The sequence below is a fragment of the Amblyomma americanum genome, chromosome 7 (assembly GCF_052857255.1).
Source record: "Amblyomma americanum isolate KBUSLIRL-KWMA chromosome 7, ASM5285725v1, whole genome shotgun sequence".
NCBI classification, from domain to species: Eukaryota; Metazoa; Arthropoda; class Arachnida; order Ixodida; family Ixodidae; genus Amblyomma; species Amblyomma americanum.
The window spans coordinates 11302282-11445443 of NC_135503.1; the positions used below are offsets into that span (position 1 = coordinate 11302282).

General features: G+C 47.4%; 5 protein-coding genes, 1 non-coding gene and 2 pseudogenes across 9 annotated transcripts in view; 4 read left to right on the forward strand and 4 right to left on the reverse strand.

The window, feature by feature from the left end:
- Nucleotides 1-5882, reverse strand: part of LOC144098484 (lipopolysaccharide-induced tumor necrosis factor-alpha factor homolog) — an 8181-nt gene extending 2299 nt beyond the window's left edge. The window contains exons 1-2 of the mRNA XM_077631170.1: nt 5626-5882; nt 1167-1323 (exon numbers count right to left, since the gene is read on the reverse strand). Coding sequence (XP_077487296.1) covers nt 1167-1323; nt 5626-5641 — 173 coding nt within the window. The 5' untranslated portion in view covers nt 5642-5882. The remainder of the gene's footprint in view (nt 1-1166; nt 1324-5625) is intronic.
- Nucleotides 5883-10712: 4830 nt separating this feature from the next.
- LOC144098485 (sodium-dependent nutrient amino acid transporter 1-like) lies at nt 10713-69839 on the forward strand. 2 transcript variants are annotated; one of them, XM_077631171.1, is made up of 15 exons: nt 10713-10835; nt 48678-48819; nt 50252-50383; nt 50759-50922; nt 51870-51928; nt 53432-53564; nt 54365-54499; nt 60698-60801; nt 61692-61825; nt 62146-62261; nt 63492-63620; nt 64589-64688; nt 65105-65205; nt 65336-65494; nt 65757-69839. In XM_077631171.1, exons 1-15 carry the CDS (start codon nt 10821-10823, stop codon nt 65952-65954), a joined length of 1821 nt encoding a protein of 606 aa, XP_077487297.1. In that variant the 5' UTR covers nt 10713-10820; the 3' UTR covers nt 65955-69839. The 2 variants fall into 2 exon arrangements, with proteins under 2 accessions (XP_077487297.1, XP_077487298.1); XM_077631172.1 differs by lacking the exon at nt 10713-10835 and adding an exon at nt 12960-13069.
- On the reverse strand, nt 19528-38939 carry LOC144096939 (uncharacterized). Of its 2 annotated transcripts, none has more exons than XR_013306876.1 (2): nt 38536-38939; nt 19528-20029 (listed from the first exon to the last, which is right to left on the reverse strand). XR_013306876.1 is itself a non-coding variant. In XM_077629747.1 (2 exons), the coding sequence occupies exons 1-2, from the start codon at nt 38714-38716 to the stop codon at nt 19536-19538; spliced, it is 621 nt and encodes a 206-aa protein (XP_077485873.1). In that variant the 5' UTR covers nt 38717-38930; the 3' UTR covers nt 19528-19535. The 2 variants fall into 2 exon arrangements, 1 of the variants encoding a protein (XP_077485873.1); XM_077629747.1 differs by having other exon boundaries at nt 38590-38930.
- On the reverse strand, nt 29020-29169 carry LOC144099589 (U1 spliceosomal RNA; annotated as a pseudogene).
- On the forward strand, nt 33913-34062 carry LOC144099632 (U1 spliceosomal RNA; annotated as a pseudogene).
- LOC144098487 (uncharacterized) lies at nt 66491-68462 on the reverse strand. Of its 2 annotated transcripts, none has more exons than XM_077631173.1 (2): nt 68342-68462; nt 66491-66999 (listed from the first exon to the last, which is right to left on the reverse strand). In XM_077631173.1, exons 1-2 carry the CDS (start codon nt 68460-68462, stop codon nt 66491-66493), a joined length of 630 nt encoding a protein of 209 aa, XP_077487299.1. The 2 variants fall into 2 exon arrangements, with proteins under 2 accessions (XP_077487299.1, XP_077487300.1); XM_077631174.1 differs by lacking the exon at nt 68342-68462 and adding an exon at nt 68177-68255.
- Nucleotides 69840-77946: 8107 nt separating the features above from the next.
- Nucleotides 77947-78019, forward strand: TRNAL-CAA (transfer RNA leucine (anticodon CAA)). The gene has a single exon. It is a non-coding gene; the product is annotated as a tRNA-Leu (tRNA).
- Nucleotides 78020-88935: 10916 nt separating this feature from the next.
- On the forward strand, nt 88936-116802 carry LOC144098488 (sodium-dependent nutrient amino acid transporter 1-like). The gene is made up of 16 exons (XM_077631175.1): nt 88936-89578; nt 95972-96037; nt 102770-102923; nt 103549-103680; nt 104629-104792; nt 105329-105387; nt 106278-106410; nt 107354-107488; nt 108325-108428; nt 109068-109201; nt 110231-110346; nt 111375-111503; nt 112547-112646; nt 113468-113568; nt 114290-114448; nt 115930-116802. Exons 1-16 carry the CDS (start codon nt 89555-89557, stop codon nt 116116-116118), a joined length of 1899 nt encoding a protein of 632 aa, XP_077487301.1. The 5' UTR covers nt 88936-89554; the 3' UTR covers nt 116119-116802.
- Nucleotides 116803-143162: the final 26360 nt, after the last annotated feature.

Sequence of the window (143162 nt, forward strand, 5' to 3'; positions counted from 1 at the left end):
GGACTAGAGGCTTCACTTCAACAGACGCCAGTCTTTAGGGGGTACCGTGAGACTACGCATTCTATGAAGAATAGCGATATTAAGCGTGGGATATGCAACACAACAGCTGACCCGGCGGGGCTTTAAAAAGCCATGACGTGCTTTGTGGCCATCGCACCCTATCTAACCAAAGAGGCATCCGAACCAAAGCAAGCCAAAGAAATTCACACAAATGGGGTGCAGTCCAGAAGTCTCTTCAACAAATTTGATCTGCTGTAGAATTAAACTGGTGTGAGTGAAACGATGAAAATTTGGATGGTGTGGATTCAGTGCCAGCGGAAGGGTCGGCGCATAATGTTCGGGTTAGGTAAGCAGTAAGATTTAAAGACGGCAGTTTTGTTCGAAACAAGGGTACAGACAAATCGAATCATCGTTTACGTTAGCGTTTTATTTTACCCAAAAGAAAGGCCTGGAACCCTGGCCAGTCAAAAGTCTGTGGGCGCGTCATCCGCCTTGGTGTGCCCTGACGACACAGCGCACTCGGCGCAGTGAAAATGGAAACCAAAACTGTTTGCAATATGCGGAGATGCTATTAAGTGCCTGTCGCGGGCTGTATTACTGAGGCATTACCTGCTCAGCTAAGCTTTAGGAAGCGGAACTTTTTCACGTAGGCATTTCTTCAAGCTTAAGCTGTCACGTACGATCTCCAGGCGGCATGGACGTTGGAGGAAACGAGTGGCGTGGGATTTGAACCGATTCTGCGCTGAGCATGCATCTTACCTAGCCGTTTCCAAGCCGCAAACGACCTCGAAGATTCGCGAACACCAAATTAGACATAGCGGTGGTGACTAGCAGTGGCGGAAACGAGTTAGGCGTAGCGTCGTCTGCTCGCCTCCTCAGGAGTAGCACACCAGCGCCACTAACCCTGTGCCAGTGGATGTCCATGTCGGCAGTCGAGGTGGAGGATAAACCTAATTTAATTATGAAGATATAAACCTTCGCCTGAGGGCTTCTCAGTCCAAGAGCCCTCTGGCCTTCCCCTCCCGCCTGGCCCGGTCGATCAACTTGCACTGTTCACCAGCTTGTGTGGCCAGTTTTCTATTACCCCTAGTTCGCTGTGGCCACGGGTCATGCAATGTGTGCCACAAGTACAGGCGGCTGAGCGCGTGAACGCCGTGCAGACTGACCAGAAGAAGCAGCACACGCCGACCATGACGTAGGTGCAGAGGCCGATCTGCTTCTGGGTCTGCGTCATGATGTCTGCGCCGCAGTGCGGACAGCGCATGCGCATGGGCGTCGGGGCCAGCGTCTGCTGGGGCACCACCACCACGGTCGGGGTCGGGGCTGCAACGACAGTCAAGCGCCTCAACACACAGGACTCACACTTTGAGTTAGTACGCGTCGCTTTGTCGAGTTTCATTTCGGTTTCGGGCTTTGAGGGGTGCCCTGGAGGGCTGTGAGTGTTTCGGTTGCCTCTTCCTTTCTCACTTTTATTTACATATTTTTGTCGCAATATATTGAAACTGGGCGACTTCCTGCCTTTTTGTCTGCTTGTGTGCTGCAATGTTCAACTGAATATTTGCCTCTTCTCACCAGCAGTGGCTAATTTGCGACGTACCGATGTCATTGCAGTTGTCTCACGGGGTACAGTAAATTCAGGCCTGAAGGAGATAATCATTCAACACAAACAAACAAATAAACAAAAAGAAAGACAAACAATAAAAAGAAACAAACGAACAAGCAAACAAAAGACAGACAAACAAGCAAGCAAACAAAAAGAAACAGACAAACATGCAAACAAACAAACAACGAACAAACCGACGGGCGGAAGTATAGCAGCTGGAAAAACCTAAGCGTTCCTGCTGTTGCCTGATGCCGCTTTTACTCTGTGTCACGGTCAGGAGCATCTCTCCACTCGCGACACAATTACCTGCTATGCGGAACATGCAGCCGGCCACAGGTGCGGCATGGCACAACACAGCCAGCCAGCGTTACATCTCCACGCGACATGACTCCGCCTTTAGCTCGGCCAATCTGTGCACGGCTTACTTTAGCGACGGAGTAACGAAGGCTGTCAGTGTTTGCCCCCTGTAGGTTGTTCCTGATGCTACATAACAAGTGAGATGTAATGTCCTTTGTGTGCGCGGCTGCTGACGGCCGATCTTTATATATAGGCTGTCAACCTCAGCGAGGTCACAAAATATTCTAGCGCTTCATCAGCACCGCAGCTGCCAACTGTGGCGGAACCTGAAGCAAGCAGAAGCTCCTGCCGAGCGTCTGTTTAGTTTGCTTTATAGCCGAACCCCTGCTTTTCCTTCACTTGAATCGTCGATATTGAGGCGATTGTCGCACTATAATCTGTTCACTTGTCCCTTGTAGTGTCGCTACATTGCACTGCTGCATTGCATTGCTACAGGGCAGTGCCTCTACATTGTACCCGTCGAGTGTGAATGTCTCGTGCATCAGCGTATTTGCTGTTTTTAGTTCCAGTTTAGCTTTTGGCTAAAAAAAATAAACGACAACCGCTGCAATGTTAAAGCAAATTTATACTCGCTGTACACACGCACAAAAAAATTACGTGGAGTGTTTAATGTTTTGTTCTTGTCGCGATTATTCACAGAGCTGCTTTACATGTCAGTAATTAGTGCCATACGTCACGATGACGATGAAGACTGGAAACCTTTCACAAATATCGCTTGATTACAAAAGCGCTGAGGAATACAAAGACTCGTCTATATTAATCAAATATGCAATTAAAAATTTTGTTCTAACGAAACCCGATTTTACGAAGTTCCCGATTTAACGAACGAATTTTGATTCCCCGATAAGTATGCTCATATACGATTCAGTGTTCTCACTAACCCGAAATAACAAAACAAACGGCGTAGCGGTGGTCCCGGGTTCGAACCACGGACCAGGACGAACTTTTCTTTAACTGCGAAGTTTCTGAGTAAGCTGTATAGCTTTCCTTTGTAGCCAAGTGGCTGGACTTGGGTGGATGCCAATGAGTAATTACTCCCTTATTACAAATTTACTCCACCTAGGAGGTTTCCCCTGAAATATTTGACCAAACGACCACTAAACCCGAGTTAACGAAGTTTTTCCGGGAATAACTGTGTTAAAGAAATTGTGATTTCTCAGTTATTTCGCCCACAACCTTGTGCAGCTTGTTGGCAGCGTGCCAATGGCAACATCTGGGCGGCCCTGGTTTTCTTTTGACGGGGCTGCAAGCTGCGCGGAACAAAGGACTCGGCGACGTCTCTCACCTTGACTTCGAATCCGTATTACCAGATGGCGCTTTCACGCGCGCGGGCCTCTTTCGCGGACTTTTCATACGCTCAGGTCGTCGGCAAATACTATGTCGTGGTATAGCGTTTGGGCGCCGCTACGTTTCCATTCCAGATTTCGAAGGGCGGAAAATTGTCTCCTCGATTTTAAGAATTTCACCGATTTAACGAATTATTCCGCGGCTGCTCTTCACTTTGTTAAATCGGGTTTTAATTGTGACATCAAAATTATTTTCCAGGAAATGCCGCTGGTTGTGGTTGGCGACGGGAACAAGTAGTAGTAAACTGGCGCGTTGACACACCAGGCAAGCAGTGCCAACCAGGAATAGCAGCCAAAATAGCAACGAGGATATTTAGGGGATGCCTCACCTGAGTGAAAGTCACGAATAAATAATTTGACACGAGATAAGAAGTTGTTCCTAACGCAGTGATATGCTGTTGCAAGAAATGGAGCAATTTTGTGGGCAGTTAAGTCATGGCGCGAACTCATTGGAACATTAACGGCGTCAGGGTGAATGGTATCAAGTTCGCCCTTGTGATATCGCAGGAACTTTGGGTACTGTGGACTTCATGCCATTTTTTTTTTTGCGCATGTGTGATGCAGTTTTTGGTCTCATATTTTAATATACAAAAAATAGATATTATTTCGTGGCACAGGGTTTGGCCTACAAAGATTATAAAGAAATAGAGATTATTTGCCTCGTTCAAAGAAAAGAATGCGATATACAAAATCGACAAAATTTTTAATGTCACGTCGCAAATTGGTAAAACGATCAAAATATCAAATCATTTATTCATATCATTGTCTGTTGACTGCAAGTCAGATGGGAAATAATGGCATAGCGAAAACATGTATGAGTCACTCACTTTATGCAATTGTAGGTATTTGTCTTAAAGCGGAGCAAGATTTCGCAAGCGCCGCATGCAGCGAGCCGCTTGCTCACTCTGGAGGTAAAAAAAAAACACGCGTAAGTTATGTCACCATAGCGCAACACGGCAGCAACCTTTCGGGCATGTAGACATGCCCGAAAGGTTGCTACTAGCGACGTCACCATTGCAGCTGCAACGCACAGTTGTTTGCAATATACCCCGTTTTCACTCGTACACCTGATAGTTAAATAGCGAAATAACGACGGCTTTGACCATTGTTCCTCTTAAATGCCGTGTTAGGCCTCTCCCTAAAGCATATCTAATTCCAGCCCAGTCGGTTATTGGTACAGTCCCTAGTGCAGAAGATCGAGTCTACGCAGTAGGTCTTACTCCATGAGAATGTCTGTCGCGTTTCCGCACCGAATAAGGAACTTTGCTTCGCAGGTCTACACCCCGTGATAGCTTTTTCAAAGGTTATGGTTTGAGTCACATGAAGTGCTGGCCTCCTAAAATTCTGCGCAGTTAGTCTCTTGACGTTAACTCCAAGCTACGAGGCAGGATAAAAAAATAAACAAAGACCGCACTTGCGAAAGCGTGAGCCTATTTGTTTCCTGTAAGACACGCTGATAATGTAAACGGGGCAGACGGCGGACGTGACTCATATTGCATGTCGTTATCACCTGCAAGTGCGGGCGTGCTCTGAAGTCCAACAGTTTTCGATTTAAATTGCAGCGCCTACTTCAACACTCGCAGGGAACAAAGAGACTGGAACATTTATGCAGACGTTGCGTATGAAAGCGGCTGTTTTTAGTCGGGCCACTCCTAATGAAACAGATAACTGTCTCTTTTATCTCACCACATGTGCTTCCGGGTTGTTAGGGCCTTTTCTTGTTTTCTGTTTCTTTTATATTTTGATTTTCACTGAGTACCAGGGAGCATATGTCGAGGACGTGGAGAACTTTCAGTGAATACCTCTGAGCTTGTTATTCAAAAACTAAAAAAAAAGAAACCATAAAAAACAACGCTTGTCACCTAGCGCGCACACACACACCTGCTGTTTCTCTTGCAGGCTTACCCGAACAAAGGAGTGACAGCATGAGCTGAGATCGATGCTTATTGTTGTTTTATTGTAACAGTTGCGTCACGGTTCCGCGGAACACCTTGAACGCTTCTGCTACGCCCTGCTCACGGCATTGCTTTTAAAGTGTGGCACTGGCCTAGCAAGTGCCAGCTCAATGCCTTCTGTCAAAGAGCGAGTGAAAACAATGACAAAATATATCCCTACAATAACGCGTGCCCTTGTTTTACACACATTATGTACGTTTACCTTAGCAGTAGAACATTCGGAGCGTGCGCTCAACGCGATGAGGGCGTTCATATCGCACTGACAACGCCGTTCAATGTAAATCGTAAGCGCGTGAGTCCAAGCGGCCCGCATCAAAGGTGCTGCTATACGCATAAAGGTCTGCTTCCGAAACGAGACGCTTACCTGGACTGTACGCCATGACCTCTGGACTGCGGGTGGCAGAGGTAATTAAACCAAACTATACACAGCAAGCGCGAAATCTCCAACGCAGCTTCAGAAGTCCGGTCTTTCGGTTCCGGCTATACGGACGGACAGACCCGCACCGCTCACGACAGCCAAGAGCCGCTTGCGAAGAGGCAGGCAAGACTTGAGACAATTCTTCGCACAGCACGCGGAGCACACGAGCTTGCAGTCCCGACGGCTGGAGCCCACGTAGTGCTGCCGGCGGTCGCGCTCGCCCGCTATTCCTGCCTTTGGATTCTTTTCTCTCCCCCACAGCGGAGCCGTAGCAGGTTGGCCACGCTGGGAACGGCGTCTCGTTTACTCCGCAGCAGCAGCAGCTGCGCTAGCAGACGACGAGCATCTGCGAGCAGACGGGCCTTACGCCGGACGACGCCAGCGTCCTTTTCGGCTGCGCGGCAGACGTGTCATGGGGAGAGGGAAGGCTCGATGTGGGCTTCTGTTTTGATGGGAACATTTGCGTATAGTTTACATTAATCAATGCAGTGTGCTAGGCGTCTATTTTGTGGGTTCGTGCGAGGAAGATGACGTCCCTTCTTTTTTGCGCGGATGTCAGCAGTTAATCATTTTCCCCGTGTGCCTAACCCACTGCGCTGTATGGTGACGCGCTCATCAACCTCTGTGAACTTCGCACGACATCTCGCTCGGCTGAGGCACTATTTGGGCTTGATGTACAACTCCGGAGGCGAAGCAAGATCTTTTAGAAAGCACGGTCTCTCGGAACAGAGTAAATGGTCTTGTCATTTTCAGTGGGCGTCTTAATTAACGAGCGAATTTCTTTGGTCGCCCGTGCCTTTTAGGAAACGTAACAGACCTAAAGCAGCGTAAAAGAGGCTAGAGCCATTTGTGTACTGCTGAAGACGTACTTACCCGGCGCACTGTGCCTTGTGTTTGAGGCTTGCTAAAATAATGCTTGTTTAGATTTTTGCCTACCGCAAGATAATTGAGTGTCAATATGGTTGACACACAAGGTGCAATATGCAATACTAATTTTATATGGGCCATGTGTACGCCCTCGGTATCAAGAGGAACGCTTCGATTTTTCCCCTCTAAAAAATAATCTATATATATATTTTTGTTCTGCAGGAACTTGAAAAGGTAGAATGAGGTGTCTGTCCAGAAAAAAAAAAAGGCATTACTTAAAAAAAATCAGCTTTTAAGTCATACTTGGAGAGTAATTGTCTATTGAGAGAAAATCAGACGACCCCTTTCGGACAACTTCAATCTGTGCACTTTGAGCGAATAAAGTTTCCTCTCGAATTGGCTGCATTCGTCGGAGGGGCATGGCTCTGAAGGTGTTACTGGTAAACAGGCAGTTGTCTTCGGAGAAACTCCTTCGCTCTTCGAGAGATGGCGCCCCTGTCCTGACTAGAGGATTCTAAAGTCGGAGGAATATGTACGCAGCGTGATGTTTATACTGCAGTGTAAACACGGTAAGCTGCTCGGACGACGGAAATAGCAGCGCCACGCAATGCTCGTCGACGCGACGAGGTGGATGAGGCACGTGCTAGCGGGCGGATGTTTGCACGACGGAGCAAAAGGCGAACGTTTCAACTCAGCACGCAGCAATAAATTACCGCATATCTCTAAAGGTGCTCAGCGAAAAAAACAAGAAGACATGTTGATCCACCACCGGCCACTACGGAGCTATCCGGGTTTATTCAGTTTATATGCACTGTGAGCCAAAAACTAAAAACCCAAACCTATAGGGTCACCCTATTCTCAAGGTCCCTGTTTTCAGAAGTTGTCGTCGTGACTCACGGGGACTTGTCGTGAAAACATGGCAGCCTACTTCCGATCGAGAGCCGCTCGCTTCATCCGAATAAGCAGTCATTGCGGTTCTGGTTGGCACGCTTGCCGGTAAATGCCGATAACCGATGGTGTTATTGCCTTTTAATATGACTGACCTCGCTTCGACGGCAACTCGCAAGCTGTAATCCAGCCCAGTTTTTGAGATACACTCTCGATTCTGCGCTGCTAGGCCTAATGGGGCCTCATGCTGCCTTGCAACCGTCTGCAAATTATCGGAAGGTAACAGAACCGCCAGTAACGCTGCAAAAATAGGCTTCGAGCTTCGTTGTGGTGTTTTATGTGTTTAAATAATCTAACACGCGAATTTATATTAAATTTACAATTTGCACGAAAATGGGCTGGTGCTCCAGACGGGCGGCCTAGCTGTACGCATTCTGAGGTGACATTTTTTTTCCCTCTGTAAGCAATGCAGGTATAGCTTTTAAAATAACCGTTAACACTGTGGAAGCGAGGATGTCTGCGTTCAGCGGTCTGCATTCCATAATATTTTGCGTGTTTGCTGACCGAAATGCTGCAACGCGAAGAGATATGCGGCTTCGGTTACTGCGTGAACTTCTTGCATCAGCCAGCCGATCGAGCAGCTTCCTTACAAGCACGTTTCCGCGCACGTAATTCTGGGGGCCCATTGCGCTCATGCGCCCCGCTCATCGATTACGCTCATCGATTGTGCGCTGATCGCTATTGTCCTTGTTTTCCTCGTGGCAAACACCGTGCACTCTCTTCGCCTTCCGGTGCGCAGTGTGCGCTCACCCAGTATCGGCGACTTCTCTAAGAGCCAGCGCGTTCTGGCTCGAACGGTGGAGCGGTCGTGAGGAGAGATTCCCCAGATTCGGGTGCCCATTGGCGTTTATCCGGCCCTGCTGTTACCCCAAGCGAATTCAAGGTGCGCAAGCCAAACATGAGCGTCAGGAAGCCCCCCCTTTATTGTCTGTTAATATTTTTTGCTTATTAAGTTCAATGCTTCGTTCATTAATAAAATCCAATATATCGTCTCTATGCCCGGCACTAATTTGTCGTCTCTAATTTTTGCTTGTCGCGTATAATTTAAACCGCAAATAGTGCCTTTTTGGCGGTTGCCTACGGTCTCCCCCCCCCCAAACCCCTTTCCCTGGCTATCTATCAACGGGTGCCCCCTGCAATAAGTTCTTCTGAAGCCCATGAAGCCAAGGAATAATCCGGTGTACTTAGGGGAACTCTCCAGGACGGATTTAGCACTCACCCGAGTGCAAACATGCCTGCGCCCGTTGGCTGCACTCGCGGAACGACTAGAACATTCTTTTTTTTTTTAAATAACACTCAGCGATAACTCCATAGAGGTACGGTTTTCAGTGAAAATTTATCTCCTGCCTCTTTATATATGGCTGCACTGACGCTCGTGTGGCAAAAAAAGACGCATTTGTCACAAAGAAAATGATATTTGGAAATCAACCGCCACTCGACTGAAACTCGCGACTTCCTTACCCCAAATGACTCCATGGCTGCCACTGCACTGAAGTGAATGGCGGTGTAGCGCGTATGGACAGGGGGATCCGCACAAAAAATGCGCGTCGATGCACGCATTTCTTCGGCCGTTGAAGGCAATGTCTGCATTTTTCTCTTTTTTTTTGTCTCTTGTAGCTTATAAGAAGTCCGTTTTCAGTAAGAGTGGTCTCCTTGCGATCAGAACGCGGTATCATGTCCACGCAGGCCAGCTTCTGTTTGTCTTGCCTTTATAAGTTATTAATCCGCTTTGGCCTCCTTAGATTTACGCCAGGCTTTAGTGCACACACGAAATCAGGATGTATGGGTCATACCTTTTTTCGTAGCAATTATACATTACAGTCCTTGGCTCATAACCTTCCACGTACCTTAAATGCGTTTCAAAACACTATACTGGCTATAAAAGAAAGGAACTACGGAGCTACTTTGTAGCATTGTTAATACTTGTGTACACTTAATGTCACTGTAATTATTATTTGTTGTGTTGTTTATCTCGGTGTCCTTGTTGTGTTTGATTCGTTGTCTGAAAGCGTGTCATCTTTAATTGCCTGTTTATTTTAATTTTTTTCCTCTGTACAGCTAGGGATTTCATGACTTCCGTACTATATCATTTCCCCTGTTCTACGCTTCATATTTTTACCATTTTATTGTTGTAATATGCTTTATGGTTACTGATGGTTTCAAATTAGTTGTCGCATGCTGTACGCTTTGCCTTGTATTGGTTTCCTGGACCTGGTCAAGCTGCGTGAGTTACCCGCCGCGGTGGCTCAGTGGTTAGGGCGCTCGACTACTGATCCGGAGTTCCCGGGTTCGAACCCGACCGCGGCGGCTGCGTTTTTATGGAGGAAAAACGCTAAGGCGCCCGTGTGCTGTGCGATGTGAGTGCACGTTAAAGATCCCCAGGTGGTCGAAATTATTCCGGAGCCCTCCACTACGGTACCTCCTTCTTCCTTTCTTCTTTCGATCCCTCCCTTATCCCTTCCCTTACGGCGCGGTTCAGGTGTCCAACGATAATTGAGACAGATACTGCGCCATTTCCTTTCCCTAAAAACCAATTATTATTAAGCTGCGTGAGCAGCTTTCTTCCAGGAAACCATCCAGAAATGTCTGGTGAATAAATTGAATTCTCTTCTTTCACTCCCTCCTTTATCCCTTCCCTTACGGCGCGGTTCAGGTGTCCAACGATATATGAGACAGATACTGCGCCATTTCCTTTCCACCAAAAACCAACTATTATTATTAATAAATTGAATTAATTTGAAGTTGCGAAGATCTCAGCACGCTGCGAGGCTTTCCTCTGTAGCCGCATATGGATGTTGCAGGGTGTATGTTCACGAGTAATTTACTCCTTTAAGTAAAGGCAATGGAACCCACCATGTATTAGGAAAGTTAAGGGGCTTTTTAAGAGCAAGGGCTTATGTCGAGAAACAAATGGCGCCTTGCATTGGTTCAGAAGCGTTCCACGTATACAGAATCAAGTCTTGGCTATAACAGTAACATTATTATGTACGGTTTAAGCAATACGAACTCAACTAAGAATGAGCGCAGCAAACGACGCACTTGACATTTGAACGTTCATGCGACAGTCACGTTGCTAGCGTACTTGTAACAATGAAAAACTCGCGGTGATTCTCTTGCACAGTCTGCCGCTTACGACGATAATAAGAAGGAATTAAATAAAAATGCATCATCGGTGAAGAAGGCAGCTGACGAGCCTCCTCCACCTCGGGCTCACACGCTCGCTGTGCAGTTGGAGGAGAGAGCTGTGCACGTTGTACACTGCTTTACCGAGACGTATATCAAAGGCGTCGTTAATACACGTCCGTGAGCAGCGACAAGAGGCACACATGGGAGAACCGATTGTGAGTAAAAATTTGTGTCCGTTTTAGGCCTGTTTATGGTGTGCCGTGGGAAAAGAAAATCGAGGAAGTGATGCGCAGCTAGCGACTCATCTTGACAAGATAAAGCTAATCTCGAGAACAATGAAATCGTTGCCTATAGCTCTCAGCCACTTTGACGACTTGAAGATAAGTTGAAAGATTATCGAAAGGTAATTGTACGGAAATGTAGGGATTAGTAATGAGCCCGTGCACATTCTTGGCCGACTCAGGGTCGGATTTAAAGTAGAAGGGTGGTGCGGGGCCCGGAGGGGGTGATATTCCCTTGAAGCGCCACACTGGGTTTTATTTCTGCAACTAAGGTCTAATGAATGTATGGTGCATGCAGGACCGTATGCCCCCCCTCCATTCCCGCCCACCTGAAAATAAAAAGCCGCCCCCATGATGATTAGCCCATAAACCTTACCCTGGGCCCAGTGCCCTAGGTAATGAGTCATAGCATAGCCATTACTCCCTCGCACTGCAAAAGAAAATTCGGCAGACAGGTTTAAAACTGTTTGCGTATGGGAATACGAAAGTATTACTGTCCCTCAGTGCATTGACACCCACCCACACGCGCACGCACGCGAGCGCATGACACCATCCGGAACGTTGTACGACGAAGGGTTGCATCACAATTTTGATACGAAATGCTGGGAAGGCATACAATTGAAGGTGCATATGTCGTCGGTTCGAATCCCTGTCGCAAGCTAGCCTTCAACTTGACTATACCACATGTAAGCTATATGCAACGAGAAATCGTAGGACAGCACCCGGAACACTGTACGACAAAGGGTTGTATCACAATTTTGGTACCAATTGTTGTCGGGAAAACTGGCGCCGCATTGAAGTCGGCCAGTGCGGAGTATATACAGTCGGACGACATGCATGGGTGGTGCTCGGCTTGCTGTGGGCATCATACGGCCGCCTATTGACGTTAACCTATTTGTCTTACCATCGCTCGGATTTCCTGTGCCGTCTGCGAGCGCGCACGCGCAAACACTAGCGACCAATCGTTAATTTATCTGTCACGGTCTGCAGGTTGTGATGATGTCGCAAGGAACATGACCTCTCTCGACCAATCAGAAAACTTCATGGCAGAGAAGCCGGAATTTTTTTTTTTTGTGAGACGACAGACTAAATACTATCGCAGAACTGTTTGAAAATGAGCCTCCTTTTAAAGGTTCATTATTTCCCCAGATACACACCGACCCGAGTAATCCTTGATAAATCGCCAATCACATTGCTCACATGCGTTGCTTAGCGTTTTTCCTCCATAAAAACGCAGCCGTCCGCGGCGGCTGCGTTTTTATGGAGGAAAAACGCTAAGGCGCCCGTGTGCTGTGCGATGTCAGTGCACGTTAAAGATCCCCAGGTGGTCGAAATTATTCCGGAGCCCTCCACTATGGCACCTCTCTCTTCCTTTCTTCTTTCACTCCCTCCCTTATCCCTTCCCTTACGGCGCGGTTCAGGTGTCCAACGATATATGAGACAGATACTGCGCCATTTCCTTTCCCCCAAAAAACCAATTATTATTATTATTTCCGAAGCCCGCCCAAATAAGGCGTCACCTTCAAACCCTCGTGGGTTTTCGGGCAGCGATGAAGGTGACATAATTCGGTATAGTGATTGCCACGCCGGGATGAAATGTTTTCCAGCACCGCGTAAGATGATCTGCCGTGATCTCACGTTATATCCTCGTGGTCACCACGCCGGCGCCGGCGCTCGGTGCAGTGCGATCCCGTCCGCTCTCAGACTTCGGTGAATTTGAGAACGCACATCAAACAAAGGATTCCGCTGTCGTCGCCGCCGACATACCCCACCGCTTCTCGGTTGCACCACCGCGTTTCCTTTGGCCTCAGCCGCCGTGCTTTCAGGCAGTTTCTCTCAACCATGCAGCGAACAACTGGCCGCTGACGAACACACGTGCACACGAACGCGTACATCCACTCAGACCTCCCGGCGCCAAATGCTTGAGTTGCGGAGGGCATGTCGAACTGAACACCGCCTATGTCGGGAATAAAGAAAAATTAACGAAATACACACCATCGATCAAGAAGGCGGTTGGTGAGCCTCCTCCACGCACTCACAGCCTCACATGTTCGGTGTACAGCTGGAGGAGAAAGCTGTACGTGTTCAACGCTGCTTTACTAATAAGTACCTAATGCGCCGGCAATACACAAGCGCGCGTAGCGACAACAGGCATGGGCGAACCGATCGTGAGTAAACGTTTAAATTTCGTTCTCTGTTTGTATTCTACGACAGGAAAAGAAAATCGGGGAAGCGATGCAGAATTCAGCTGCTTTGCGCAAATGCACTGCGTCTTTTTCACTGTGTCGTAATTTGTTCAGCAGGTAACCTATCCAGAAAGGAAAACAGTAGCTCCGAAAAACACACAATTTCTGAGTTTGTGTCAATGCGCCACAACGCACTCTGAGTTCTCGCAAGCATGGAACATGTGCACGCACACAGTAGAAGAACGACGTAGGACAAGCGCTGACTTCATCTAACTTTTTCCTTGAAAAGCGAGCAAATATACAGAAAATCTAGGCATGCGCAGACAGAAATCACACGTGCGATCAACAAAACCGTTCAAGATATGAAATCTCAGCTTTAACAAGGTTCACAGATGAATCACTGACACACCCCTTTCCTCTTTTTCTGATGTGGTACGCCTCTAAAACCTATCATGCCTTACTATCACCACTCCTGCCCAGAATCTTTATCTCTTCAAGTCGTGGTTCACACTTTTTGCATTGTTTGCAATTTTCCTTCGCTCCGATGGCCGCTTAAGCACGGCGCCCTTGACTTTTTGTTGGGGGGCTTCTGCAACGCCTGTGATTACCGAGCTTGGGAACCCAAGAGGCGTACCACATCAGAAAAAGAGGAAGAGGGTGTGTCAGTGATTCATCTGCGAAGGTAGATCTGGCTTGGCGGCTTCCCCATTGTGCCCTTTTCGTGTTGAATCTGAGACAATAGATCACTTCCTGCTGTTCTGCCGCCGCTTCTCTCATTTGAGGAAGCGTCTTTTGCAAATTCCATTTCATCAACTGGGCTTGCCTGTGTCCTCCGCAGTTCTTTCCATTGGCGCTTCTTTGCTTGGACGAAGCGACAGGGGTGTGCGCTCTGCTGTGCAAAATTTCCTTCAAGAAACGCAGCGACTCCCATTCTAATTTCTTTTTCCCGCGTCAAAACTTTCCTGTATCCAGCAATTAACCGCTTCCTTCCTTCCTTCATTGTGAACCTTGTTAAAGCTGAGATTTCATATCTTGAACGGTTTTGTTAATCGCACGTGAGATTTCTGTCTGCGCATACATAGATTTTCTGTATATTTGCTCGCTTTTCAAGGAATAAAGTCAGATGAAGTTAGCGCTCGTCCTACGTCGTTCTTCTACTGTGTCTGTGTGTTTTTTCGGCGGTACTGCTTTCCTTTCTGGATCGAAATGAACCATCTAGCCCAAATAGAAGTTCTTCTAAACTAGGTAACCTATAGGCCCATGAAATCCACTCACTCAGCGCCTACTCACCTAGATAAGATAAAACTAAATTGTTGAACAATGAAATCTCGGTGGACACCTGAACAGCTCCGTAAGGGAAGGGAGGAGATGGGAATGAGGGAAGAAAGGAAGAAAGAGGTGCCGTTGGAGTGGGGGGGGGGGGAGGGGGGGGGGAGGGGCTCCGGAATAATTTCTACCACCTAGGGACCTTTAACTTGCACTGAAATCACATAGCACAGGTGCATTTTGGCGCTTAGCCTCCATCAAAATGCGGAATCTGCATACGGGATTAGGTCCCGCAACTTGGGCTCAGCTGTCAGACGCCGTAGACTCTAAGCCACCGTGGTGGGTACCTGGGTACCCTTGGAATCTACTATGCTACTATGCGACCAGTTGTCGGTTCTCCACTTTGTACGTACGTACCAAGCCCATTTCTTCTGTTTGATTTGCGCTGGGTCTTCGCTAAAATAATCAGCTGCTGGCAACGAAAAATAACTGCAGAAAAGAAAAGAAGGAACAGAGCTTAACGCATGAATGCCATTTGCGTCCTGCAGTACAATCCGTGAGAAGCTGACGCATGCGAGGTGCTGTTTGACGGAGCGCAAAAGACAGTGCCTTCTTCACGGATATCGGCGGTCAACCTGTGATACGCCTGACGCGCTACAAACGTCATCACTTTGAAGAATCAGCGTCAGCTTGTAAGCCATGACGTGAGATACATAGGTATGGACACAATGACCGGCGCCGCTGATAGATAATGTCTCCTATTTCCTCCGAGAATAGGGTAATTTCGTGCGTAATTTGAATCTGTGACACTGGTGAGCGCCCGCACCTTGATGACAAAGCTATAAAGGCTCGCCCGAGCGGACAGCTTTTTAAATGCGAAAACGTGTCGCGTTTAAGACGCATGCAGGCGTCCCGGCCGCCGAACTTCCACGCTTTGGTGGCCTGACCAAACGGGGCGCTAGCCCGACCGAAATTTGGCGGTATGACCGTGTGCGCATCACACGCGGTGTGTTTTCGCGAGCAAAAAAAAAAAAACATACGGGCCATGTTGAATACCGAAACTCGTGGATGCCCCTTTGCGTCCGTCACTGCGCACTCGATCTTTGCTGACGTGCAAAAAAAAAAATGTAATATAGCTTGCCTCGCGAGTATGGCGTGGTTTTTGGGCTGAACGATGGCAGTCCGGCCAAAAAAAAAGAACAAGCACCTCGAGCATCCGGTTTCCATGGCCACGTGATAGTTGACGCAAGTTTCTGTTTCTGCCGGTGAAGTTTCACCGCTCGGCTGATAGATGGCGCTCTGATCCCAGCCCCGGTGATGAGGGCGGTGAGCATAGAATACAGGAGTTCACGCTAGAAGTAGTGGATAAGTAAAAGTATCTTGGGGTGTGGTAAATAATGGTGATGAGTATTTCAGAGAGCATGAAAAATACGCAATGAATAAAGCTTGTCGGAATGCAGCTGTCATGAAAAACAGGGCACTGTGGAATTACAATAGGAGCGAAGTGGTAAGAGGGATCAGGAAAGGGGTGATGATTCCTAGCCTGACTTTCGGCAATGCGGTCCTGTGCATGAGACCAGATGTTCAAGCAAGGTTAGAAATCAAACAACGCGACGTAGGGAGGCTAGCTTTGGCAGCACATGACAATACCCCAAATCAGGGGGTACAGGGTGATATGGGATTGGGCGTCGTTTGGGAGCAGAGAAGCTAGTAGTAAGATATCATTTGAGGAACGATTGAGAAGAAGGGGCCAAAAGCAGGGGGCTAGGAAAATTTTCAGGTACCTGTACGGGGGGGTCTTACTAGGCAGCTGAGCCTCTTTTGAGGTCTCGGCCGCGACTCCGAGCTTCCGGTATCGCTGTCTGCACCGCGTTCGCTGACGCTCGTCGTGATATGCTCGCGGCCTACAGGGCGCTGGGCATCCTACCAGACTCGCTCAAGACGCTATTGTGGCCGCAGGGCAGTGCGCGCACCCGCGAGCGAACCATGGTGAGCTCGTGTGTATTTCTCGAACAGACGGGCCTGACGTCCCGTCTGTTCTGCGCCAGGTAGTGTTATGCAGTGACTGAACGTTCCGCTTGTGCTACCTCGGACGCTTAAAACAGCTGGCCGCCCCACCCCAGCTGTTGTGTGCAAGTGCTGTGCGCGTGTGTCGCGGTTGTTTCAATGTTCGTTGGCGCACGCGCGCAGCCTGAACAATTGAATTATAATTTGTAAATAGTGTATATATGCCCTCACCCCTATCTCTTTCCTGCTATCCCCTCACCTCTTTCGTTTCACTTCTTCAAACTGCCTGCTATCCTTTATTTCCGCTACCCCAGCTCAGGTGCCGCCGATTAGTGATGGCAGATGCCGGGGTGAGCAAACATCTTTTACCTTCCTTTTTGTTATTTTTAAATAAATAATCACTTACTACTTACTCGCTGTCGCAGCTCACTGAAGTCTCTCCCGGCCACGGCCGGTAGCCGCCGATCTCGGCGCACTTGCCCGTTGTCACATTCGGCCAATCAGCGACCGCTCCGGCGGCGCCCGGCGGTACGCGCTTGCGACCGATTTGAGGCAGGAGGCGGCGCAGCGCTCTCGAGCTGACCTTCTGGCTACTCGCCAGTGGGGAAGGAGGAAAGCGTCCGCTTTCCCGCGTCTCCATGGCGCGTCTCGCCGGCCAGGAAAAGATGGGGCGCTCCGAAACTCCCACAGTATATGAGAAATGTGGACACAAAATGGAGAAAGCGAACTTGAAAACTGACAAGCAAATATCTGGGCAGCAGTTGGGGAGCAAATCAGAAAATATCGGTCAAGAAAAAGGTTAAAGAAAAAAAAGAGCTCTGTGGGAAAATAGGGACGCTGACGAAATCGGCACTGGGAACATACAAGATCTTTAAGCAGGAAATTTCCAAAGAAAATATCTATGATAATTGTAGGGGAAGCTCCTTGTTGTTCGAGGCCAGGACGGGAGTTTAGGACTAAGAATATCGAGTCGGGTACCATGAGATAGGCACGTTGTGCGGTCCTTGTGGAGAAGAGGAGGAAACGGCTGAACACTTTATACTTTTCTGTAAAGGGCTTCACCCTACGGTGGAAGGCAGCGGGGCTGACTTACCCAAGGCATTGGGGTTGTGGGGACCTGCCCTGCAGCCCCCTGAGTTTGCTTTCCCGCGAGGCACCGTGCAGCGGCGGTCTCACCTCGAGGCTGAGCGGATTCCCTTGTCAGTTACATTAACTGGCAAGAGAGGGCGCCAGCGTCGCTGCGCGGGAGACTGCTGAAGCCTGCCCGCGGGAGATGGGGTCTCTTCGGCCGGGATAATCACCCTGAGCGGACGCGTCGCTCGGGTCTCCGTTCTTCGCCGACGGGGCGAAGAAGCGACGGGGAGACAGGCTCCCGTACTCGTCCCGTCCGGCCTGCGGAGTTTATATCCCTTGCCCTAGCGCGGGCGAACATTCGCTCGGAACCTTGCTGGTGAGTCGGACGTCCTTGATTCATTAGCGTACCTTGTTGCTAGCTGGCGTTATTGTTTCTGTAGCAATAAATGCCTGTTTGTGTCAGCCAATGTGTCGTTCCTTTGTTCCCCCAGAGCAAGGCCCGCCGTGGTCGGCGAGCGCTCGGTAGCGTACGCGATCACGGGGTGGGGTCCGGGCGGCTTTGAACCGTGTCAGCCGCGATTGAGTGGGGAGAACGTACTTATCTCCCCATGTCAACTCCACAGGGTTTAGGGATAGTGAAGGGAAAGTGGATTTTAAGAGGTTATAAGTAACCAAGCGAAGGTTATCTGATTGGTGGCTAAAATCAAGACAAAAATTTTACGTCATGGCTAGGTGGCTTGAGCCACCGCCCGATTTAAAGGGTTCAGCCTTATCCATCCATCCACCCGGTTGAAGCTGCGTCATTGGTACGTCATCTGTCCGCTTGCGTCCAATGCATTTCCCGTTTTGTGTCATCAGCTATATATAGTCATCGTGACGTAGGCGCACTAATATCAGCGCTTTTTAAATTAAGGGCCGTTTGCTGTGCGATGTCAGTGCACGTTAAAGATCCCCAGGTGGTCGAAATTATTCCGGAGCCCTCCACTGCGGCACCTCTTTCTTCCTTTGTTCTTTCACTCCCTCCTTTATCCCTTCCCTTACGGCGCGGTTCAGGTGTGCAACGATATATGAGACAGATACTGCGCCATTTCCTTTCCCCAAAAACCAATTATTATTATTTAAATTAAGGGAGGGATCGTGCTAGTATGCGCTAGCGCCATCATTCTCGGCTGCGGCATTTCAGTGTCCTACTAGAGCTAACTTTACACAACCTTACTAATATACTAAGAAGCGTTCCCTTGGCGACAGATTTCGTCCAAATGTACCAGGCTTTCTGTATACAGCTCAATTGGATTCGTCGATAACATTTATTTTTCTTCTAATGAGACAAGGCATCAGTCGTGAGCTTTCGCCATAAAAGGTCAGCGAACACCTTTAATCGGGTTGCTATCCGTTCTCTCAAATATTTTATTTTTGTCAGATGGCGCTACAAATGTTCAGCAATAATAATAATAATAATAATAATTGTTTGTTTTGGGAAATGAAATGGCGCAGTATCTGTCTCATATATCGTTGGACACCTGAACCGCGCCGTAAGGTAAGGGATAAAGGAGGGAGTGAAAGAGGAAAGGAAGAAATAGGTGCCGTAGTGGAGGGCTTCGGAATAATTTCGACCACGTGGGGATCTTTAACGTGCTCTGACATCGCACAGCGCACGGGCACCTTAGCGTTTTTCCTCCATAAAAACGCAGCCGCCGCGGTCGGGTTCGAATAAATGTTCAGCAAGGGCATGAGTCCCCGCGCTTCGCGAGCTTCTTTTCAAAGCCGTTTAAAGACGTGAAGGAACGATCTGGGCAACTATAGAATAAAAACAGAACGCGGGTGAGGTTAAAGAGAAGGTAGCCTCGTCTTGCATCGATGTATCGCAGGTCACCATCACCAGCCGGTCTACGTTCAATGGAGAACAAAGGCCTCTCGCGATGATTTCCTCTTCTTTCCACCTTACTTCCAATCAGCTCCCGGCTACTTTTTCGTCCCTTTCGAACTCTTTGTCTCCAAAAGAGACCACTGGTTGCAATTTTTCAGTGTTACATGCTCAACCCAAGCCCACTTCCTCCTGCTTGAATGCATTAACTCACCGGCACCCACTTGTTAACAGCTGTCAAAGTACTTTATTTGTCAAATTATCCGCGCCTTTTTTCACTAATTGCCAATCTAGCGAACCCGAGTTGTTCAGGGAACCGCGCCAGGAGGGTTTCTGAACGTTCGCCCACGTTTCCAGATTTTCCGCGGCGGATCTTGGCGCCAGGGTGACGTCCTTGACGTCTTCCATTTCGGTCACCAGGCCTTCGGACGTGTCGTTGCTGCTCACATGAGGCGCATGCGCAAACACCGGCAAATGTAGGTCCGAGTCGATGTTCAGAGACCAGTCCTCGGGCAGCGGAGCCGACAGCGACGAGTGGTTGGTGTCGTTCCGGAGTGCGCGATGGTTTTCAGCAGCGCCTGTGGCAGCGGTTCTCCTGCCGCCGTGGTAAAGCGCGGCGAGATGGTTGAGCGCGGTTGCGAACAGAGTCTTTAGGACGCGCATGTTTGTGTGGTTGGCGTGTCTGTACACGCCGTTGCTGGGCATAAAGACGTCCATGCTTGCGATGATGCCTGCGTAAAACCCGGGAGACAAAAGCTGCGATTAATCCCGGAGAATGCAAAGATATCAGGCCATAGAGCATGCTTTTGAGGAGAGCAGTTGTGCTTTTAGGGCACGCCTGAAGTTCCGAGTCTTTTGAGGGAACGGAATGCTCTCTTTCCTTTCGACTTCTCGAGCTTCAGGAATAACGTAAGCGCCCGACTGTACCGATCAAACGAAAGCCCCGAACCCTGAAGACTGGTCCGCGCCTGAAGACCAAGGCTCAACTTTGTCCACTGCAAGTTAGCGCAGAATTAAAGGTCATCGCGAAAGCTGTGTTGTGGATGTTGTAGTCTATTGTTACGAAGGGTGCATATGTGTATGACAGCCTACAGGGAGTTTTTTTTTCTCTTTTAGGAGGTTCAAAATGTTAAAAAAAATTGGAGGACGCTTAAGCTTCGCCTTTAAGAGTGGAACGCGACAGCGTGTTGCAGCACTGCCAGGGAATCCACGGAACGCCATCGCCCGTTCGGCGCGACGCCTTGCCCGTTAGACAAATCGCTCTGCTACGTACGGTGAAGCGTAGCGTGGAGCGGCAAACCACGCAGCCGAAACGCGCGGGACTCAAGTTGCAGTCGTAGTTCGTCGGCACATCGTTCTCGACAAACCCGATGCCACGAACGCCAGCATAGCTTCCGCGCCGAACGAACGGGCAGCAAGCCGCAAGCCTCGTGGTGAACGCGCTTTGGATGTGCGCTGCGTTGTCCGCCGCTCACCGCGTGATTCCTGCGTACCCGCACGGCCCCACTGCGCCCGAACGAGACGAGCGGGAGGCGCTGCCGTCGCACGCTATCTGTTGGAACAGTGGCGTACATTGCGAGGAGGAGGAATTTTTCGCTCAGGGCCAACGCCAACGACACCGGCTTTTCTGCAATACGGGGCCCTTAACGCTATCGCGTTACAATCCCAGAAGCATTAATAAATAAACGCTGAGGCGCCCGTGTGCTGTGCGATGCCAGTGCAGGTTAAAGATCCCCAGGTGGTCGAAATTATCTGGAGCCCTCTACTACGACACCTCTTTGTCCCTTTCTATTTTCACTCCCTCCTCTATACGCTAATTAATAGAATTCCGCCCACATTTACGTCCTACATAAAGGACACTACTAACTTCCTGTCCGATATCGTTGATCTTGTCATTCCTCAGGGGTCTTTGCTTGTCATTCTCGACGTCACTTCACTCTATACGAACATTCCGCATGCAGATGGTATCCGGGCAGTCGTGGCCGTCTACAATGAAGCTCGCATTGAAAAGAGAGTGGACGGTGGTACACTGGCCACCTTACTTAAACTGATATTAGAACTTAACAACTTTGAGTTTGTGGGAAAGCATTATGTTCATATTAGTGGCACTTCTATGGGCACGCGCATTGGGCCTAATTATGCAAACATATTTATAGGTTTGTTGGAAACCGAATCTTTTATTAAGCCGGTCATTAGTACCATTTTACTATAGGCGTTACATTGATGACATATTTCTTATTTGGCCCCATGGAGAAAACGAGCTGCTTTCATTTATAGCCGATTTCAACAATCTGCATTATTCTATATCATTCTCCCATACGTACTCTAGATGTAAAGTGAATTTTCTTGACGTCACCGTTTCGCTTCACGAAGACAGATTGACTACAACGGTGTGCCGAAAACCTACTGACCGCCAGCGATATTTGCACTTTGTATAGTAGCCATGTCAAACATGTTAAAATCAGCATCCCCTACAGTCAAACACTTCGGTTCAAACGTATCTGCTCGAAACAATCTGACTTTAAAAGCAACTGCGCCACACTTCGTAGCACGCTCATTAAACAAAATTACCCCCTCAGCTGATCGATGACGCCATAGAGCGCGCAGATACACAATCCCGAAGGATTCTACTCGCTAAAGAAAAACCAGATACTTCCCACTCGAATACCATCCAACCTTGTCCTCACTCATTCTGCATCCGCGCCAAAAGTTTCGGAAATCTTAAAAAAACACTATAATATTCTCATGCAAAGTGTTCGCCTGAAGGAAATATTCGTAGAACCACCAAGGGCTGTTTATAGAAGATCGAGAAATCTACGGGACATACTAACTTCTTCAAAAACTAGTCAAGAGCCGCTGTAAAGTTTGTCCGCATATGACTACGTCTCAGACAGAGCGTCAGCAGTACGGGTTCTAACTTTTGAATTAAAAATTCAGGGTGACTTCACCTGCGATAGTGCGAACGTCATTTACCTACTCCAGTGTACCATATGTAACCTTCAGTATGTCGGCCAGACAGAAACCCCCTTTAGATTACGCTTCAATAACCACAGAGCCCATGTTAAATCCCTCCCAAACCTGCCCCTACCAAGACATGTCCAGCTCCCAGGCCATTCATTTGATCACATTGCAGCTACTATTCTAGAATCTGCATTTAAATCTAATCACGACCGAGAAATTAGAGAGTCTTTCCTCATCTATAAGATTAATACAGTATCTTCTGGTTTGAACGAAAGCACGGGGAAATTGAGCACCCTACCAGTTCAAACACCCTGATATCCACCGATGTTAAGTGCTACTCTGTTCGTGCTCTTTCTTCATGTATATCGCACCCCGCGTTTGCGTTTAATCGCGCCTGTATGTTTAACTTGCTGCTCCATCATATAGCTAAAATTTCGCTACGTTTATCTTTTTACCTCACCGCACGGGTATGCATCATATTTATTCGTTTCTTGTGCTCGGAGAGAACAGGCAGATAGCGTCATGAGATATTTTGTCAGGATGTAATAAGAGCTAATACTGTTACCGTTTATGCTGCTTTATCGTGACCTGTGCTGTTTGGTGACGGTATTTTTTAGTGTTTTTAGAGTGTACAACTTCTGGCTTCTTAAGATTTTGCTGTCCAGTAATTCTGGTTTCTCATCTTTGCACTGTAAGCATGACACGTTTAATCATCTGTCATCGCATTCTGTAGCTAAGAGTGTTAACGCACTAAATTTCGCAACGTAGCCCTCCTGTTCAGCCATTGTGACCCACATTCGCGTTCTAGTCACGTGTGTGATACGTTTTTAATCTTCTGTGCATTATATGTTTGTACTTTTTTCTGCACGCTCCGTCATATTCTGTGTCCTCCGTTCCTATTCTGTTATTCTGATGAAGGCCGTTCCACGGCCGAAACGTCGAATTACATTGTATATATATATATATATATATATATATATATATATATATATATATATATATATATATATATATATATATATATATATATATATATATATATATATATATATATATATATATATATATATATATATATATATATATATATATATATATATATATATATATATATATATATATATATATATATATATATATTTTCTTTAAGCGATTTATTAATCTAAGTATTATTATCCCACTGATAAGCATAACACATTATAAAAAAAAATTAACGCTCCCCTATGCACCTTGGTTTCGGTGACTGTTGGCTCCCTTCATAAATTTGTCAAACGGGCCCCTCATTTCCTTTAACTTGTCTGCGAATAGCTTAACGAGGGTCTCGGTTCTGGCAGTCTTGATGTCATAGGTAGCATAAGAGGGCTCTCGCACAGTTTCCGCCCTCGCCGTTAGATGACGTTCTACGTCACGCTCGCGGTATTACAGGACGTGCTATGTCCGCCGCTATGGTCGAGGGTGGCGCTGGTGAACACTCTCAAGGCTCGCTTACACCCAGTAAACATAAATTCCCACGAGAGCAGCAGATTGGACAGCCGTCGCCGTAGCTCAGTTGGTAAGAGCACCGGACGCGATATTCGGAGGTCGTGGGTTCGGATCCCACCGGCGGCATGGTTATTTTTTCTGCTGCTTTATAAGTAATTTTCTTTAAGCGATTTATTAATCTAAGTATTATTATCCCACTGATAAGCATAACACATTAAAAAAAAAATTAACGTTCCCCTATGCACCTTGGTTTCGGTGACTGTTGGCTCCCTTCATAAATTTGTCAAACGGGCCCCTCATTTCCTTTAACTTGTCTGCGAATAGCTTAACGAGGGTCTCGGTTCTGGCACTCTTGATGTCATAGGTAGCATAAGAGGGCTCTCGCACAGTTTCCGCCCTCGCCGTTAGATGACGTTCTACGTCACGCTCGCGGTATTACAGGACGTGCTACGTCTGCCGCTATGGTCGAGGGTGGCGCTGGTGAACACTCTCAAGGCTCGCTTACACCCAGTAAACATAAATTCCCACGAGAGCAGCAGATTGGACAGCCGTCGCCGTAGCTCAGTTGGTAAGAGCACCGGACGCGATATTCGGAGGTCGTGGGTTCGGATCCCACCGGCGGCATGGTTGTTTTTTCTGCTGCTTTATAAGTAATTTTCTTTAAGCGATTCATTAATCTAAGTATTATTATCCCACTAATAAGCATAAAACATTAAAAAAAAAATTAACGTTCCCCTATGCACCTTGGTTTCGGTGACTGTTGGCTCCCTTCATATATATATATATATATATATATATATATATATATATATATATATATATATATATATATATATATATACTATTAACACAGATATATGCACCACCTTGACACGCTCGCAATATATATATATATATATATATATATATATATATATATATATATATATATATATATATATATTGCGAGCATGTCAAGGTGGTGCATATATCTGTGTTAATAGTATATATATATATATATATATATATATATTGCGAGCGTGTCAAGGTGGTGCATATATCTGTGTTAATAGTGAACGTACTGTTTATAATAAATAATAATTGGTTTTTGGGGAAAGGAAATAGCGCAGTATCTGTCTCGTATATCGTTGGGCACCTGAACCGCGCCGTAAGGGAAGGGATAAAGGAGGGAGTTAAAGAAGAAAGGAAGAATGAGGTGCCGTAGTAGAGGGCTCCGGAATAATTTCGACCACCTGGGGATCTTTAACGTGCACTGACATCGCACAGCACACGGGCGCCTTAGCGTTTTTCCTCCATAAAAACGCAGCCGCCGCGGTCGGGTTCGAACCCGGGAACTCCGGATCAGTAGCCGAGCGCCCTGACCACTGAGCCATCGCGGCGGGGTTTATGAATAAGCAGTGGTTATGGCTATCACGCTCTTATGCAAAGTGAATCACACACACGCAAAAGTTAATTGTAGACTACGAAAGAAAACCACGCAGTAGCAGATTCAACAAAGGTGACAGTTTCACACATTTCTTGAAAGCAAGACAATTTATAAAATAATGTGAGTCAATTTTTTTCTACCATTAAACAGTGAAACTCCTACACATTTCACTGGTCTGTTTCAACAACACCCCATACACGAGGTGAGCAGTGTATGTCAAAATCTTCTGACAGTTGTTATGCTTTCATATATTTATCTCTTATATACTGCCACTGCTTTGTCGCAGTAGCAACAGAGGAGCAAGTTAATGCCCAAACATACTCGAAACTGTCGTTGACAGGAAAGCTTGACATTCTCATTAGAACTGCCCGAGTGGCAGTGTTTGGCGATTATGAAACTCCAGCTCTAAATAAGCAATTCTGACTGTTGGAAAAGCAATCGAGATGTAGAGTATCCGGGTGTACAGATAGCGCTTGAAATGTTACAACCGCTGTGAGAACGTAACGAATGTTCGCAAGGTGCCGAATTTCTCAGCAGATGAGCTGCGAAACATGACATATTTTAGCTTAACTAACTTTAATTCACTGTCTGAAACATCTCTGGTACCACCCTTTTTTGTTAGAACACCAGGTTTGCGGATTTTCACGCGGTAGTGGCAGTTTTGTCTTCCGAACGGCCCGCCGCCGCATTGCGCTCTGTGCAGCCGAACGGGAGAGTGCGACCCAACATGTTAGGTCTTCTCGATTTGGCTGCACTTTCTGCACCAGTTCAGGAAGTGCGGCACTCTCGCACTCGATTTGACAGTGCAGAGCATGTGCCACCTGCACTTCGGCACTCGATTTGGCCTCGTGCTGCACGAGTTCTTCTGCACTGCTGCACTAGCCTCCCGGCGAGTTCTATTCTCGTGCAAGTAGTGCAAGGTGCTTGGCGCGCTCCGTAGCAGACGGCTCCGCGGCCGCTTGTTTTAGTGAGCGGCGTTGAGACCATGGTTGAGAGGGCCGCGTACCCGTGAAAGACGCGGCATCTGCGCCGGGCCCGCACCAAACAGCTGAAATGATAGTGCGCGTACGTGTGTGTATGCGCGCGTGTCTGTGTACGCGCGTAAGCGACTGGCCGGCATGGCGCACGTCGTGCGTACTGCGTATGTATTCTCGTCTTTCTGTCCAGCCTCGCACATTGTTTACACCAGTTCTCTTTTGTGTGCAATTATTATAGACGCAGCACGATGGAGCGCTTCCATAAAGAGGCAGATTGTGAGATGTTTTATAATACGTGGGCGATCGCAACGTTTGTGACTCGCTGCGACGTCAGTACCTCCGCTTACTACAGCGACTGGGCTTGATCGCGGTTGCGCCGTCAGCTCACACCTTCGCCTGCCAGTTAGCCTCTGACCGTCACGTCGCGGTCACAGTCCGCCGAAAGTGAACTCGATTGAGTTGAGTCCAAATATAGATCAGGAAACGTTTGGCGGACAACCGCAGTCACTTTTCGATAGAACGGAAGCAGCCTGAATCACGCGTATCGACTGTAAAAGATCGCCTCGAGGGGTAGTCTGAATAACCTCTCGAATTCATTGTTGCCTCTTCAAAGTACCCGTTGAATCAGTGACGGTCGACCGCAGCCTGCGTCACTTTGCACAATGCAACGGAAAGAACGGTGTCAAATTCTTCACCACCTTTAGAATTAACAAATTTTATAGCCGCCTCACGAGATGTGCCACTTCGAGCAAATCTGCATAGCATTCAATGCAGCGAGCACAATCTCGCGCATATGTGAAAACACGCGACCAACACCAACACATGGCCGCAGCTGACGAAAGTTTCTGCACTTTTGCACTCGATTTGGCCGCTGCACCGACAGCACTAGTGTCTGGCTACACACGCGCCTCAAAACTGGCACTACACTGACACGGCACTTTTGTGAACTAGTGCAGAAAGTGCAGCCAAATCGAGGAGAGCTGTTGCCGTCGCGGGCAGTGTCCCCACCCTGAAAGCGGAGGTGAGCGGGCATCGAGGCACCCTAGCGCCTCCCGCTCGTCTCGTTCGGCACGGCGATGCTACGGGAAATGAGTTAAAAATTACCGACTCCCAGTCTGCGTGTCGCCTCTTCCTCTCTGGCAGACTTCCACACTCCGTCGCTCCCATTCTGACTACCCCACAAGTGCAAAATTCCACATGCAAGCACCACATCACTTGGACTCCTGGGCACGAGGGGCTCGAGGGAAACGAGGCCGCGGACAGTCTAGCTCGAGGATGTACTAACCGAGCGACTAACCTCCCCGACCTCACCCCTCTCCCCTCTACGTACGGCGAGCGCCTCCTCCTTCTCCGAACACAAAGACAAGTCTATCCCCCACCACACCGTAAGCTAACGGCGGCAGAGGCGAGGGAATGGCGACAACTGCAGACGAACACCTTTCCTAACCTACACAAGTACCACATCATCTTCCCCGACAGATATGACAGCATCTGCCCCTGGTGTGGCGGAATTCCAACAACATATCATGTAACATGGGGCTGCTCCGGTCCCAAGGCCCCCGAACTAGACAAACATCACTCCGAGGAACAGTGGGAGTCTGCCCTGCTCAACTCTGACTTGGCGATATCCCTGATATCCCAAGCAAGAGCAACTGCGGTGGACATTGGCGTCCTGAAATAAGGACTCCACCCAAAATCTGAATTTTCGCTTCTCTATCCTACCTTTTTGGAATAAATGTTTTCTGCTACTACTCGTTCGGGCGCAGTGGGGCCGTGCGGGCACGCAGGAATCACGCGGTGAGCGGCGAACAACGCAGCGCACATCCAAAGCGCGTTCACCACGAAGCTTGCGGCTTGCTGCCCGTTCGTTCGGCGCGGAAGCAATGCTGGCGTTCGTGGCATCCGGTTTTTCGAGAACGATGTGTCGACGAACTACCACTGCAACTTGAGTCCCGCGCGTTTCGGCAAGGCGCCTGGCAGCGCTTCTGCGTGGCTTGCCGCTCCGCGCGTCCGTTTCACCGTACGTAGCCGAGCGATTTGTCTAACGGGCAAGGCGTCGCGCCGAACTGGCGATGGCGTTCCGTGGACTCTGGCAGTGCTGCGACACACTTTAAAGGCGAAGCTTAAGCGTCCTCCAATTTTTTTTGATCATCCTGATGCCTTCTCCTGTTGAATGGGTGCAGTATGGATTGGCGAGTAATTGTGCAGGCAGGCACTGGCAAGTTTTCTTTGCATCCAGTCCTGAAGACAGTGTACGTGTGGTGAACGGAAAATAAGGCGAACTTGTGGTATGGCAGGGCAGCATTTGCCGCGCGGATCTGAATCTGTGAGAGGAAAAATTCGAGAGAGACTTCCGCTCCGCCTTAGGGATATGTCAGGATGGCACTAATGGGCCCCTTTAGCGGTTTGGGATCCTGTTTGCAAATCACTTCATAGACATCGTTATTAAGGCGAAAGCTTTTAACGGCTTATACTCGCGGTGTTCGTCCATGACACTCTTCAACTCGATAAGAAAAAAAATCCTTGTGCACGACGAGATTCGAACCACCATCCTTCCGTTCCGCAGCATTGCGTGCTAACGAGAATGACTACGCTACTTCCTGCCAACGCATATGTAGTTCTTGTCTAGGACGCAGGAGAGTGTTTTGCGGAAAGGCATTGATTCAGATGGATGCCTCCCAAATGCCCTCCCAAATGATAAAGTTACTGCGCTTTATCATCAAAGTGCACCTGAATTTCTGTTTTCTCACGTACCTGTCGGCACCCGAACGACGCCGCAAAGGAAGAGAGGAGTGTAAGAAGAAAGGGACTGCAGCGCTTCGGAGGCACTTCGTACAACAATGTGTGGGACCATTCTGATTTTGGAATTTCATAAAGGGGGCTGGCGCGAACGCCGAGCCCCCACTACCAAAAATTATATGCCCCATCTACCCCATTTAGGAGTAGTGGCGTGCTTCAGCCCAGCAGGCCTCGGCACGGGGCCCCGGCCTTGTTGATCGCCGGTGACCCAGCACCAGGTAAGTATGCGTAAAAACCGACCGAAATCGGATGTCATGCAATTCATGCCTCTGTTCAGTACCAGTGGCCAATATACTTCTTATGGTGTTCCTTTTTCCGCATTAAGCGCAATTTTGTTAAAAAGCAACAGCGGGACGGGGAGGGACCGCTGACAGGAAGGAGTAACTGAAGTTAACCTAATAAATTATTTTAACAGCAAGAAACAAAATAAATTAGGTGTTAGATGTGTTCGCACCTTGCGACTAGAGTTGCGGGTGAGGCGGTGATCATGTAGTTCGCAGCTACCCGTCTTTAAGCTTTTTTTTTTCAATTGAAAGAAAAAAATACATTTTTTGAAAATTGGTTTTTGGGGAAAGGAAATGGCGCAGTATCTGCGACGTATCGGTGGACACCTGAACCGCGGGCCGTAAGGGAAGGGATAAAGGAGGGAGCGAAAGTATAGAGGAAGAAAGAGGTGCCATAGTGGAGGGCTCCGGATTAATTTCGACTACATGGGGATCTCTAAAGTGCACTGACACCGCACAGCACATGGGCGCATTAGCGTTTCGCCTCTATCGAACGCAGCCGCCGCGGTCGGGTTCGAACCCGGGAACTCCGGATCAGTGGCCGAGCGCCCAAACCACTGAGCTACCGCGGCGGGTAAGGTTAGGACGCTCGGCTACTGATCCGGAGTACCCGGGTTCGAACCCGACCGCGGTGGCCGCGTTTCGATGGAAGCGAACGCAAAGTCGCCCATGTGCTGTGCGGTGTCAGTGCACTTTAGAGATCCCCATGTAGTCGAAATTAATCCGGAGCATTCCACTATGGCACCTCTTTCTTCCTTTATACTTTCGCTCCCTCATTTATCCCTTCCCTTACGGCGCGCGGTTCAGGTGTCCACCGATATGTCATTATATTATTATTATTATTATTATTATTATTATTATTATTATTATTATTATTATTATTATTATTATTATTATTATTATTATTATTATTATTATTATTATTATTATTATTACTGCGCCATTTCCTTTCCCCAAAAAACGGTTTTCATTTTATATTCCTCTACGGTACCCTTTTTTTCTTTTCCCCTTCGTTCACTTCCTCCTTTATCCCTTCCCTCACGGCGTGGTTCGGGTGTCCACCGATATATGTGAAATAGTTACTGCGGCGTTTCCTTTCCTGATAGGATAAGAGAACTTTTATTGTCCAACAGAAGAAGGGTAGCCAGAAGGCTACCTACCTAGACGACGGCCGAAAGGTGTTGACTCTCGGCGGCTGCTTCGGCCAATCGGAACGTTGTAGCTTAGTCGCCGGTTTGGAGCTCAGTCGTAAGGTCTCCCATTGGTCTTTCGTCGTTATGCCTCCTCCCTCCCGGGGGACATGAGGACATTCCCATAGTACGTGGTCCAAGGTGGCCCTAAGTTCGCAGTTAGCACATTTTTCTCAAAATTGCCCTGCGTACGTGAGACTCCAGAGGGCCGGTTTTGGAAAGGCGTATAAGTTTGTAACCGGCATATCCGTCGCGGTGGCTCAGTGGTTAGGGCGCTCGCCTACTGATCCAGAGTTCCCGCGTTCGAACCCGACCGCGGCGGCTGCGTTTTTATGGGGGCGAAACGCTAAGGCGCCCGTGTGCTGTGCGATGTCAGTGCACGTTAAAAATCCCCAGGTGGTCGAAATTATTCCGGAGGCCTCCACTACGGCACCCCTTTCTTCCTTTCTTCTTTCACTCCCTCTTTATACCTTCCCTTACGGCGCGTTTCAGGTGTCCAACGAAGATGAGACAGATACTGCGCCATTTCCTTTCCCCAAAAACCAATTATTATTATTGTAACTAGCGCCAGCTGATGGCTTGGTATCTGGTCAAAGATCTATCCGCTGGTGGAAGTCTAGCTCGTTGCGAACGGTAGTGCTGTGTAGTAGTAATAGTAGTAGTAGTAGTAGTAGTAGTAGTAGTTAGTAGTTAGTAGTAGTAGTAGTAGTTAGTAGTTAGTAGTAGTTAGTAGTTAGTAGTAGTAGTAGTAGTAGTAGTAGTAGTAGTTCATTAAAATAACAATAAAAAGGAAGGATAAAATTTTTGCGAGCCCCGGCATCTGCCATCGATACTGAAGCACAAGAGCTGGGGCAGCGGAAATAAAAGATAGCAGGCAGAATGAAGAAATGAAATGAAAGCAGTGAGGGGACAGGAAGAGAGGATAGAGGGAGGGGTAATATACATAAACTATTTACACAATAAGATACGTGTACAGGTTGCGCGCGTCATTAGTCCATGATGAAGCACTGTGTAATTTCTCTGAAACAAATCTAGGAGTCGGGACTCAGACACATACCTACGTAGCAGCTTTCCTACGGGACCGCAGAGCGGAAATCAAACTAGGCCCTATAGAGTCCCCCTCCTTTCCCCTGGGCAGCAGGAGGACACCCCAGGGGGTAAGTCTTATCTCCCCTACTTTTCAACATCACTCTCATTCCCATGGCTCGCAAGCTAGAGCGCATCCCAAACCTCTCCCACTCCTATGCAGACGACATTACCTTATGGACCACCATGGGCAACGTTGGGACCATGGAAGAAACCCTTCAAGCAGGTGCGGACGCGGTAGTGGAGTGCGCAGCCTCTATAGGCCTCGCATGCTCCTCTGCTAAGTCTGAACTCTTGCTGCTCCACCCGATCCCGAACCGCAACAGCAAAGAAAACACCTCCATACACGTTGAAGTCAATGGTCTACCAGTGCCAGAGGTTGAAAAGATACGCATCCTAGGCATGTTCTTACAAAACAATGGACGCAACACTGAGACCATCTCCAAACTAACAATCACGACATATCAAACCATACGACTGATTAGAAGAATAGCCAACAAGCACCGAGAGATGCGTGAATATGTCCTAAGGCGGCTGGTGCAGGCATTCGTGATTACTCCCTTCCCTACCTCTACCTCACAAAGGCAGAAAAGGAGAAGGTAGATTCACTAATATGACAGGCATACAAGTCAGCCTTAAATCTCCCACAACGAGCTCCCACCACTCATCTCCTACGCATGGGAGTACACAATACGCTACAAGAACTAACTGAAGCTCATCGCACGGCTCAGATTGACAGACTCTCCTCCACAAATACAGGCAGACACATTGTCGCCTCTCTAAAGATTCAACCAACAGGTCCACCCCTAAACAACACCCTCGCCGTTCCAACACACATCAGGGACAGACTGATAGTTCATCCTATGCCCAAAAAACGTACACCCAGTTCACAACTAGGCCACACGCGAAGCTCGTGCCAAGGCTTTACACAAAGCTCACGCAAACGACAAAGACGCGGTCTACGTGGACGAGGCAGAGTACACCCACAATTCGGCCTACGCCATCACCGTAGCATCGCATGACCTCAAACACAGCCTCGTGCTCGATTAAGGCAACAAACTCACTTGAAGCCGAAGAAGTAGCCATAGCGTTTGCCATTTCCTCCTCCGCTGCCACACTCATTTTGAGTGACTCTAAAACAGCATCTAAAACAGCAATCACGAATTTTTCACGGGAACAGATTCATTCTACCACCTGAAAAATTCTCAATTCTTGCTCCACAGAACCCCGACCAGTTCAAATTGTTTGGGTGCCAGCCCACGCAGGCAACCCCGGCAACGAAGTGGCCCACTCTCTTGTTCAAGCGTACGTCAACCGAGCAGGCCACACCGTAGAGCGGCTCGTCACCTATCATGAAATAACCCTCCACTACAGGGAGCAAAGTCTCGTCTATCCCCCACCACACATCTCCCTCTCGAAAGAACAACAAACTACCTGGAGACAGCTCCAGGCTTGCACATTCCCTTCGCCGGCTTTGTTAGCCCTTATCCACCCAGGCCAATACAGACCCGAATGCTCTCTTCGTGGGGCTCCGAGAGCCAACTTTGACCACATTTTCTATCTCTGTCGAGAATTCCAACCACCATCTCGCTGGAACCTCACGGACAAAGAGGGTTGGGAGAACGCGGTCTCAAGCTCCGAACCAGCCTCACAAAGGCGGCTGGTAGAGTGGGGCTGGAGTGGTCGGCGCACGTGATGGACTGTTGGCCACCACCCGGGATCAAGAGCCCGACCAACCCTAGGCAGTGACTCATCCATAAGGCTCATCAATAAAGTTTTCACCTACCTACCTGGTCGCTCGGCCACTGATCCGGAGCTCCCGGGTTCGAACCCGACCGCGGCGGCTACTTTCGATGGAGGCGAAACGCTAAGGCACACGTGTGCTGTGCGCTGTCAGTGCACATCAGAGATCCCCATGTAGTCGAAATTATTCCGGAGCCCTCCACTACGGCACCTCTTTCTTCCTTTCTTGTTTCACTCTCTCCTTTATTTTATGCCTTCCATTACGGCGCGCGGTTAGGTGTCCACCGATATGTGAGAGATACTGCGCCATTTCCTTTCCCCAAAAACCAATTATCAAAAAAAATTTTTTTTCATTCCATGAAAAAAAAAAAAGCTTAAAGACGGGTAGCTGCGAACTACATGGTCGACGCCCCACACGCAACTCGATTTAGTCGCAAGGTGCGAACACATCTAACACCTAATTTATTTTGTTTCTTGTTGTTAAAATAATTTATTAGGTTAACTTCAGTTACTCCTTCCTGTCAGCGGTCCCTCCCCGTCCCGCTGTTGCTTTTTAACAAAATTGCGCTTAATGCGGAAAAAGGAACACCATAAGAAGTATATTGGCCACTGGTACTGAACAGGGGCATGAATTGCATGACATCCGATTTCGGTCGGTTTTTACGCATACTTACCTGGTGCTGGGTCACCGGCGGTCAACAAGGCCGGGGCCCCGTGCCGAGGCCTGCTGGGCTGAAGCACGCCACTACTCCTAAATGGGGTAGATGGGGCATATAATTTTTGGTAGTGGGGGCTCGGCGTTCGCGCCAGCCCCCTTTATGAAATTCCAAAATCAGAATGGTCCCACACATTGGTGTACGCAGTGCCTCCGAAACGTTTGTTTCACTCCTCTGTTGCTATATGGCGTCGTTCGGGTGTCGAGAGGTACGTGAGAAAACAAATTCAGGGACCCTTTGTTGACCTAAAGCGCGGTAATTAAGTACAAAATTGTTCGTTCGTTTTTTTGGGGAAAGGAAATGGCGCAGTATCTGTCTCATATATCTTTGGAGACCTGAACCGCGCCGTAAGGGAAGGGATAAAGGAGGGAGTGAAAGAAGAAAGGAAGAATAGGTGCCGTAGTGGAGGGCTCCGGCATAATTTCGACCACCTGGGGATCTTTAACGTGCACTGACATCGCACAGCACACGGGCGCCTTAGCGTTTTTCCTCCATAAAAACGCAGCCGCCGCGGTCGGGTTCGAACCCGGGAACTCCGGATAAGTAGTCGAGCGCCCTAACCACTGAGCCACCGCGGCGGGTGCGGGATGGAGCCGAGGTCTCGAATTTTTCCTCTCGCTGATACAGATCCGCGCGACAAATGCTGCCCTGCCATACCACAAGTTCGCCTTCTTTTCCGTTCACCAGACGTACACTGTATTCAGGACTGGATGCAAAGAAAACTTGCCAGTGCCTGCCTGCAGAATTACTCGCCAATCAATACTGCACCCAGTCAACAGGAGCAGGCATCAGGATGATTAAAAAATTGGAGGACGCTTAAGCTTCGCCTTTAAGAGTGGAACGCGACACTGTTTCAGCACTGCCAGGGAGCCCACGGAATGCCATCGCCCGTTCGGCGCGACGCCTTGCCCGTTAGACAAATCGCTCTGCTACGTACGGTGAAACGGAGCGCGGAGCGGCAAACTGACATCACACGCGCCGTGGTGGCTCAGTCGTTAGAGCGCTCGGCTACTGTTCCGGAGTACCCGGGTTCGAACCCCGACCACGGCGGCCATGTTTCGATGGAGGCGAAACGCAAAGACGCCTGTGTGCTATGCGATGTCAGTGAAGATATCTTATACCTGATTTAATATCTGCTGCGGGTATTAAACAAATTTTTGGAATATGGCGGAGTGCTTGGCTTGAAGCAGTCTGGCACAGGTGAGCCCGGTATTGCACTGCCTCCGGGATCGGCCCAGGGCATATTAGCGTGCGCCTTTTCTCTCTATATTTACACTCCTATCCATAAACTCCTACTTTTAGCACGCGGCAGCGAGCGTGGCTCGGCTTGAGCCAGTAGGCAGGCCCGTGCACTTTCCTTTTTGACGCGACAGCGTTAAGGAGCTCGTGTCGCAGAGAAGCCGGTGTCGGCGTCGGCGGCGTTATCCGCCCGCGAAAAATCCTCCTCCTCGCACTCCTCCGCCTCCTGCTTTTTCTGCCCTTACGTAGTGGTACGGGTTTCCAGCGAGAATTGTGAGACAGGCGTCATTTCCCTTCCTTAAAAGCAATTTTCATTTCATTTTCCTTCCCTTACTGTCCGGTTCGGGTGTCCACCGAGATATGTGAAACAGGCTTCCTTTCTTTAAATTTTCCAGCGGGCCACGTGTCGCGCCGAACGGGCGATGGCGTTCCGTGCACCACTTGGCAACGCTGCAACACGCTGTCGCGTCTCGCTCTTAAAAACGAAGCTTAAGCGTCCTCCAAATTTTGGTAGCATTCGCCCTGCGCACGGTGACTTCAAAGGCGACAAAACTATGCATAGCATCGGGTAGAGAGCATTTTCTTTCTTCCTATCAGCACAACATGTCAGTGCACTGTAAAGATCGCCAGGTGGTCGAAATTATTTCGGAGCCCTCCACTACGACACCTCTCTCTTTCGTCTCTCAGTCTCTCCTTTATCCCTTCCCTTACGGCGTGGTTCAGGCGTTAGCCGAGATGTGAGACAGATACTGCGCCATTTCCTTCCCCCCAAAAAAAAACAAATTTCATTTTTTATGACATCGCACAGCACACTAGCGCCTTTTGCATTTCGCCTCAATTGAAACGCGGCTGCAGCGGCCGGTTCGAACCCGGGTACTCCGGCTCAGTAGCCGAGACCATTAACTGAGCTGTTGTCGTTGCGACTGCAGGAAGAATGAAAAGGAAAGTGCACAGGGGAAGAAGGGGGAGGGGGGGGGATGTCCACTGGTTCAAGTTCAGCCCTAATCGCTGCCACATGCAGATAGTAGGGGCGTTAAAAGAGATGGAACAGGAGATTGAAAGACAAGACACGCGTCGCAAGAACCGCGTCATCTGACACGACGATGACGGTTTAGCAACAGATACCCCCGGTGACAAGCAGCCCCTGCCGCATGTGCGAGATCCCTTAGATCCCAGCCCCGTGCTGCCAGGAAGCCGCCTCCCTATTCTGCTACGCTCCTGAGTTACCGCTGAATTGTACAATTTATATCAAAAGCACAATGTGTAGAGCTAGCGCTGATCGATTACGTTAGCCCGGGTGTAATCACCGATAAATTCTTTTAACCTGAACACCTCGAAGTTCACGGCAGTTTTTGCGCTTAGCCCCTCTGCAGAAACTGCCTCTGCGCCCTGAATTCGATCACGTGACCTGATGCTCATGATAAGAAACCAAATGCCACGTTTCCTTAATTAGCCACACTACGTGTAAAATGCAAGCGCCAGGTGACACCTCCAGACCTGCGCGAGTGTCTCGTGACTGTGTGAGCAGTCGAATCCTTTGTCTCGCGACTGTAGCTTGTGATTCAGACCGAGTAGCGAGCGCCCATGCTGCTGTAAGACGACAAAATTTGTAGGACGCTTAAGCTTCGCCTTTAAGAGCAGCATGCGACAGCGTGTTGCAGCATTGCCAAGGAATCCACAGAACGCCATCGTCCTTCGGTGCGACCCCTTGCCCGGACAATTTAAGGAAATGAAACACATCTTGGTGGACAGCGGAACCGCGCCGTAAGGCAAGGAAAATGAAAATCAAATTTGTTAAGGAAAGGAAAGGACGCCTGTCGCACATATCTCGGTGGACACCCGTACCGCGCCGTAAGGGAAGGAAAATACCTTCCCTTACGGCGCGATTCAGGTGTCCACCGAGATGCGCCATTTTTCGCTCACAGACAAAGACGCCGACGACATCGCCTTTTCCGCGATACGAGCTCCTTAACGCTGTCGCGTTAAAATGGGGTTTTTGAGGTTACGAGGAGCTTTATGCGGCACAGTATTACCAGCGGTGGCGGGCGTCAAAAAACAGGCGAATCATGCCATCTGGTAGTGAATAAATTATAATCGCTAACTTTTTAACTATCACCGATAGGCACCTGATAGCAAATAGAGGTTTGTAGCAGGCCGTTAGTACTAATCCCTTATCAGTATATAGTATTTAGAAAACGCGATTACCCTCAGCGCTATGGTATACGACTAGTTTAAGCCATCTCTGGTGCCACTCTAAAACCGCTTGCTTGCGGGCGAGCGCAGAGCGATGCCAATGAAATCGCCAAACTTCGTGACGAGCGTGTAACGTGACATTCTCTGCCCCGCCCACGCTGGAAAAGAGTAGTGGGGAGGAGCTGGCAGCGCCGTAGCACGGGCGGGGCTAAGATTGTCGCGTGGTGTTTGCGTCACGGAGTGTCGATATCTGATTGACGTCGCTTTGCACCCTCCCGTGAACGCGCGGTTTTTGAATGGCGCGAGAAATGGCACAAATTGGCAGAACCACAGCGGTGGGGATAATCGTGCTTTTGAAATTCTAAAAAATGATATTGCTATGATTAACGGCCGTTACAAATCTCTAGTTGCGATCAGATTAATCAGAAGTTCAGTGTTAGAATTTAGGTAATCGCTTCACTATAGTTGGCATAATTCGCCCCATTTTTTTACGTCCGCCAACACTGGTATTTGAAAAGTATGGACCTTCTAAAAAAACGATCCAGTATTGGTCTTGCTTAATGTCTCCTTGCTGGCTTTTAATAACGCGTTTCCTTAAGCTCATATAAGAAACGAAGGTGGCAGGCAAGATAGTTTACAAACTTCAGTAGCATCAGTACAAGGTTCAGTTGGATGTCAGGGATGACTTAACGAGAAACCCAATTTTGACCTGCATTGCAACTCATGCCTGCATCAGGTAGTGTTCAGGAAGCCCATCCCTGGTTGGCAGCCCATAGTAATACTGCAATCGTTGTACCGGCCTTGTCAAGGCATTATGGCGCTACAAACGAGTCGGCCTGTGCATACTTCTACTAGACTAGTGCTGGCGAAGTTCGTTTTCAAGACACGTAACTAAGACATTAACGCCGGTATAACGATTCCAGTATTACTATGCGCCGCCTCTGATTGCATATCTCGATGACAGCGATGGTTTTGTGATCGTTTGGTCAATTACGAACGGCGAAAATAACTGAATAAAAATTGGATCGTCATTACTTGAGCTTGGCGCATGATAGGCCCAGGTGCTCAGTATGTGCCACTGAACCCAACGGAGCGCAACACAGAAATGGGATCGATTTGTTATGCTATACTATATACCGACCCGGGTTACGCTGTGCGTAGGGAGTTGCTTCCGGCCTGTAGTCCTAAGACGCACCTATGAGCACCAACGCAGAGGATCCGATGAAGATGCCCAGGACGGCGCCGACAGCCTTCTGCCACAGCCGCGGTCCGGTCGACCGCGTGTCCACTGCCGGGGGGCCGGGCGCCACCGTTTCGGCCATGGACGGCACCTGTTTGGTGGGCGCCCGGGATGACCGGGCTGGCGGCGGACTCTTCTTCTTCCTCCTCCTCCTTTGGATTAGACTGGATGTGATTTGGCGGCTACAGGAAGACAACCTCGAAGATTAGCCACATGAGTTCTAACCTTAAAAAATGTCCACCGGAAATCTAATGCTGCAATGCGCACACTGTGGCATTCCTGTGGCAGACCTCCACCACGGCACCTCTTTCTTCCTTTATTCTCTCACTCTCTCCTTTATTCCTTCCCTTACGGCGCGGTTTGGCTGATTCTTTGAAATTTAGTTATTCCACCCAGAATGCCTTCTTTCCTCGATTTTCATTCCGATTTCCTCAAGATCTCTCAAAATTCGTGATTTTCTTTTACTCTCACTCTCCTTTATATTTATGATTCCTTTATATTTATGAGCCGCTTGAGATAAACCTGGATGAGTTCTTTCCTGTTTGTATCTGCACCAAGCCCTGGCCAATCCCCCACCGTGGGTATGTGCCATCATATTTGAGGCAACAACAACAACACGAGGCGTGATAGGCTGCGGCGACAGCATAAGCTGATGTCTTTGCGCCGCCGCGGGTCACTGCCATATTAATTTAGTTCATTTCGCTATGATGCGGCAAAGGACACCATCAAGGTCGAGCTTCACACAAACTCGATGAGCCGATTTGACCTCGGGAATTATTGCTTTCGCACTGAAAGGGCGCAATGAAGGGTCGTCTCACGTTCATGGAGCGTAACGGAACAGGGGGGTATTTTGAACCACCGCAGAAAGGTCGCATCAGACAAGGAGCGCTTGAGCAACAGAGTGCATGCTGTCTCATCCAGACGCCTTCGAAATGAAATTTTTTTATTTATTTAATTGGTTTTGTGGGAAAGGAAATGGCGCAGTATCTGTCTCATATATCTTTGGACACCTGAACCGCGCCGTAAGGGAAGGGATAAAGGAGGGAGTGAAAGAAGAAAGGAAGAAGAGGTGCCGTAGTGGAGGGCTCCATATTACTTGAGGAGAAGAAGAAGAAGAAGAAGAAGAAGAAGAAGAAGAAGAAGAAGAAGAAGAAGAAGAAGAAGAAGAAGAAGAAGAAGAAGAAGAAGAAGAAGAAGAAGAAGAAGAAGAAGAAGGGCTCCGGAATAATTTCGACCACCTGGGGATCTTTAACGTGCACTGACACCACACAGCACACGGGCGCCTTAGCGTTTTTCCTCCATAAAAACGCAGCCGCCGCGGTCGGGTTCGAACCCGGGAACTCCGGATCAGTAGCCGAGCGCTCTAACCACTGATCCACCGCGGCGGGTTATGTGCGGCTGAGTGGCGGGTTCTCAGTGGTTTCACTGGATTCAAAGCACTACTTGACAAGGAGGGAGCTGGCAGGGGGCGGGTTATTTACGCATCCCCAGAGGACGTGCACCTGAGTGGCGGGTTCTTCATGGTTTCACTAGATTCAATGTCGTTGGCAACGTTGTAGAGGAAAGGAAAGGCGCATTACTGGCTCCCTGGGTGCATGGACACCTCAATCGCGCTTCGAGGTCCTTTGGAGATGTGAGGTCAAGCACCCATCCCGTACGCTCCTGCCAGTCCTCTCCGAGGAAAGCCGGAACCAACTGCTAATGAAACAGGACCGGACAACACAGGAGGCTCTCAGCTGGGCCTTAGAGGCCACCCCTGTATGGGGGTCACACCGAGGTCCAGCCGCCTATACGGTCAACGAATTCTTGGCAATAAATGTTTCTCTCTCTCAGGTACGTGGCGGTGGTGTCCACATGCAAAATACCGTGCTTTCGCACAATCGCGGGGTTTACATGAGCCCGACAAAAGTCGGGTTATGTAGGCTGTCGGGCAGGAAACCGGTTGTCGGGCTCATGTTCAACACCAGGTGGCACGGTCATCAACGCTCTGGACTTATAAGGAGCCACAATTGGCACGCCGAGGTCACTTGGTAGCGGCGACGACGACTGGAACAACCCCTGAACACCGGTCTGCTTTTCCCGCAGGTTAGTGTCTTGTGTGCATTTCTTCCTTAGCTATATTCTTGTCGTCGCTGCTGCCAAGTTTGACGTGTGAGTGTGCGCTTGTTGAGTGCCACCTCAATGGATAAGAATCTGGCAAAATTTAAACAGGGAATAAAAGCAGATATCCTGAAGTTTAAAGACGAGCTCCGCCAGGAGCTCAAGTTACTACGTGAGGCGTCCGAGCGAGACCTTCGCACTGAACTGCGCGAAATACGAAATGAACAAAGGAACATAGTCCAGAGCATAGAATTTGCAGATTCCACAACAGAAGAACTGAAAATCAAGTTAGAGGTTTAAATTGCAAAAAAATAGTGCCCTGCAAAACGAAAACCAAGCACTTCATGCAAAGTGTGATCATCTTGAAGGTAAGGCAGAGGAATACGAGAAGAGAATTGTGAGCCTAGAGCAATACTCGAGAAACTTAAACATCGAAATCCAAGTTATCGAAAGAAAAGAAGACGAAAATGTTCTTGACATCGTATCCAGAATATGCACTGCCATCGAATTCCCAATCACGGCTGCTGATATTGAAGTCTGCCACCGAGTGCCAAACCGGAACCGAGACAAGTCAAACATAATAGTGCAATTTAAATCACCCGCAAAACGTGATGCGGTACTCAAGAAAGCAAATAGGGCTAGGCTCACAAACGCAGACATAGGTTCCAATGGCAATGACCCCGACAATGGCTGAGCACCTGTATATGTCAATGAACATCTTTTTCCCGCGCTTAAACGGCTGTTTGGTCTGGCCAGCAAGAGGAAAACAAAACATACATGGAAATCAGTGTGGTCGACCAATGGCAAAATATTTGCGAATCAGACAGAAACCTCTATGATAATACAGATTGTCGGAGAACACGACCTTCCAAAGATAAACTTCTCCCCCTATCCTCTCTTCCTGTCCCCTCACCTCTTTCATTTCATTTCTCCATTCTGCCTGCTATCCTTTATTTCGGCTGCCCCAGCTCAGGTGCTTCAGTATCGATGGCAGATGCCGGGGCTAGCAAAAATCTTTTCCTTCCTTTTTACTATTATTTTAATAGACAACCACTACCACCACCACCAAAGATAAACTAACCTTTAAAAAGCGCATTAGCCGTTCAGTATGGACTATCAAGCGTTTGCTCTACCAGAATCTGTTTTCCCTCTCTTTCTGTCGGGCACATCTGTCCTACATTTGAACACCCGTTCGGCAATAAACAAAGATGACGCTATCAATAGCCTTTTAAACCAGTTTCGCTTTAAATTTAATACAATTATGCTGACTGAAACATGGTACTACAAAGGCTGCAATACTCTTAACCTGTATGGATACAGAGCTTTCTTTCTTAACCGTACAGATCGAAGAGGTGGTGGTACTGCGATCTATTCTGATGCGTCTAGAAATTATATTTTGCCTGAATATACCAAAGTGACTGTCGACTATGAAATGTTGGTGTTAAAAAGCAAGGATGAAATCCGATCTGTTGTTTAACACCCTCCAAGTGGCAACTTGTCGTGCTTTCTGGAGTTTTTGGAAGAGTTTTTGAAATATGTCTCTGAAACCAAAATGCAACTAACGTGTTCTGGAGATTTTAACGTTGATATTTAGAAGACAGCAATACAGCTTTCGATTTCACTTCTAGATTATCGTCAAATGGTTTTACCAACATAATTTCTACAGTCAATCGTGGTTTATTGTCAAGTACATTGGCACTAGATCTAATTATCACCAACATTGAAACAACCATCCACCGTGCCGGCACAATTGCATGTGATGTAAGCGACCACTGTCCTGTATTTATGTTTTATTCCAAGTACGCAAACGGCAGTACTGTGAAAGTTCGCGATTCTTTCTCTTTTCAGTGTATTACACCTGATGCAATGGAATCGTTTAAAAATGAAATAAGTACTTGTGTCTGGTTTTCTATTTTTGAACGAAAACTTGCGCGGTTGAGGCATATTCTGCTTTTATTGAAATATTTGTGCGCTTATACGGACAACATTTCCCTTTTTCGCGGTTCAGGTGTCCAAAGATATACGAGACAGATACTGCGCCTTTTCCTTTCCCCAAAAACCAATTGTTATTATTAAAACAGGCACACACTCAAAGAAAATAAAAAAGCCCTGGATCACGCGATGCCCCGTGAGAATGATAACGCAAAAAAACCGCTTGTACCATTCCTTCCTGTGCACACGCGACCCAGAGGCTTTTCAGGAATTCAAAAAGACGCGAATAAAAAAAAAACTAAACGCCGAGATCAAACGAGCAAAGCATGCGTATTATCAGCACCTATTTGTAGATATATCTAGAAATCAGCCTAACCTAGCTTGATAAGTAGTGAACAAAGTACTGGGCCGCAGCAGCTTCAACTCAGCCCCAGATAGAATTCTTGTTGACGACAAAGAACTCACCGGCAAGTCGCTTGCAGATTACTTCAATAAGTATTTTGTCAGCATAGGCGCAACAGCACACCTCGTGACACAGGATGAAAATATAATTTGTAGCCGCGTAAGCAGTCTTTTTATGGAACCCACTGACGAAACCGAAGTGTCCAGAACATTCAAAAGCCTAAATAACAGCGTTGCTTTAGATTGTGATAATCGACAAATCAAGCCAGTGAAAATGTATTGGAATTCCTTCTTCCAGTATTGGTGCACATATTTAACTTAATTTTTGAATCTGGCGTCTTTCCCACTGAAATGTAACGGTCTAGAGTTTCGGTCATTTTTAAAGGTGGTGATAAGAACATCGCGGCTAATTACAGGCCAATAAGCAATCTTCCCGTCTTTTCTAAAGGGATGGAAAAGCTTATGTTGACGCGTTTCATGAAATATTTTGCACTAAAGAATGTTTTCAGCGATGACTTACATGGTTTCAGAGCAGGGAAATCAACTGAAACTGCTCGCCTAACTCTGAAAGAAACTCTATTGAATAACATCGATAGACACTTTCTTACCCTTGGCCTTTTCGTAGACTTCACGAAAGCTTTTGACTCCTTAAGCCATAGCATCCTTATAACAAAACTATCTTGGTACGGTGTCCGTGGTACAACCCTGGAATTAAATAAATCATATTTAAGCGACAGAACACAAATGGTAAGTTTGTGTAACCATCGATTAAACTTTCTAGCAGTCACTAACGGTGTTCCGCAAGGAAGCGTACTTGGACCGCTGTTGTTTAATGTCTTTGTCAATGATATTGTACACATTGACAAATCAATTAAATTAATCATATACGCCAACGACTGTACAATACTTATGCCCGGTCCAGATGCAAATGTGCTGAGAGAGCAGTGCCAAAACTTTCTTATAAAGTTGTCCTCATGGTCAAAGTTAAACGGACTGAAAGTCAACCCAGCAAAGACGTAAATAATGATTTTCAGAGCGAAAAATAAAGTATATCAATTAAACCATCCAGTCACCTATGAAGGCCTGAATACAGAAATAGTTGAGCCACACAAAATACTAGGAGTTGTATTCAACAGTAATCTAAACTGGGACTCGCATGATGTAGACATAAGCAAGAAAATCTCCAAGGCAGTTGGCGCTGTCTTACGTTGCCGGACAATCCTTCCAATGCAAATTAAACATCATCTACACCATGCATTATTTGCCTCATACATCTACTACTGCCATCTTGTTTGGGGAGCCACCTCAACCACTAAAAAATCTTTGTCCCGCAAAAAAGAATCCTCCGTTAAATTGCAAACGACGAATATTTCTCTCACACCAGTCCCTTGTTCGTGACCTTTAATATCATCACCGTGTCGTGTTTGTACGAATTTTGTATTTTACGCTCATTTTATTTTTCGCGAGGCTTCTTCCATGACTTCTTAATTGCCACCGCGTTATTAAAACGTCACGAAAGTATCGTTTCAACAACAAACTCTGAAATTTGGTTCGTCTCGCCCTTCCGCACTAATTATGAAAACCAGTCACTAAAACATAACCTTCCATCACTACTAAACAGGTACAGTTATGATACTAATCCCTCGCTAAACCAGTTGAGGAAACAATTTAAGATACCAGAATAAAAATCGCATGAACAATGCTCTGATTACTAGTCTTACGCAACATATCTGTCGAATTAGTTGTGCTTTTCTCATAACCTAGTGCACTTGTTTGCTTTACTTTGTTGCCATTTTTTTTAGTTTACATATGTGCTGTGGTGTTTTAATTATTGTATAACTGGCAATTGTCTGCCATTTCAAGCAGTTTCCGGCTGTTTTGTATGAGAAATATGTCATGATACGCCTCAGGGCTTCTTGACTTGATTGTAATGTTTGATTACATGATTCATTTATTGGGGCTACAATGTTTTATATACTACATATCTTATTTTTTGTGCGCTTCTGTAGCGCACGTGTGCACACGTCGGTTTCGTTGTTCTGCTCTCTTTATTTCGAGGTGTCTACATTGTAGTGTTTTCAGGTTCACCACGCCCTACTTTGTAATGGTCACCTGGGCCTCGTCAAGCTGCCACGAGCAGCTTTTAGCCCAGGTGCTCCTACCAGTAAATATCTGGTGAAAATAAAACGATTTGATTTGATGTATACGCTAGGGGGCCGAGCTAAGTGATCGTCGAGTCGAGCTGGGCCAGCCCGACTGCAGAGGGTGGGTTGACTCGGCCCCGCCCGGTTGGAAGGAGCATGTATACGCTACCGCGTCGGCTTATCGCCTCCTCTCCTGACTCCTCTCTGGTCTGGCGGCGCTGCGCAAGCCTGGGCGTCCCTCCTCCTCTTCTAGCATCCGCGCGTGGTTTGCTTACTCGACACTAGGGGTAGCGGCGATCTCTGCCCGACAGAAAACGGGTTCATATAAACGCGGTCGCGTCGGGTGGTCATCATGACATCTGGCGCGTCCCTACTCGACCCACCGCTGTCGGGCTCATGTAAACAAGGCTTATATTTCGTGCTTAGCGATACTAAACCGCCAATATTTCTTTTTTATTCTACCGGTGGTCGTTTGCGGCAACACGAGCGCAATTCGCTCGTGCGGCGACCACGATTTACGCGTGAGCGCGAGCCAGCTGTCGAAAAGAAGAGGAACAAGCTGCGCCCGTCTTCCGCCCACCAGCCAGTCAGCAACGGGGACAAGACAGCCAGCGCAAATGGCCACCGAGCAGCAGCGAGGCTCCGCCAGATCGTCGCGGCAGCCAAGTCCCAACCAATCCCGCGACAAGGGCGTCGGGACCCCCGGCACTGTCGGCGGCGGCGGCGCCACGCCGGCGCAGGTCTTCCTTGGCAGCAGCGTCCGCGGCTCACGTTCGCCCTCGCTGTCCCTCGTTCTGGACGAGATGCAGCGAGAGCAGGCGCGCGACAAGCGGCGCGTCATCATCGGCTCCGTGCTCACGGTCGGCTCCGTGCTGCTGGTCCTGGTGGTGCTCGTCGTGTGGCTGCTCATCTCGTCCCCGCACAAGCAGCCCACCACGATCCGGGCGAAGGAGTTCAAGGAGGCCCCGCCTCGCTCGGCGGGGCGCCTCAACGCCTCCGCCATCGTAGCCGGCAGAGACGACGACGACGACGATGGATGGTGGGACTTCAGGCGCCGAGCTGGACCCCACACGAGCAGGTCGCGGCTGGGCGGCGCGACAGACGCTGCGGCGGTGGACCCGAAGCAGGCTGCCCCAGAGGCAGCCGCGCCCGAGTTCTGACATCAGCCGTGCGACGACGACCGGAAGGGGACCGCGCGCTCTGCAGGACGACGCTTAGGACAAGACGGCGTGCCAAGCTGTGCGCAGACGAGTCAGCTTGCGCTCGCAGGGAACTTGCCCACAACATTACGTGGATCTTGTTTGCTTATTTTTTTTACTGCTATGAGTGGGAAGGGAGTGAACAGGCGAATGGGAGGAAACCTTCCAATTCTTTTAACCTTTGAGAGAAATTAAAGACCAACTCATTTATTGATTCAGACGCTCATTTGTATTAGCGTTATCTACAATCCATAATGTGTATCCGTCTTTAGGAGCGACTGAATTAGTCAGCGTTGGTACCGTACGGGTCCTTATGAAGTGGTCAAGGTACTTTTAATGCTGGAGGCGTGGCTGTATGCCTCGTTCTGTCAGCTTCTGGTAACTGATGAAAAATTAAAAGAGATCCCATATGCTGCTTGGTTTCGGACTCTTGGTTCTCGTCACGAAAAGAAGTCTTGTATTCATAAAGGTGGTGGTGGTGGTGGTTGTTTATTAAAATAATAGTAAAAAAGAAGGAAAAGATTTTTGCTAGCCCCGGCATCTGCCATCGATACTGAAGCACCTGAGCTGGGGCAGCGGAAATAAAGGATAGCAGGCAGAATGGAGAAATGAAATGAAAGAGGTGAGGGGACAGGAAGAGAGGATAGGGGGAGGGGAGGTAAGTCAAAGTTCCTCCTTTGTGAACACGACGGACGGCGTCCTAATACAATGGCCGCGCAGCCTCGCTATCGAAGCTGCCTCGATGATTTCGTTAACGTGATAACGTTTTCATCGCATAAAAATTTGTCGAAAACCTGGCGTAAATGTGGCGCTCACTGCCCCTGGAAAACTGAAAAACCTTTGTACGCGTGTGAATGTTGATGCGACGAAAAAGAAACGGGTGCACGGTAAGGCACCAATGCCCCTTTGTGGAATGCACCGAAGGCCTGGTGTATTCGTTGACAGTGACTTGTGGGTAAGAATATGTAGTGCAGACTGGCAGATGCATGGACGAAAGATTGGTATAACACAAAACGAATTTTAATCAAGCATACAGAAATCTAGGGACTCACTGCAGACTTTCCATCAGAAACGTGTGCGCCTGAACTCAGAAGATGCAAAGTACTTGTGAAACAAAGAACAGCTGGTCCGGGAAATCATCAAGGCAGCTTCGATAGCGAGACTGTTCGACCATTTTATCAATACGCCGTCCATCGCCTTAACGAATAAGGTACTTCACATGTTAAACTGATTCATCTCTATGTTTACAAAACTTCTTTTGTCATTTATAGTGCACGAGCGATATGGGTGCGACACATGTGGTTGTGCAGATGGTATAAGAAGCCGTGTTTTTTTCGAAATAAACTGAGCTGTAAGTTAGCGCCTGTCTCTTGTCCCGTCCCGTCGTTCTGCGCTGTTCCATCAGAGAAGAGCAAACGCTTTCTTATTTTGTTCTCGGGACTTTAAATATATTCGCCCCTTAGCTGAGTACAATCACTTATGACCATTTAGTTGCTAACAAGCGAGGATCAGTAGTCTGAACTTTCGTAATAGACGTCGTTCGGCACAGAAATAAGGAAGTAAGAATTAAAGAACAAGTTGACGTGGAGGCGAAATGCAAAGGCGCCCGTGTGCTGTGCGATGTCACTGCACGTTAAAGATCGCCAGGTGGTAGAAATTATTCCGGAGCCCTCCACAACGGCACCTCTTTCTCTCTTCCTCCTGTCACTCCCACCGTCCTCCCTTCCCTTACGGCGCGGTTCGGGTATACACCGAGATGTGTAAGACAGTTACTGTGCCATTTCCTTTCCTAAAAAAATAAAATTAGAAAAGTGTGGAACCAAGCCTCTCATCGAAAGGGGGCATGAAACAGACTGAAATGAAATTGAAAATTGGTTTTTGGGGAATGGAAATGGCGCAGCAGTTGTCTCACTTATCTCGGCGGACACCTGAACCGCGCCGTAAGGGGAGCGATAAAGGAGGAAGTGAAAGAATAAAGAAAGAAAGAGGTGCTGTAGTGGAGGGCTCCGGAATAATTTCGACCACATGGGGATCTTTAACGTGCTCTGACATCGCACAGCACACGGGCGCTTTAGCGTTTCACCTCCATCGAAACGCGGTCGCCGCGGTCGGCTTAAACCCTGGTACTCCGGATCAGTAGCCGAGCGCCCTAACCACAGAGCCACTGCGGCGGGTCAAACAAACTGATCTCCATAATGCATTTAGCGAATGTTTTAGAAGGGAGCGCATACGCTTGCGAACGCCGTGAACTCGATTCTGTTCGTAGGAAAATGCGCCCCCTGTCAAGAAGGCCGAAGACCGTCCCCAGTGGAACAAAGGGCTGCAGTTCTTCCTGTCCTGCCTGTCCATCTCCATCGGACTGGGCAACGTGTGGAGGTTCCCCACGCTCGCCTACCAGAACGGAGGAGGTAAGGTCATGCACACTGTGGGGACCCGCCCTGCGCTGTCTCCTAGGGGTTGTTTCCTCGATATGCGTCCTCCCAAGTTACATTAACTAATGAGAGAGGGCGCCTGCGTCGCAGCTGCAATAGCGCCAGAGACGGCGTGATTGCTGCGGGCGCGGGGGAGACAGCTCTCTTTCTTCGGCCTCGGGTGCAGCACACCCCTTCTGCCCGGGGGCGAGGTCTCACGGGAACGTTTCCCGCGAGCTCGTACAACACCCTAGAGAGAGTTTGAGAAGGCCTGTGTACTCCGTCCGTGACGTCACGAGGAGAGGCGCACAGTCGCCGCCACTTACGGCGGAGTTGAAGGGATCGCGGCTAGGTTCACCTAGCAGTAATGAGCTTCCGTTGATTAATCAACGCTTTTTCTACAATTAAAACGCTAGAATGAAGAGCAGGCACTTTACGCGGCACTTATTTAGAGGCACTGGCCGCAAACCAGCTTTGTAAAGATTGTATAGGTACTAATGTCAGCGACTCTAACGCCTCGCGCTTTCTCGTCCTTCTCAGTACACGTTTTTCTTTATGCATTACTTAGATAAATTTACTCATGTTTTAAACGTTTTCCATATTTTTCTACGTAAATTTTTATGGAGCGCAGCAATGATGAAAAATGAAAAAACTAGATTACCTTCACAGCTGCGTACGCACAGTTTTATTGGGGGCACGTGTATTTATTATCTTAATTATGCTTTAAATGAATAATTTCGCTTCAAGGCAAATATATACACTTCCGCAGACCGCTTATCTAGAACTTAGGAAGCAGAAGAATTTGCTTGCAGATTTCTTCATTGGCGTTTTTGGGACTTTGACTAAGGTCGGCACTGCTGTTTTCAATGCGCACAAGTGGCTCCATCACCGCTTTGTTGCTCTGTTTTTCTGTATACAGTTGGAATGGGGCGTAGCCTCTGGGATCCGGTTCATATTCTTTTTGCTTTAAATAAGATAATTTTCTTTTCATGTATTTATTTTCCCATAAATTACATAGGAAGGGGCGTGGTAAAAGCTGCACGAGGCAGCTTGAAATACCCACCACCCCAGGTTGCTCATGGCAGCATTGGCAAAGAGACATATGTTACTTGCTGGCATAGGCTTATCAGCAAAACAAATTATTGGCAGACTAGAACAGTGAGTTTTTTTTTCTTCACTGCGCTACTCATTACTATCTACCTGACTTGATCGCAACCATAGTACTAGGAAGGGAAACTCTGCAACTTTTTTGAACTTTCGTAGTTTGGTCGGGAGTTATTTGTAGTTATCGGTTTTGTTTTAAAATCACTCCGCTTGGAGGGCTTGCTCTATAACTGCCGGACTAACATCATTTTGATATGCTGTTCCACAATCGGGAATGTCGTACTGTATAATTTCTTATCCATGTTATCTCTCCCATCTTCTTCAGGGGCGTTCCTCATCCCGTACTTCGTGCTTTTGTTGATCGTCGGGAAGCCGGTATATTTTCTGGAGCTCGCCATCGGTCAGTTCACCGGAAGAGGTGTGGTCCAAACGTGGAACTGCGCTCCTGGTTTTAAAGGTACGGGCTGTAGTCAGTCTCTCGCGTGGTCCTGTCACACAAAGAAAGTGTTAAAGTAGTAATTTTATTGAACAGATTCTACTTTCTTTGAAATGTAACGCAATGCATTTATGACATCCACGGCCAAGAAAACCTTCTTCTGTCTCCTAGCACAGTCTCTGCAATACAACATTTTTTTTTTATCTCCTCACCAGGTTTTTAATCATTTCTGCTCATAAAATTGGGCAAAACTTGTTGCTGAATGGGCTGGTCCTGCGTACCTAAAAAATTATAAACGCAACCTCTTGCACTAATGTTTTAAGTCTTCTCCCGAACAGTACATACGCTTCATGTGTTTTGCCAGATCTCAAAAGCTGGGCGTATTTTTCCTCGTAGGGATAAGCGCCGCGCAGTTCGTGACCAGCTTCTACATCCTCGTCTCGTACAACTACATCATGGCTCTCTGCCTGTTCTACCTGTTCGCCTCCATGCAAAGCACGCTCCCCTGGACTCTGTGCGATCCCCAATGGAGCGACGAAAACTGTTTTCGCCAAAGCACAGTGAGTGATTTTTCCAGGGGCGTGAAAGTTACGTGAAGGGCCGTTTCATTGTAATATATTCCGGTTTTGAACTTCTCGGAGTTGGACTTTTCAGCGTAAGACTCGTCGATGGAACACGTTTCGGTGTAAAAATTTCTGATGTGGAACATTTCGGTGCGAGACGTGCTGCGCACGAGCTTTTCGGGCTTCTCGTTCGAAGTTGACCCCTTCTTAGAAGGAGTCCTGGTCCCGTTACAATGGTGGGCTTTCAGCAAAGCCGAAATGTTGCCAGCATGCCCAGTACTCTGGCGAGTTGAAGGCGCACAGTATAATGGTGCCGGTGGAGCAATTGCTCACACCGAAGACATGTTTGTATTTGGCCCACTTATTTGAAGATACCAGAGTTAGGTTCACCTGACGACGTTCAGTGCGAGATGTAACTGTTTGGACGCTACATAAGAGGAAACGTCTCTTAAATCTTAGATGGGACCCTTCACATTTACGGCGCTCTTAACGTACCGCAACTAATTACTTAGTTTGTGACGTATTGTAAACTTCCAGGTGAGTGAATTCCGAGTGGTAGTGGTTGTGACTGAAGTTGTCGCTTTGATTCCGCTTGGATGGCGCTAGCTTAGTTAAGGGTATGAACCACTTATTACGAAGTTCGGCCTATTATCACCTAACGTGGCTGTAATTCATGCTAGCGTCAATGCTGCAGTCGACGTTTTTGTCAGTTTTCATATTTTATAAACAAGCAAAGGCTGCGCAATAGCAGCGGCACAATTATTACCGGCACAAATCATGAGCGTAGGATAACTGAACATGGCTCTTATATCGTAATGTGCGCACGTCATAGTATTCGCGCACATTACACCGTCAAAGGCTTACTTGGTTCATATTGAGTATAGTGCATGCAGCAGAGGATACAGCGAATGTTTCGATTTATCTTTTACTTTTCGATCGGGCAGCTCAACGCCACCGAGAGCTTCACCGACAACGCTACCTCTTCGACCGAACAGTTCTTCAGGTGAGACTCTTGAGAAGCAAATAAGGAAAAGCGTGACTCCCATTAAAATTCTCACGCGTTTAAAGCAGTATTTTAGGACGAAAAAAAAAAAGCCATGTGTTGTTTTCGCTGCTTCTGCAAAGGGCCTCAGAACGCGAGAGCTCAGTTTCGGCAATGCCTTTCTGCATCACGCACAGGTGAGGCAGGAGGCATGCACACGACAGGGCGCATGCAGGATAGCTCTAACACGCTCTGGCAGGATGGCCTGCTGCTTAGCATTCTTTATCTCCCATGCAATGAGAAGGCCGGCGATAACAGATCCTGTTGTTGCGCAAGCGTTGCGACTTGTTCGAGACCGGGGAAGAAAGCGGAGAGCCCGTCAAGAACCTGTAACACAATGCGAGTCCAATAAGCGTCAAGACCCCACAGTGCGTGACGGCGAAGCTCAGGCAAGGCGGTTTCAACCATAAGACACCACACAGTACGTGCCGCACAGGTGGAAGCAAGGAGGCGCTGGAAGTAAATGCCCTTGCGCCATAAAAATCATCATCAAAGCCTAACAGCTAAATAGTACGCTTTTTGGACAGTACACACAAAATGTATTGCTTCCACATTACAGAAAGGGCACACTTAAGTGCAGTTCAGCGATATATTAAGCCAATAGAACCTCCCTTGCTACGGTTACAGATGTCGCAAACCGTCGTTAATAGAGAGTTTTGGAACATGGGTACCCGATCAGTTAGGGGGACAGCAGAGTAGTGGGGCGCTAGTGTGCTTGCGTAGGCAAGTGACCCTCTCGAGTTATTGTTCTGTGCTTGCGCACTGCTACTCCCCTGTCTCCCTGACCGATCGGGTCCCCCTGTTATAATAGTCTCAAATGACATAAGCGCTACAGGAACAGACGCACTGCGTACTCAATAAACAGCCGTGTCGGTGACTCGGTGCACGAGGCAGCAGGTATAATCAACCTTGTCATATGTGAAATAAAAAAAATCAAACATCTCGAATTTGTAGTGAATGGCGCAATGTCTCTCTGTGAGAGTGCAATGGCCCTTGTTTTGCTGATTGATTTCCTCATTGTTCGCTTGTCCAAGTATCAATGGTAAACCTTACGCTGAAGTTTGCACTACCGTTCGTAGCACCGTACATACAGCCTACCGATCTTGACGAGTGGCGTTTACATCAACGACACTGTCTGGGCATATTTAGAGGCCTCGCAGGGAGACTTGTAGGGCACACTTAAACAAAGAACGTTATCAGTCAGGCTTGCGTCCCTTTAGTACAACGAAACATGGGCTCGCGTTTTTAGCTACACACTTGGCTGAGGGCGGTAGCCATCAGTTGCGGATTGGAACAACCACAGCACCAACTCAGCTGCGAATGTCTCCTGTGCGGGAGATCGCGCCTGCGTTTTTTAGGCGCAGGACCTCGTATTGTACATTTCAAATTGGTGGTATTGTATCAGTTCTCTGAATGATATACTTATACACTTTTATTTCGCACTTCTTGCTCGGCTGGGAATAGGAACTATGTACTAAAGGACACCGGAGAATTCAAGATGCCCTCCTCTTTCGACTGGAGGATGGCGCTGTGTCTGCTGCTGTCGTGGCTAGTTCAAGCGGTGTCTACACTCAGGGGAGTCCACTCTATTGGCAAGGTATGAGAACGTCGTATGGAGCAGCACTAAGAAACATCAGATGGGCTCAGTTTATTTGTTTACAAAAACAATGTATGTGGTCTGTTCGTGCATTTTTCTTCCTAATTGCTCAGCCGGCGTCTAATTGTGGCGAAGCGGCTTTAGAGCGAGTCGTCCGCCTGCTCGGACCCTGGACCACTGTATTTCTTTATTTACTCATTTAGCACATCGTCCACCATATCACCTACCAATGGGTACCGCAGTGAAATACGCCAGAGATTAGCTTCATATCTGAGGTGAAGATCTTGATAGTTACTTGCACTCTATGCATCAGTGCTGTTCGCGATAAGAGCTGACGGACAAAGCAGAATGGCCTCGAGTTGCTTTTTTTTCACAAGTGAAAGAGAGATAAATACAGTAAGCTGCAGGCTGGACTCAAAATCTAGCGGTTATTTCCAGAGAAAACCGAAAACAAAAATCGCTCAGGTGCCCCCGACGCACCACGAAGGACGCTGCTCGAAAGCTTAAGGCAGGTACGCTCAGTAATGTGAGACTAAATAACCAATAGTTTTATGGTGCAGCCGCAAGCCGTAATGAGCATTTCGCCTCAGTGAAGCGCGAGATAAATTACTTTTCATATCATAAAGATAACAAATTATGGTACAAAGTTAGCAGAAGAGACTGATTCGTTACAGTTAGGATATACTTCAGGAAATTGTAACGCCTACAAACACACGGAACTGATTAAACCACTAATGAGTAGCGTTCTGTTGCTATCTGTGAAAGCGTGGAGATGCATACCTGTGTCCGCTTCGGTACAGGTTGCGTACCTGACGTCGACGTTCCCCTACGTGGTGCTGCTGTCGCTGCTGGTGGTGACGCTGCTCCAGGAGGGAGCTTTCAGGGGCCTCGCCGCCCTGTTTGTGCCGCAGTGGAGCAAGATACTCGAGATACAGGTGCGCACAATAATATCAATAACAATAATAATTTCGCCATTGCGGTCTCCTCGGAAAGAACTTAATGACGTCTTAAGCGCGCATTCATCATAGTCCGCGAACGCGGTCAGCGCATCCTAAGCTACCGCATGACCATCATTGGCAACAAGGGATGCAATCGGAGTATTGCAGTGAAAGAGAGAGAGAGATAAGAGAATGCCTGGTTGCTTGTGCTGTCGCGAACATCATCAGTAGATTTGGCATAACGTTAAAAAAACACTGCCTTGGAGCGGCCTTTCTAAAGAAATGCCAGGACGGTTACCGCTGGTTAACACGAGATTCAGGCACAGCTTTTAAGGTATCTCTAATTTACGATATGGTGTGGTAGAGAATAATAGAGCGACCTGGCATCTGTACAGTTCTAGGGCGCTCTTTGTAGTTTTCCACATGTAGTCGTGTTTCGCCTATAGGTCTGCTCGCCAGTCCGCCGCTCTCGAAGCGCAGCGCCGCCGATGGTACTCTCCTCGGGCGGCGCGTTTCCCAGCAGCTGTCGCACATGCAGCGTGCTACATTCCTCCGCTCTCGCCATAGCCTTCCTCCTCAATCCACGGTAACCACGTTCCGGATGGTTACTGTAGTACGCATTCCTTCACTCACGCCATAACCTCCTCCTCTCGGCGTACCCTCCTTCCATGGCAACGGCCCTTCTCCTTCTAGGGTAACTGCCCTCTGGTTGCTCACGATGGCAACCACTTACCAGTTGCGCCCCTTCTCACCCTCTCTCCATACCCTCGTCCTTACACGGTAAAAAAAAAAGACTGGTCTTTACGTCACAGTGACCTCATATATCCAAACAGATGGCGCGAACGAGAGGCGACGTTGTGCTTACATCACGACATATATGTCAGGAATTGTACAGCGTTAGCTGTAATTATCTTTCCTGTGTTTAGCGCCGCCTGTCGGCGTCCGCAAGCCTACTGTCACGCACCCACCGAAAGAATGCATCTTCGTGCATCCACCGGGAAGATGCACCTCTCCCCTACGATCTCAGCACCTGCAGCGTACGATGCGGATGTTTTAACCATGCACTAGTCCAGTGCTACCATGGCCTAGTGGTCATAGCTTTAGCTGTCGGAGTGCGCTAGCACTAAGAAGCTCCCAACTCACCGATCTTTGTCTGAAGCCTGCTTGACCGGAATTTAAAAAAAAAACTAAATAAAGCACTGCATGGCCGTTAGTAGGTTCCAAACCCACGGCGGCGCGAACAGATAGGCCTCGCTGCATTTGACCGATACGCGACGTCGTCGCCGCAGCCGAAGATCCCGCGTGTTTAACTTTTAAATTTAAACCGACATTTTTTTGTTGCTGGTGTTGCTGCTGGCCTCTGGTGCAGTGGCACAGTCTATCGCGCTGTACTATGGACGTCCTCATCTTCAACAGAGTCCATCCGTACGTAATGGATCGAGAACTCACAGCTATCACAGTGCCCTCTTAAAGTGCGTTAAGAGGCCCCATATTTTTGTTTTGTTGCGCTAGCACTAAGGATCCCACTCACCGATTTCCCGATCTTTGTCTGAAGCCTGCTTGGCCTTGAAGCCTCGAACCGAAACCGAAGTGCTAGCGCAATTCGCATTTAGCCTAACCACGCTACAACGTCTGCCACATTTTTGTAGCTCTTTCCTCAATTTTGCACTGCTGGCGCCAGCGTCCGCAAAACTACTGTCATGCAACCATCGGTAAAAATGACCCTCCAACCTACGAGACCAGCACCTCCTGCCATATTAATTTATTCGTTCAACTTTATTCGACGTCTTTACAGACGTCTGGAGCACAGACAAAAAGCTGAAGACGCTGAAAGCTTGACGGGGTCTGTGCCCCTTAACGATTCGTGTGCGTATGGACATGTATAAATGATAGTTGGCATCGTCAGTTGCAAATTTGTAATTCATAACTTAAAGAGTCATGACTGAAAACTAAATGAACAATTATCTTGTTAATAACCGTGGACAAACAATTCACAATACACTAGTAAAAAACATACGCGGTAATGGTGCAAGGTAATAGCTGAGTAAAACATGAATAATAGCTGAGTAAAACAAAGGACAACAGCAGGGAAGCACGGGTGAGTACAGGATAACAAAGCCAACTACAGGAACGTTAGGAGAAACAAGAGAAAGTGACACGTTGGTGAAAGTTGTAAAACCTGTAGGAAAAGACGTAGTCTTTCTAGTACGTTTCGTTTCAGCGTACTGATTTTTTTTTTTCACAGATTACGAATATTTAGTAGGGAAGGTAATCTCCCGCGTAATAACTGAGTGGCATAAGTAGTTGGTGCGCACTGATGGAATGTGCCATATTTCACGGTGACGTGTTTCATGAGCATTATTTCTCAGCAGGTTCGATAATGTTGCAATGCAATTATTTCCCTGTTTTAAAATATCGCTTGAGTAATGAGTCGTCATACAGAAAGTGCACTGAACGGATTTTCAGATTATCAAAGAAGGGTTCTATATGAGCTTCATATGATATGAGTCGGAAATGACGCGCACTGACTTTTTTTTGCAGTAACAACACCTTGTTCATGTTAGAGCCAGTGATAGTCCCCCAAATCAGATGACAATAGCTAATGTGCGAAATGATGAGTGAGTTATAACTAATTTTATTCTGGTCGGTAAAAACTAACATAATTTGGTTATTACTCCAACTACTTTGCCAATTTTGTTAGCCACCACGTCGACATGTGAATTCAATCCATGTATAATTATGCCTTGCAATAAATGTGTAATAATGCCTTGTAATCCATGTATAATAATGCCTTACGCATCATTACAAACAATAAAACGCGAACGCAAAATTTAGGTGTCTATACTCCTTTAAAGCAAGCCTTCTAGGTTCTGTGAATTTCGGCCGTCGCGACCAAGAACCATATTAAGACTTCGCTATGCAACGTCACTACGTTTAATAACTTCAGTCAGGATCATTTGCTTCAATAAAACGTTTGAAAAAAGCGTTCTTTTGTTTAAGTAGTTTTAAAGAATGGTTTGTTATCCGTGGTTTACGAGTCTTTACTGCTTGTTGCCTTGCGGCAAAATATTTTGTTTTAGGATAACTTAAATAATGACAGAGAAGTGTCGTAAGCAGTGTCTGGGTGCGATTCGTTGTAGACTTGTTCCCACCTAATTTGAGACATTTCATTGCGAAACTGTTCCAGAGTAAATGGGTTAATATCCTGATATGTCATGTCACGCGTTGCCTGGGATGATGATTGCGATAATTTGTGCTAGGTAATGAGAAATATTGGCAAGTGATCGCTGATGGGGACGCCAATGCCGCCGGAATGACGTTTCTCATTGTGTGCATTTGTTAAAAATACATTTAATAATGTTTCAGAATCGTCATGGATTCGGGTGGACCTGTTAACGGTGTTAATACAGGTGTTGGCTTCGAGTATTGTGATGATGTCTGATCGAGATTTTGAGGTATGAAGCATATCAATATTAATATTGCCTCCTAATACAAGGTTGTAATTGTTGTAATTAACCCATTCCAAAAAAATATCCAAAAATGAAAGTAAGTTTGGTATACTGTCAGATGGTGGGCAATATAGAACGGAAAAATAATTGTGGAAGAAATGACCGTTAAGATTTCGAAATCTGGAGCCGTTTGTGTGTATTTTTCAATTATGTCTGTTGATAAGGCCTTTTTTCTCATGAGCAGTACACCGCCTCCTCTGCAATACTCGGGGACAGCTTTTTGTGGCTATACAGCGGAAGCTACGGGCGCGCGCCGCCAGCTGAAATGCCTATCCCCCCCCCCGCCCCCCCCCCCCCCCCCCCCTTGTAAGAGAGTCATAAGAGCGCGCTTGTGAAAGTCTTGCGTCTCGCCCTTATAGTCACCAAAAGCTGTCCGCGAGTATAGAGGGACGGTTAAGATAATGTCGTTCATACTCTGACAAGTTAAGAAGTTCATGTTTGCATTGTCGCCAAGTTTCGGAAAGCACGACGACATTGAAAGAAAAACAAACGGAAGAAAGCAAAGCATACAAATCGTCGGCCTCGTTGCGAGCAGATCGAGAGTTAAGTTGAAAAAACGATATGCAATTGTTAGTATTATTTGTCCGATGCAGTTTTCTTACGGCTAATGGCGTTACCAAGCGGCTAGGAATGACTGTCAAACAGCAAACGTGGCTGAGGGTCGTCTTTCACTCTTGTTGAATATTTTGTGAACCGTCAGCACAGGTTACACGAAGCACACGCGATGTATCCGCCTCCATGGCAAGAATTATCCCGCCTTTTTTTCACGCGTATTTCCACTGCTTATCTTTTTTTTTTTTTGAGCGACAGTCCTGCTGAGCAGTTCTTTCAGAGCCTTACACAAGTGTTCATTGAAAAAGACTAATAGTAGTAGGTGTTTAATGCAAAATAAAAACAAAAATGAAGGTAAAAGATTTTTGCTAACCCCTGCATCTGCATCACTACGGCGGCGGCACCTGAGCTGGGGCAGCGGAAATAAAGGATAGCAGGCAGTTTAAAGAAGTTAAATGAAAGAGTTGGAGGGGACAGTAAGAAAGGATAGAGGGAGAGGTGATAAATACACTATTTAGATAGCAATACATTTGTACTAGTTGCGCGCGTGCAAAGTCAATAAAGTAAAGAAAAACACGCACACAGCACATTGCACACAACAGCTGGGGTGGGGCACCCAGCTGTTAAGGACAGCGTTGCGCTTTTCGCGTGTGCACAACATTGGGACATCCTTCTTGGTCAGATGATGGCAAACGTCATCCTCACTGACTGGCTCCTGGATGACGTTTCCCAGCTGCTTTAACAAAGCTGGGAAGCTTTCGCTTTCCATCAGCTCAAGGTTACGATTCCTCGAGTACTGCTCTAGTTTTGTAAGCCTTCGCTCTGAATCCATAGCTAATTTTCGGAGGTGACTGCACTCGTCAGGCAAAGCGGCGTTTTCCTTTTTTAGTGACACATTTTCTTTCTCAACCTTTGAACAGCGCTTGGTCACTGCATCAAGTTGCTCACTGAAAATGTCGATTGACGACTTCAGTTCTTCGAACCCCTTTCTTAGTTCCTTCTCGATTGTACTTCTCATGTCGCGCATTTCTTGCCTAAACTCTTTTATCGCTTTTGCGATATCCTGTGACATAGCAGCAATGGACACGAACACTTGGCAGTATACCAGCAGCAACAGACGAAACTTAGTGTGGAAGCAAAAGGCGTATTCACCAACCTGGGTTTAAAAGTGAAGAGCGTCACAGTTGTGTCGGTTGCCGCTGCCGCTGGGGTGGCCCAGTGATTAGAGCATCCACCCTGATATACGAGTATTACTGCGATAACATTAGAAGCCCCATCACGGGAGAAGCACACGGTGCGGTTAGTAATAAAATTCGCTGATTGGGGAGGGAGTGATGATGCCACAGGTCACGGGACATGGCGGAGGGCTGATTGGTCGACGGGGTGTGTGACGTCGTGATGCAACGTGACATGGCCGAGTTAGCAGGGCGTCAATCATAAAAAAATGACGCGTTTAGTCGGAAGAAAACACGGCACGGTTAGCAATAAAATTCGCTGACTGGTCGAGATGTCACTGATGTCACAGGATCAGGTGACATGACCAAGCGCTGGTTGTTCGGCGGGGTGTGTGATGTCATGAGGCTACATGACGAGGCCGAGTTCGCGGGTGTGCTGGCAGGTGTTCTGGTCACGTGAAGTGGCCAACAATGGCGGGGCTGTTGGCAGCGGCGCTTGGTTGTGTGCAGTCGTGTCTGGACAGCTGCGCGTATCAGGTTGGAATGTAGCTGCAGAATCAAGGACGCGTGTGTCTACATTAGCGGAAAATCCCCGCAAACGGATAGGACGACCACGGAGGAGCCAGAGGAACGTCAATTAGAAGAGGTTTTCATTTGAATATCGTTCATCTGGTGCCGAGGACGAAAATATAAGAATGTGAACTAACGGCTACAACAAACGAATATTCATTGAATGGAATAACATTTGCTCATTTCATCTTACTCTACGCTTTTCGCGAGACAACCCTGTGTAACGACCCTGAATGCGTCTCGCGGTGCAGCGCAACTGCTTGGCACTTTTGCTCACGCTTCTTGAAGGGCATGCTAGGATACCTTCAGCGGGACATTTTCGCCGTAGCGAAAGACGGTATGATACGCGGAGATTAATGCGTTTTCCGACGGTGTCTTCCCTCTCCCAGGTATGGTTCAACGCGTGTGAACAGTCCTTCTTCTCCCTGGGAATCGGCATGGGAGTGCTAACAATGTATTCCAGCTACAACGACTTCGCACACAAGGTTTCAAGGTGCGACTTTTCTGGCCAGTGGGCTGTTTGCGAAACGTTAATACACACAGAAGGGCTGTCCTGTGTCTCTCTCATATTCTTGCGCGCTTGTGTTTTAGCCAATATAAGCAACTCATACCCAGAAACTTTGGACAAAAGCATTTTTCAACGGGAAAGAGTTTTTTCATATATTTAAAGCTTTCACTATAAAATCAATATATCCGCAGATACCCCGTCGACAGGCTTCCATTCTTTTGCTATTAAAGATTTTGCTGTCGTCAAAAACTTTCCCCACTGGTTTTCTATGGCAGTCTTAACTGCTCGATGCGAGCGATTAAAAACTTTAAAAGAAAGGTTCTGCTACGCATCGGAAGAAAGGATCATCGCCTTCGATATTCCCATCGCAGTACCTTACAATATTTCAATATTTATAATTTTTATCCGAGAAATGTAGACTTGAACTAGCCAAAGAACGCAGCCTTGTTGTACACTTCAGACTATTCGCCGTGCAGTATCGCAAACAGTGTCACGTTGATGAGTCATTTTTCTTACCACGCTAAATATGCTCATTTCAGTAACGAACCCACGCGGGCAGAGCCTAATGCATTAGCAGTCCATCGCCTTAATCACTCGGTCACCTAGTCCAACGAAACGAGAGTGTTCAGAAGGCATATGTCATAACTTTAAACCGGATATAACGAACACACCGGACATAACGAAGGTGTAGTATGTCGTAACTTGAAACCTAAACTAATTCGAGAAGCGTGAGGCGATCGTGTTGAGCTAGAGAACTTAACACAAAAGGCTTGATGCACGTAAAATGACTTAAGTGCTCCCCTGAATTATTTATGGCGTCATCACGTCCTTTACTCAGATTTTTTGCGAGAACGTATCATCTGCTTGTCTTATAGGGACGCTTTCTTAATCTCAATCGCTGACACTGCGACCAGCCTCTTGGCCGGCTCGGTGGTTTTCTCCACTCTCGGTTCGCTGGCGCACCAACTTGGAACGGAAGACATTTCCCATGTCTTGAAAGGCACCTCGGGTGAGTACTGCGCCTTACATTCTCGGGCTTAACTAGCACCTAAGTGTTGCTACGGTGGAGTTCAATTAAATTGTTACTTGTTAGTCAGCGCCCCATTTTATGTCACCTCTTCTTGCGTACCCGAAAATGCGGCTTTCCCACCGTGTTCTCGAATCAGCAGCAACTACTACTCACTGTTAATCATCGCCGGCGTTGATCTTGTTGCTCACGCAATAAAAAAATGTTCAATCCGTAAGTTGTTGCACATAATCTTTCCAGTGCCAAAGCACTGGATTTCTTGAACTGGATTAGATTATCTGCTCGTTAATCTGCGCCAACAGATCTGGGCCTGGCCTTCGTCACCTACCCAGAAGCCCTCAGCCGAATCTCAGTCGTGCCTCAGCTGTGGTCCGTGCTGTTCTTCTTCATGCTCTTTCTTCTCGGCCTTGGAAGCTGCGTAAGTGAAAATTTCCATGCGCATGCGCACTACTACAAAGTAAGTGCTAGGCCTCCACATGTCTTTACCTAGTTATAATGTGCAGTTGGGGCGATCAGCCGTACACTCTGAACACAAATATATAAGGGAGTAAAAATGCAGTAAACTGTCCTCTAGTGGGCTTCCTTTTAGGGGCAGGGTATTCTGCCGAAGCCCTGGGCTTTCAATGGAATTTCAATGACTAAAAATACGGAATACGGAAGTTGCCAACGGAAACGATTCCTGTTTCCAAACATGCGAAGTTCTCGTAGCTACATAGATTTTAACCGATGTTTCATTCATCTCTATATGCTAACCTCAAGACCTCCGGTGCACGGTTCAAAAGCCTCCTCCCATTTCTAACTGCATCAAGTGATTATTCTTTGCGGTGGGAATACGCCTTGAGCATTCCTCTATTCAGTGATTGAATTCTACTCGGGACTTTTGCAGCATATCCTAGTCCTAATAGGGAGAGCGCTAAAGGGCGGCTTAGTCACTTTTTACTCCCATACGGGCGTATTCGTAGCAGGACTACTGAGAAAACATAGTGGTCCCACGACAACACAGCGTCTTACGGTCGAAGTACAGTGCGCTTCCATACACGCTCGAGCTGTGGGCTGCCTGCTATAAAAGCCAAAATCGGACGGAAGCTGATTAGAGAGAGGAAACATGCTCGAGTCCGTGTGGCCGTCGGTTCTGCTGTGCTGCCCAGTCGCGCAGACTTTCTCTCTAGAAATAGCAGCGGCTCCCATATATGACGCTCTGCGCGCTGCGAAGCTCAATAAAGGTCAGATTTGCGTACTAGACAACATTTCGCAATTGACTGAATTAATCTTGCATACATGCTTAAAACACTTAATAGTAAAAAAGATCAAAGAAAGCAATATCGTCTCATAATTGCATGTTTTGTTTATATAAGTTGTTTGGAATGCAAAAAGAAGATAGGAAATCGTGGTTACTCTTATTGTGAACGCTCGTACGAATAAATGCACTGTCCACCGTCATGATGCATGGACCTTCACAACGCAATGAAATAAAGGCGATAAAGTAATTCAGCCCGGCGGAACTTTCGCTAGAAGCCTAACGAAAGATCTAGTTTTGTGATTGACACACGAAATGTAGGCGGATTAGTGTGTCTGCGTTACCAGATTAAATGTACTGCGAAGCCGACCAGTTGATCTAACGTCAGCAGTTCTTCGGTTTTTGGCGCAGGTATCAAATATTCAGCTCATGGTAGCCGTGCTGGAGGACCGGTACCCGAGCCTGCGATCCTTCAAGGGCTGCACCGTGCTTTCTCTGTGCGCTGTGTGCTTTGGCACGGGCCTTGTTCTGTGCACTGACGTGAGTGAGGCCTCCTTCTCGCGGATGACGCCATGCCACGTTAACGGCGGAAAGTTTTCCTGGCTCCTCCGAGTGCAGATTCGAGTTGTCTTGTCTCGACTCATTGCAAATTTTTAAAGACAAATCAGCTGCTTTCACTGAAAACCGAGCTTTTATAAACTGGAAAAGACAGAAAAAAAAATCGAAGAAAAGTGTCGCCATCACAGGCTCATTTTGCAAGTAAACTGCATACGTCGACACATTGTTCAGGGTGTGGATCCCGGAGGCTATAGGTTACACCGCCATTCACATCAAAACGGTGATCTCGGTGCCTTTTTTTGGTGAAGACGTCTCGAGTTTGAATAAAGTATCGAGAATAATTTTAAATACATTTTTTCCCCAACAAATGCGCATTTAGCTGCCTGAAAAAATATAAACATACCCGTAAAAAGCACAGAAGTTATTTTTGCCACGAAGAATAATTAGAGTTTTTCTGAATGTCCCTTAAAAGTACAAAAGGTGCGTACAAGTGTTTCCATCGGTTTAAAAAAGAAAAGAAAGAACAGCTTCGCTGCAAAGCAGCATGTCCGACGTAATGAAGGAACAACCACTTTGCAAAGTACTGGACGCAGGCTAAGGTCAGGTTCTTTGTGACGTAGATGTCGCCAGGTCCTCCGTGACGACAGCACATGCACCTGTCAAGCCCTTGCATGCGCGTTCAGCATTTCATCTACGTCTGGCTGATAACTAACAGTGCTAAGTTTCTTTTAAAGTTTTGTTTTGCGGACCGGGGGCTCAGCCAAAGTAAGAAGGCATTTACTTCCCGCCGGCTCCGGTGTCCAAGCACATTTCCTGTCACGTGAGGAGCACATTTGTTTTGCCTTTCACATTGGCTGATGTGTTTTTTGTCCGATCGGGTAAGTTTCTATTCCTTTAATTTGCTTTCGAGATCACGTACGTCTACGATAACTTTAAGTGTCCGAATGCAGAGCGGCAACGTCATGCGGCTGCTATTCGACAACTACGGAGTCGGAAGAGCACTGTTCCTCTACGCCATCGTCGAAGTGGTCGGCATCGTGTGGGTGTACGGTATGTCAACCGCGCTATGTCATCTTGCACGGTTCAGAAAATAAAAGCGAAATAATTCGGATTCAGCTACAGGGCTGGTTCTCTCAACTGGTTGAAAGGCAGTGAGTGCGACACTCTAGAGCACATCCCGCCTTGCTTTTATTAGAAAAGCCAGTCTTTGCGTGTAACTGTGGGCGAAGGAACGAAGCCGATGTTCCTGAACATGCGACGCACAGAAAGCTAGGTTGTCTTGGCAATGGGACACTAGTGGAAGCGTTCTTTATGTTTAAGCACAGCCATTGCAACAGTCCCGGTGTAGAGATCTACAAACTAATGTTTTCCACCTGCACATATTCACTTCCTCGCATCCTCTCATCTCACCTTCCCAAACGATGCACATCTAACCGGTTTGCTCCCATGGTTTTTCTCATATCCAGGGTGGAAGAATATAAGCAACGACATTGGCTACATGCTTGGAAAACCACTATCGTGGTACTGGAAGATAACTTGGGGCATCCTCACACCATTGTCGTTGATAGTAAGCAGCTTTTCAAATCCATATTTTTTTTTTTAAATAGAGAAGTACTGTTCGAGTTTATTAAACATCTCAAAAGGCAATTAAGTGAATTTGAGTGTCACCGAAAGTTGCGTTTCGTCTCCGTCTTCAGGCCATCTTTGTCTACGGAACTGTCACCGAGAAGTCCTCGTCCACGCTGCCTCCAATCGGCCAAACCGTCGGCTGGGTCCTGGCGGCCGTTGCTGTTGGCCAGATTGCGGTCTGGATGGTCGTAGCCTTCATCAGAGCGCCCGGCCCAGATGTCCTCAAGGTAACTCGGACGCTGTCGAGAAGGCCTCTACAAGGCTTTTAAGTTTGAAAAATCATTTACCGCAGTAAATTATTGGCAGTGACTAGACGGAGGCAGGAAATTAAGTTAACGAAGCAGCTCGTGGACTATATGCACACGATTCACGAGGCCCTTGTTACGATAGAGCAAGATGTAAGACTAATAACGGCCGTTGCATGACAAACCGGCTTGTTTCTTCGTCAGTCAGTTTGCTAGTGGCTTAAGGTTGTCCTACTTTTCGCAGAAACTCAAGGCGACGTTCCGAGCTACTGAAAAATTTGGACCCAGAGACCCCGACGTTCACAGAGATTGGCTGTCGTGGAAGGCCAGCCTGAAGAAGACCGCCCTGCCTCCTTCCTACGTGAACAGCGTCAGCGGACACATGAATCCGGCGTTTACAGTCGACCCACGCACCACGCGTTATGAAGGTTTTCAAATGTAGCCAGCGAGCGCACGTCAGAGACACGCGGATAATGTATACGTAGTGCAGTTGTGGTATATAGTGTACGGCCGATAAGCACAGTGAAAGAAGCAGTGCTCGAAACTGAAGGGCGCGGCTGAAAGTTAAGCTTTGATCCCCGACTATCTAAACTTTGCATGTTGAAAGATTCCACGTGTGGATGCCGTGCGCGAACTCATGCCTGACATTGTGCTGTGTTCCAAAGCTTGTGTCATTTTCCTAAACACGTGGTCATCAAATCAACCATCATTTCCATCTAGCTTCCTTTTCTCAGTCTAGGCATGTGCTGCTGTTATGTGGCGCTATAGGGCACTGAGCCGTTTTTATTTCTGTCGATTGCGGCGTCTTATTTCCCGCAAGAGGGTCTAAATTCTCAGCAAGAGGTTCTGTTCGGAAGTGAAAGGTAGAGTTAGAAGCACAATAGAATGATTTGGACTGTGCTATGAGTTAGGCGAGTTACAGCGCTCAGTGCAAAAGACAGAAGCACGTCTGCTTCCATTTCGCTCTCCGCACTTTACTCAATTTCTTAACGGCACCCCATCGTTGTCCGCAGATCGACGACCCGCCGGGATCGTGCTGTTCTCAGACTGGCCCAAGTTTGCCGCAGGGTTTCTCTTGTCCAAGTCCGAACGCGGTTCTTGCACAACGTCACTCTGTGCAGAGGCCAACGACGCCTGTGCGACCACCCCATGACTTGTGCTGTTACCGGTGACAGCGTCAGGAGGGTGCACCAGTGGGTGGGCTTCCACGGGCAGGTGGTATTGGTGGCGAATCTCGGCGTGGAAGGCCAGGGACCGGTTCCGAACGAGCAGCGGAGACGTGTCGTTGACGTCGGGGCTGAACCCCTGGCGCTCTTCGGAGGCGCTGCTGCCGTCGGCCCCGCTTTGGTTGGAGGCGACCCCGTAGCGAGCGGCGATGTTGTTCACCGCAGTTTCGAGCATGGCCTTCAGGATGCCCATGTTGGTGTGGCTGACGTTCCGGTAGATGCCGTTGCTGGGCATGAAGGCGTCCAGGCTGGCGATTAAACCTGGGCGTGCGAGACCATGAAAGTGGATTGATGCCATGAATTGTACAGAGAAGCTCAAATAACAAAATGTTATCTCATCCCTCTATTCCACTCCTGTTCTTTCAGCAAATTGTCATCGGCTGAAACGAAGCCACGCCCCGTTATCACGCGGGCCTCTGTCAGTCTACGTGACGCATGATAAGAAAGAATAGCAGGAAGATAAAAAAAATGTTTATATTATGTACCATAGTACTCTAGCCGCGAATTTAGCGATAGTCATACGAAATACCTTGTATTTTGGCAGTGGGAAAGGCTTGTCACTTTATTGCTTGAAATTAGGCAAAAAATTGCAAGCCTACTTTCTGACTTTTCTCAATATAGTCTTCAAGCTTGCGATATCACGCGCAGCCGATACTTCCACACTTTATTTTTAAGCACAAAAGTTGCGCTATCAGGAAGTGGACATACGTGGCTTACAGTCATGGACAAAAGCCTGTGTGATGAAGATTTGCGGAATTTTTTTTTCTGTGTTGACTCACGAGGCAGACAGCTGGTAATTCTTCCAGAGGATTGAGCACAAGTATGCCTTTGTGCTTCAATGTTTTTAACTAACCTACTGTGACAGACCGCAATGTAGTAAATGTTTTCTTCAAAACCACATCCCGCAAACATAAGTCCAGGACCTTGAATGTTACGAGATCCTGGGTGAAGATGCCAATCTGGAGTGGTAGCAAGAACGCTGTTTACTTCTACGTCTCAACCTGTGCTCAGAAGTAAATGAGGTTCAGTTAGCGAGATGAAACATTTTTCTAGTCTTCAGTGCCATATACTCATGAATCTACAAAGATGTTTACTGCACACTGCGCAGCCCATGCACCCACGACCGCAAGCAACGTGCGGTTGGTCCATTAAACGCTTACCGTACCTGTCTTAGTGTTTTTTTGCGACTCATTCGAAGACTTCCAAACAGCATAGTGCGAACAGTCATAATCTGGGTAGCGGTTCCCATTATCCCTACCCTCCTTCCCCACGTGACGTTCCTGTTTCGCCTCTGACCAGCTGCCGAACCAACTGGCCGTGGTGACTCAGGCACTATATCTTCTCTATACTCCTAGTTCTGAGTCGCAATTAATCTTACTATATATCTCTTTTTGGGTCCAAATAAACGACAGATTCCATTCCACTCCAGCTGTTTCACCTTTTGCGATTGGCTCGAGCGGCGCCTCTTGCCTGCCAGGGTCGATATGGAGCATCCGGCGGGGCGGATGACGATATTGGATTATATCCCACGGGAGAGAATCGGTTAGTTCGTACCGGGCCCGATCCCATTCGTCTGCCTCACGGCCGCTTTCAGAGGGCCCACCTATGAGCAGAAGGAAGACGCCGCCGACGGAGAAGCCGAAACCAGCAGCCAAGGCACGTCGGCAGAGCCGGGAACCTCGCGAACGCCCGGACAGGGAGCTGGGCAGGCCTGCATCGGCCATGGATGGTGCCTGCTTGGTGGATGTCCAGGAGACCTGGGCCGACTGCAGGCTCTCGCCTTGGCAGTCTCTTCTTCTTCTTCCTCCTCTAAACACTCTGCGCCACCTACACGTGTTTCGGTGGCCTCATAGTGGGAAAGTATGGCGTGGTATGACATCGTATGGTAGAGTGTGTTTATAGGCTTTATGCACATCCTGGAAGCTCTCCGGCTGTCTACATAGTATGCTAATCCGTCTGGAAGTCTAACATCGTCTTCCTCAGTTATACTTGCAGTATACCCCTGCGTCATCGCCGTCGTCATCAACACTGGGTCACTGCGTGGTTGAACTTCCTGAAGCTGCAAATGGTGCATGATAAACGCCGTAGTGGAAGATACTCCGTCGTAGCGTCCCAAAAAGTTGGCTAGGACTTCAGTGTAATGTCCGCCCGTTATAAAGGGATAAGCCCCAAGATCCAATCCAATCCAATGCAATGCGTCCTAACTACTTTCACTGCAGTTCAAAAGCCCTCCCACTGAACCGTATTCTACGCCACCTGCAGCCACTTTATTCTGAAAACTTCCTCATCCGCATATCGGACCATTTGTCGCCCCGTGGTACGTTCTCCTTCTTGTGGAATCCACTCCGTTACCCTAAGGGGGGCGTTGATTACCTTCCCTTCCCATTAAATGGCCTGCCATAATTACTCCATTTAATTAATAATAATAATAATTGGTTTTTGGGCGGGAAAGGAAATGGCGCAGTATCTGTCTCATATATCGATGGACACCTGAACCGCGCCGTAAGGGAAGGGATAAAGGAGGGAGTGAAAGAAGAAAGGAAGAGAGAGGTGCCGTAGTGGAGGGCTCCGGAATAATTTCGACCACCTAGGGCATTTCATCGCTCCGCACGCTGACGCTTCCGCATTTCGCCTCCATCAGAACACGGCCGCCGTAACCGGGTGTTGATATCGCTACTTAATGCCATAGCAACTGCGTCTGCTATTTTTCTTCCATTTTCTGACATCTTTATTCCGGGGTTTGTGAGTCCACCAACAGATGCTCGGCCGACAGGTACGCCTTGACACTTGCGCTTTAAACCGTGTCAATATAGTGCTACTAGCTCCAGCGCATTGCGACTTCGACTTTAGATGTACGCTGACAGGAAACCCTCAGTGCAGGCATGGCACCTAGAATATTCTAGGCGCTATAGTGCCGGTTAAATGCTTTGAAAGCGCGACATTGAAGTCATACTGCGGCGTGTTGGCAGGCCTACTGTATTAAAAATAAGAAGGAAAAATAACAAAACGTAACGAGCAAAAAGCTCATAGCTGCATTCATGACTAGGCGCAGCGATGTTAGCAAACTCAAGAAAATAAATAAATTGTTACTTTTCCTGGTACCTTCTTCAGTTGAATCATGCAGACAGTTATAAGGGTTTTCGTGCGCTCTCGCTAGATGGCACCACACATCTACGATTCATCGAATGCACCGTGTTGGAAGGGAACGCACAATTGGACGTGGGAAAGGTTCGTTCGTACTCGTTCCATGCACTTCGAGTACCGCTGACGTGCACACTAACTTGGAAACGCAGGACACGTGATTTCAACACCCTTTGAAGAGTCGACTTGGGTGGAATAAGCAGATTACACATACCACACTCGAACTGTAAAACGTAGGCGTAATCTCTTTTATCAGACGTAATTCATTTCAGTTTCACGTTTTGTTTTTATTCTTTCTGTCGTTTTCTGGTACAGGCAATTGTGTGTGTGGGGGGAAGGGGGGTGGAAGAAAGTCGAAGTTTAGTGTATTCCGGATGGGGCCAAGGGTAGGAGCCTACCAGCAACGAGGTACGGGTACACGCGGTACTAGCTTAATAACGTTCTGACTGTTGGCATCATATCGAAAATTACTTTCGCTGCAGCACGTGCGACACGTATATCGCGCTTCACTGCCGTAGCACTCTTGAAGTTGCCAAACAGCTCGAGTACGCCGTGCCGTTGTCAGCTCAATACTATATAATTGGTTTTTGGGGAAAGGAAATTGCACAGTATCTGTCTCATATATCTTTGGACACCTGAACCGCGCCGTAAGGGAAGGGATAAAGGAGGGAGTGAAAGAAGATAGGAACGAATAGGTCCGTAGTGGAGGGCTCCGGAATAATTTCGACCACCTGGGGATCTTTAACGTGCACTGACATCGCACAGCACACGGGCGCCTTAGCGTTTTTCCTCCATAAAAACGCAGCAGCCGCGGTCGGGTTCGAACCCGGGAACTCCGGATCAGTAGTCGAGCGCCCTAACCACTGAGCCACCGCGGCGGGGCACAGCTCAATACTGCGAGGCTCCTAAGGGGGACAATAGACGTTCAGCCGCTGGACGTACGCAGTGTGAAGGAACAGAAGTTGAAAGCAGCGCGCTTCTGTTTCATTCGTGCAAGTGAGCAAGCTCGTGAAGGCTATTCGCAACTGGTCTTCCCGATTCGTGAAAGCGATGATATAATTTCTCTAGATGTGTCTCTGCGTGGCCAGCCTTCCTATGTTTTACAATATACAGGTAAATGGTAGTCACTGAGAAAAGGTTTTTCCTTCCTTCAGCTGTTCTCATGAAGGATATCCGAAAATCGCCGAATATGAAATTTTCAAAGCTTTGCATCTGTGGCATCTTATCTCTGCGAACAATAATATGCACCAGCTACTTTTAAACTGCGCCTGTTCGAGTCATTAAAGCGTAGAAAAAATTTTGCACAACAAACTTCTATAGTGGCTACATTAGTTCCAATTTATATTTAAATAACAAAAAAATAGCTATAGCAACTAACACAAAGCTGCGCCTGCTAGTATAAAGGTAGTTCTAAACCAGCTTGCCATGCTTTTACATTATTTTTTTCGACAACGTCCGAACTGGGCCGTATGCCTGCCATGAATTCGTCGGGCTACTTAAAGTATCTGCTCGCTTTAGTTTCTTATTGAAAGCTTTAGCATAGCGTATGTCACTTAGCCCTTACGCTTAACGTCACAGCCACCAATGAGCAAGCACAGATGTCCTCAAAGCATCAGGTGCACCGTCATCTAGCCCACACCTGGCTCGCCGGCGTCGTCTGCGCATGCGCACTAGTGGCTGTGACATTAAGTTGTATATACGCTATGCTAACGCTTTCAATGCGTCTGTGATACCACGAGGAGGATGTTTGTTTCTCGGCAAGCAGCACAGACACTAGCATATCAGCGTTGAAAATCATACCGCTGCGGTGTCTTCTGGCTTCATTTCCTTCAGAAAATTATCATCGGAGCCCAGCCCAATAGCTTTGCGAAAGCGTTCATGTCAAGGCTTTTATCTCCGGCTGTTCACCCCCACGTGACAACACCCCGAAGCTGGTATAACACGCTTGTGCGGCACACAGACAACAGGAGGCATACGTCTGCGCTCAACATGACGCAACGTCGAGCACGCGATCTGTTTGTGGGACAGTGCACGCGGTAGGACATCTGTGGCTGCTCCCCCGGCTGGGACTCATCCAGGCGCGTCGGCTTTTATACCCATTTTGCGCCTTTCCGACGCGGCGAGGCGCGCACCTGAGCGTGTCGCTCTAGCGCCATGCGAGGATGTCAAGGAGGTCCCATATCTGCGTTTCCCGCTGCTGTATACCGCCGCGTCGTTCGTCACACGCCGATGATCACAGCCGTCCCCTGCCACGTGCGCATGCGCAACTAAAGCCATGCAGCACTGAGGAAGCTATAGAGCTGCTACCAGCCAATAAGCGGCTAAAGCCGTAGGCTTCAGCACAAGCGAAAACTGGGCAAGTTGGTGAAAGTTTAGCATTCTTGAACCGCTCAAAACGCCCAGTGCGAAGCAAAAAGCTCACATTAAAGCACTGTCGACTAAATTTTTATTTGGAAACATTCGTTCTTATACAGCTCCAAATACCAGCAGGCACATGCGCAGAAAGCATGATACGGAAACAAAACGAGGGAAGAATATTTAAAGGAATCAAACCAAACACGTGCGATGCCCTCACGAGGCAACAAGAGTTCCATCTAGATAGTTCAGTTCGATCCGGGGTAACGTGGTCGATGGCTTACCGACCCACGGGATGAGCGATCTAGCGATGAGGTATGCTTCTGTTGTTTCACGACAAAGCTGATTTTTGTGTCTACGTCGGCGCCCCCGAACACCGGAGGGCACTTCGTATCACTGTCTTCACCGCAGTCGCCGCAACGGATGGCAAGATTGGTAGAGGCGACCGTGGCCTCCAGCGGCCTTATGTGTTCTCGTCTTAGGGAACAAGAAAGTTTTTCTCGTCAGTGTTTCTCAGGCAGTTGCACTTGAGAGGGCAACAACGCACTGAATGAATACAAAACAGATCAGTACATTCACAAAAAATTACTAACGACAGCGCATTGATGGATTGGTCAGTTACATTGCGCAAAGCTGACTTCAGCAAAGCAACACTGTCAGTGACAACAATGAAGGATGTAAGGTGGCCTCAATCTGTCGAGGTGTGTTGCACAAGAGTGTGAACTCAGACTTGGGAGAGCTGCCAACTATGGCTCCAGCGTACGCAACATTGCACGCTTCTGTCGAGACAATTTTGATGCCACAGCGCAGGCGTGTGCCGAGTATGCGAATTGCGGTCAAGCTAGGCGCTCCATCTTAATCCCAACAGGTGTGTGGACGGCGTTTCGTTGACTAGTTAACGAGCTCCTGGTTAGACCTTGCAAACTCTGCGTTGCGATACAATCCGCTAACCTGATGCCGACACTGCGCAGCGGCTCTTAAATGAAGATGACAATGCCGGTTAGAATAAATGCCGTCCGAAGTGACTGTCGCTGCGGTTTGTTTGATTTGCGAAGTTAATTTGCAAATTTACAATCGCTAATTCCGCCACTTCCAAATCCAAATGATCGACAACGAAGTCGAGCAAAGAACTGCGACCGCCGACAGTGTCAAAAAAAAAAAAAACCGCCCAAGACTTGACGGTTCGGTACCCGTAAAGGTTCCTCTGTCGCTAAGCCCAAAGTTCTTGGAGCCATGCGGTCCTTTGATTATAATCAAGAAGCCGGTCCCGAAACGTAGTTTCATCATTTCTTGACCCGTTCAATTTTTAGTTCCGCTGCGATACTTAAACAGACGAAATTTCGTCGAATTTAAAAAAAAAAAATTTAGAAGCGATCAATGGTATTGATGCGGACGAAATGTGATAGAAATTTTTTTTCGCTCGCCAGTCTAGTCCAATTTTGTTCTTCTCCATTTCTGATTCTATTCTTATTCCATTTGTTTTTGTCATCGCTTCTATTATATTAATTTTTGCTGAGTCATTCTTTGTCATTTTCATTCCTGCTGAGTCTCTCTCGGCCCGGCCTCTCCCTGCTCTCCACTAGAAGAGCAGAGATTTCCCTCCCTTCACCTTGGCAAATGTGGAGAGAGGGAAATCCCTTTAAACACAACCTGCCGCGGCTCGCAGGAGGAGACATCACACAGACGCCGACGCGACGCCGGACAGTTTGGCTTCACCGCAAAACTCATCAGCACGCAGTCCACAGCACTTCTGCGCATTGCAGAAGTGCCCTGTGAAAAAATGGTTAAAGGTGCACTAAAGAGGAATCTGAACTCGTCCTTTTACCGCGGGAACTCTGTCTACACGTTCCGGACATTCTTAGAAACTTCTAATTATTGTCCTGTGCGGCCAATTGCCCTAATTAAATCGCAATAAACGTCCCGGCTCCCGCCTTTTTTTTTTTTCAACTCAGCGCGGTAGGTAGGAGTCAACCAACGTGTCAGCTAGTCCCGTGGCGGCTTGCCGCTCTGCCATCGGCGGAGTGACACGTAAATCAAAGAGTTCACGTGTATTTTTTTTTATTTCTGTCGGCCTAATTTGCGGCTATATTGTCTGCGACTGAAACTTTTTATTCACAGAAACCTAAAAAAACAAAATAAAAGCGAAAGCGAAGCCGCCACTGGACTCCACGCGTGAACGGCACTCCACGCGTTGGTTGACTCCGCCTACCTACCGCGTTGAGTTCAAAAAAGGCGGGAGCAGGGACGTTTTAATTAGGGTAATGGGCCGCACAGGACAATAATTCGCATTTTATAAGAATGCCTGGAACGTGTAGATAGAGTTCCCGCGGTAAAAAAGACGAGTTCAGATTCCTCTTTAGTGCACCTTTAATCCACGCCGAAGGCTTTTATGATGGCGCCCTTCTGGTGGAAGGAAACTGTCTAGGTTTTAGGTTTCGGCCGCTTGGCCTTGTGATACCAGCTGACCTATAGATACCGTAAAACACATCAAACGCACCACCAAAACGTTCTAATCATGCAGCCTTACTGCGGAAATGCAAGGTAAACCGGATATAGGTGTAGAGAAACAGAACGCGCTCGAAGGGGGCCGTGTGCAGCGAGGAGCTCGAAGAAAAGGGGAATGAAATGACCTTGTCGGCTATGGCGAGGCGCAGCAAAACGCAGCGGGCCGCGAGCACCGTGCATCGTGGCATTTGGTTAATGCAGCGAGTTGGGCGTGTTGGTACATACTTTCCAGAAAAGCAGCGCTAAAAAATAAGACGCGTACAAAGACGGGCGCGACGGGCGACAAGCACCCGTCCTTGTCGTCTCGTCTTTGTCCGCGTCTTTTTAGCGCTGCTTTTCTCCATCGTGGCATCCTTTTTTTTTTATTTGCAAATACTGTTGGCCGTGGGGTAGTTACAGTGGTGGGGCGTAACAGGTCTCCTTTTCATTATACAGAAATACAAAAATAAAAAGTCATCGCCGTCTACACAATCATATTTCTTGCAGCGTAATGTTTTCCCCTTTTTTTTTTACAGAAGTAGTGTTAGTAAACATTCACTTTAAAAACGTACAGTTATTTCACACTGAAAAGGAAAAAGGAAAACTTTTCTACAATCCCGGCCTTCATCTTAGGCGAGATGTAATCACGAAGTGGTTAGGCATATGACATTCAAAAAACAACAACAACAACAACAACAAAGCAATTTTTAGTGTGAAATGGAGATAGCTTTTTCGAACTTTGTTAATGTACTGGACGGTAAGATAGATGCTGGTAAACCATTCCATTCTGCTATCGCCCTCGGAAAGTAAGAATTAGCGGGCAGAGCACGCAAATTTCCTCGGAGGAGTGATTGCCAACGTCAACTCCGTGCAGGCCCCGCTTAAGGTGATATTTGTTCTCCGCGAGTTTTCAACGGTGCTCGACAGAGCAGTCAGTGAGCGGTGATGAGCACTGTGTATCACTTGAGCCCTTTAATCGAAGAGAGACAGCTACAGTATGTGCCCTTATCAGTAAACGGCTAGGCGAGTAGGAGAGGAAAAATCAATTAGCCCCGGGCTGCGACATGGAGCTGTATCTATCACGGAGCGTCACTGAAGCCTAACCTTGAAGCACGTGTGGCCTCTATTCGGGCAACTTGGAGTGGACGTCTGACATAGATAGCAGCCTCTGTGAATAACGTGTGCATGCGATAACGCGAATCCTTAGGTGGACGAATCTCTGCGATTGAGTTCCGTGTTGATATGCTGCATTTTCATTTGTTCAGCGCCTTTATGCACACTAGTTTCTCCTTATTTCATATGTTGTCTGGGTATACGCTGTTCTTATGCGCCGTGCAGTATTTAGTTTATGCGAAGCCACGTCTTCCTTTTCTTTTTTGTATACGTTCCCAACAGCAAGACTAGTACACTGCAGTGGGATTGTACTGATAACTTCGACGCATGTGAGTAAAAGAGTACAGGAATAATTATATTACACATCAAACCGAGAAGTCGAAAACACATTGTCTACAATTAAAAAATAATAGAAATAAGACACTATTTCCTGCGAGCGACAAATCTCGGTATGGCCGCATTCTTGCTTCCTCGTCAAGATTAGCCTACTTTTCTATTTTCAGTAATAAACGACGTATTCCCGTATCAAGCCAAGAATATGTGTAATCCTAGTACGGAGTGGACGTGGTGCTATTTTCACTTGTATAGTTGATCCTACTCAAGTCAAAGGATGCCCGAGTTGCGGCTGCTGTTTTTTTTTACGAACGCGCCTCGATTTCATCAGTGTAGAACCATTGCATTATATTGTCTATTATATTCTGCAAACATTATTCACTCATTTAGTTCTTTAGCTGCAATATGATTCGTATCTACCATTGAGTAAATTGCATATACGCCGCCTGTGACATCAGGGCTCGTGACCAGCCAGTGCAACGTTACTCGAGATCAACTGTAGGGCTGACCAATAACAAAGAGCCAGAGAATAGATATCGAAAACAATCGCCGGGAAATAGGAGCTCGCGTCCCGTCTACGGGAGGCACGACGACTAAAGGGAGATTAATTAATGTAAGAAAGCATGGTCGGTATAACGCGCCATGCACTTCATTCAAGAGATGTCAGCGGCATTCTCTGACAGACAAATTTCATTCTGTAGTGCACGAAACTGTTGAAATCTCGGTGTCGAATTTGCAGTTCCTGGTAGAATTTGCCCCTACGTGACGTCACCCAAAAGTGTGAGCAGGAAATAAGAAAGAATGCAAGAGGGATTATGAGTTCTTGCACGAAATTAGTCGGACGCCGCGTACTATGGAAGTAATGACATTTTTCATCATCGTGCACTAAACCACACGACTAAGGAGAATTAGTAATCTCAAGTTTCAGAGTTCCTATCGAAAGAATTAATTGCGCTGATGAAGAATGAATGCGTTGATTTAAAGCGTTTTCTTTTTTTTTTTTTACAGGCTGGAAGAAGCCAAAAAATCTCTAAAACGAAAGATGCTGTTTAAGAACGCATGCTCTTAGGCATTTCACGCTCAGTGACTTTGGGAATGAAATTCTTCAGTAATTTCAAATACCTAGGAGCACAGCAAGATTCTAATGAGCTACTTTGTGAATTTAAACTTAATGTATTCCTCCTTACGTGGGATGCCGTTCCAAAGGAATAACCGCCAACAGCATCTGTTTACTTCAGCTTACAGCCGGGCACACTAGATAACTGGTCACTAAGTACCGATTTTACTTTCCGTGTGAGACGTACGCTACTTGTTCGTTAACCATGAAACGAAGACGCCGGCTAAGAATTAGCGGAACCTACCTTGCAGAAATGCAAAAGAAACGGAAGGCTTAATAAGATAACTACGGTTACTGCATTATAAAAATTAGTTAAATATCGCTATTGCTTCATGACTCCGAACGTTAAAACTGCGCGGAACTGCACAGGAACATACAGTAATAACTCAATACCTAAATACGGGTCTTTTCCATAACGTACCGGGGCCAGAATACACCCATCGAAATTTCTGGCTGGTTTCCAACCAACCTTACCTTTTTCAGTGAGCTATCTTTCACTTAATATCCTCACCGCCCTCACCGTTCGATCATGTCCCTGCGTAGCACTCGCGGTAATACAGGACGTACTACGTCCGCCGCTATGGACGAGGGTGGTGCTGGTGAACGCTATTAAGGTTCAGTTACACTACACAAAAATACCGCCGAAAGCAGAATATTGGGTAGCGGTCGCCGTAGCTCAGTTGGTAGAGCACCGGACGCAAAATTAGGAGGTCGTGGGTTCGGATCCCACCGGCAGCATGCGGTTATTTCCTCTTCTGCTTTTATTAATCTCCCGTTGATGATAACCCCCATTTAAAAAAAAAAAGACTTCCTCTATGCTCCTTTCTTTCGGTGACTGTTGGCTTCCTTCATCTATGTCATAACGAGAACCTCTTTCCATTCCCTTCTCTGCTGAATATCTTTCACTACGGCTCGGGAAACTATTACGCTTTACACCGATTTCGGCGTAGTTGTCTATATAAACTATAATACCACACTCTCGCACCGGGACCGGTCCGCGGATGCTCTCAAACTCAGATATCAGGCGCCATCTTTCACCGGGCTGCCAAAACGCTACGCAGTGCCTTTGTACCATGCACAACAAGCGCGCTATGTAACCCCTGAGAATGCTGAATCATTATCCTGCAATTACAACAACTCATCTGGGCTCCACTGCGTTGTCTACGGGTGCAGCAACAGCCAGAGGGAAAATAGCAACTGGTTATGGAGCGCTTGCGATGTGCTCGACGTGTGCCAAGAGCTCTGCCGCGAAGCGTTCAGCCTGTATCGTTTTCAATCAGGCGTTAAAAATGCCTACTTGCGTCAAATATAGATTGCTGCGGTGCACAGAACTGATCAACTAATCAGGAGGCAAATACGAAAGCACGAGCAAAAAATTTGTTGGAGGCACTTAGATATCTCTTAACTGCGGGAAGGCGAAAGCCGTTTGCGACTCACTGCACTGATTTGAATTTGCCGCGCTTGAACTCATTTCACGACAGAGGAGAAAAGCAGCTTGCGCGAACATGACGCCTCGTGACCTGGGTCACGTGCCTAGGTCGGTCACATGACCTGGGAGGTGATGTAACACCCGGGTGGTCACCGCGAGGTCACGTGGCCGGACGGACGGCCACCGCTAGTATGAGCCCATTAAAGGCTTTCTTCGCCTCAATACTGCGTTTGAAACCATCCAGCTAACTGCGTGGCCAAGTCGAACACAACTTAAGTCTGCAGCTAAGCCCCGCCCACATTCGGGACCGCCGCAAAGAACTGCTCCTCGACAAAAAAAGTAGTCCGCTGTTAAAACTTTTCGTCATACCTAAACAAAAAAGCTAACCACAAGAAAAATTATAACCTGTAGAATTTTGATACCTGGCTTGTTTAATAAAGTGAAAATTAAAAACACGATTTCGTTTAGTGTTTTGATTTGCTAGCGGAATAATGCAAGACGCCACGGATCATGGCCCAGTATTGCCAACTGTTGTTTTCTTAAGTTGTATCCTACCACAGCATTCAGTGACCGTGTTAAGGGAACGTACAGGTGTGCTTGGAGAACTCGGTACAAGTGACTGTCTGTCAGCTACATCAGGACAAGTGCAGCCCGCAGCTACAGCGTTGGTTTTCTACGTTTATACTTCAGCGGCATCGATCAATGTGGTCACGTGGATATAGCGCGGTGGCTAGCATTATGACCGATAGAAGCTAACGAATTTGGTCGAGTAGGGCGATGCACCGAAACCCATTTTGGTCGTCGTAACCGTCTGGCTTGCATTTCCAGCTCGAGTGCTCGATAAGTGGGTAACGTTTCGTTCGGATTCCCCGAATTAATCGTAAACTGCGGATTTCGTATCATCGCGGCTAAGCACGTTCGTAACTCGCCACTCGCAACAAGTGCTAGCGGTTAAGTGTTTGAGATAGTGGCTTGACAAAACAGTGTCAGACCTGCTATCTGTGCAGGTATTCTCGCATTATCGTGCAAAGCGCAGGCATGCGCATGGACAGACTGTAGCTATGCTGCTGCATTATTGGAGCCTGACTGATTGTTTCTCGCACTTCTAACAAGGCGCGGTTTGAGAGAACAGCATGCGATGCCCCTGCCCTCACTCGAGGAATTTGCCCCGTTGGTTTACAAGGGGCTGCAAGAGTCACTGCCAGTGGAAAGTAGCAGGATAATTAAATTCGATCACTGCAAAATGTGTGTTTAATTACGGCGTGATGAAGCGTTTACAAAGTGCCGCTTGGCCGCTGCTCCGATATGCTTCCTGTGTCTTGTCGCCTAGCGTGGCAGCCCAAAAATTATGCTTCTCTCCACGCTCAACAGATGGCGCCTCACCGCTTTCAAAAATAAAGGGAAAAGAAGTGGAGCATTGTGTCAACTGTCATCACCCCGTTTCAAAGGGGACGCTCCATCCATCCATCCATCCATCCATCCATCCATCCATCCATCCATCCATCCATCCATCCATCCATCCATCCATCCATCCATCCATCCGTCCATCCGCCCGTCCGTCCATCCATACGTCCGTCCGTCCGTCCATCCATCCGTCCATTCGTCCATCCATCCACCCATCCATCTGTCCATCCGTCTATCCGTCCGTCCATCCGTCCATCCATCCATACATATGTCCGTCCGTCCGTCCGTCCGTCCGTCCATCCATCCATCCATCCATCTGTCCATCTGTCCATTCGTCCATCCATCCATCCGCCCGTCCATCCGTCCGTCCGTCCATCCATCCATCCATTCGTCCATCCATCCATCTATTGGTAGCACCTAATTTTCTGTAGTCTTATTTATTTGTTTATTTTATTTGCATATTTTATTTATTTTGTTTATTTATTTCGCAATCCTGCTGGCGAAATTGGCCCAAGCAGGAGGGTACGAAAAACACAAATCAAATACCACGTGATCCTAACTATCAGGCTGGTTAACTAATAAGTAATAGTTAACTTGTTACTATTACTGTTGGGTTCCTTAATTATTTAGAGGCGTGTAGCCCATCGTAAGAAATACCCATATCAGTTTCTATAATTTCGAAAACTAGGTTACCCTCGGCGCTATCGCTCAACAAATTCTGGCCGTAGCGGGCCAAAAAACATGATCTTTTGAGAAGCTTGCAGGCAAAGCAACCTCTCCAGTGCACGTAACTGTTCGAAATAGACAAAATTTGTTGAGCGACAGCGCCGAGGGTAACCTAGTTTTCGAAATTATAAAAAATTAATAATTAAGGAGCCCAAAGTTATAGTAAAAAGTTAACTATTACTTATTAGTTAACCAGCCTGATAGGACATCTTAGCTTCATTCTGGTGCACTACACCAATGACAATGCTATGCCGAAAAAAGCGCTCTTATAACTCAAAAAGCCTATCTTTAAGAATTGTGTTAAGTCTTAGGAGAAACAGCCTGTATAGAGCCCTTGTCCGCCGGCATCGTCTGCCAGCGCTACTATTCTCAGAATGAATTAGACTCCGCTTTTATAAGTATGTTGAAAGAGGCCGTTACTACAATAATGGCATGCCTCTGAGAGAATGAGCGAAACATGTTAACATTTTCAGATAATCGTGCGTGATGAATTCCAGCTCTCTTGGACATAATTAACTTTTGTTTTTGAGGCAACTATGAAAAATTGTAAGTTACTGCTGTGTGCATATTGATGAATATGGTCTAACCTTGCGATGCGTGACAAAATCTTGCTTTTAAAGTCTGCCCCGCACTCGCAACGAGCAGTTAAGACTGACTGGGAAAACCAATAGGGTGCGTTTTTGACAATAAATGGCGGAAAACTACAAGTATGCCGAGGAGACACGTGAGGATATATTAATTGTTATGGTACATCTTAGGATAAACGAAAAAAAAAACTAGCAAATAAACAACTAGACTCGAGACGTGCGCCCAAATATATTTTTCACTTCGTTTTTACCTCGAACGCTTGGATAAATTTCCGCGTAGAAGGCTGACTGCTTCGCACAGTATGAAAGCAAACGGCAAGCCTAATTGCAGCTGGCAGGACCTGAACTAAGGTATCAGTTCAGAGAAACGACAAGTAACACAAGGTTCTAGATGTCATAAACAAAAAATGAACGCAGCCTGGCCGAGCTTCTGGAACGATGCGTGCAGGAATTCGCTCATGCAGGAACCCGGCTCGTAGACGTGTACGCTGCAGCTCTGTCGAGACATCGTGCGAACTTCGTGCCGAGTTGTTGCATTCCGCAGGTTTGTTTATTTCGAGGAGCACGTCGGCTGATGTCTGCACATATTATAACGCTCGCCTCACTTTCGGCTCAAGGACGCCGTAACTTAGTGCTGGTTCTGCCGCCATTACGGTATTGAATGCCAGACATCATATCTATATGTTCAAAATAGCGAGCTGAATTTCACAAAAACGAGATGCTTGTAATTATGAAACTAAGAGAGCGAGAGACAAGGACTGCAGCTTTTGCTTGTATGTTAGCACACGTTGAATATAAAGCTCTCAAGTAACTGTTACGAACAACATGTGCGGTAAATCAACCAGAGACAAAGTATTGGTTAGACTAACCAAAGAAACGGAGTCCTAGTTATTTCCACTACCGAAACTCACTAGCGCAGGTACAAAATGACATTTAATGCAGTAAAAGAAAAAGACATTCAGTGCGATGAAACACCTGCTCAATGCATCGTGCATATCTTTGAGACCAGTTTAAAAAAATAACCTGCATATAAACTGCACTCTGATATGCTTGACAACCTAAGTGGTGCATGGAAACAAAATCAGTGGCCGCGTGCTGTGCTTACTCTGTGAAACTGTTGATAGGTGTTTGTTACCGTCCACTCGATTCTAAATGGTTATTACATTTCCAATGCAATCCATCATCATCATCAACCTGACTACATCCACTGCAGAGCAAAGGCCTTTTCCATATCTCTCCATTTAAGCCGGTCCTGTGCCAGCTGCGGCTACCTTATGCCCGGAAACATCCTTATCCAGACTTCCTAAACTTCCAATGCAATCCAACGCTGTCTAACCACGAACATTTATCCTTTTAGAGCTTTCCGTTTCGCGAAATACAGAAACGCCCGCGGTGTTCTAAAGTAATCCGGAGTCCTCCACAACGGCATCCCTCGTAGCACATGACTCGATTCTGGTTATTAATCCCCCCATCCACCATTTATCATTATAGTTTCTCAAATCACTCGTCTCAGTGCCTTTGTTAGACTAACGGTGTATTTTAACCTATCGTAAGTTATTATTCATACGAGACTTAGAATCAATGTCTTAAAATTAATTCTAATCACCACCCCTGAAACAACTGGGCAAATTTTGTCCCTCGATGGTTTTAGTGACCGTACCCTGATTTAAATTAATGCACCAGTGATGTACTCAAGCGTCGCTACTAAAAACCTCCGCTATTGTAAAAAGCAATCTAAGATGCCATTACTTACAATTAGAAGCATTTTTTATGACACCTTCCCCCATCTTTTTGTCTCGCTCAGTCGACGAAAATCGGCTGGCTTTCAAGCACAAGTTGTTACAGCTAGTAGATAGTTTTGCCAATTGATCTCAATTGCTAACGACAGAAGCATTCGATGGCTCAACAGGTCATTATGTGGGTGGTGAAACAAAAAAAAGTGTTAGGTTTTTTTAACGTAGTTAAACCGTGCACCCGTACGAAAGCATGTGTTTAATTTGGTTGGATGATGGTTTTTCTTTGCTGGATTGTCGGCTCGTCTGGCGACAATATTAGACGAGGTTAAGCCGATGGGATCTGCTTGCGCCGAAGACGGAGGTTTATTGAAGGCATCGATGTTCAATGCACAGCGCGAGAGTGTGTTGCAGTTTAACGCGAGGCGCGATCGCCTGCGGCGATCGCCTAGTGCTCTCGGGCAGTGGCCAGCGAAGCTGATCTGTTCACGCCGCCGTGGGTTCGATGCTCCAGTCGTGGAAACGTTTATTTTATTTCTGCAACCTCAAGGTAATGCAAGCCACAAGATTCTTTGTTGCATTTGACCCCGTGATGTAGTGCTTTCGCACTATAAAAGCATCCTGACAAGCTTCCGTACAAACTTTCAATGGTGGAAGTGCAAATAATGTTTGGGCGTCTGACAAAAGGTCACTAATTTTGAGCTGGTTTAGACAAAATCTTGACGCCCTCTTTCCGGACCCCGCACAAAAGCTAATCACACTGAGAATTATACTTACGACGCGAGTTTATGACAGTTTACCGGAGGTCTGTTCCGACTTAGGTTAGGTTTTAAATAAAGTGGTTAACAATCGACCAATAAGCGCGCGAGTTCATGAGAGATTGCCGTCGTTTGCTTAGGGTTACGAGGTGAGGCTAGATTAGATTGGTTTGAAAGTCAGGAGCAATCAGCTGTGAGTTTATGGCGGTTTACCGCAGGTATGATTACGGTTAAATTAGGTTTAATTCTAGGTTAGGTTTTAAACTATAAACGGTTCTGTTAAAGAACTACAAGGCTTCGGCAAAAATGCATGCATTTTCCCCCTCAAAATCTTTAAAATGTGGGGCGATGCGCTCATTAATCGGGGTAAAATTTTCAGGAAAAGGTTTCAAGCGGGAAATACGGGACAAAAAGTATGGTGGTGCAATAAATACGTCGAACGGTACAATTGACCTTCTAAAGTAAAGGAAGACCACTCTTCAGCACGGTTTCCTTGTTCGAGAGCATAGTGAAAAACTTTTAATTGAAAACTGCTCGTATAATTCCCGTCACTACTGAAGTTTTTGGAGGACACTGGCCTTATGGGATAGTGACAGGGACGTATCTCTTAAATCAGTACATGACTCAAGCGGAGCAATTGCCGACAGGCCTCTGTAAAGCTAAGCCCGATTGTATATTTACATTAACATCTGTAAGGTTCTGAAAAGAAAAAAAAATATTAGTCTCACTGGTAAAATATTAAAAGAGGTAATACAGTCCAACGATTCTGAAGTTGAACCCGATGACCAACGAATGCTTTTATTCGTCGCTCCTGGATGGCGCCTCTATCTGCTAACCTCTCAGAGATGGCCTCAGGGAACCTTCCGACGCGAGCAGACGAGCGGCACGGGTTTTGTCACGTTGGCAGAACAGCCGCGCAGACGACGCTGCAACCGGCATGCGCATTCGCGTATTCTCGTTTCGCCGCTGCGGCTCTCCGTGTGACGCTGAACGACCGTGCGGTCGACGCTCCCGTGATGCGACTAAAATACTGGAGAGCTGTGCGTGGTTCCACACACTGAACGCGCCCCACGGAAAACCTGGCTGCGCCGCCGCCAAACGCTCAGAACCCTCACGTCCGGGGAGGACAGATTGCGGACGGGAGCGGCAACTCTTCCGGAAGTGAGCGCAATCGCTACATACGCTATGCGCCGTCGTTGGTTTTTCCTACTCCCCTTTCGACGACGTCACTGCATCCCATTGTACGGCGACCCACAAACGTCGTGGCTTCTATTTGCGAAGCACTGGGTTCGTCATACACACGGTGACCTATCACGCACCTGGGTCACCAGAGGTCGCCACGCGTATGAAGTGTGTACACGTGCGCACTTTTTTGTTATGACTGCCTTGTGGCAAACAGGGACGCACGAAAGTAAATGCGGTTTAACGATAAGCAGGTCAACCTCTGCTGCCCATAAAACCGGCAGGTATACGCACGACCTGTCTGTCCGGTATTCCGAAGATCACCTTATGCTCTACGTTTCAGTGCGATAATGAATACGCTTGGAAAGCCACTAAAGGTATTTTTAGACTCTAACTGAGTTCTGCGGTTCGTTCAGATATCGGCAAAAACAACGAAGACTGCCGTTCGGTCAATGAACTTTTGGCATTGAAAACAGAGTGCACAAAGGGCTAGTTCTGTTGAATTCAGTTCGATACGTAGGACTGATTCCTCACCCACAGGATGACCCATATGACGATCTTGAAGTCTGGCGTCCGCCCGCAGTACGGTTGAGATTAGTGATAACAGGCTGCGATTGCTAACATAATGGCTCGGACGCTAAACAATCACTCAAATAATGCGTGCTTTGCCAACAGGGGACTTCGAATGAACGTTCCTCTTGCTACGAGGCGCTGTATCAGTGGTTGAATGCGGGTGCAAGATTACGTACAGTGTCACACGGAGGCACGTTTCAGCACATTACAAGTGCGGATGTTCACTTTTTTTTTAGAAAAATACGCCATACCTGCCAAGCAGACATACTATTGTCTTACTTCGAATATAGCAGAGGCAGAAAATTAAACTGTTCTGCATCGATGATATGGGCGTCACAGCGCGTTCGGTATCGCTAGCCGCTAAAGACGAAGTGGTTGCAATTTACATGATGCCACGATGCGTATCTTGAATACACGTTTCCAGATAAATACATGTCGCTGAAAATCAGCACTATGTGTTGACTGCGGCCCGGGACACATTTTTTTATTTCTTTTTCTAGTCCCAATATAACATATGTCCCCATCTGCCTACCCGCGGAACTTATGTAGAGCGGGGAGTCCTCTATCGGACTCATCTGCTATCGTCCCTATCTGCTATAGGAACCATGTTTTTGAACCAGAGCGGGGAGTCCTTTTCTATCGGACTCATCTGCTATCGTGCCTATCTGCTATAGGAACCATGTTTTTGAACCGCTTGTTTAGTGCTATCACAGCAGCGTCTGCCAAACGGTCGTTCAGCGTACCATGCAGAACCGCTGTGGAGAAATGGTACACAACCCCCGCTGCTCGTCTGTTCGCTAGCAGACCAGCAGCGGGGTTGTGTACCGTAAGCAGAGCAGCCGAGCAGACGACGCTGCAACTGGAAAGCACTCTCTGCGCATGCGCATACTCTCATCCGTTTCTCCACTGCGGTCCTGCATGGGACGCTGAATGACCGTATGGCAGACGCTGCTGTGATATTACTAGAAAACTTGGAGAGCTGGACATGAAATAAAGAACAGTTGGCGACTTCCTTGCAAGCGCCTGTTGTCGTGCACTGGACGTCGATGAAATGCGACTGCATATGCGTTAATCGATGCGTGAAGCGTTTATATGTAAATCGATAAGATTGGTTCATGGTTTATGGGGTTTAACATCCCAAAGCGACTCAGGCTATGAGGGACGCCGTAGTGAAGGGCTCCAGAAATTTCGACCATCTGGGGTAGTTTAACGTGCATTGACATCGCACAGTACACGGGACTCCAGAATTTCGCCTCCATCGAAATTCGACCGCCACGGCCGGGATCGAATAAGAATACGTAAGCGCTAAATGTACCTATGGAAAAAGCGCACGAAGGTGATGTCTGGTTCCACAGACAAATTTGTGATCAGGAGTGGACAGGCGACAATACAACGACGCTGATGGCGGGAAGAAACGGCATGACGTCGACAGCCGGACACCTGAAAAACAAGTTGACAAATACTTCTGGACGAGCCAGAGAGTGGCGTATACTTTTGTAGCGAGAGCCACACTGGGCTACCAGTCGAGCATTTCGCGGTACATGGGAGAGGCCAGTTATTTCGCTCGTTTTTCCTCTACAAGTCATATACCCGGATCTCAAAGGAAATCAAACGAGAATAGGCATCTCATTTTATGTTTCCACGCATGTGATTTTGCATCTGTGTTCGTTAAGAGCCTGGCCATAACAGTACGCGAGGATGTAATGACACTGGCCTCGTCACTGGAGCTCGTAATGTCGAAGGGAAGAGTAATGACAGATGAGAAATCATCATAATCATCAGCCTCACTACACCCACTGCCGGGCAAAGGTCTCTCCCATGTCTCTCCAATTAGCCCTGTCATTTGCCACCCGCATCCACCCTATGCCTGCAAACTTCCTAATCTAATCCGCCCACCTAACCTTCCGCCGCCCACTGCTACGCTTGGCTTCTCTTGGAATCTACTCCGTTACCCTTAAGGACCAGCGATTATCTTGCCTTCGCATTACATGCCCTGCCCAAGTCCATTTTTTTCTCTTGTTTCAACTAGGATGTCATTGACTCGCGTTTTGTTCCCTCACTCACACTGCCCGCTTCCGGTCTCTTAACGTTACAACTATCATTTTTTTCTTTCCATGCCTCGCTGCGTTGTCCTTAACTTAGCCTCCACGTTTCTGCCCCGTAGGTGAGTACCGGTAAGACACAGCTGTGAAGATTTGAAGATGAGAAATACGGTCACTTAATTGGGGCCTTCTTGGGCTAAAGAAAGGAGTTTCAATCATCTATCTCGCCGCGAAAATTAAAATTTTTGCAACATCGCGATATCGGGCCCACAGTGGGAAGAAGTAAACACTTGTCGAGTGACGACGCAACAGGTCTTATACAACAACAAAAGGGATTGCATCCGGCGTGCATTTACTGCGCTGAGTAAGCTGGAGCTGGTTTCCGAGATAAGGTTCATTCAGAGTAGCCAACGTGTCGTATTGGTGGAAGTTACATTCCGTCATGCCGTTTTAATTCGCAGAAAAAATCGCTGCCTCCGATATCATGCCATTGAAGCGCAAAGAACGTAGGAGCAAACTTCGTGATGACGACAGGAGAGGGGGTATGCGGCATCACAGAGCGCAAGGGCAAAGCCAACATAAAGCGAAGAAAACTGGGCCAAATCGCACATTCTGTCTTTCTGGCGCGGCAGGCGAGAGGAAAGAGAGCGACAGAAAGGGAGAGAAAGCAGGATGAGAAAGGGAAGAACCACGTGGCGAAAGCTGGAACGGTGTAGGACCGCTTCTTACGCCGCCGGCGCTGATGCTACCGGCTGCATTGCCAGCAGGCGGCGACAACGGCACTAAGTGGACAGAGCGGCCTACATTAACCTGCGTTGACTGGAGAGAAGGACCTAGGCAGCCGCGTCTGCGAAAGAAAGCTTAGGGAGACAGCAAAACGATGCGGAAAGCAGAATTAAACAAAAGGTAAAGTGACTCTTCCCATTGTCTGCGGGCAAGAACTTTGTCATGGGAAAGGGGGGAGACGGAGAAACCGAAGGAAGAAAGGACAGCAGACGAGGCCTGGGGTGGAGGGGATGTGGAGAGGAAGTATGAACGCGACTGTCTAAACACTACTGGCCTTCTTCTACTGCTATTACTTTCGCGCTTCCAGTAGTCACGTCGGCTCGAACGAAAAGAAATCCCCCCCCCCCCCCTTCCCCCCTTCGCTAACTCACTCTCTCCATCGCCTCCTCGGCTGATCCGCGCGGCGCAGCGCGGCGTCGCGAAAAACACGAACCGCAGAACCTGTCCGCAAGCCTACGAGCAACGCTGCGGCAGCGCGCAAGGCCGCTAAGGACAGAGCCGACGCCGAGCGAGCCGCTCGCGGCCTGCATACGTTATCGAAGTTGGCCGCAAGGTCTGAGCGGCCGCCTCTCAGTTTTCAATCGCCGCGTCGACCGTCACCTTCGATCGTGCGCGCGTGCCGCCTGATGATCACTCTACTCTGTGGCCGCATATCTTCGCGTCAACGTTGCTGCATTTTTACGAAAGTTTGCGCCGATATCGCCAAGTGGTGACAGTGTGCTCGCGGTTCCTTGTAAATCAAATCAGCGCGGCGCCCCCCCCCCCTTCCCCCCCCATTTTTTTTTCTTAGTGGAGCTGATGCGGGAGTGTCAAAACATCGAGATAAGCGCTATCTACAAGGTATACAGCGACTATAGGGGCTGGACAAAGGGTTCCTCCCTATCGGTGTCCTAACCCAGCTGGGCCATGGCCGCTTAAATATTGGCTCGTTGCAAGGTGAGCCCATATCGCCTCACTGCGGGGGATTCCCGCGAGCTTCGGCAGCGATTGGAAGAAGGAACGGCAGCACAGCGGGAGACGGACGTGTCGATTCGAAGCCGATAGATCGCCAAGATGCGGGACAAGTGGGAACTGCAGGTGAGATAGGCTCTCTCTTTCTCTTTTATATGTCCCAGTGGCTTCTAACGACGCGCTGATGCGTGAAAGGGATTATGCAGATGAGCCGTAGTGTTTTTTTTTCCTGTATTCGGATAACTTCCATATAGAGAGGCAGTCAATTTGCCTTCAGAATTACAATAATTTTTCTCTTCTTTCAGTGAATTTTAAAGTGTCTTTTTGGTGTTAGTCGAAAAAAAATGCGTGCTTGTCACGTGTGTACTATTGGAGTAACCATTTGATGAATGCTTGTAATATGTTGTTCTCTGTTATATTACCGTTGCGAGTAAAGTAAGCCTGCCTATATAGTTTATGATGACACATAAGCGCATCAAATGCGCTTGGATCGAAAAGCGCTAAATTGAGGCCGGTGGGTCTGTGATCTGAAAAAACCTGGGAACGGTGCTTTGAACAGACAAGAAGGTGCCAAACAAGTGCGCTGGCTGGCGACCAGTGTTTATTGCGTTACAGCAACTAGAAGGAGAAAACAGACAGTAATCAGCGCCACGTACTTAAGCACAGGAGATCTCGGGAATGTAAGCAGTGATTGACGAAAAAGTCTTGACAATATTCCCAGGCAGTGAAATGATGACGTGAACGTGCAGTGGAGGCTGCCCCTCGTCATATTGTGAGAAGCATAGGAACGCGCACGCCGGAAGAAAAATTGAAGGTTCGCGCTACACGCCGGTTTTAACTTTCTTCTCTTTCTTCTTTCCTTAAATTGATTTGCAGTTTTGAAGAAACTGACAAAAAGTGTTTTGCACTTACCACTATACGGATTTTTCCTTGTTTCGCTAGTCTTATGAGTTTTCCGATAGACTGACCCTACTCCCTCGCCATCTGTACAATATTACGTGCGAACTTAGCGCTCAAAGCGTCCATCTGTGGCAGGCATCGTTATATATTCCACGTGTCGCCTCTTCTGCTGTGAAGCTAGGAAACTTTGCCAATAACTATTCTTTCACTTTCTGTCACAACTGACGCAATTTCAGGCTAACATCGCAGGGAATAAATCACAGGTGGTATACATAACCGCTGAGAGAGAGAAAGAAATAGTACGTGATAATGAAACGTAAAACATTATTTCAGTGCAGCACTAGGCATCGATCAGATTTTTCGCCAGACTCACCAAGGTCAAATGCTCCGTCACATCGCCTTGCTGTGATTCAGAGATGCTACAAACGAGTTTCACTGGTTCGTATGCCACTATGCGTGGCGAAGTATCTGTCTTCTAACGATTGGAGTCAGATCGATTCCTTTTCCCAGTTAGAACATCATGCTGGGTTAAAGGGACGCCCGCTGATGTTCATAGTGCTCAGTTATGCAGATCTCAATTCCGCAGATAGGTTGAGCCACGCGAAATAGCCTGACAAACGGCCTGCTGTCCGTGTGCGGCGTTTGATCTTTGTCCTTGTTCTCTCAGTTTCATGATTTCCAATCCGGCGTCTGTATTCGTTTTTCCATTGATACCGTTTGTCTCTTGCTTCTTGCCCGGAAGGCAAGGCTATGAACAGTTCACTGCATTTTTATTTTAACGCCTATCTGGTTTAAAATACAGCGCGTGACTGTACATATCCTGGTTCATACTTTTTGCTGTTTTCAAAGGCTTCCTTTCGTCAACCTGCTACAAAGCCTGTGGTATTAATCATCTTTCCTACGGGAGACCGGTGCCTGCCCACTGAAATTTTAAACATTACATAAATGCCAGCTTTTTACCTCTTCTACTGTAGTTGGCTTGTACCTTCTTTCCAAGATAAATCGCAAAGTACACGGAGCTACTTCACGTTTGGCGCTCACAAGTTTCCTATGCCATCATCGTTATTCGCGCCCTTTGAAGCCGGAATGCCTCGCCAAGTCCACCACCCAACCCACTTAAATATTCTCGGAAGGCATCAGCGCTCACCCCAGAGCTGGCGTCGGCAATACAAACCGATTACTAGTATGCTCTGGATCCAGGACACTGTGCCTATAGGCACGCACACTCGAAAGAAACGTGGTTCACGAGATAAGAGCGCCAAAGTACGCCGCACGCGAACCTTGCCGTGCTCCACTGCTCTGCACAGAGTTGCAATAGATGTCGATGGCATATCGCTTGGTCGCGGGCTCTAGTTAACCATGCAGAGATAATCAGAATCAGGATGATGATCCTTAGCACGATACCATCGAGCAAAACAGAGCGTATGCACGACTGTAATAACAGCGCATCGTGCCCACCCCACTACAACTTCCGAGAAGACGTCTGCTCTCATACCAGCGTTATCATCGGCAATAGAAAATGATTATTATCCGCGGGTTGCATGCAGTTGTCTGTGCCAAAGAACGCGCGCTAAATTGTATTCGTGAGAAAAGGGCGCGAAAACACACTGCGCGCGTTCCTTGGCATGCCATGCTGTACCGTGTACAGTGTTGCAGCAGCTGGCGTTGTAGTCGCAGTGGTTGTTTTATGGGAAATAGACCGAAGAGAAATGGCCGCGGGAACTGTAACTGCCCCACTGAACAGTGGGCACCGGACGAATCCCGCGGCCAAACAGGAAGGCCTGCTCACAAACTAGTTCCGTGCAGACGACGATAGGAATTCAGTGCCGGGCTTGTTAGGCGTACGCCGGCTTTGGCTTCTCCCATGGTGTACGCTTTCTAACCACGCAGAAAGCAGCATACGTATATCCAACCAATGCTCACGAGCTGCTATATTTTTGAGCGTATTTTTGCTTCGACGAGCGCCCATTCAGAGTAGACGGTCGGTAACCCTAAGCGCTGTTTATCAGCACACGTGTGAAATTGCGTAATTGCAGGGTGCGCCTTGTGAGAAACAGTTGCGCGCCGAGAATGGAACGTCAGTGTTCCGCGGGGTTTTTTTACGCACGCGCCATTGGGGGAAGGGGGTGCGACAGACGCGCGATACCTTGCGCTCGCTATGGGCAACCCAAGGTCGCACGTGCGCAGGGGGAGTGCCTCCATCGTCCGGTCAGCAACATCCGGAAAACCCGTTCTTGCGTTTATGACGCGCTGTCTCGCAGGAAGGAAGCGCTGGGAAGGTGTAGAACGAGAAGAAATATGCGCAACGAAACATAGCGTGGAATGAAAGAGAGAAGGCAACACCAAAACATCCAGGATTTATACAGAAATGTGAAGTCCGGTTGACGTTGGGTGCTTGGAAACTTTAGGTGGCAACCGAAAAAAACAGCGCAAGCAAGACAACGAAAATGCCCGTACTACATGCCGCTCTGCCTGTCTGTTGAACGTGTCTGTCTCCTCGTCCTCGTTTGTCTTGCGGTGTAACTTATCTCAAATTGTGCGACCAACTGTCCCGAAGTTCGACACTTGTCAAGAGAAAAGATTGCCGGACTTTTCGCAGCCAGAAAAGTTTAACGGCCGAAATAGGCCTTAAGCTGCAGCAACCCAGGACTACTGAACAAACCTCAATCTCTCGGGGCTATCAGCGCGCAGGAAAAGAAACTCGGGACAGAGCGGGATGTGGTCGGCCCTCGTAAGCCAAGCTCTATTCAAGATTTTCGCCTCGCCTCACCTGTCTGCGAGGACAAAAAGAAAAAAGAAAGTTGCCCTTACGTGGTAGCCGTCGTTCGGTCCTGCCCAATGAAACCCGTTCACCAGTGGCTGGCACTTGTACCTGACTATCCCTGTTTCCTTGCGACTACGCTTCAGAATAGTCCCGTGGCGTTCCTTCCCGGGCCTCGTTTGGCTGGCAGACAGACGTCCGAAACCGCTGATGAGTGTGCGTTTCAGTGCTCGCATTTGTCCCCGTGACCCGTTAGTAGTAGTTACGCATCTCGCGCCAGTAGTCCCGTTGCTAACACAAAAGAAAGCGGGCGAAGAGCGAAAGATTACCCATGATCCAACGTTCCTTCTAACCTTTTGAACTCTAGGTTTCTCTTTCTGTCTTCCCGTCTATTTTTCTTTAATGCCCACGCGTGGCGTTGCCAACCTATTGCGACCATGGATAGATAACCGGCTACTCACACGGTCCATTGCCTATCGTGAGAAGCCTCACTGTGGCGTTTGCATGCGAGAGTCGTGCACGGTGATTGTGGACTTCAATATGAAACGAGACAATGCGATTTGAGGATCTATATCGCACAAAATTCAAATTTTAACGCTCGTGTTGTGTCCCCTCAATTGTGTGCGCTATGGATCCTCATGTTGACTACCCACTAGCCCGAACCCTGACCCTTCTAAATGTGATTTGCTCGTCTAGATAACGGATATCGGCACAGAAGACAGTGAAGACAACGCATATTAGAAAAAAAAGAAAAGCCAGCATAAGTATTTGCCAGTGCTTTCCTATCTGGGCTTTAAATATCGCAGGGCAGACGATCAATGAGCTAGGGAGCGAGACCGAATTTTTATAAACAGGTCAAATAAATACAGTAAATGCTCTGCCCGATACTACCACTACTCCCCGAGTACCTTTTTGAAGCGCTAATTTCTTGTTGCTTCTTAGAATTAAAAGCAATGAGGACGTGAGGGTGACAACCACTTGGACGAATTATATAATCTCACAATCTCTCAAGAATTTTTCACACGTCTCTAGGTGTACAAGTGACGGGGCATTTAGAAGAGAGAATGCTATACAAAGGGGCCATTTTTTTCGCACTATGCGGAATAATGTGAAATCAACTTCGTAACACGCTATATACAAGCTCCTCGCCTCTATTCCGTACTATCCTTATCAGATACAAAGCCCCGGTTCCATGTTCAAATGCGGTACGCTAACGTTCTTGCTGGTAGAATCTCAACAGTGACCTGATCGCCTGACCTTCCTTCATGCAAAGAGCAATATGTGACTATCTTCAACGTACTTCGAAAATAACACCAGATCCATGGCCAGTGCCCGCCATTTTGTTTCAGTTCAGTTCTGGACCTTTTGCAACGCGCATGTCTAGCCGCAGCCTCGCTCCACCTGCCAGCACTGTCTACTGTGCTGGTTGAAGTAACGTCAAAATTTTAGCGACAGCAGTTGGTGCTAGAAGCAGCTGTGGTTACCCCTGTGAAAAAATAAATTCCAGGGCTGTCTGCAGGCTCTTTCTCGCCCCCACAGACCATGAATGACAGCTGTGCCAGCGCTCTTGAAATTATTGATTGGTACTAAAAGAGCCTATGCGTTTCTCCCTCTGTCCCTTACGAGTTAATGTCAACCATTTAGCAGCCCGCAGTGACCGATGACTGTTTAAGTGCAAAAAAAGAAAGATAGCTTTCATTTTTGCCCTAACTAGTTTTTTTCTGTAGCAATATTATACCTTTAATACCATTTCATGGTTGATGCAGAAATAAAAGTTATTTTAGATTTTTTTTGTGTGCGAATTAAGCGTTTCCTTTCTCGTCGCTCGTTTCTGCACGTGCAATGCCAATATAGAGTTTTAGCATAGCGGAGACGTACTAGCAGCGACGTCTTCGCTGTGCTAAATCTCCCAAATATCTCGACGCGGAAAACTGTCGTGTCAAGATGCGACGAGTGGGACAATTCGCCGGAGTAAGGCATTACACGCAATCGTTTGCAGCAATAAGGCTTCGATTTTATGCTAGTTGCATTTTTTTTTGCTCACTATTTTTATGACTTCAGGTACGCTTATCTGTATCAGCGTAGCGTACATGGCAAAATTACTTTTGAAACTTGAGTATTTAAGTTACCTTCTAGTTGCTCTACTGCTAATACATTACATGCCTACAAATTACTTCACAAATTACTAGTCACACAAGATAATGACATTACGTTAGAATAACCTCAAAAAAAGCAATGAGATTGCTCTTAAATTGGTTTCTCCTTTTGATGCTACAAAAAATCACATTGGTCACAGCTCCTACAAACATTTCAGATTTATTTAATGCACCGCAACTTAGCTTCGAAGGAAGTGGACGTCAAAAATTTTTCCCCGCGAAGAAAGGCTGCCTTTTACTATTGAACGCTCAGCTGGTATAGAAAGGGACTAGCGCAATCGTAAAATTTACAAAACTGCCGACTTCACTTCATCCTTCGATCAATGTATCGGTAAACGCGTGTCCTTTTGTATCATTACCGATAAGTGAGCAATGCAGAGCCCGTCCCTTTTTGGCAAGATAATAGAAAGAGTGAGGGTTAAGTGCAAGCCTTAATCTATGGTGAAATGGTGGGCGCGATACTTAGCTGACGCAATAGACATCGATTTTTGAAAGGGCTCTCAGGGTGTGAAGTGCCGCTTAATCAGCGCGAGAAATAACGGCCGGGCCGGGCATCGTCACTCTTTTGCGTTTCTTATCGCCCTCTTATCTTTCCATTAAAGCTGCCTCCACACCAGATAACACAACAAAGAAAAAAAGAGGAACCTTCTGCATGCATGACGAGTAAACTGATACCAGCCCAACGAATATCTTTGTACGTAGGAACTTCCACCTCCGTACCAGGAAAAGACAAGTGAGAATGGCATCGCTCTCGGATTGCACTCAACGGTAAGGCGACTCCCTCAGTTTCCTAGAAATACCGAGGTGTGTAATAAGACACTGCAACGCACTTGGTGAAGCATTTGCGAAAACAACCACGAAAACAAAAAAAAATAGAGAGAGAAAAGAAAACATGCGTGCCTCAGGTGCGCTCAAGATACACTTGCACTTCGAGTACCTTGCACCGCAAGCTCATTTTTGTTGCTGTTAAAAATCCGTCAATCGTAAAATTGAATACTTGGGCTTTTGTGGATCGATTGAAAGTTCTTCGGCAGCGAAGGATGCATATATTGTTGTAAAATTTCAAGGTTAAGTTGGACTGTCTTTTTCCGCCACTACGATTCAAACATGCTGCCTTGGTGAAGGCGTCATGTGCATCTGGGACTTCGTGGTGACTGGTAAGAAAAAAAGAGTGCGGTGTGTTCTGTTCCATAATGCGATACAGCGCGAATAAAGACGGGGACGAAGCGAGACAAGACACCACAGCGCTGTGGTGTCTTGTCTCGCTTCGTCCCCGTATTTATTCGCGCTGTATCGCATTATGGAAAAATACCAACTAGCCCGATCTGCCACTCTTGTGTTCTGTTTCCAGAGAACTTGATAGAAAAATGGTACCTTTCACGTCATCTATGTTTGCTTGTGAAGTGGTCACAGCGCGAAAACGACATCACGAAAAGAAGATTAGTGCGCACACAGTGCGGTGTGTGCCCTGTTTTCCCTTTCGTTTATGGTTTGTGGAGGTTTAACGTCCCCAAGCGACCTAGGCTATGAGGGACGCCGTAGTGAAGGGCTCCGGAGGTTCTTCAACATGCACTGACATCGCACATTACACGGGCCTCTAGCATTTCGCCTCCATCGAAATTCGATCGCCGCGGCCGGGATCGAACCCGCGTCTTTCGGGCCAGCAGCCGAGCGCCGTTACCACTCAGCCACCGCGGCGGCTGTTTCCGCAGTAAGGCAGCATGATGAGAACGTTTTGGTGGTGCGTTTGATGTGTTTTACGGTATCTGTAGGTCAGCTGGTATCACAAGGCCAAGCGGCCGAAACCTAAAACCTAGACAGTTTCCTTCCACCAGAAGGGCGCCGTCATCAAAGCCTTCGGCCTGGATTAAAGGTGCACTAAAGAGGAAGTATGTGAATGCGTGTTCGTGCAGGTGTTTCGTGCTTTATGGCTATTGTCCTTGTTTTTTTTTTAGTTGTTTGCGTTGTCAAGCGCAGCTGTTTTCTGGCATGCATGCGAGCCCCTACAAGGGTTGTCGGTAGCAGCTGTACATTTTGTTTATTTACATCACTTTAGGTGCTCTGCGCTTTTTATTTCTAAAAAAGGGGGCGGAGTGGGTCACAACTGGAACAAGAAGTAACTAGTAACGTGACACCTCACGTTACCGAAAAATGTTAACGTAAGTACGTTACCCGTTACAGTTCCGAATTGGTAACGGGTACGTTACTAAGTTACCGAAAAAAAAGTAACGCGTTACCGTCAACGCCGTTTCTTGTAACGCGTCACCGACACCCCTGGTATATAGTATATATGCGCTTCGCCTCAGTGTATTGTAGTCGCGAAAGAGACACAATAGAACGAAGTGAGGAAGAGACAACGCGCTCAAGAGACGCCAGAAGAACACGCCGAACGACTCGAGAAGCGTCGTAACGAAGATGCGGCTAGAAGTCGTGCCACATCCCGGAGTGACTCTTCAACTGCGGAAGAGACCGGTTTGAGTTCTCGATAGTGTCAGAATGAGACGCTGCGTAGACGACGTGCCGAGGAAGCGAAGCTTTCGCAATTCAACTATAGGGTTAACCAGAGCTAAACCACAGCCATTTTTTTTCCACTATGCCGCCGGAGCTCCACGGAGCGCCTCTGGCGGGCCCCTGGACAACCATTGCGTAAATATGGTGAGCGCCGCAGGAGGGCGCTCGGATCCGATTTTGGATAGTGAAGGGAAAGTGGATTTTAAGAGGTTAGAAGTAACCAAGCGAAGGTTATCTGATTGGTGGCTAAAAGCAAGACAGGAGTAAAATTTGACAAGACATGGCTAGGTGGCTTGAGCCACCGCCCGATGTAAAGGGTTCAGCCGTATCCATCCATCCATCCATCCATCCATCGTCCTGTGAAACATATTAAAAGATGAAGGTATCGGTCATGAGATAATTGATTTTCTACAGGAAATATATCAAGAAAATAAAGTTGAAATAACATGGGAAGGAATTAAGAGTACGACAACTGTCGAGGTACACAAAGGATTACGGCAAGGTTGTCCTCTGTCACCGCTGCTGTTCATGCTTTATACGATAGGTATGGGAAGAAGGCTACAAGGAACCAATATAGGTTGTGATCTGTCGTACATAACAGGCGGTAGGGTTGTTGAGCAACGACTACCGGGTTTAATGTAAGCGGACGATATTGTACTCTTAGCGCATAGCCAGGAATATTTGCAAACTCTGGTAAATTGCTGTGGAGACGGATACAGTCTAGGTATCAGTTTTAGCGCAACTAAGTCAGGTGTGATGATTTTCAACGATACAACTGATAAGGAGCTTACAATACAAGGCCTTGAAATAGCCCGAGTGGCCGCATACAATTATTTCGGGCTATGTGTAAACGGAGGGAAGGTGCACACGGAAAAGCACGAACAGTCTCTCATAGCAAAAGGGCGAAGAGATGCCGGGATAATGAAATATAGGACATTGTTAGGGTGCAACAGGTACGAAGTACTGAGAGGTATTTGGAAAGGACTAATGGTGCCGGAGCTTACTTTCGGAAATGCGGTTCTGTGCTTAAGGAAAGAAGTTCAGTCGAGATTAGAAGTAAATCAGAGAACTGTCGGAAGATTAGCACTAGGTGCCCACGGGAAAACCACAAACGATGCAGTACAGGGGAATATGGGCTGGGTATCTTTCGAAGCACGGGAAGCTCAGAGTAAAGTACTATACGAAGAACACCTGAGGAAATTGGACGATAACAGGCGGGCAGCTAAGGTATTTAAATACCTATACAGAAAGAGCATTGAGTCACACTGGCGGAAAAGAACTAGGAAGCTAACCAGTAAGTATGCCAGACACGAGGGCAGAGTAAGAAAGAGCATTAAACGAGAGGTTAAAAACGCGGAAGGTAAAAACTGGATAAATTCCATGGAAAAGAAACACAGTGTAGAGCTATATCGATACTGAAAAAGGCAGATCAGGAAGGAAGAATTTTATGATAACTCAAGAGGCAGTGCCCTACTCTTAGAAGCCAGGTCAGGATGTCTTAGAACGCGCAACTAAAAAAAAGAAATTTAACAAAGAAGATGACACATGTGCTGTGTGTGGTAAATCTGTAGAAATAATAGGATACCTCATACTAAAATGTGATGGTATCCATCCCGATGTCTGTACAGGCACAGTCACTCTTCCTGAGACCCTATGGTTTAGAGATGACAATAGTCATGCAAATAAATGCGGTGGAAATTAGCAAAAAGCGATTAGAAGATTGGTGGCTCAAAAGCAGAGGTGTGACATGAGGTTAAAAGTGTAGGAAGACGTATTTAAAGAAAATGGCTAATTTTAACTTACAAGACAGTTAAACAAAAATATTTGGAAAAAGAAGCTGAGCATGGTGGCAACTGCCATCACCCCGTTTCAAAGGGGACGCTCCTACCATCCACCCGTCCGTCCGTCCGTCCATCGTCGTCTGCTAAAGCACGTGCCGGCTACAGCTTCTACAGGTTGAGGCAAGCGCAGGGACGTGCTGTGGCAGACTACAAAGCCGAAGTATCCGCCTACGACTCTCACTGCGCCTGCGCAGTTGTTTCCCAGGTGCCCGCGAGAGGCGCTCCGTGGAGAGCCAGGGGCACGGAGCCATGTTCAAGCTGGAATTGGACGACCCATGCCGTATTCCTCACGCTGATTTGTCGCACCATATCGTGCGATTGCTCGCCAGTTTCTTTTCTGGTTCATTAATCAGAAAATAGCCTTTTTGCGAACCGGTGACGTAGCGAGATATAGGTCAGCATAAATTTGTCTTCAGGATATAGTCTCGGTCATAATACTCGTATTACGGACCACGCTGTGGTGATCAACGTCTTTTCACACCTTACCTAGCGAAAACTGGGAGGTACTTTATACACATGCTAGCACATGATGTCACCTGTGTGGTCGCGCATGAACCCAAGAAATCATATCTTCTCTACGGAACGCGTGAGAAATTTTCAAACGCTGAAGCCTGCTCGGTAATATTTTCGCCCCACTTGTATGGTTAAGCGCGGTGTGGAAATTAAATTTAAATGCATGATTAAACCAGTGTACTTATCGTGCAACAAACTTGATGCTCAGTACGCAGTTAACTGCATATATTTTTCATGTGCTGCACGTGAAAGATACGGTATCGCTTAAACAATGAAGTGCGCAATTTTTTTTTCATTCTGGGTATATTTGTTACCGCTACACGATAAATAGCATTCCAAACGAGTAATTACATACATAATAAGCCTACGCCTTTTCCTGACCTCTAAAATGCTCACACCAAGCGCGTCGTTAATTCTAAAAAAACGTGCTGCTCTGCAAAAAGTTTGTGCTTCGTAACCGGCTTACTAAGCTTCTCGCATTTAATATGCTTATTACATTTTGCTTAGTATACGTTTCTATCGTGCGGCGTTCTCACCAGGATAGCATTGCTGACATATCTGAACTGATTCACGATAAACTTTCTCATTTTATTACAACATTCCAGTCACGCCATTAGATCGTATTGGACTGTGAAGCACGCTTAACTTGCTTTTTTATACCCTAGTGCGAAAAGTTATCCAGTTTTTGTTCCTAACACTTTGTATCACAGGAACTCAATTCTCTAGCTCTCTTTAAGTACATCCGATAGCTCACATTTCATTTCGCATTGATAACGCACGTAACGTTCGCGCTTTTTTTATGTTAAACAAAAAGCTTTCAGAACTCTATTGTGTCATCAATAACAAAGTGGAATCTACTGCCTGCAGGTAAGGCCGCGATAAGATACCTGCCTCTTTTTTTTTTTTTTTTTGTACCACCGTTGCTGGTGCATTTAGACAGTGGCGCCCCTCTCGGCCTTTCTTCCTCAGAATACCCTTTTCGAGTGTGCTGTATGTACATGATTCAGGTTTATGTTCTGCCTATTTTTCAGGGGCCGCATAGTGTACTATGACCAATATTGTGGCACGACTAGGTTCGGGGTTGGATGTGTTGTAGCACGATTTTCATTGCGTTCCCGTTGTTCAAGCATTTTGTGTCCGTGGCTTTGTTTTCAGTAATTCCCTCGTTCTGAATTATGTAATACCATTCCTGCGGTCCTAAGAGCGAATAAATGAACGACCGATAACCAAGGCTGGCAACTGAAGATTACCAAGAAAACTTAATAAACTGTTAAATGCATTTTCCCCAGTTTGCTATGAACATTTTTCGCGTTGTCTGTGTGCATGATGAAAGGAAACTTGCTACCCCACTGTCTCCCTCTAGCAATAATCGGAGAAAGATGAAAAGGATGCTGAACTCATGCCGGAACAAAATGTGGGAATCAGTGAATATCAAGCGCGTAACCAGGCGGGTGCCAAGTTGGTCACCTGACACGCACATGAATGAACTGCACTCTCCCCGTATTGATTCTCCCATATCATACCATCTTTTCAATTCGTTTTCTTTAGCCTAGGAATCGTTCGGAGTGGCTTAGGGCCACCAGTCCGCACTGTCGAACAAAAGCCCTTTTATCGAAGCTCTGGGAAAGCATTATTAACTGTTTCCGAGATGCAGCATGTTGTTCAGGCTGCACTTATTTGCTTATCAGTGTGTGGCGTGCATGAGAGCGGAAGGGCTTGGCTGCTCTTATCTGTGATAGTGATACTCGTTATCGGTAAGGCACGTGAGTGTGGTGACATTTATTTGCAAACACTTAGAATCTCAAATGTCGTAAAAATGAAAGCTTCCGGGTGGCCTCTCGGCGCTTCCGGGTAAGATTAAAAATGAAACAGCCAAAAACTGAGGGTAGCGGGCAGTATTTGCCGACTCTTTCGAAAAAGGAATACAGTGTCAGTCGTCACTCGAGCAATTTTAGAAGACGATGAGACATTTGATATTCGATACACGTGTAACAGCGTAAAAATAGAAAAGCAAAAGAAAGGCATAGAAGTGAGTGCAGAAGGATTTTCCAACTGTACAGTTGAAAACAACACAGAGCTGAACAAGCGTACACAGGATAGATTGGGCAAGATAAAGAGAAATTAAGACAACAGTGCATTTTCTTCTTGAAAGGAAAAAAAATATCGTCAGAAAAACAAATACCGAACGCGTGAGCTCTGGAGTAAATTTACTGTAGCACTGCTGCCTGGCGGCCAAACGCCTGGCACTACCACAGGCAGAAGGAACGAGCGAGTCCCCTCACACTGGCAGGTACATCGGGTGATCTGCTGATGTGACGGCAAAGAAACAGTTTTCGTTCCGCACACCCATATCCCGTGAACTTTTGCGCTTGAAGGTACATACACCTGGTAATGAGGTATCACCAGCAAACCCTGAACTGGCCATATTTCGTGAGCTTGCTTCAAGCGCGTAGTCAGCATTCAACTACGCCGAGACACCAAAAGACGACGAAATCCAAGTTAGCCCTTCCGGGGGAACGGTGGGGGGGGGGGGGGGGGGGGGAGCGTCTTTCGCACTGCTTTTTCTTTTCTTGCATTACAGTTTGTCTTTCCAGTTAATTCTCGCGTGTGTTAACCGACGCTTTTGCCCTGGCAGCCCACAGACGAGGAGTCACCACCACCTCCCGGCACGGCGCACAATAGGAAACAATGGAACAAAGGCATGCAGTTCTTCCTATCCTGCCTGTCCATCTCCATCGGACTGGGCAACGTGTGGAGGTTCCCCACGCTCGCCTATCAGAACGGAGGAGGTAAACATAGCACTCGTCTGCGCTGTCAACTCTCGCTTTCAACCTTTGCACGTATTTCAGGGCCGAAAGGGTCGTTGTCCCTTTGTTTTCGCTTCCTAGACAGGGTGTGGTTAGATCAGGTTTTGCTTCATCGCATTGTCTTTCATCGGCGTTCTTAGAAACCAGGAGAAATGAAGAAAATAAAAGAAAGGACCCTTCAAAAAGCAAACGGAGCGACTAGTTCTGACAAACATTTAAACCTCGGTTGAAATGGTGCTGAATAGTTGCTCAAGGAATGCTAACTCTGGGAACACGTTTCAAATCCCGCGCACAATGACCCGGCATCCAAAAGGGCTGTTGCTTGGAAAACAATAACTAGATACTCACTTTCGTAAAAGGGGAATATACGCATGTGATTCGAACCCTTGTACAACTGTTGTGTGTTTTCCCCTAAAGAAATGTGAATAGGCTAGCTGGCAGGCGCTAGCAGTGTTGTTGTCTGCTGTTTGAAATGGAGAGCGTAATGTTAATACACAAAGCACGCCGAGCAGAAAAAGAAACAGAGCATGTGTACAGGGGGGATATTCAGGAATTAAAGGTGCGCTGGAGGTGAACATGACCTCACCTTTTGTTTTCTGGTTTCCAGGGGCCTTCTTGATTCCATACTTCATCGTATTGTTCCTAATCGGCAAGCCCGTTTACTTCATGGAGCTTGCCATTGGCCAATTCGTCGGGAAGAGCCACGTCAAAGTCTGGAAATGTGTGCCGGGTCTAAAAGGTGAGCGACACTGGCTTGAGAGGAGTTTTGGTCGTACTACAGGAACAGAACAATGCGTCTGTGCGCACCATTTTCCGTCTTGCAATGCGCCCTTCTCTCTGCTGTGAAACTTTACCGAAGTGAAGACTGGGTGGCCAACGTAATTAAGACTGAACGTAAGACTGAAAAAAAATACGAGTTTTTCGTTTTGTAATATGGCGTATTGTCTAATGAAGGGACCGGTCGGGACAACAGTGACATTTTTTTTCTGCATTCTGGTTTTTAAAGCACACACTGGAGAAAGACATGAATACTTCATTGCTTTCTATAGTGGCTGGAATCTGCAGATCGCACTCGCTGCGTTCTATGTGCCTTTAGTCACACTCTTTCAAGAAAGCCCTTTTTATTTCGGGCTCTCTCTTCGGAGCTGATGTCTTCTCCGGCGACGTCATTATAAAAATTTCTTTGAGCACGTTTTCAGTCCCACTTACTGCGATAAAAGCCGTCTGTTGAGCTTGTCGTGTCGGATTAGCTCACAACGTCGTCCAGTGCTTATCTCAATGCACTCAAGATAACATGATCAAAATTCCCTTGCATCCTGTTTTCGGAATCGCCGATGCATCAGCAGTAGTTTTATCAAATGCATTGTTTTATCGAAGCGAAAGCTCATGATTTAGAATTAATCTAAAAATGACTCGGCATCTTATTCTATGTTTAAAAAACGTAATCAATATTTCCCTTACCATCTCTTTTAGCAGACAAAATCGGCGTGAAAATCAGCTTTATGACGTTTCAAATGAGGTAAAGAGCACATGTCTAGTTTTACTGAACAGTTTGATTGTAAAGTAATGTTACGGTTAAAGCTTCGCATTTATTTACTGCCTGTGGGCCTGGGACGACCAGTACTTCAAATACGTGCAGCCAGGGTGCAGTAATGCAGTGCGGAGTGCACGCCCTCTTCGCATGCAGGGATCGGAGTGGCGCAGTTGTTCTCCACCTTCTACGTGACCGTGTCGTACAACTACATCATGGCGCTGTGCCTCTTCTACCTGTTCGCCTCGTGGCAGAGTTACCTGCCCTGGTCTCGCTGCGATCCCGAGTGGAGCGACGCCACGTGTGTTGACGCATCTATGGTGAGCGAACAAAATGCAGAGCTTGTGTTTTTTTTTTTGTTTCACTTTATTGATATATTTTCTTTCTGAATGTGTCAGCCTGTTTGTTCTTTAGCTTTCTGGATGGTCGGTAGCAAAACTGCAAAGAATGGTTCGAGGTGAAAAGACTGCATTTTTTGGGAGAGATGTGATGGGAAGGAGTTTTTGGGAGGTGTGAGGGATGCTTCAGGTGGCTTTGCCGCGACGACGACAAGTCCTCTTACCGAAACCTGGGCAAGCGGGTTTGCTGTTCCTTCAGTGTAAGCCTGTGAATAACGATTTACTTAACACACTCTGTGAACACGAAATGGATAAAAATGCCTGTTAAGTACAGCGAATTGGCTGAGGCAAGGCTCACTAGACATTCGTAGTAAATGCAGCCTCCAGGTTTCTGTATCTAAATTATCGCTGCCTTAATGAACAACTGAATGAAATGTTAACCTAATTACCGCATGCTTTGAATCATAGTGTTTTTTTCTTTTCGTTGTAATAATTAGTTTTTGCTTTTTTCTTCACAGAATTCATCGGTCACCACGAACGTGACAAGCGCCTCATCAGCACCGGAACAATACTTTCAGTACGTATAATAAGGTAACTTGAGTTGTTTCTTCCAAAGAAATGTTCAAGTTACGCTTTCATTTTACGAAGGCTCATTATCATTCAGGATGGGCAAATTGAGATTTGCGGGCGGAAAGCTGACCGTAACCTCCACTCCTGTTAGCCCGATTAAGATACTTTCGACGTTCGTTTCTTCTTTAACCAGTCTTAATGAAAACTATGCACAGGCTGTTGTGCCGCAGGACAGCCAAAGCTAAATAAGCGAGTTTGAGGTTCTTTCAGCGTTTATGTTAGATTGCTGTCTTACAATTTCTGGTACCGAAACGAGTTTACTACAGGTTATTAAGAATGAAAAAAGTTCTTAAAGCAAACTGCAGTCATACCAAATCTTCCACTGCACGCCCTATTGAAATTCATTGTATAAACTCGCCAGAAGAAAAAAAACATCACATTACTGCCAGAGGGGCAATAATCCTCGACAAGCATGCATTCGACCATAGCGAAAGGTAACTTACAGAGCTATACTCGTTGATTATTTGTTTCACTGAACTGTTTTGAAATCCTAGTTTTTTTTAGATAATAAGAAATGTGATAACATTTGGAAAGTTAATGTGAACCCATCATTTCATGAGGCAATGCTTCCGCGGCAGCGTTTGGAATTTTTCCGAGCCTCTCCAGTTCGAACGTCGGTACGGCATAAAAATCGATGGGATCTGTATTAAGAACGGTAAATGTGAAGACAGTACATTTCAAGATTGAAAGATTGGAAATAAATTGATTTTGGTAGTAATCAAGCGAGATTTTTATGCATGTACCCTACGCAGCGTCCTGCAAACACTGCTGAACAAAAAGAGTACATACTTCTTTCATAAGCGTTCTTAATGAGTTGCACCGAATTCCTTCTCGCAGAAAGTACGTGCTGCGCGACTCTGGAGGTTTCACGCTGCCAACGGCGCTAGACTGGCGAATGGCGTTGTGCTGCCTTCTCGCCTGGACTTGCGAGGCGCTCTCCACGTACAAGGGCATCCGCTCAGTGGGCAAGGTGAGATCCCAGCTCCGCACTGAGCGGTCAACTTAGGCAAGTTGGGACGCCTACATTAGCGAGCGGCACTTGCACCCCATGTCGCAGATGAAAACAAAATCATTTTGTAATGCAGAAATTCATTCTAAAGTGTAGACGCCAGAGTTCTGAGGACAACATTGTTGCAGAAACACTGCACTGCAGCATAGACCGCCGGCGTACATTAGGTGAATTGGCACTGACGATGAAAAAGTTGAAGACGCGCGTAACTGGCTCCCTGGGTCAGTGGAAACCTCAATCGCGCTTTCAGTACGTGGCGGTGTGGTCCACCTGCAAAAAGCTACTTTCGCACAGTGTTTCATGCTTAGCAATGCTAAACCGACAGCACTTTTTTTTTTCTGAAGCAGTGGCACACGCTGTTTCGCGAGTGTATCTGCATTTTTTTTTGTACAATGCCTATTTTATTACTTAGCGAATAATAAAGCACTTAACCATACGTGCTGCTCTTGAATATGTGCGTTCTTATAATTCAAACCTCACAACTGAGAAGGAGAAGAAGAAAACATTGTCAGGTGGTTGAGAAAACAATTCGCTCTCTACTAATAAGTCGGTAACCTGCTTTCAGTTGCATTATACTGCAAGATATGTTTGAGCCTTTGCAGTACGTCGTTGCCCGTGACTTGGCCAATCCCAGATCCCCACAGTGTGTCGTTTTCCTTGTGAGAACAACGAGGTGTTATTTGAAATGCTGAGATGCACGCCCAAAATGACTTACTTCATTGACTCAAGTGTTTCACAAAGCAGCTCAGACTGGGACCCCCTTGGCACTTTTGATGAGCGAGCAATGTTGACTGCTAGCATTTCTTTTCTGGGTTGTCGCTTTCCTCATTAGAAATGTTAACATAGTGTACTAGAGTTCATGACCCATAATGGCAATGTCTTCCGGCGTCTTTGCGTTAAAAAGGTGGTGTACCTGACGTCTACGATGCCGTACGTGGTCATGATCTCGCTGCTCATCATCACGTGTCTCCAAGATGGCGCCTTCAACGGCATCAAGGCATTCTTCGTGCCGCACTGGGAGAAGATATGGGAGATTGAGGTATGCGCACATCTGCTCTCAAAGATCGTTATTGTTCATCGAGACGTTTCATTAATTATATGAAGACGAGGTTCCTATACATTCTTTGCTGAGGACCACTAAAGCCATGTTTAAAGAGAAATTATTCATGCCGGTAACGCTACCTTTGAGTAAGCCGTTAGCTGGTCATCTGACGCCGAGGTGAACAGCGGCATCGATATCGCGCTAAATGTCACCTACTCGTTCAGAGAAAGGTTATGACAACAGCCAAATCCTGTTTATTTCGTGTTGCTAATTGCATCAGTCTGTTACGGTAAAATACGGGCATTATTACTAACGTTGAGCCTGATATATAGTTATCATCAACTCGTACCGTAAGTTTCGGTATGCTCATCTCACCGGGTGCACTCCTTCTCTGGCGAGACAGTGGAATTCGTCAAAATAGAACATTGTGAGACAAGCTTATGGATAGAAATAAGATACACGTAGTCGTCAGGGTGAAATTAGTCCCTTGACAACCCTGCCGGCTCGACGACGAAGGAATACGATGAAAATGAAAATAAGTGGAAGCCATTGGTTGGCGCGGTTTTGTTTGAGGGGTACTTACTGATTCGCTCTTGGGTCGCATCCGAATCTTAGCTTTTTGCCTTTTCTATTTCTATATTACATTTGACTTTCCCATTCTAGCTTTTAGCGAAGCTCAATAATTGATTCTTTTAGAAGTGTATTTTCTTGTTCCAACACAATGCTCTCGATTTTTGAACTTTGCAGAAATTTCAGAAACGCGCGCGTTTCACCGCAATTCAAAGGAAAGCAGGCCTTATTGCCTCAACCTCATTGCTCCTTACTATTCGCAGGTGTGGTTTAAGGCTTGCGAGCAGTCGTTCTTCTCCCTGACCACGGCGTTCGGCCATCTGATCATGTACGCCAGCTACAACGACTTCAGGCATCAAGTGGGAAGGTAAGGTGCAAGCTCGGCATTGGCCTTAATGCGCTGCAGTCGACGCTCAGGCGACAATGTCTCCGCGGATAGGACAAGGATGTATCTGTGCTACTCGGCCTTAAAAACGTTCGAAAATTGTGCACCGACATAGGTTCTATCCGACAGGGCTCTTTTCAACACAACCAGCTTCGTGCTTTACTTTAAAACGAAGTAAGCATCCTATTAGACACAGTCGAGGCTATGCATTTGAAATATTGTGGAGATATGCATAGCGATATTTCAGACCGTAGATACTATATCTGTTGTACAGCGCTCCTTCGAAGCTGACAATCCAAGCTGACAATCGAAGCTGACAATCCAAGCGGGAATTCAGTCTCCTTGATGCGTCGGCTAGTTTGCATGCGCAGATCCTTCATGGTTCAAAAAAAAAATTCACCAGCTAGCCAGGCAACATATCCTTTGCATATTTCATAAGCTTAATGGACGCCAGAAAATACTCTAGAGACACCCCAAAGAAAAAGTCCCAGAGTTTTCTTAAATCATCACATCTCCCCTGTGGGGGTATCTAAGATCGAAGCGGAACAGATTGTTATACTAGGCGGTCATCCTCTGCCTCTTCCCGCACTTACTGTTTTGTATTCGGGGACCACTCAACAGGGACGCCTTCTTCATCAGCATCGCGGACACCATGACCAGCATCTTGGCGGGCTGCGTTGTGTTCGCCACCCTGGGGTCTCTGGCACACGACCTCAACACCGACGACATCTCGCAGGTGTTGAAAGGGGAATCTGGTAAGAACCGTATAGCCACTGTTAGAAAATGAAGCCCAAGCCAAGATTTCCTCATGACAGAAACATGAAGGAACTGTTTCGAAAAATAATTGAGGCGCTAGCCATTGCTGACGGTACAAAAGGATACTTGAGCGCCCCACAATTTATCCTTGCTTAAATAGAGAATGCCTTCCTGCGTGGTACTCAAGAGCAATAGGTACAGTTTTATCTCTTTGATTACCTTCTATATATTGCTGCTTTTCAAGGCAATACATATATACGTTGTTAGTCAATGCCGGCGTGATCATCATTATCTTGTGCCATGTACGTTTTTTTATGCTAGGAGTTTTTAAATAATATGTGCCAACAGCCTCAGAGTCAATCTGTCCAATGGTTACAAGGATGTCTCGCTGAAGTGTATATTACGTGAAGCGACTGAAAGGTACTTTGCTCTCGAAATTCGGGCAGCCGAGGTGGATAATCTTCCAGCCATTTTGAAATTCCCACCATACTGTAGTCGTATTATAAGCAAGTTCAGCAAAGTACAAAAAAGCGTGCTGTAACAAGCTATGGGCCCTTGTGGAGTCAAACAGACGGTGGGCCAGCCCATTGTCATCAAAGAGCCACAAAGCCCACGCACCTCATCATTCATCTATTAATTAGGTCAAATTCAGCTCATCACATATCCTCTTCATCACTTCGCAGTAGCAATTCTAATATAACTAGTCATTCAGGGTGATTTGGCAATTTCCTCACTAGCATCTGTGGTCTCCGATGGACTTCGTTCATATCCATGTACAATAAGCGCAGCTCGAAATTTTCCTGCCTCTCACCTTCGAGACAATGCTATTGCACTTTTTGATTTTGTAAATGAAGTAATTCCAGTGAGGAGTCTAAATGACCAACTTTCATTTTTATATAAAAATACCACTTTGTGCTAAAAATGAATTTCTATAGCATGAGTGCTTGCAGCTTCTGCGATGTTTCATCTTTGGTGCGCACCCATGTTTGTAAGGTCTGTTTGCACCTTTATTTCCTTCCGATGTGCAGACCTTGGCCTGGCATTCGTGACGTATCCGGAGGCGCTGAGCCGAATCTCCTTCGTGCCCCAGCTGTGGTCCGTTCTCTTCTTCCTCATGCTCTTCCTCCTTGGACTTGGCACGGGCGTGAGTGTACCACTTGAGAGTAGCCGGGGGTGTTCAGTCCCACTGGTTACGAAACTCCGAATCTAATATCAAAATCCGGGCTGGACAGTTTCTTGATATTAACAGATGGTATCGCTTCATCTCAGATTGGAAATCATGCATGATTGTAATGCTTGCAGCCTTTCTTTATTCGTTATATCTATGTTTCCAAAGTACTTTGTCAGTTCATCTGCACGCCCCAATTGGCGTGGTAGTCTGCTAACCTCCAAATTCTGGTCCAGTTAGAATGTCGGAGTACAGTAAATTTGGCATGAGGAGAGTTTCTACACTGTAACCATCAAACAGTTATGGGAGCAGTGCGCCATAATCTGTGGCGCTGACGTCACGTTAAGCAACAATTGATGATGATGAAGATGAATTTTTATGGCGCAAGGGCAGCTTTGGCCAAAGAGCGCCAAGGCACAAGGTAGTTTTGCATTTCACAAGGTGGGGTTAAAGACGCATTTCCCAATGATTTCACCCTAAAGAAGCCGAGCACCAGACCAGGGGAAAGATTGTACCCATTGTATCGCCGGTGGCTACACCGCGGCACTGGGGATCAAACCCCGCACCTCCCGCAGCAACAATTACTGAAAACTAAGCTTACACTGCGCACCTGTTTGTCTATGTTATTTATTTCCTATGCTCTCATAACCCACGGGACACTATATGAGGGGAGTGGTACATAGAAAACATATATTAGTTTTACGTTTGGTAATTTACTTATTTTAAATCTCATAAATTGCATAGGAAGGGGCTTGAAAAAGGCTGCATGGGGCAGCTTGTAATATGTCAGGTTCCTTAGTTAAAGAAAGGAATAACGTATGCAGAAAAAAAAATCTACATACGATTACGACAAAACGAAAGAAAAGTTCATCATTGTGGTGTAGTTATGTAAAGGTCAATAAATGTAAAGAAAAAAATTGAGAAAAACTACTTCTGTGATACCGTGGAACGAGAGAGCCTTTCCTGACTGAAATGCTTCCTCCCCTGAATTCTCTCTCTCTCAGGTCGGCGACGTCCAGGCTGTGACAACTGTGCTGACCGATCAGTTTCCCGGCCTGTCCAAATGGAGGAGCCACATATCAGTCGTATTCTGCGTCATATGCTTCGGGACGGGCCTCATCCTTTGCACTGACGTACGTCACTCTCAATCAGAACTAAGTAGGAGCAAATGCTTCTGAAGTGTCCAGTGTGCGTATAGATGAGAGTAGGTGTTAACAATTCGGAATAGAGGCGCTTACCGCCGCGCGAGCGGCAATGAAACAATATGTCAGATCCCTTCCCTTTACATTCGCAGCAGCGAAATGCGTTAGACATTGGTTCTTTCGGAAAATGTTAAAATTTTGTTATAAATATGTTCAAAATGTCTCTAAATTGCATCATCACAATTTAATTTCATTACGTATTCTTTAATCGTTTTAAAATTGTCTGCACTCTACACCTTCCTTCTTTTTTTCCCCAATCCTGTCCCATATATGCAGAGCAGAACATTGATGAATTAAACAGGTTTTTTAAATTTCCTATTTTTCATTAAATAGCTATCTCACCATCTCTAGTACTTTGCACAGCGCCCTTCGAAGCATGTGCGCCAAAAAGCCTCTAACCTATACCAACAATTTGGACCTTGTGAACTCGTGCATCTGAACAAGTCGTTCCGCCCAAAATTCCATAGCAGGTGTACACAAACCGCTCTGCAGTTCTTTATGCGAAGGCTGCAGATACCATCATTTTTTTCTTTCATAGCATATAAGGTGTATTCTTGATTGTACGTGCACGTTCCGTTGTCTCCTTTACCTCTTCCTCCACACGCTGTCTGCTCGGAGTATACGGTAACACATCACCAGAGCTGGCTGTAAGATTTTATATGGAATATTTGCAACAGATTGATATGAACGGGGTGGGAATGGCACTGGTTTCGGCTATAGGCACAGTTGCTCTTCGTTGCTGGTGAAAGCATCGGCGACTGAAAAAGTGACCGATGCGGAAACTGTGCGTTTACAGACATCTAGCCATTTTCGATTAATAAGTGCATGCGGCACGTGAATGGTGGTACTTAATACCGCATAAGAACAGTTCAGTTTTCTCATTGCGTTTTGTAACCTCTTCAGACTGACTTCGCTAAGACTTGATGTTTCGTAAGGTTCATTTGCCTCTCCCGCCTTTTTTTTCTTTCATCCAGAGCGGGAATGCATTGCGTCTTCTGTTCGACAACTACGGTGTCGGCCAAGCTGTCTTCTTGTACGCCATATTTGAAGTCGTCGGACTGATGTGGATCTACGGTGAGCGAAACAGACGCTGACCAGACTTTCATAATGAGTCTATAAACTTGCCCAAGTAATGTTAATCGTGTGACATGAAACCTAACGAGTGTAATGCATCCCAGTGATAACTGAAAATTTGATTCGAAATCCAAGTTTGAGCGATTTGACCCATGCTATTAGGTTTTAAAGAAATGTCCGAAAAGACAGAAAAAACAAGAAAAAAAACATTTGCGCGTTACTAAGTATTTGTTTGTCTTTTTGCGCCGTCTGTTGAGAGTTAAGAGCAGGAACATCTGAAGAAGGGGGAGAGAAACAACCCGCAAAACATTCCCAGGACAGTTTTCCTGTGTAGTCAAAAGCATGTAGTTTACGTACAGCGAGAAGTACGTAATAACGAGAAATACGTAATATCGAGAAATGCATACTAACGAGAAATAGGTACTAACATGAAATTGAACGCGCAGATATCAACTAAAGAAACTGCAAAGCATTCCATGCAGGCTTGTTAAAGCACTGCGCGTGGAATAGCAAAGAAAGCGGCACCAGAGCGATACTGTGTGCCGTTATAGGGCACGGCATGTTAGAGCGCTCCGGATCGGCTTCGATCACAAAAGGCTATTTAATGTGCTCTGAAATTTCATTGCACAGTCCTCTATCAAAATAAAGTCGCCGCGGAGTTTATTGAAACCACGACATCGGGCTCAGCAGCCGAATGCCATCGCCATTGAAAGTGATTAAGCATTGAGAACCTAAATAGTGTTCAGCCTTTAAACAGTACAGAAAGAATATTGGACTCATTTTGTTCTGGGCTGCTTTTAAAGGGAATTTTCTTCTTTCAGGTATCAGGAACGTTGTCAGGGACTTTGAATACATGCTTAACGGCAAGATCTCGTGGTACTGGAAAATCACCTGGGGATTCATCACGCCAGTATCTCTCATCGTAAGACCAACAATTTTTTTTTTGACGATATATCAGCTGTAAACTTTTGAACTTGGTGGTGCACTCTCTTCTAACACAACGAAACAGCCGTCGTTGAGCGATCGTGCCACTTTAGCTAAAGATTTTGCGACTCGAACCCGTAATACCCACAAGTGAAGGGAAGCAGAACATGCCTACTGTTCGACATTTCAAGATTACAGTGCTTACTGCCTGAAATTTATCTCGACTACAAGCATTCTCCAACCATGCCAGCAGCTGTAATAAAGACGCACTACTTAATTCTTGTTGCATGTTTATGCGTACAGTGCTATTAAATGATTTGCCAATGCTGCCTGCGTTGGAAGGGCAACAAAGGTGTTTGGAAGGACGGCTACCATCTAAGATGCTTAAACAGGCCGGTAAAGACACGAATGCGAATGAATTCTCTTTAGTAATCACAACACAGTTTTCGTTTATAACAGTTGGCGGGTCGTGTACCGAGATTTATAGCGCAGTTATTTTGTTCCACATCATGCCGAAAGCAAAACAGTAAGTAAGCCATATGTCATAAATATACAACATGCGCCGCCCAGTACCTTTCGCAGAACGAGAAAGAAGTACAGTAAGTACTGGTACATTTTGTTTCTGTGTGCGGTTATGAGGGCGCAATCTGAAATCCGATACAAATAGCGAGTTTTTTGTCCGTACAGTAGTGTAACGTGTGCACATCCATCTGCCGCAGGCAATCTTCATCTACGGCAACGCCACCGAGGGGAGTGCGTCTAGTCTGCCGCCGTTGGGACAGACCATCGGCTGGGTCCTGGCGGCCATCGCCATCGGTCAAGTCCCGCTGTGGATGGCCATCACTTTTGCCAAAGCACCGGGCGCTAACATCCTCCAGGTGCGCATTGCTTGCAAAGCAGATTCTGGATTGCGTACGGTGTCAGTGCAGTAAGCGATCATGTCACCGTACCGAAGTGTTTCTCAGTAGATTAGTGAGAATAGAAAAGTCACTATATATGTCGAGATGTGCTGTTTTGTTTTTTTTTATTAGTAAAACTTTATTTCAGAGCACAAATAAAGTGCTTGTAATGCACTTCGCCTGTCACACCAGGTCGAGCTTTACGAGAAGAAACTAGCCAGGTACTCCAAGAGGAGAGGACCGGGGATGAGGGACAGGCTTAGAAATAAAGGTGACTTGAAAACGACAAGACAGTAGAAGAGTGTTAAGATTGCCATAGAATTGAGGGCAGTTTGGGTGGAAAGGGTTAGATGGGAAGCGGTATATGAAGTCCTGCAAATGTACCAAATATGTTTGATCTTTGCGAAGGGTACTAGGCTGTGAAATAACGAAATGGAGGTGTTGGGCAGGGATGGGAGACTGATAGGGCGTTGCCTGTTTTCAAACTTCTCTTCGAGCAAAGGCTCGTATATGCAGCCTTTGCTGGCTTGCTTTTCCATAAGAGGTCGGAGATTGTGTGCGTGTACTGATGAGACCGTTTGAGAAAAGTCAATACGAGCAATTTTGTGTTTTACTTCATACTCTCGCGATATGTTTAGATATATAGTCTGTTCAATCAGCTGCACGCTCAGTATACAGCAAGATATGGCTTATGATTAGTAGCATACATCATAAGAATGCGAGAACGTGGTAATATGATACAACGGCACGAGCAACACGCTTGCTTGCACATTAAGCCATTATCGCGTCTTCGATCTCCAAGTTAACTGGACCCCTGTCCTTCCGTCTTCCAATCTATCAGACTACATCATATTACCACTCTTTTTCCCGTCAAAACTTTCCTGTATCCAGCAATTAACCGCCTGTGTCTTGGCCACTCCCCCGTAGTAGGTATGTGCCAGCAACGTCCGAGGCCTTCCTTCCTTCCTTCCTTCCTTCCTTCCTGTCAGGTTTCGATTCCGCATGAAAACAGGAATTCTTTGATTTTCTGAACGGGCTATAGGAAGGGCCTGTGAGCGCTGTAGCGCAGAATTCACAGGAACAATTCTAGCTGTATTTTGTGCAAGCTTTAATAGGACATTGAAAGTCGAGAGAGATTGGCCGCAGAGGGGTGCGATAGTGGTTTTTTGGTGTTCTTTGGTGACTGAGCTGGAAGAGATAAAAATGCAATGCTCTAAAGAGTTTTGAATAAGTTGTCATATTTTCATCTTGTACAAAGGAACATTCGTACGTATGCCGTGCGTCAAGTGCTTTACACCTCGACTATCGCCGATAGGTATACTTGAAATTAAGTGAGCCTCGCACGTATTGCGTGCTGTAAAATGAGAAATATTGTGCGATGATGATTCTATGACGACTCTACAAAACATTTATTTATAAATCAATGTTTATGTCTTTTCTGTCTCTTGCTTCACTCGCAGAAATTGAAAGCGACCTTCTCACCAACCGATAACTACGGCCCCCGAGACCCAATGGTTCGCAGTGAATGGAACGCGTGGAAGCAACAACAACACAGACCAACCTGGCGATCTGCCGCAGCTACTTCTCAGCCTGCCTATGTAATGAATGGCCAAGTCAACCCAACCTTCACGCCGGACACCAGTGCTTAATTTATAGTACACGCCGAGTGAACCTTTCACGCGTACCCTTCCCCAGTGTTGGTTCCAGCTTTTGGATGCGCTGAACACGAACTGTGGTGGACGACGCTTCGTGATTGAGTGGACGCAAACTTGACCGGATATCACCCTGCTTCGAGTCAGCAAGCAATTTGTTACCATCACTGTGCTATCACGAGGGGCTTTTGACTTGAAGAGACGCCTCGTTGGCCCGTCCAGGGGACTCGGGAACCGTTCGTCAAACACTTTAACACACGGTGATTCATCATGCAGCATGTTCGGCTTAGGCCAAAGAAGAAATGCTGAACCTTCTAGCCAATGGAGCCTGAACGGAACGCCGTTAGGTGATGAGTTGAAGCAAGGGCTTCTGGCCCTGGTGCGGGTTACGTAAAGTGTTGTGAGACTATAGCGTGTTGACGACCTTCAAGTGTGCCTTTAAGGAAGGAAAGACAAATTTTAACGTTGTTTTTAGATAGGAGCGTACTCTCACATCGTCTTAAGTGCTTGCTTCCTGAACTGACGCTGGTTAGTGGAGCAGAAATCTGTGATAAAACTGCAGGCGAACAAGTGCTGCGCTCTGTTTCCTCCTCTGCTGCCGTGACCGCAAGACTGCATCGCGTTGAGACAAAAAACAAAACAAAACAAGGGAACTTAACTAAACAATCCCGCTCAGCCTTCCGTCAGTTTTGTGCCTTTTTCTCATGGTAAGGAGGCTGGGACATTAAAACAAACAAAAAATAAGACCCTGACTTCTTCACTCTCTCTCCAGGCAAAATGCGACAGCGCATGCGTTGCTCTTCCCCCCCCCCCCCACCCCCTCTCTCATTTTGTAACAGTAGTTCCTGTATAGTGTCTGTCGGCGCAGAAAAAAAGAAAAGGAAATTCCAGGACGGGTACGCTTCCCATCAATGCGTTTGCCCAGTGGAGCTATTGTCTGCATTTGCTATTCACTTATTCATTTTTCCGATTTTATTTTGCAACATGTCAGTTTGCGATTGTTCCTCGTCTTCTTTTCGAGGAACGTACACTGACGGTGACGTCATGGCGAGGGGCTAACATAGGCGGCTGAATGCCATCTGCGCCGGACGGGTCCGTTTGCGTAGACGTCACGGCGTTGGTCACGTGATGACCAGCGCCACGAGCCTGGTCATCACACTGCCAGCTGTACTACTACTCCAACGCCGGCGGATACAGCAGGAGTGGTCTACTATCAGCTGCGCTGTAAAATTACAATGACCACCCCTCTCTAGGACCGCTTACCACCATATGAACAGATGGTGAACGAGTTAGCTTCATTTTGAGAAATTCCCAGCGCGGTAGACACGGGCGGAACAAGAAACACAAACGCTAAACTCAGAGTTTATAGTTATAGCGGACACAGAAGGCATGGCTTAAGCGCATCTTCCGTTGCTTCGTGATCGTCCGTGTTTATCGGGCTTTGCGCTTCTCAGAATGACCCTCTGATGAATGACAATAGTCACTATCGTTATAACTGCTCGCCGATGAAAATGCGCCACTTGTGGTCGTTGAAAGACACAGGGCAGGCAAGGACAAAGAAAAAACTAAGGAGACTCTTATGCCTCCTAAAGAGAAGTACGCGATAGCATTAAATTTCACATTCCTCGCAGCTTCTGTTGCATCTGCTGTGTGTGTTTGTGTCAGTTTCTTTCCAATTGTCGCCCTATCAACCGCCATATTCGGACTACTGGCTGCATGCAGCATAGCAGGTATCCGCTATGCTGTTACCTTGCCGGCATTTAATAATAATAATAATAATAATAATAATAATAATAATAATAATAATAATAATAATAATAATAATAATAATAATAATAATTGGTTTTTGGGAAAAGGAAATGGCTCAATATCTGTCTCATATATCGTTGGACACCTGAACCGCGCCGTAAGGGAAGGGATAAAGGAGGGAGTGAAAGAAGAAAGGAAGAAGAGGTGCCGTAGTGGAGGGCTCCGGAATAATTTCGACCACCTGGGGATCTTTAACGCGCACTGGCATCGCACAGCACACGGGCGACATTTGCATATATTGAATTTTTGACGGCGCTGAGCGTCCTTCGTATAGAGGGCGCGCCGCGTCTGTTCGTTTCTTCGCGCCAACGCAGGCGTGCACCAACACACAGTGTCAATCGTACAATTGCTCTCACCCTCCTGCCGGGCGCACATCGTCAGGCGTGGAGAGAGGCTTCTAGAAAGCTCGAGTCGCACCGAGTCGCGGCTTTCCCCACATCAAAAGAACCCCCGACAGCGGCGGGTCGAGAGGGCCGCGCCAGATGTCGGGATGACCACCCGACGCGACAGTGTTTATATGAACCCGTTTTCTGTCGGGCAGAGATGGCCGCTACCGCTAGCGTCGAGCAAGCAAACCACGAGCGGATGCTAGGAGAGGAGGAGGAGCGCCCAGGCTTGCGCAGCGCCACCAGACTAGAGAGGAGGCAGGAGAGGAGGCGATAAGCCGATGCGGCAACGTATACATGGTCCTTCCAAACGGGTCGGGCCAACGTCGGGACGAGTCAACCCACCCCCTGCAGCCGGGCTGGCCCAGCTCGACTCGACGATCACTTAGCTCGACCCCCTGGCGTATAGACGCTTTACAGCGCCGTATCATGGGGGCTGCCATCTTTGGTCACGTGAGCACGCCGCCATTGCACGCCTCCTGACTGCTCCGAGCGCGCCTCGTCGCGACGGCTGCCGCGTCTGATGGTTCGGTTCCAACAGGCTGTGTTTCGGCTGATACGGTTGTAAAATAGTGGGAAGGAGACAGTATGGTTTGGCCAAAGATTCGAAGGACACGTGAGAACTCTAATTTGATCTCTTGTGGCCTTGAAAACGGTGTCCGGTTTCATAGCCAGCCAATGGATGGATTTCCTGATACTTGTCTTTGCGTCCGCAGAAGACTTTGCTGAATGTTTTTTTATTGTTATTATCTTAAACGGCAAGGTTTAATGCTTCTGCGGCAGCGCAGGTCGCTGTAGTATTCTGTACATGCACGCAGACACCGCTCTAAAACGCTCGCATGCACATCGTACGCATTTGTTTGCAACCCGTTAACGGTGCTTAGGAAACCGAAAATATTTTCTATTGGTTTGTTAAGCACACAAAGGTGACAAAAATAAATAGACACACAAATGTTAACTACCATGTATAGCAGTACCATTCATCAAGCAGCCTTCACAATCTGGCGCGCAATCGTTTCGAAGGATTCCGCGATATAATTGTTATAACGCGCACAGCAACGCATTCACACTACACGAAGTTCATAATTATGTCAGTCTCACATATGAAATTGCGGTACGCTCCACTCTCGATATGCGGACATGAAAATGCTCGAGGTCTCGTTGGTGGTAAGTAATCAGCTTCTCTCTGAGCGCTGGCCTGCGGGGTAACTTTTAGTGGCTGTCTCGCATGGACCGCGAGGAAGTGGCAATCATCCAGCCCAGCAGCCGTAACGCAAATGCTGTATTCCGAATCTGGTCCACGAAAAGCGCTCTACTTGGAGCGAAGTTCAAGAGTAGCACCAAGACGGCATACAATACACGGACGGTAAGCGTTGTCCGTTCGTACGGCTGTGCAGCGCACGATCTACAGTAGCGGCATGTAGGAGCATAAGTCGTCCTTCTTTTCCGTACCTGATCTGGCCTCCGGCGCTGCTGTTACTACAATTGCCGAACACCTTAACTTACGAGCAATGCGGCCTCACTACACACGTAGGCGCAACTGCACAGCAACTGAAAGCACGAAGTGACGGCTTCGGTGGCGGAACACTTTGATCATGAAGCAATGTTGCGCACTTACCCTCGCAGATTTTCCAAGATCGTAACCTTTCTTTCTATATTGGCCATCTAGCACTGGCGGACGTGTTTGTCGCGTTCGCCCGTTCGGAAATGATGCATGGCAAACGGGCGCGAACAGGGGCAGTACTTCCTTGTGCAGTTCGGTTCCGTGAGGCTCGCAAACGATCGCATCCTGCACCTTTAACTCTCTGTCGCAATTCTTGCAATCCACAATAAAGCACGTATTTCCTCTGCCTTTCCCCATCTTCGCAGAAAGAACACTTCGGCAGCCACCCGCGATATTTCCATTACTGCATCGAGGCGTACACTCCGGCGACTTACGAGGTCCGTAATGGCGCCGTGTTCCGAGCGCGTCTGTGGCGCCATCTGGTCTCAAACGGAAGAACTGCGCGCTGTAAACGGTCTATACATGAGCCCGACAACCGGTTTTCTGCCCGACAGCCGACTTAACCCGACTTTTGTCGGGTTCATGTAAACCCCCAGAATGGCGTCCGGGGATTCCCGTGACCCTGCTAGCGTGGCAAAGCAGGAAGCGTAGATGAAAGGGGATAATCCCCTTCTTCCATGGTCGGGGATAGACCCCTCCCTGTATTGTCACGCTAGCAGGGTAATGAGAATTGGCTGACGCCATTGGCTGGAAGGGGATCCGTTGACGAGGAATAGTCGCTGTGTTCTTGAGTTGTATCCGACCGTAGTATGCTTGAGGTTACGCTCTCTCTGCCGGCAATGAGTGAAATTTTCTTCAAGCTTCTCATATTAAATAAGATGTATCCAACGCAGTACAGGGACACGTGCCCCAAAGGCGGAGGCAGACCCACGGTGTATCACGCAACGTGGGAGTACAAGGACAATTATAGTTTCCGTAATCAGAAAGAACCGTGTCGGGAGCAGTGGGAGGAAGCGCTTTCCAGCCCTCCAACGAAGGCTGGTACAACATGCTGTGAAAGCTGCCAGATCCAATGGGGCGTGGAATAGGGGCTCCACTTGCTGAATAGGGCGAAGACATCGCAAGATGAAGACGACCTCTGCACTCTGAAGCGTATAGAAACTAGAGCAGTAAAGTTTATCCTATCCTATCCTATCCAACTGTCGACGGTGCGCTGCGGGCGAGATTCCTTCCGCCCCAAGCCGGCGTTGCAAATGTGCGCCGACTTCTGTGACAGACAATCATGCATGCCCATTGAGCGCTGAAAAGAATTCTGAACACGGGTTGAGCTGCGCATATTCCCCAACCAATGGGCCCATCCACCAACGGCACCCAGTTCATCGGAGCAAATCGGAAGAAAGCCCCAGCTGCCCTGCCCTGACCTATATTAGGCCAATTTGTGCCACGTATACAGCGGTGTAAGAGCACCTCCACAACCCCACACCTTCCTGCCAAACGTTGAAAAATGCTGGCTTTCTACCAGAAGTCAGGTACTCGTCAGGTGTGCACCAGGGGTGTATCAGTCGATATGGTCAGATGTGAGCATCTACAGTCCCGAAGGTGGAGGTGGTTCAGGAATGTGGATATTTTAAATCAACAACTTCCGAAGACAGGGCCAGGGACTATGCAGCCTTAAAGACAAGAAGCAATGCTGCACCTGCTAACTGTTAGTTGAGTGGCTGTATAGGAGGAGCATGGCAATGGCCACCCAACACTGACGGTCTGAAAGTCTAGGCATGCTCGCTCAGCGGGTTGTTCTCGCTAGGCGGGGGCGCACTTCTGTGTGGGGAAATTGCTGCACCGGACCCAAACACTTGTCAGAATACGCGCCACACTATACCCGTTTATCAGATTTTTGGGTTTGTTTTAACGCTACAGCGTTAAGGCTTCTGGTTGTGCAGAAAATCCGACGTCGGTGTAGGCACTGTGAGCGAAAAATCACTAGTGAAGAAACCTAGGTGAGCAACCTAAGTTATGTCACCTTGTGGCGTCAGTAAAAGCTAGCTGCCCACCAGACTGTCACCAAACTGACCACCGTGGCTGGTGGCAGTTCAATTAATGATTGGTCCCGAGAAGTTTCCCAGGAGGAGCAACCTGGCACGCACAAGCCCCACCGATGGCAGCACCTGTCATCGCTTAACCGCTGCATGCACCACTGCGCCAAGATTGGTATTAGGACTCTCCGGGATCTACGAATGTAAAGTTGAGAATGGCCAATTTCGTATATATGGGTGTTAACCCATTAAAGCTACCGCGTCATACCCTTAAAGTGGAGCTTAAGTGTCCATTTATATTTTCTTTTCTTCTTGTCAGTGGTGGTCGGAACATTTCTTCTCTACCGTTTCGAAAAATTCACCGCGATTTTGAGTCAGAATCCTGAACATGTTTTCTAGGAATGTGTGAATATCCGAAAATGTCCAATAGCGAATCGAATATCCTTCTATTCAATTATTCGAACGAATCAAATAACGTATTTGCAAAATTATTCGAAACGAATCGAGTTTGTTCTGAACTTTTCGAATAGTTTTCAATTAATGGCAGGAGGTTCGAATAAGCCCCGCCGTAGCTTCCCTGACGAATGCTCCATAAACAGTCTACACCGACGCCGCGCTCTATCCTTCCGCGAAAAGTATGACGGAGGTGAAAGGTTCAGCACCACGAGGCGGTCCATTTGTAGGGTGGCGTTCATAATGCTTGTACTTGCCCACTAAGGCTGGACGACGTGGCGGAACTCGGGCAAAATCTGGAAAACCCTGCCTTGATGCTCAACCTAGGAGGTCATGGCTCATACGTATGTGCAACCAGTCTCATTTCGCGCGGTGGGGTTGTAGTGCCGTCGAGTACCCGCTGGTTTTCTAATGGGTACAAGGCCTCCTCAGGCCTGGTGCTCGCCTTTTATGGGGTGAAATGCTTGGGAAAAGTGTCTTTGACAAAACCAAGCATTTTCCTATACCTGTAACTTGGCGGTCTTAAGAGTTAATACAGCGACTTCATGTTGCGACGCGTTAGTGGGGATTAGTGTTGTCTTCTATAGCAGCTGTAGCTCTATCTTCGTGAGTTTAAAGCTTACAGCACTGTACAGCAGTGCCACTACCGGTGCGCCAATGTTTCGCACGATTGCTCGTTTTGTACGAACAATGCCACGAATCTTTGTACTGTTTGTTCACGCTCAGTGCTGCCGGCACTAGGCTTTATCAGTATGTTTGCGACGCGAGATGCGACCAGGCTTATCTCGAATGACCGCAGCAACGAGCGACTGCTTCCACACTGTTCCAGATTGTCGTAGTTGCTTTGGCACCTAATGTCGATGGTTCCTTGCCAGTTTTAAATTGAGCGCTGCCAATAGCGGCAGGCATTCTATTCCACGATCGCCGAGCACGCTTGCGACTACCTCCGCCACCGAGTCATTCAATTCTGTGAGAGCGAGTAAGCACCACAAAGGCTTTCTTTTGGAAGCCCTTTCGCTGTCCTTCTGACTACCGGATTGTTGTAAGCCCTACGTGTCCATATTCGCGCAGTTCGAGAATATCAGTACTGATATTCTATTCGTATTCGAATCGATCCTATCACTTCGATTCGTATTCGATTCGGTTTTTAGCTACGCTATTCTTATTCGATTCAGTTTGGAATATGTGCTATTTTCACACAGCTAACGTTTTCCAATTCATGAGATAGAGAAAAATAAAAAAAAGTCGGCAACACTACAGAAAGAATAAAAGAATAAGGGAAACCCGTGCCTTTACAGCATGAGTCAGTCCAGAGCTGGCCACTCAGCTCCAATGCTACATAATAACGAGAACACTGGCAGAGCGTTGGGATCGCTTGTTTTAGGTCTGCGTCATAAATTGAGCAAACAACTACCTTTAAAATTGTTTTCTCCTCTTTGCATAAAACGATGCGTAAATCAGGATGTCAGACGCTCTCTCTCTCTCCCTCTTTATTTCCCTCCCCGCCTCTCCAGAACTGACTGCATACCACCCTTCGATGGAGCCAGACTACAATCACTGAATACCGTGCTCCGTTTACTTATGTCCGCACCTGTATATCACGGCTGCGAGACTACAGCTGACCCGTCTTTCCTTTGATGTCATCTCGACTTCCAGTGTAATTGCGATGTCGCTATAGTAACTGCAATGCATATGGGCATATTAAAAAAAAAAAAGAACCTATAAGCTGTAAGAACTTGCGATTGCATGAAAGTGTTCAAAAGCAAAGGCACGCTGCTGTGTTTGACTAGAGGGCATCACTCCCGCCTCGACTTCATTAACCAGCCAAACTTTTATTAATTGATTTAACGATACTTTCCTTTCAGTCATGATTACGTACCCACTGTTTAGTACCTTGAGTGCCTTGAGGTACTCATCATAGCCGTTAAAAAAGAAGGCGGTGGAATCATCTACGCACCTAGCAGCAGAAGCGTTTGCCGTTTTTTAGAGCAAGAGAACGAGCCAAATTTGAGCCGCGCCAATTTTGAACATGTCCACTTGGTGAACACTTCCAGTTATGCCTGGCGCATGACTCCAGGGAGAACCGTCGCGGGATGCAGCACTGTCGTCGTTAATACTTTTATGTCTCGAAAAAGTCGTAAAACCACGAGTTTTTTTTATAAAGTTCTGTTTGTATTGCGTGAAATCCTTATTATCCATACACATGATTTATTTTCCAAACACATTTCACAAGCCTGGAAGAGATACACCTGCTATACTCGCAGTAAGCCGCCAGTTTGCATTATAGGCTCCTTTCTGTGTAGTAGAAAAACGTGCGACAGCTATTGCGGATCTACAGGAAAATGAGCAAGGTACAACATAATGCTCTTCGCTCAGCAACTCGTAACAGATAAGGAAAGAAAAACTTGGGGCAAAACATAATCCCAAACTATGTCAAAAATTTCGTTTTGTTTGGTGGCGCCACCTATCGAGTAAACATGAAGACGCTCGCACGCTAAAGCGTTTCCTTGTTGTGAAGAGGGGGCACCACATTCGCAAAACTCTCTGCATGAGCGGTGTATTGCGTGTGTTTTGGATTTGTTTTGGGTTTACTTTTCACACGCGGTACTTTTTTAGATCAAGCCCACAAAAAACGTTATTTCACTCTCGTGGTCAGGATCTGCGGTCACTACCGGTCCAAGTTGATGTATTTACTTACTACTTCCAATGCCCCGCTGCCTATCGCAAACTGTTGTTCCCTTCCTGAATTAGTTTCCTGAATATTGATTTTTAGACTCACTTTCCTGCTTTGCCTGTCCAAGGCCCTAATGATGCTTTTCAATTTGTCCCCTGAATATATTAGCAGGATCATGTCATCAATGAATCAGAGATTACCTAGGTATTCTCTATTAAGTTTCATTTCCAATTAGCGATAATTCAGTTCTCTGATAATGTCCTGTAAAGCTTAAACACGCTGTGAATAGTAGTGGAGATGTTGTGTCTCCCCGCCTGACAACCTTCTTTATTGATACTTTATCATATTCCCTGTGGAGGACTACGGTTGCTGTGCACCTCTCAGCCACCGCCCAGCCACCGTCATGACTGAAGTTTAGCGACTGGTACGTGCGGACATATTTAAATTGTGTAATAATAGTCATCGTAGGGCTGGTTATGCAGCCCAGCGTCATGGTACGTTGACGAAGCGAACACGCCGAGCTGTGCCCTTGCTAACCTGGAAGCGCCTTGAACATTGGCTCTACATAGCTCTATTTCCTTGTCGCAGTTGCGTGCCGTTGAACTTTGTCCGAAGAGCACTTAGAGAGGCACTTGTACGTTCTCTGCTGCTCCGCCCTTGTAAATCGAAGCGCATAACGAAATCATGCGGGAATGCAGAACGCATAGCGGCGAAGCACCCCGAAATATACCGAAACTCAGCTGGCCGCCTGTTGCGCTGCCAATTGAAGGTTTTATTTTACTTCCAACATTCTGGTTGTCTTTTTTTCCGTCTTCCTTGGGTGATAAAAGTGCACTGGTGGTTTCAAAACAAAACTTATGTGCGTCAATATCGATCAAACACGTAACCTTCATGCACGTTTGTCAGCCTCAGAGGTCTGTTGTTTCTTTTCTCCTATTTCATCACCACGCTTGTACTTGCGAGATTGGACTGTGGCGGCGATACCTGTATATTAGTTCTTGCTCTTTCCTACCTTACAAGAGCCTTGTTTTCAGAAAGAGTGGCGCTTTTGAGATCAGGGAATGGGAATGAACCGATTAGTGCTATCGCGTCATGCCCTTAAGGCGTAGCTTAAGTGCCCCTCCAATTTTTGCCTTATAGTGATTGACAATTCCACGTCTTCATTAAATCTTTCAACTACCTCATCATCATGACGAGATGGTGGACGACATCCACTAAGTATTGTGGTACAAATTCAACTTGCTGCGTACATCTAGCCGTGAGCAGTATTTTCCTGCACTATCACCAACTGATGCCAGAGATGTAAAAATACTACTAGAGCTTGAACGGCTGGAATGTGAGCTAAAAACAAACAATGTGAGGTGAGCCGTATTTGGTTACCTTTAGTTGGCGACGTACTCGTACACTGTCTACCATCGTGAATGAAGTTCGACATGAACGGAAAGTGGATTCCAATGTAACGTAAGAGTTACCACCTTTGAGGGGCGCCTCGCAGCGCCTTGTAGAGCCACTCTAAGCGCCTCGACTTCTTCAGCGCCACCCAGAGGCAATTATTTGAAGCCTGCCATCTATGGAGAGGGAGGAGAGTTTTACCGTTTTGCGACATCGGGTATTAAAGGGCTGTTGCGCGAAGTGTGGTCATAATTACGTAGCCATTGCTAGTGAAGTCATAACTGGTCACGTGACCTACTGCATGGTCACATTCAAAGGTATACAAAACTTCTACACGATCAATGCGACTGTTGCGGCAGTCTATGCGTTACGACTAATGTCCCTCCCGGACGGCGCAGCCGCTGCCGCTGACGGGTTCAGACCGTCCTAGCGAGTGATGTGATGCAGTCCATCAATCATCGCGTCACACGCCGCGCCCCCTTCTGTACTCTCCCCCGCCCTCTCTTCATCTTCCCTCTCGCACTTTTTCTGTCCATCTCTTTCTGAAAGTGGAAAAAAGAATTTTTTCTCTCTCCACTTTTCCACCCACCAACCGCGGCTTCAGGCAGACAGACGGACGGACAGATTTTTCTAACATGGGGGTTCTAATGCTAACGCATTATAATTGCCTTTTTGGTGACAGTAGTGGGTAATGTGACCCATTAAACCCGTTACACGTGACCATGAGCCCCTTGCACGTACCTCACAACCATAACCTCCTTACATAACGCGAGGCCCTTCACAACTGCCGGTGAAACTCGACTCAGGCCACATCATAAACGCTTGGGAGCTTCAGAATTGTGCGAAGGTCGGGGGGGTGGGGGGGGGGGGGGGGGGGCGGCGGGGGGCTAACTCTTGACTAGCTTCACGGCTCCAAAGTAAAACCTTTGGCCTAGGAAACTTTGAGCGAAGCTGTAAACGTCTATCGGATATTTTGTAAACACCAACTGGGAAATAACTCACGCAGTAGCGTTAGCTGCAAGTTTCTTAAAATTAGAACGATCGAGATTATTTCTGGTTGCTTGGCGGATGCTGCTGCGATCCGCGTATCAAAAAGAGCCGCGCGCATACAGACGCAGGTACAAAATGGCGAGAGAGAAATAAAGAGGTTCAAGCGAGGCTACTGAAGATTTATTGTCCACGGAGACGACACGGCGCCCTGCGTCTGCACGTCCCCCCCCCCCCCCCCCCCCCCCCCCCTTCGGCATCGCTGACGCGATACGCGGCTCTGGAAGCGGGAAATTCTCGGATGTGTTTATGCCGTCGAGCGTGTCAAATCCGTCGCGGGCTCAAAGGCTGCCGCCGCTCGTTCGTCATCTCTTAACTGACAGTAAATGCAACACGTGAGAGTCGCAGGAATCCGCGGTGTTCAAACGTGATTTAGAAAAAAAAAAAAAGAAGAAATGACGGTTTCGAGTATACTCCTGGCATTTACAGCCCTGTCTGGGGTGGGGACCGTAAGTGGAGAGAGGACACTGTGTCAAGGAGGCGAGGAATAACGTTTGGGCGACGGGCCATACCGGCGGCTTTTTTTCTATACCAGTTTTATTGTTAGCTTAATAATTCTTTAACCCTCTCCGTAACGCTATATATGCGGATGGTATCGTGGCGTGAATTCTGCGCTGTTCTAATAGTAGTTAGAAGAATTATGCTGGTTATAGCGGAAGGAGCATCAGAAGAAGATAGAGGTGATACAAGAAAAACACGCATTTAACGATGTGTGGCATACTACCTTAGTTCCAATTTGTGTGCCCAAGACACGATTGAGCCCGCGTGACAAGATTAGCCGTCCTGCATAGATGCCAGTTGGCCTGTATGACCTGAAGAGATCGGTACTTCCCAGAACGAGTGTGTAGAACCTAAAATCTCTCTTTGAAGAAGTACCCCATTTGAGTACTCCATGCACCTAAAAAGAGAACAAATGAGGATTCTGAACTGCGGATTTGTATATCTGTGAATAATGCAAATAGCGCTTCCTTCTTACTTTATCGCTATCGTTGTCCTCTGTTCTTCAGACCGGTATCCTCTCCCTGTCCCTTCCGGGTACTTATATAAGGTTGATATTGCCGCGGTCGGCAACGCCTTCCCCCCCCCCCCCCCCCCGGTTTTTATTTTAATTGCCTAAGTAAACCGCTAAGAATAACACTTGGGAGAGGCTGCATTACAATAAACAGCAATAAACAAATTCCACCTTTAACCACTCCTGCACTCAAGACATCACCGCACCTGGTGCAGAGAAAGCGAGGGCAAAGAAAAGAGGATGTTAAGGGAGGGACTGGCGGGGGAAGGGAGTGTATCATCACTTCAGGAATCTCCCTCCAGGCTTACAGAAGAAGAAACCAGAAGCGGTGTCATCGGAGCGTCGTGTCGTCTTGCGAACATGATACCTGTGCTTCAAGATCACTGCCGTTGGGAACGACTCGAGTGACAAGTATCGGGTGGGGAAGAAGCGAGCGATTTAGAACCAGTTTCACTTGGACGCACGCGCGCCAAGTAATATCGGCCGACATTCCGTGCGAGCTTCGACACGAATGATGAGCCATTGTCTCTCGCGAATGATTCACTTGCCATGTGTTCTCCGGTGGCCGTAAACTTCGGTAGGGCAACATTCGCTCGCGTCAAGTGTCTAGGCACGCTAGCACGTGTCTCTTTTGTCTTTTACGTGTCTCACGACTCGGCGCTTGTCAGGTGGGGAGAATGACACTGCCCGTGTCACCCCGTGATATTCAACACGCGAACCGTGCTCAAAAATTAAAAAAAAACAAATACGCACGAGAAACACATGACGCAACTGCTGCGCAAGTGCATTCTATAGGTGTGTGCGAATTGTACTTTTTCAAAACAGATTCGAGCAAGAATAGTTTAGCTTTGCTACCAAATCTAATACGAATAGTGTTGCCAAGTGCCGAACCGAATAATAATGAGCCGAATCGAATATGATTGTCTGAGGCGTATTCGTTTTTCGAATATTCGTAGAAGACGAATAATCGTGCGAAACGGCGAATTAAGCGCTAGCAGGAGTTGGGATATGGTGCTCTAACTTAATTATGTAGTTATGTGTATAGCAGTAATTAATTTTCCTTCTTGATATTATAGAGGGAAATATATTGATGATGATGTTTATAGGATGCTCGGCGTCTTGGAGATTCGGTGTGGCTCAATCACGTTGCTCGAGGCCACTTCCAGAAACAATAATAAAACAACAAACAATTAATGAAAACAGAAAAATATATAAGCAAGGAGAAAACTAATTTACATTTGGCTGACTCGTAGCTTGAGCCGGCAAAACCAGCCCTCGGTCCGGCCAACAAAGCTTGTTTCAAATCCTATGTCCCCGCCCTCAGTGGTGCTGGATTGGGGTTCGGAGTCGCCTCTGACAGAACCACGGTCAGGACAACGCCCACTCCGAGCACCCCCATCACCAGGACAGGACTGCCGACGACTTAAAGGAGTGGGCTGATGGGTGGAAGGTTACGAGAGGGTTTATTTACATTTGTACAGAGACAGACATCAAAAGTGAGCTGCTCTCCGAAGAGAGGATCTTAAGGTAGAATCATAATGGAGGATCATTCACTGCACTCGCCGTCCAGTTTTATACAGTTCTTCGTCCCTAGATTCCCCAGGTTGAGGACGCCCTCGCCAGGGTGGGAGTGGCCTCAAACTTGCATTCTCGCGCACAAACACACACCACCGCACATAGGGACACGCCCCCGTCACATGTCGAGCCAGGGAGAGAGGTGGATGCCGTCGGGTCCACGTCGACTGCGGAGGGGATCTGGCTCTGCACAAATGTAAATAAACCCTCTCGTAACCTTCCTCCCAGCAGCCCACTCCTTTAACTCGTCGGCAGTCCTGTCCTGGTGGTGGGGTGGTCGGAGCGGGCGTCGTCCTGACCGTGGTTCCGTCAGAGTGCGACTCCGAACCCCACATCCAACAGTGGGAAAATAACTAATTAGGTAAATTCACAAAAATTCAACCAAGAAATAATTAAGAAAGAAAACAACCAATCAATGATTCCTGTCCTGGTGGTGGGGTGGTCGGAGGCGTCGTCCCTGACCGTGGTTCCGTCAGAGTGCGACTCCGAACCCCACATCCAACAGTGGGAAAATAACTAATTAGGTAAATTCACAAAAATTCAACCAAGAAATAATTAAGAAAGAAAACAAGCCAATCAATGATTTGGGAAAAGGAAACACAGCAAATCAAGGATCCTGGAAAGAAGGTAAGTCATTTCGAACAACACTGTACAAGTATGCACATTCTCTATCTCAGAGTATTCCCCTTTCCTCCCGCGAGTGCTGCTTGCTGCAGCCTCAAAGAGTTAATGTGGTAAACAATCACTTCGAGGAAAGGCCATCCCTCGAATTTTCGTGTCAACTGCGTTTTTAAGGACGTCAAGAAAGGCCGCCCGAGACACTACTTTTGAGCGGCAGAGCCGCAGACATGGGACGAAAGCGGCTTTACGTGGATTAAGGTGACTCGTCGCCGTATTATACAGAAACCGCTGCGGTTGATTGCTGTTTTACACGTAATGTAAACATCCACCAAACTATTTTATATGCTAGCTTTTCGCTGAAACGCGGAACAGTCCATGACCAGAATCCGCCAATCACTGCTGCATGAGAGTTTCTTTCGACTATTCTGAGGAAAAATAAAAAAACCAAGTGCACAGAACATGGATAGAGAACAGGAGATTACAATCTCAGGAAACACATGCCCTCCAGTACGCTCACCTGATCTGTACTTTTTCGTGGCGTGGGCTCATGCTGTAAAATACCCCCCATAAGACGCCACCTAACAAGTGCTAGTGGGGAGCTGTTACTGTAGGATACAACTTAAAAAACGGCAGTTATTAACACTGGGCCACTGGTCCGCGGAGTACTGTATCACTCCGCTAGCTAGTCACAAAAGTAAACAAAATCGGATTTTTAATGTTTAACTTTATTAAACAAGCCTTTTTCACCAGAAAAGTTCACGCAAAAACTCATCAAGAATCTTTATTATGTGAATGCGGTCCCAAAAAGTTAACGCGAAAATTGATCAAGAATTTGTGATGTCAGTCTGGAACAAAAAGGTTAACGCGAGAACTCATTAAGAATTTCTGATGTTGGTCTGATGTAAAACCATAACATATGTGGCCCTTGTTTTTAATTTCTGATGACTCACCATTATTATATCTTAATGATACCAGAAAATCAATGTCCATTTTTGTAATGGAACCACAAACTTTGCGTCTGTACCCATTTAAGTTGTGTTCGCTGTGTATGCAATCTCGTAGACGCGGCGGCGGATAGGGTGGGTCGGATATCGGTCAATTTGGCGCTGCTCTGGTAAATGAGTACAGGAACCGCCTTATTGGGGTTATGGCGGCGACTCACAAAATCAGTCATTAATAATAATAATAATTGGTTTTGGGGGAAAGGAAATGGCGCAGTATCTGTCTCATATATCGTTGGACACCTGAACCGCGCCGTAAGGGAAGGGATAAGAGAGGGAGTGAAAGAAGAAAGGAAGAATTAGGTGCCGTAGTGGAGTGCTCCGGAATAATTTCGACCACCTGGGGATCTTTAACGTGCACTGACATCGCACAGCACACGGGCGCCTTAGCGTTTTTCCTCCATAAAAACGCAGGCCGCCGCGGTCGGGTTCGAACCCGGGAACTCCGGATCAGTAGTCGAGCGCCCTAACCACTGAGCCACCGCGGCGGGGTGCAAAGAACAAAATCAGTCAGAAAATCTCGAATTCAGCGTGCATCAGGACAAGCAAGGAGTTTAATAACTTGCCTTGGGCTATGCATGCGCTATCTCACGCCTGGTTCGTCTTTCCCGGCCACATGGGTATCTTTTCCACCACACCGAGCGCAGACCCGACCGCAGTTGTAAGTCTACCGCAGTCTCCTCTTTCCGCGCGTAAGTTCTCCCAAATCTGCATGCAAGACGACGCTGACAGTGCTCGACTACAAATAAGAAATAAAAAAGAAAAAGAGTGGAAAGCTGTCCCGTTTTTCTGCGTACACTTAGGCAGACAAGAAGGTTGCAAGGCTGTCGAACCGCAACCAGGAAATATTCCTCAATCTGGAGTATATAGTTGCTCCAGGGCGAGACCTCTGGAAACGAGGGTATTGGAGATCCGCCGATAAGCGTGAAAAAAGTCGCGACGTGCAGCAAGCCATGCGCACCGTCTGGAGGGCAGGTCACCGACTTATAACGCCGCGGCTGAAAAGTTAAGCGCACGTATTACCCGCTTAACCTGGCGAACGGAGCACAGTATATATAGATTCGAGTGGGCGGTCTGAGACGACGGTCACGTGCTCACGAAGAATTATTAACAGACAAATGCGTTCTGGGGCTTACACCAAGACTATTCGGGCGCTGCCGACTCAAGTCTCCTAAGGCTTTGGCAGGCCCGCATTTGTATTGGAATGAGGAAATAAAAAAATTATTATTATTATTATTGTTGTTGTTGTTGTTGTTGTTGTTTTGGACGTTCGTTTTAAGCGTTCGTTTGGACGTTCGTACTGCAGAGTTGAACTGGATACGAATTCAAGTTAAAGCTCGCCTATGTTGCAAAAGGTCCTAAACGTGTTCAAAAATATATAGACAGAACAGGGTCATTTACCTGAATCCGTCTTTTATCGCAGTTCTAAGCAACGCAGCACTAGTGTGTTAAGCTGCTCGAACCAGCACAAGCGCAGATCTTTCTTAAACAATCCTGTCAACTGTATAACATCAATCGTAAGTGCGAGGCAAAACTGCAATCGGAACCAGCCCTGAGCGACCCTCTCCGATCCCGACACCGATGACTTTCGCTCTGGTACGCAGAGAATGCAATTCATCGCCCCTGTTGATCGTGGGAAGATCACGCACGCCGAGCATCCAACGGCGACAGTCACGTGGTGTAGGGGGCTCCGTGCGACAGGGGAGGAGGGGTGTAGAGTTACCGCCATTGTCCCTCCGTGTGCGTTCCTCTTGTTTCGTTCTAGCTGAACGTAAAAGCGCAAAAAAAAACAAGGGGCGTAGAGATAAGACACACAACACGTGTTGTGTGTCTTATTCTACGTCCTTGTTTTTTGCGCTTTTACGTTCAGCATGGAAAGCCAACACGCCCAAACTCGGCCTTTATTCGTTCTAGCGCTGTCGCTCTATGTGCGAGCAGAATTCTCCGCGTAAAGGAAAAATAAGTATATACAAAAGAGCGCCGTACGTGGCGAATCACGGCGGGAAAAGAAGCGCTGCTTTCCACCAACAACCGAGTCCGAAACACTATACGCATCCGGTACGCATACAATACGCACGGAATGAATCGGCAGAAACGGGCTTCATTCACACAGAATGGCGCAGTGGAGGAGAGAAATGATGGAGGAGAAGGGAGACAAAAAAAAAAAAAAGAAGCCCGTTTTTTTTATTCCTCCTCCCGCTCTGTTCTTTGGCGCATCGCGAAAGCAGCGCAGATGGGACGATCGCACGCCCTCGAGCTCACGTTGTTGGAAGGGATCAGATCACGTGAAAGATCTGGCGAGTTTTTTCGGACTCTGCCGGTTCCCGCGCGGGACGCAGGATGATCGTCTCACGTATTGGAGGGAAAGGAGGCGCGTGCGTATGAGTGCACAACGGGCAGCTAACTGGCCCGCTCCGAAACGCAACGCTGTTCGCAGCGAAGGGAAGAAGCAGCTCGGGCGAGAATGCCCGGATGTCGAGACGGGCATGGAATTACAGCGTCGATATCCGGCCCCTATTTTTCGCTATTACTACGCCCTCACCCCCTTCCTTCGCACGAGTGCGGAAGGGGAGGAAGCCACGTATACGTCCATGGACGGGGAAATACAAGGACGCGGCAGGTTTCTCGCCGAATCTCGGATTTCCACGGGCCATTTCCGACGCCGCCGCTCTCCAGTCAGTGTACGAAGAATGTTGGCCGGCCTGAGCTTTTGGATGGATGAAACATCGTGCAACGTGCGCGTTGTGGAAGTTTTCAGGCGTCAGCTACTCACCTGTACAGGTCTCCATGTTTTCCATGCGTATAGTCAGCCGGTGTACGATGCCCGATAGTTCTTCATGCATTGTAGCTTTTTGTGGCTGACCGTCCGCAGCGTGGTGGTCATTCGCGGTAACGCAATGGCGGGATAAAAAGAGGGTCGGTCAGTCGGGAACTTCGTTGTCACGTGACCCGTAAAAGTCTTGCGTACAAGTATGTTATAACAAGCGAAAAATGTCGCACGCAGGCATCAGATACCAAAGAATTAGGAACCCCGTGTATCCTCTTTATAGAGACAAAAATCGAGCGTCTCAAATCAGCATCATCATCATCGGTCACAGTATAGCGCATGGCAAAGAGACAGTGCCAATGTTTACAAAATTACGGCCATTGTGGTGTTCGTTAGCACAGGACTTCATTTACCGGATATGACGTGTACCCCATTTGCCAAAGTAACCAGACTGTCCGCTTTTCTTCTCAATTGTATAGCGGAACAGTTATCGCACCCCATCAAACTATAAATAACTGTGAAGTAAGAAGAACCCTTTTCCTTACCTTCCAATAACTTTTAGTTTTTAGGGAAGCCGTAGGAGGTCCACTATATAAAAGAGAAGCAAACTATGGAGCCAGGTTACTTTCGGCAAAGACTGTACATTAATGTTCCCTCGCTGAAACAAGGAACGAAAGAGATTTTTCTAATGATATTTTTAAAACTCGCGCTAATTTTTAGAACGCATGCCCGCGCGGTGCCATTTGAAGTTGTCTCACGCGTTTAGGCGAAAAAATATTTACACCAGCCGGCATTTGCTGGCATATTTAGCTCAGAATTTTCACTAGGCGGTGAGGATATTTTACAAAAAATGCTCGTTTTACGAATGCGAACTTTGGCGCGTACGGCAAGACGCCACAGCTCGTGTGTACCACAGACTGCAAACAGCGTGGAGGCGTTCGCGTGGGAAACCTGCCGAGATCGGCGCGAAAACGCCGCGGCCCAAGGAAACACGAAGCGCCATTGTGGCCGCTGTCGGAGCGTGACGGCGGCTGCAGGCAATCGAGCGACGGAACACAATCGGCGCTCGCCCGAGAGGAGAGCCGGAGGAAGATGGAGCGGAACGGTTTGTGCAGGATAAAAAAAACTAAATGATAAGAGCGCATCGTGTGCCGCTCTGACGACGAGCCGGAACTCACGCGATGAATGGATGCCCCTTCCGGCCTCCTCGTCCAATTTCTGCGCCTATAGCACTACAGGGTGCGGGTTTAGGGCAACACGGTGCAGACTGACTCGATAGACTGCGAGACGGAAATCGAATACAGGGATGCCAAGCAATGCGCGTTTGCCTCGTAGGACGTAAATTTCACGCAAAGCTCCGACAATCGCGAGACAGAAGTGTTTCGTAAATCTCACGTCTGTCGAATCTCGATAACGAAACGTTTTATAATGAAATGATGGATACAACGAATGAATGACGATTGCCCTTGAAACTCGGCCAACACGTGCTCTAAGTTATAACGCAGCTATAAAAGTAATCGCCGGTACCCTTCAAGTTAGTTATAACGAGGTTCAACTGTATTTCACAAGACGCAACATTTTATTTAGGCTCTTGATGACTCTCGATTTTTGCCTCCATTGTATACATAATACATTTAAACTCAGTTGCCGGAGTGGTCCAAATTTTTAACTCTTTCATTACAACAATTTGTTCAGACTGGAACCACATCCCAGCTGCCCTAGCTCGCCACATTTAGGGGAGAGTGAGGCGTCATTTTCTACTTAGCGTCCACTGACAGCTGAATGAGCGGTTAAATTTACTTGAAATTTGGGTGGTCTCACCCGCCACATGTCCACAACAGTTTGTTTTAAGGTTTGACCAGATTGGCGCCCTTTAAGTAGGGGAAAAATTGCGATGTTAGCCATAGTCAACAAGAACGCGGTCGAAAAGGCACGAAATTCTGCACGCCGCATTTTTTCAGAGACTGTCAAGCTCAATCAACCTGGGAAAGTACCGCAGGTGGTTAGTTACTATATTTGATTATTGGAACTATTGTACGCAACGAATTTTCGCGTCTCACATGTGCCAAGCGCGATGTGGTGTTCTGGAGGCTCTAATGTAAATTTAGTGGATTTTGTATTGCTTGATCTAAAGCTCTAGCCGTGTCTCCCGTCTCTCTAGGATATCCTGAAACGTACGAGAGTAACAAATGACTTCCGACTAGCGCGCAGGAGACATGAAGAATCACTGGAGAGATGCAATCACCACCAGCGCCATCAAGCGTTTTGCTGTTCCAAAAGCGCCCATCGTAGAACAGTGAAGAAAACTAAGAGAATAAGAAACGCGGATACTGTATACAGAAACCTTGACAACTTCAGCGTCGCACTCTGGCGGGAATGAACAGCTATTTGTTAAACGCGTACTGACAACGGAGCAAGCACCGTTGGGTCTGGCTTACAATCGCGTTCAAACCCCGTGTTCACGCATTGCGAAGCGAACCAATCACGCGTCGTTTAACATGGCTGGGTGAAAGAGCAAAAACTACAGCGCTAAAACAGAAGAAAGCTGCCAAGAAGGCAGGAAAATTAAAGAAAAAACATTACCTAGTCACGCTACACGCTACACGCAGTTGTGAAAGGAACAATACTAGTGCCGGATTTGGTCAGAACACAGTGTTTGTGACTCGAATGCGCACGCAGAGATTGTCCAGATATCCACGGAAACCAACTTCGTGTGCATTCATGGCAAAGAGAGGTAATATGTTGACTCTGCAAGGGTGTCTCGTTTCGCCCGTAGGGTGAAGCATAAATGCGACACTTAAATTTTAAATTTAATACCAAATGTACAGTGTTCCTCTTCAGCTGCCTTTTCTTGTTTGGTGAACGTGATGCCTCAGGAAATAGGAAGTAATTCTGCTGCAGCTTTCTCAACTCGACAGCGTTAAAGGCCCCGCTATTCAGAAATCCTGTGTCGGCGTTGTGAGCTACAAATCACGGGCATGGCTCTGGCAGGTGGTCCCCAGAGAGCAACCACAGAGACAGCGTGGACCACCTATAGGCCACATGACCTCAGCGGCGTCATCACAACCTGCCCACCGGATAGTGCACAAACTGCCCACCGTGGCAGGTAGTTAGTTAAAATAATGATAGGTCGTTCGGGAAGAGCATCCTGTGTCGCACAAAGGCCCACCGCTGGGACAGCATCTGCCATCGCAGGGCAATGCGCACCACTGCGCCAGGAGGGGTATGAGGACTCCCAGGGATCCATTAATGAAAAGCAGAGCATGACCAGTTCTGCACTATATGGGCATTAACCCAGTAACGCTATCGCGTCAATACCCGTAAAAGCCTGGACTCCATGTACTGCGAAAACTCACAGCCGAAGGCGACGGCGGCAAGCGACGAGCGACGCCGTCGCGCGAAGCAAAATGCATGTGTCGCTTGCCGTGTCGCTCGGATCTGCACCCCGCAGAAAATTTCCCTCGTAGCCCGGAAGTCCCCCACGCGACTGGCCAACCAGAGCCCCACAAAGCCGTTTCCGGTTTGTCCCACGGTTTCTCACAGGTACATCTCACGAACCCGCCCGTCGTCTTGGTCATCGCCACCATCGAGAAAATATTTGGTTTTGTAGCTGAGAGGCAGACCCGCATGATTTAAATAATTAAAACAATCTACTTGTTGAGTGCGGAGGGCTAACAGCATTTGGAGCGGGCTACGCGAGCGGCGTACTGCAGGGAGAGATGCGTGTCGAGCCGCGGGTACCGGCGCTCGATCCACCGTGCCGCTGCGCTTCAACTGTGCAGAAACACTCGCTCGGCGCGCATTCTCACTGGTAAATTATAGTTTTGCTCACTTACAATCAAACTGCGGTGACCGTTTATGGACGTGTTCTTTACTAAGTCGGAGTGCACAGGCACCGAACGAACGCACACCTCCCCCGTGAATCCGTGACGTGACTTCGTCTCCGCAAGCACGCCTTTGGCTATCTCCACTGCCGCTACACCGCTGCCGTAGAGGAAATATTCCTTTGGCCCTGACTGCATGAGGCACACTTCACAAAATTTGTAAGGAGAGAACAGGTTACGGGCGTGTTTCTAAGCTTGAGTGCGCAAAGCACGGAGTCCGCTGCGCACGTCGCGGGTTCGCGTCGCCTGCCGCCTTCGCTTGCATGGAGGTTGCCCACAAGCGACGGAGCGAACGCCAGCCGTCGCCGCCGCCTTCGCGTTCGCCGTGAGTTTTCGCGTACATGGAGTCCAGGCTTAAAGCGGAGATTCAGTGTTCCCTGCAACTATTTTTTATATCTATGAATGAAACACAATGGCGATGATTTGCAGATTTTTGTCGCATTTTACTAACCCTCCCCTATTACAGACGCCACTGTACGTGTTCACGCCTACGTATAATGGGTTGCCTCGCCATTTTGGTTCTTCTTGTTAAGTCCAACGTAATGCACTCCCCTCTTTAATGTATTGGCGCTGAAAGGGCATAAGTAAAATAAATAAATGTTTAGAACAGGACTATATAGAAATACTTCTTGCCCCCCCCCCCCCTTCCCAAGGCACCTCGTGCCCCTGCCCCGTCCATATAAACTCTTCTTGTGCGGTGTTCAATTTCGAGCGTTAGCGTCGTACAAGGGGTTGCGTGTATTATCAGCGTGCCACTAATTTAGATGTTTTTCGAAGCCTATCATTGTGTACTATCACGACCCAAGGAGAGCCGTGCAGGTAGTCGTAGGGAAAGAACACAAGAATGAGGTCGGTCCTTCTTTAATCCCAGGTCGAGCGCGCCTCTCGAACCAACCGCTGCTCTCGTTGTCGTTTCGGCTAAGCGCGGAGGCCGCGCCGTGCTAGGGCACGTGGAAGCACTTACTAGCTGGCTTGAAAACATAAAAGAAGACATCGGAAGGAAAAAAAACAGTAAAAAATAATTATTTGGTAACATGCCACCCTGAAGTGACCGAGTAGTAGTGTCTGAAAGGGGAGGAGAAAGAGTAAATATACAGAATTCGAAAAGAAAGACAAGAATCCATGGGAAAATTCAGTGAGGTCCCTAAGTGGTGGCACTGGAAGCACGAAAAATGCAACAAAAAAATCACGATTTTTCCTGGTTAGACCAAATGCGAATCACGTGCGCTGCTACTTCGGTTTTTAGTTAGGCTTCGCTTCGAGGCTCGGTTTTCATGGTCACGCAGGTTTCACACAAAGAAGATCGCCGAAATCGGTGAGTGGGGGCGTTAGTGTTACCGCACTAAAACGGGAGGGGACCTTTTAAGGATATGATGCAATGGTGCTATTCGGTTAATGCCCACAAATGGTAATTTGGAATTGGTCATTCTCTATACTTTACATTCAAAGATCGCTGGGAGTCTCATACCTCTCCTGGCGCTGTGATGCACGGGCAAACGATGCGCCACTGCTTTGCGATGGCAGGTGCTCTGCCACCTGTTGGGCTCATGAGACCCTGCGTTGCCTTTAAACAAAGAGAGGCCGAAATCAGTGAGTAGGGTCTTAGTGCTGGCGCAACAAAAAAGCCCCAAAATTAAAGGTGCACAAAGCAAGAAGTAGATACCGAAAAGATGCGCAGCACTAGGCGTGGTGCGTCGAAAACATCCCGATGACGTTTCTTGCTTTCATGTAAATTCATTTCGACTGTCAAAGATGGGCACCGCCATCGACCCAAGCTGCAGTTTCATTGCACTGAGCTCGATGTTCCTAGACTTGGTTTCAGAATTAAGCTCTGGTACGAACCCGTTGGGGAAACCTCAAGTGACCAGGAGATCGAAGATGATCGTAAAACGAATATTTTGCGCCTCATGAAGCATAAAAATAGCAGCTCGACGACTAAGAGCTAGTGGTAGCGAGAAGCCTGTTCCGAGCAAACGTGGTTCATCCGCGCGGGACAACAGGATTAGTTTGTGTAGGTCTGGTACCTGCAGCACACGGGGAAAGTGGCGCGCGTGTGTTCCTCCGTATCGCGTTACACATGCTCAACATTTCTCAATTATTACGACTTCATACGTGACTTCAGAAATGTACATGGCATGATATAAGCCTTCAAATTTTCACAATCTTCTTATGTCATTGTATTATCAGCCGTATAATCTTTCTGTAAAGAACGATGCCTGTATTATAATTCCTGTTTTACAACTCGCGCGCTGTACGCTGCTCTCTCCGTGACATATATAGAAAAATGAAAACTAAAGAGATTTCAAGATTGCTGTGAAAAGAGCTAAAAACGATTACAGACAAAAGACCAGGTCCCACAATTGAGGAGCACTCATGTGTCACATTTTCTCGTGGTTGTTTCCGAGCTCTTTTGTCGGAACGGTAAACAAGTGTAATTGTTAACTGTGGTGTGTTGAAGCCCCGAAGCAACGCAAACGCATGCGCGATGGGGGACGTCGTAGTGGAGTGCTCCGGAGTAATTCTCAACACCCCCCCTCCCCCGGGGTGGTTATTTAACGTGCACTGACATCGCAGAGCCCACGAGCGTTTTTGTATTTCGCCTTCATGGAAACACGACCGCCGCGCCCAGGATTCCATCCAACGTCATTGGGGTCAGCATCCAAATGCCAAAGCCACTGAGCCTCCGGAGCGTATCAGTTTTACTTGCACATCAACTCTCGTAATGAACTATGTAAACCTGCTTGCGACCTTCATGCGGAACTCCGCAGAGAGCCGCCACCGAATCCCACTGACAGCATTCCCCTTTCTGGACGTTCACACGAAGCCCGCCTCAGCGCCTGCTTCGTAGTCCACTGTCCACCGTCACTCCCTCAACGTCACGACGCGCTGCGCAGCTGTTGTGTGGACACACTGAGACACGGCCTGGCACGCATACAAACAGTCCACTGAGTGCAGCCTGTGCCGCTAGAGGCGCGGAAAACGTGCCCTGCTGCCGGCGGTGCCGTGAGAAGACAGTCCAGCGCGTCCCCTGATGCGTTCATCCAGAACACACCGCCACCTCCCATCAAGCAGCTGCCGCAGCCGCCGCCGCTCTAAACGACCTGGCACCATCGCCGCTCTTGTGACCGGTGGGAAGAGAAAATCGCTCGCGACTTTCATGCGCGCCAAGCTGCGGCGGCTGTGGCGTTCGCACGACGTATTTATACACTGCGCAACGAGAGAACGAGCTGGACACACACAAAGGGAACACAGAAAGGAAAGAAGAGACACAAAGAAAGGGACGAAGAGAAAGGAAGCGAATAAAAAGCGCGCGGCGGTCACGCATGCTTAGCGGCTCAGCGCAGCCCGCAATGCCTGTCTTCGCTGTCGGGGGGGCATCAAACAAGAAAGGAACCGCCGCGCGCGTTAGGCCAGAAAAATGACAAAGAAACACCCTCTTGCGCAACTCTTCTTTCTTTCTCTCCACCGGACCTCCTCTCTTTCTTGCCCACCCTTCAGGGAAGAGAGGGTGTGGGGAGACTGGACGGCGACGCGGACGGACGAATGCGCACATAAACGCGGCGGCGCGCGCGCAGAATAGAAGAATAGAAAGAGAATTCTTCGTAAATAACACCTGCGGGCCGCGGCCTAGTTCGGAGAAACGAATATAACTTCCTCCTGCCTCCGTTCCTTCCTTCTTCTGTGTCACCTCCTTCCAAAGACTCGGGTCCCGTAGCACTGTTGGCCGGTCTTTCCAACAGTCCTCTCCCCGCCTCCGCCGCCAGCCGCTCCGTGAAAAGCGGCGCTGCGGGACGACTCACAAGCGGCTCTTCTTCCCTTTCTTCTGGCTAAAGCAAACGCGGCGGCGGCGGCGGCAATCACCAGGGGCGCGAGGGCCGTCATTACGACGTGGCTGCAACTCGGACGGCGAGGCAGGTTGCGCGCGCGCTGCGTTCGGTCGCTGACGAGGAGCCGGCAGCTGTGGCGGGAGAAGAAGGGCTCTGGCGCGGAGGATGATTATGTGGACGTTGACACAGCGGGCGCGGGCAAGCGGTGAGGACTGGCTGGCGTCGTCGCCGGCGTCTCCGCTGAAGCCGCCGTCTCGTCGTCCCTCGCAGAAAAAAAGAGACACGCCCGCGCCGCCGCTGCGAGGCCTCAGTGATAAACGCCTGCCGCCGAAAGGATTCCGCGGCAGTCGTCGTTGTGCTCAGGCCTTTGTATTTCTTTGCTATGGTCCCCTCTTTTTGATGCTGTCTCAGCTTCCTCTCCTTTTCTTTCTCTCTCTCTGGTTGTCCGCGGCTCAGCCAGCTCAGGATCGCTCGTTGATGATGTGTGTGCCTTGCTCTAGACGTTTCAAAAATAAAACAGTCACGAGTAAGCCATGAAAACAGACTAAATGACGCATTTTTCGGGTAAAAAATAACTGCGGAATGCAGGGCGAAGATGCGGCTGTTCGAGGGATGACTTTTGGAGGTACTTCGAGCGTAGTAACCCCGTGCTGACTTCCGGCTACGCTGATTCACTTCGCAGCGAGAGGATTGCTTGCTGTGAGAAAACATAGCAAGAAAAAATGAAAGGGAAGTTTTGAGAAGTGTCAGGTTAAAGTTGCAACTTTGAGCAATGCAAGTGCTCTTGACTCTTTTTTTTTTCTCGCAGAAATCCAAAATGTACAAGACAGGAATTCGTGCTGTAACGGCGGCATTTTAAGGTTCATTGCGGTCACTTCGGAAAGTGCCGGTTGCATGTAGTACTTTGTGGGTACTCAGCACCGATAGTTGAGCCGCGGTCAACCGAATTCTACTAACGGTGGCACTGAATTCCTTCTGCGAAGTCTTACCGCGGTATATGCGGAGGACAATTTAATGAACGATCGCAAAAATTTACCTTTTTTTTCTGTTGCAGGA

What these genes read in the sequence shown, in the direction of transcription:
- LOC144098485 (XM_077631171.1), top strand. An exon ending in TTCGCACACAAGGTTTCAAG is followed by an intron (nt 60,802 to 61,691) that starts GTGCGACTTTTC and finishes CTTGTCTTATAG; the next exon opens with GGACGCTTTCTTAATCTCAA. An exon ending in GCCTTGTTCTGTGCACTGAC is followed by an intron (nt 63,621 to 64,588) that starts GTGAGTGAGGCC and finishes GTCCGAATGCAG; the next exon opens with AGCGGCAACGTCATGCGGCT.
- LOC144096939 (XM_077629747.1), bottom strand. Translation starts at nt 38,716, where the DNA reads ATGGCCGAAACGGTGGCGCCCGGCCCCCCGGCAGTGGACACGCGGTCG. An exon ending in CTCTGCGTTGGTGCTCATAG is followed by an intron (nt 20,030 to 38,589) that starts GTGCGTCTTAGG and finishes GGTTTTACGCAG; the next exon opens with GCATCATCGCAAGCATGGAC.
- LOC144098487 (XM_077631173.1), bottom strand. Translation starts at nt 68,462, where the DNA reads ATGGCCGATGCAGGCCTGCCCAGCTCCCTGTCCGGGCGTTCGCGAGGT. An exon ending in CGTCTTCCTTCTGCTCATAG is followed by an intron (nt 67,000 to 68,341) that starts GTGGGCCCTCTG and finishes TCGCACGCCCAG; the next exon opens with GTTTAATCGCCAGCCTGGAC.
- LOC144098488 (XM_077631175.1), top strand. Translation starts at nt 89,555, where the DNA reads ATGCGGGACAAGTGGGAACTGCAG. An exon ending in GCATCCGCTCAGTGGGCAAG is followed by an intron (nt 106,411 to 107,353) that starts GTGAGATCCCAG and finishes TGCGTTAAAAAG; the next exon opens with GTGGTGTACCTGACGTCTAC. An exon ending in TCCTTGGACTTGGCACGGGC is followed by an intron (nt 110,347 to 111,374) that starts GTGAGTGTACCA and finishes TCTCTCTCTCAG; the next exon opens with GTCGGCGACGTCCAGGCTGT.